Source organism: Centruroides vittatus, unplaced genomic scaffold, assembly GCF_030686945.1.
Source record: "Centruroides vittatus isolate TY-2023 unplaced genomic scaffold, ASM3068694v2 scaffold_769, whole genome shotgun sequence".
NCBI lineage: Eukaryota > Metazoa > Arthropoda > Arachnida > Scorpiones > Buthidae > Centruroides > Centruroides vittatus.
Genome location: NW_027122717.1, coordinates 2254800 through 2387949, shown reverse-complemented (window position 1 = coordinate 2387949; position 133150 = coordinate 2254800). Strand labels below are relative to the sequence as shown.

Genomic DNA, 133150 nt, shown 5'->3' with positions numbered 1-133150 from the left:
TAGCTTCCCTACATTCACATAAGAATGGAGAATGTCAGCAGCATGATTGACCTGGACACAAACAACATTTCACAGCCGAGGTTGATAGTATATCACCTATTTCACAAAGAATGCTGCCTCAAACACATAATGGATTATAAAATACAGTAGAGCGTCGAAAATTGGCGTCAATTGGGGACTGGGGTTGTTCCAATTAGTCATTTGTTCCAATTTCCGACTTTGTACGAAAAAATATATTAACCTGTCCGATGTTCAAATTTTTCTCCGTTGCGTATCGCTTCCTGTTGAATTTTTCTCCGCTGCGTGTCGCTTCGTGTTGAATTTTCGTCGATTTTAAGCCTAACGAAAATTTTTATAATAATAATCGAGGCTATCGTATCGTTAAAAATTATTTCTTCATTTTGTACAAACAAAATAAATATATTGAAGAATATAAAAAACATGAAAATTATACTATAGAAGTAAATTTAGTATCAAAAACGTTCGATTCAGCACGACACAGTCCGACTGAAAATCGTTCCAATTTCCGGCAATTTCAATTACCGACGTTCCAATTAACGACGCTCTACTGTAATTCAATGGAACTGTCATGAAAAATGTTGACCATAGCTCGAGCACTTTTTAAGGAATCTACTCCAGATTACATATATAGACAACACTTCAACACCATGACAGGAATTTAATTTTTATATACACAGATGGATCTAAATCGGATAACTACGTTGGCTCAGCCTTTGTCTGTCAGGATGAAATCGTGGCAGAACAAATAGCACCGAATTCTTCCATCTTTACTTCAGAGCTGCAGGCTATTTACCTAGCCTTAAAATATGTAATCAGAAAAGGTCATAGTTGCTGCATGATTTACACTGACTCAGTTAGTGCACTTCAGGCATTGATCTCGTGTGAACCTAGTCCTCACACTACAGTGATTAAAATTCGCAAACTGTTTTGCCATTTATTGCGAGTAATATCTCTGTAAAATTTTGTTGGTCCCAGGCCATGTAGGTATAAGAGGAAATGAAGTAGCTGACGCAGCTGCAAAGTCAGCTAGTCCTTCACAGCATACAATGCGTATTGAAAGAGGCGATTTGAAGGAAGCAATTTGAGAGAGATTGCAAAATGTGTGGAACGCACAAGTCCACAATAAACTACTCGAGATCAAATTTATGATAGAAAATTGGACACATAAGAAACAGTATGATAGGAGATCTGAGGTTATTCTTATTCGCTTGAGAATTGGACATACTTGGCTCACTTGAGAATTAGACTCATCAATATGCTTTGAAAAGTGATGAGCAGCCAGTATAACAGTGTTGCAACTATCCTGTAAGCAGGGTTGGCAAATTTATGTTTTTCTTTTTTTAAATAAAACAATAATACACGTTTTATTTAGAAACCTTTGTTTTTTTGTTTTAAAACAGTTTTATATTACGTTATACAATACTGTTTTAAAACAATGTTTTATTACATAAATTTAATAAATAAACTTTTTCTGACTTGTGAGCTAAACATGAACGTGGGAATGGGAAATTTTTCTCACTGTCATGGGTCATAAAAGCACGTGACACGCCGACTTTTATCACTAAGAAAAGATTTCCTGACAGTACATGCCAGTTAATACTGTTAGTAATACAGCTAATATATTGTAATATCACTTGGATGAAAAAAGACATTATTATTATCGTTGTTACTTGTTAAGTAAAAAATGAGTGCAGGAAGAACCTTGATAATATCTGGAACCAGTACAAACTACAGTAGTGAACCGAAAATCGGAATCAATTCGGGACTGGGGTTATTCAGATTAACCTGTCCGATGTTCAAATTTTTTTCCGTTGCGTGTCGCTTCGTGTTGAATTTTTCTCCGTTGCGTGTCGCTTCGTGTTGAATTTTCGTCGATTTTAAGCCTAACGAAAATTTTTATAATAATAATCGAGGCTATCGTATCGTTAAAAATTATTTTTGCATTTTGTACAAACAAAATAAGTATATTGAAGAATATAAAAACATGAAAATTATACTTTAGAAGTAAATTTAGTATCAAAAACGTTCGATTCAGCACGACACAGTCCGACTGAAAATCGTGCCGATTACCGGCGATTCCGATTACCGGGGTTCCGATTTACGAGTCTTTACTGTAATTTCTGGAAATCCAGGAAAACCCGAATGCAGGGTGCATTGCAAAATATGTAGGAAAGAAATGGTTGGACTAGTCGCTTGTATGAAAAAAACATATTCAGATAACCACCTACAGGATGATGCGAGTATACAGGAATTGCAACAGCTGGGTGAGTATTTTGAACAATTATAAGTTTTAATTTTTTCTATAGCTTGCTATAAAGTTTTACCTGGGTCAAAACTCAATTTGTACCTATATAGATATTCTAAAGTTCTTCGCCCCAGTTACATAGTTCTGCCCTCTCGGACAGTTTACATAGCATTACGAAAAAAACGGTCCTTTTCCAAAAATGTATGGGCTAGTACAGGGACGGCGAACCTACGGCACGCGTGCCCAAAGTGGCACGTAACAGATCTGGCACGTAATGTATCATATGATTTCTGTCTTTTTCAATCATCCTTTCTGTTTATTACCTGATCATCTTTTTTTTCAATCAGATTTTTTACATTTATTCGAATTAAAGCGCATTCGTTTAATTTCTTTAAATATCATTATTCGAAGTCTAAGATATTGGCAAGCATTAACATCTTTAAAGCTAAGTATGCTTACAATATGGCACGCGGACTCAAAAAGGTTCGCCATCCCTGGGCTAGTACATATACATCGTTATCTATGACCTATGAAAATTTTATTAATTACTTTTGCCGCGAAAGTTTTTTATAATGCTTTATTAATTAGCATATTAATTGCCTCATTGTTTTTTATGAGAGTTTTTTTAATCAAATTAATTAAATCGTTCTAAACTTTTATAGGACCATTTTGACTTCGGTAAAATTTTTTAAAAATACTATTGGATGATTTTTATGACATCAGCAGGTTTTATTGTTTTTATTCAGTAGAATTTTTGATATATACCTTTTTCAGTTTGTCTGAGACCAGTGGGAAGCGCTCCGCCATCACTTCTAGCTCTACTAGTGACACTGGCACTGCATCCCTAAGGAAAGTTGCAACGCATTGATTCATTTATTGTGAAAACGTCAACTAATCAAAAAATGCAATTGGATCTCCAATGCGCAAAATTTATATATGCCACCAATTCATCCTTTACTCATGTAGAACACCGAATTTATAAAATTTTGTCAGGTGTTGCGACCTGGATATGACCCTCCACACAGAAAGGAAATTGGGGGGACCCTTGCTGGACACTGTATACAATTCCATTGAGAATGAATCAGCTGATAAGTTAAAGGATATTACAGTCTGTATGGCTATTGATGGGTGGAGTAATATCCATAATGAACCAGTGATTTGTGTCTGTGCCTAATGGAACAGTTCATTTGATTGACTCAGTTGATACAGGCGCAGAAAGACACACATCAAACTACAGGTAACCCCAGTATAACACGGCACTTCTATAGCACAGATTCACTCTGACACGATTCGAGAATTGGGTACAACCCTCGTACAACATGAAATGTAATAAATTTTTACATACTTAAGTACTAATAGTTCACGAAAATTATTATTTTTGTGAACTATTAGTACTTAAGTATGTAAATTTTCTTTTCCCGCCTTCTGTCGATACACACGGTCCTTCTCGATACTTGTTTCAATGTTGCCAGAACTCGACGCTTCTGCTTTGAAGTTGCCAGATGTTTTTCCCTTATTCCACACTTTCTTTATTCTTCTTAAGCACCATATAAGGAAATTTATAAAAATCTTTTAACTAAAAGCAAGCAATCTAAAATTACATACTTTTTGCAAAAAGATCTGCAAAAGGATCTGCTTTTTTCTGCATGGATCTGAAGATAATGCAGAAAAATGCTCAGAGGATAAGGATAACTTGCCAAAAAGAAAACGCCCTCGGTTAAAAGTGCTTAGTGATGACGAATAAAACATTGTTTAATTTATATTAATATGTATCACTTAAGAAAATTTTAATAAAGATATTTATCTTAATTATGAAAATATAATACTATGTTTTTTAATTTTTGGAACCTAACCCCCCCCTTTTCGTACTAGTTCTTTGTTTCGTATAACACGGATTCGCATAACACGGCAATTTTTTGGAACGTAACTCCCGTGTTATTACCTGTACTTAGAAATTATTGCAACTGCAGCAATAAAAAATGCAATCAAAAGTATGGCTGTAAAGTAAGAAGCCTGGCAAGTAACAATGCAAGCAATATGAAAAGAATGAGAGAAACATTAGCAATGACAGAAAATTTAGATATTGTCATTTATAGATGCTCCGCTCATATTTTAAACTTACTGGCTCAAGATATCAATATTAAAGAGGTTAATGAACAAGTTAAGCACATCATTGTATACTTCCGGAATCATCATTTCCCAAAAGCCAAATACAAAGAGCCAGGTAGAAAAGGATTGATATTACCTCAAGATGTATGTTGGAACAGCTTAGCTGATTGCTTAGAGTCATACATTCAGAACTGGCCTATCCTAATGAAGGTACTATCATTATTAATAAGAAAATAAAAACAACTTATTTAAGTTGTTTTTATTTTCTTATTTTGTACTGTAGAAAAGTCACTAATTCATAAAGCATATACTAGTTGTGTTGAGGTGTGATTACTTATAGTAATATAGTAATAATATACTTGTAATAATGATGAGTAATGATGAGTAATAATGATGAGATGAAATATATGATTATTTTATTTTGTAAACTGACTGTTTACTCTAATGCTAGTTAACTCTACTCATGTACTCAATGAGTATTGAATAATGAGTATCAAGTGTTTAATCCTAAAAACAGTTACAAATCTTAACAGGTTTGCGCAGCGCCGGATAAAGGAGCGGGCAAGCCGGGCGACTGCCCGGGGCGCCAAATTTTAAGGGGCGCCGATATAAAAATAAAATATTTTTTTACATTCATTATTTTTTTAGATTTTATAAATTAAAATTGATCATTTTTCATGAGACATCGATTTTTTTAGCAAGCAATAAATTGTTTTTTCTTTAATAATACCAAATAAAGGTCACAACGCTAATTATTTTATTATTGTCAACAGATATAAATAATATTCAAATTATTCAAAGAAAACTATTTGTACAGTCAGAATTCATAATAACTAAAAAAAAGGATTAATAGAAAAAAAACAAAAATTTACTAATTAAAATAATGAAACCTAAGAATTTTTATGGCTTTTATCACATAACATTGATGCAGACAAATGCTTTTTAATCTCTAAAAAGTTTATTTTTATTTATTTTGAAAAGATAATTTGTAATCAGTATCACGTACCATAACAATCTACTCAAAAAATGGACGAGATCAAATTTATAAATTACAAATATCAACAAAATTATGAATAGTCAAAGTGATACTGGCGCCTGTCATACGCCTTAATGGTTAAATAACTTTGTCTTTCTGTAAACTTTGCATTAACAACACTTGCCGTGCTTTAAATAAATAAATTTTTTACACAGTTCTTTATTGTGTAATTTTGATTTTTTGCCTTTTTCTACTTTTATTTTAATTTGCAGTAAATTTGTATATTCTTGTATGAAAGGGCGCCAAATTTTGTTTTGCCCGGGGCGCTCAAAACCCTAGAACCGGCCCTGGGTTTGCGATAAAAACAGGCTCGTAATTCACAAGGATATTGTAGCCAAAGTTCAAAACCTTGAAATTAAGCGTGATGCTGAAGATTTGCTGACAAGTTTAAAGATCATTGCTGTTGCATTAGACAAAATGCAAAGAAATGACTGCACAATCAGTGAAGGAATTGAATTATGGTTTGGGTAAGTTACATTAGCCAGAATTGTTTTTGTAACCAATCTAATTTCAAAATTCTGTTCATTAAATTCATTAATTTTATACATCTAATGATATTATTACTTTTATAGTGTTAAAAATGACTTGCAACAACTTGGGACCCAAATCTTCTGGACCCAAGATACCAGGGTGCAAAGCTCACAGACAGTATGAAGGATGCTGCACTAACTGTGTGCCACGCTCACTACGTAGATGCTATGCCTTCAGTTTTAAAATACTTGGCAAAAACTAGCCCATTTTTGCAACACGTTTGAAGAGCCTGTGCTAACTAATATCACTCTACTTACATGGTGGCAGTGACAGAATTGATGAACTTCTTTTAAAATTAGTTTCACAGCTGCACACAGCAGTGGCTTCTTCAGCGGGAATTGAGACTATGACTTGACTCTACCTATGGACTTGTTCATTCAAAACGTAGAAATCGACTTGGACAGGCAAAGACAGCAAAGCTTGTTAAAGTTTTCAAGCATCTAAACAAACACTACTGAGCGTTTTACATTTCTGAAAATAAGAAATTCTTCAAGCTGAAGAAGCCACTGCTGTCAATCCTATATTGGTTTTGTACAGTACATGCAAATCTTTAAAATGCCATTTCATAAAGAAACATTTTAAAATGCTGTATTTTATATTAAATAAAACATTCTGTATAATCTTGAGTCTTACACTGAAGTTTTTCTGATTTTTTTCTATTTTATTAAATCTCAGTGTTTTATTTCCTAAAAAAAACCATGTCTTAAATGTTTTAAAACATTTGTTTTAAAAAATGTTTTAAATCTGATGCCTATGTTTTAAAGCCTTTTTTTTTTTTTTTTTTTTTAAATCATGCCAACCCTGCCTATAAGTGTAAAACACATACTGATCGATTGCTTTGCTTTTGAGACGAGGCGTAGACAGTATTTTGGAAATCAAAGTCTGACAGAGATTCTGGGCCAGAGGCCAAAGAATCTCTTTATAATCTACTGGACTTTCTGAAGGTCACTAATTTGTATAGAGATTTAACTATTTATTTACATTTTACTTTTGTGTGCGTTGTTTTTCGTTTTATTGCTGTATATACTTGTTATTGTTTTTTGTCGTTATTTTATATTTTATATATGTATTTAGTTTGGCAAATCTACCATTTAGCGTGGCGCAGCTTGGCCTACGTGGCCCTTGCGCCAAAAAACACCAACTAACCAACCAACCAACCTTTACCCCCACCCCGTTGATTTTTAACCACCAAAATTTTTAAAGCATCAATCTCCTAGTAGATAAACCTCCCTACAAAATTTTCGACAAAAGTATGGGAGTTATTAAGCTTCAAAGAGAGTGAACAAAATCGTGCCACACAAACACACACTAATATCCATACATAAAGAAAAAAACTCTCGATATTTTTGCATTTTTCGACGTTTCAAGGTCCCCCTGGGTCCAAAAATGTAAAAAACTTGAAGGCCATTTTTTGACCGGGAAAGTAAAAAATTAGTCATTTATTTATGTAAAAAAAGAAAAAAAATTTAAATAGATCTAAATGGAAGCTTCTTGCAATAAATAGGAAAAATCTTTCCATTTCTTTTTATTTCTTTTTATGGCTTTAGGATGAGGCCAGCACTCTCATCTCCCTCAGTTCCTGTATGGAAATTTATAAAATATTTTTAGTTTAGGTTGTGTGTATAAAGTTGCCTAGATTGTGTGCATTCAAAGTTATGGATTTTCATTGTTCAGATAGAGAACTATACAAAATAATTAGCATCTAATATATTTTTTTATACATCAGATGTTAATTATTTTGTACAATAAAAAAGAAATGAAAAACGTAACTTTTTCTTTTCGGTTTAAATAGTTTTGAAATTAAATTTATAGTTTTTTTTTCTTTTACATGATTTACTTGTGACTTTTTAAAATTTATTCTGTCACGAACGGATTTACTCATCGAACCCAGCGAGCAGAACTCCTTACAAGCAGATCCAATGCAATCTTTGAGGGATAATAACTTTATAACTACACTTAAAATCGTAATCAAATTTTTCGCGATGGTTACTGATTATGGGAAGAAGATTTGTCTGTATTCAAATCTGATTTTGATCATTTTCTTCAGTCATTATTCAGATATTATTGATCAAATTTATATGATGTCAGGGTGTTACGTAGATTTCTTCGTTATGGAAATACACTTTCCTGCCTTGTATTGTAAATTAATGTCGAAAAAAATTTTTGTTTAATTTTTAATTTTTTGGCAATGGCTATGTTTGTAGCTTCGTGTGTTGCATTGTTGGTGTGAATTGTTTGACGTAAACCAGAACTACCGCCATATTGTTATTGGTATTTCCGTTGAGAGTTTTTGTTGGAGTAGTTTATTAGAAGTAACATCATTAAAATATCCTTCACCTTTCGAACATAAAGAAAACTGCTATACTTTTAGAACAACTGATAAAATGATAAAATCGACGTGCAAAGAACTTGTATAAATAAACGTACTGTCGAAATGCCATTATGTTTCTACTTGTACAAAATATAAGTATTACATTAATATATTTTATTACAGAATAGTTTCCACCCAGAGACATTTTTATCACGTAGCGCAGCGTTTCTTAAACTAGGGGGTCGCGACCATTCCAGGAGTGTCTAAAAATTTTAGACGGTCGCAAAAATTTTGAAAAACGAAGGTTTGTGCATATGAAGTAATTATATAAAGATAGAAATGTGTTACATATTTGTTAACGTTTGATATGTTCAAATTATATGGAAAAAGTATACAGTGGAACATCGCTTAACGAGTATTTCGCATAACGAGAAAAACAAAATTGTAAAAAAATGACTCGCTTAACAAGCGATGTTTCGTATAACGAGTGACGAAAAGAGGGGAAATCCCGGATTGTACACATGCTCCAACAGTCTTTGTTTAGCCAAGGCCAGTTGATCGCTTCGCTAGTAAGGCCGTCCGCCGTAAGGAAAATTGCCGTATTCACACTGTTTCCATTTTTCGCCGCTGCGAAAGATTTTGGCGCTAGTTAACGGTGAGACTCACGCGTTCAATGAATTGGTCGTTTTGTACTTTTGTGTGTGCAGGTATAGCTATTTTATGAAATTGTGATAATTATATATATTTAAGTATATATTATATACTTGTATATTGTTATATTTATTCGTGAGTTATACACAGTTGACGGGACTTTCTCTTCAACAGCAGCTTGGTATATAGATAAAAATACATTTATTGTGTAGCTCTCTATCTGACAACACTCAGCACAGTTGATGTTGTAAAGTACTTGCTGAATACCGTCAAATTCAGATATGTTTTGACGAGAGATTTAACAGTGATCCAATTGAGTCATTCTTTAGCTGCATTCGTCAGTTTAATGGAGGAAATGACAAATTAGATGCACGATCAGCATCTCTTACAACGCAAATGATTTTAAAAGTTGGTATCTTACAGGCTGAACAAAATGGAAATGCACCATGCTCTTCTTCCTCCTCGAAGTTGTTACCTGTTATGACAGAAACCGATTATAATGTTGAAGATAAAGTCTGTAAATTGCATGATTCTTCACTGTCTATTTTGCAAAAATTGCAATCTATTACACAAGACTGCAGTGTTCCTTGTACAATTGAAAATGCTTCTCTGGCAGTTATCAGTGGTTACTTAATTAGAGTTCTTGGAGAGAAGGTTGCATGCTATGAGTGCCTTGAAATCCTGAACCATCCTGCAAGTAATGGAGCTCTTTTTAGCTTAATATCAAACCAATATAGAGGACAGCTTCGTTAACCGAGACCAGCGTTGGTGGGAGTGATTGGAATTCTTACAGATTTTTTTGATGATGTAATGACATACACAAATCCTTGTCAGGCTAGTTTGAAAGTTAAGCTGATAAAGGTCATTTTGCCATACTTGAAAAACTGCCCTGTACTGTGGTGTAAGGCTAACACTGATGGTACACATTCAAATCACAATAATCGTTTGTGCAATATTATAGCAACAAAGTTTGTTAGCCCTTTACTAACCAATTGGACTGGACAATTAAGTCAAACAGTGGAAAAAGTTCTCAGACTGTATCATAAGCCCACTTCTAGAAAAATATTAAAAGTCTAATGTAATTAAATGTAAATATTAAGTCTAATTCATATTGTAAATTTCTGATGAGGAGGAAGCTAAGTACATTTCTGTTTTCTGCAGTTTGTAAAATTCATTCAAAAACAGTGTATTCTTCAAAAAACTTTATTCAATAAATTATTTTTTTTATGTAATAAACTTCTACTTTTTCTATAAAGAATTTTATTTATATTAATATTAGAGATGTAAACTGAAGCAATGTTACTTTTACCACATCTATACTTTTAATTTCAACTTTAAAACGATATATGTTGCTTTTGTTCACAATTCTACGTACTTCTCCAATATTAATTATAATAAATTCTTATCTTCAATATCACCACATTTCCGCGAAAATTTTTCGAAACTTTTTTACTAATCTAAAAAAAATATGCTTATTTTTGCGAAAAAATAAGCAAATTTTTTCGAAAGGTTATATTGATATTTATTCTTAGACTCTTAATTAACAAAAGTAATAATTTTATAACAGATTTAATACACAGCATTTAATAAATGATCATATATGGTCCATAAATGTGAAATTTTTTTATAGTAAACACTATAGGTAATCTAGTTTTGCTAAGTTTGCGTACTTTTCGAGTAAAAAAAAAATATTTAAATTAACGATTAACTACTGGTATCTTTAAGAATCGAAAAGAGATCATTAAATAGTATTAGTGTGAAAAAGTTTGTATTTTCCATGCCAATAATACTCGATTATTATGTCTTCCTAAAAACGTCTTATAAAAATAAAGGTGTGAAAAATACTGTATTATTATTTCGCTTTTTTCGAAGCATTCCCATGCTTTTTTCACGAACTAGGGAACATCGTTTGCAGCAGCTCATTTCTTGATTATCAAAAGTTTTCATCCTGCATTAATGAGAAAAATACTTAACGCAACGATGTCCCCAAACTCCTCTATACTGAAACGCTGACGATGGATGGTCACCGATCGTCAGCGCCACAAGCGGAGAAAATATCAACTAGCGTGTATACGCTCGTACAATAGACAGAGAGAATTGGTGGACGGCCTTACTAGCGAAGCGATCAACTGGCCTTGGTTTAGCACTCGTTCCGCAAGCATCCTAGTGTCGCTTGTGATCAAACATTTTTCCAAACTTGTGTTCACACATATTACGCAAAAATATCAACAACCATTGCTCGTTATATAATAAACACGCCAAACGATATGCCAAATTCTTGAGCTATGTAAAGGCTATAATTAAATATTAGAAATTGATTAATTTGAATAGAAGTAAGCAGTAACGCTGACATCTCATATTAAATTTAATGACCAATTCCAAATTAAAGTTTAAAAATGTTTAAATTAAACATTTATTACAGTAGGTGATCGGTTAACGAACAAATCGGATAATAAACACTTTCCGAAAAATTTTTATGTTCGGACAACGAACACATGTTCGGATTACGAACACTTCACAGAACAAACACAAGAAAAACCGACGTAAATTAATGAATACCGATTGGTCTTCCCTTGTCTTCAGGCAACAATTCGAAACTTTTCGGAGCGCGGGAGACGTCGGCATCGACGCTCGACGTGGTATATATTGATCAGATAGTATTCCCCCGAACTTTGAAACTCTCCCTTGTAATTCCAGCCTTTTATTTTTCTGACAGAAACAATTCTTTTATAGCAGCGGTTCCCAACCAGTGGTCCGCGGACCATTAGTGGTCCGCAAGAGCTAAAATATGGTCCGCGAAAGATTTAAAACTTTTATTCGTTTTAAATTATTATTTCCACATTGATACAAACTGAATTTAATTTTTACTAAAAATGTTATGTTTTCTATTATAATAGTACTGTTAAAGCATGTTACTCTTGCGTTTAACGATTACTTATGTTAACAGTTTTGATTAAAGTTTATTTTTCTTAAACCTTGTGGTCCCTGTTAACAACAATGAAATCAAAGTGGTCCTTGGTCAAAGAAAGGTTGGAAACCGCTGTTTTATAGTATTCATAAGACTATCGAACGGGCACTCGTTTTGCGCCGGTTTTTATTTTCGAAAGATGAGAGTATCAAAGGTAAGAGAGTGGGCAGAAGATGTCTAATGTTGCTGGGCTTGAACAGGTCTACAGTAGGCCGCAGTTCAATCTTATCTATGAAAGATACAGTATAATCAAGACGACTCAAGCAATTAAAAAAGTAACAAAAATTGCATCTGAGAAACAACATTGAAGAGCTCATAATGGAACCTAAAACTGATCTGACGACAGAAGAATGCCAACAACTCTTGAATGAAGAACACCAAAAAACTTGGCGAGCAGTGTCATGCCGTCATTGGAAGCGATGGAAGCGCCGATTCCACCTTCCAATGACCTTCCCTTGTATTTTATAAAATATAAATTTTCATATTTTAACGTACTTTGCATTAATTAAAATTAATATTTTATTATAACCGCATTATGTATCTTTTACAAATTTCTATATTACATGCAGGGCCGGTTCTAGGGTTTTGAGCGCCCCGGGCAAAACAAAATTTGGCGCCCTTTCATACAAGAATATACAAATTTACTGCAAATTAAAATAAAAGTAGAAAAAGGCAAAAAATCAAAATTACACAATAAAGAACTGTGTAAAAAATTTATTTATTTAAAGCACGGCAAGTGTTGTTAATGCAAAGTTTACAGAAAGACAAAGTTATTTAACCATTAAGGCGTATGACAGGCGCCAGTATCACTTTGACTATTCATAATTTTGTTGATATTTGTAATTTATAAATTTGATCTCGTCCATTTTTTGAGTAGATTGTTATGGTACGTGATACTGATTACAAATTATCTTTTCAAAATAAATAAAAATAAACTTTTTAGAGATTAAAAAGCATTTGTCTGCATCAATGTTATGTGATAAAAGCCATAAAAATTCTTAGGTTTCATTATTTTAATTAGTAAATTTTTGTTTTTTTTCTATTAATCCTTTTTTTAGTTATTATGAATTCTGACTATACAAATAGTTTTCTTTGAATAATTTGAATATTATTTATATCTGTTGACAATAATAAAATAATTAGCGTTGTGACCTTTATTTGGTATTATTAAAGAAAAAACAATTTATTGCTTGCTAAAAAAATCGATGTCTCATGAAAAATGATCAATTTTAATTTATAAAATCTAAAAAAATAATGAATGTAAAAAAATATTTTATTTTTATATCGGCGCCCCTTAAAATTTGGCGCCCCGGGCAGTCGCCCGGCTTGCCCGCTCCTTTATCCGGCGCTGACTACATGTGAAAAAAACGATAAGATTGCTATTGTATATTCGAATAATTCGGTGGCGGAAGAAATGTCGAAACCGGGTCAGTTTCCAATCATCCAGATTATATAGGCATTGACACATGCGGTATACAGAGCACCAACCTCACCCGGTTTAGCTGGTAGAAGCGACACACGCGTAAAGCATCTAACTTTATATCCCGGACCGGTTCTGAGCTGTTAGCCGCCTGCCTGTCAACTTCCAAGCAGCCAGATTATAGGCATTGGCGCATGCGCTTTACAGAGCACCAACGTCACGGTTTAGCTGGTAGAAGCAACACACGCATAAAGCTTCTAATTTTATATCCCGGACCGGTTGTGGGCTGTTAGCCGCCTGCCTGCTAGATATTTGGCCGCCCTCACCCGGTTATGTGAATCACGAGTAGACTAGATCAACGGCGGGCAACACCCGGCTCGCGGGCCAGCTACGGCTCGCGAAAAGTTTCTATCCGGCCCGCGAGATCTTTAATAGATTATTAAATTGGAAAAATAACTAATTAATAGTTATTTTTCCAATTCTTTGTAATTTTCGAAAACGATAAGAGAAATAAATGTGGTAATTAACTTTTTATTTATTTATTTCATATTTGCAGACTAAAAAAATTACGAGTCACAAGAAGGCGTCAATTAACTACTACGGCCCGCGGAAAAAATGTAAAATTTATTCTGGCCCATGTTATAAAAAAAATTGCCCACCCTAGACTAGATTTATGACTTAACCCAAACGATAGGAGTTTACTGGCATGTTTTTATGATAGTTCTGTATAGTTGACTGAGTTTAAAAAAAAAAAATCCATTAAAATATTTGATATATTTATTCTGCGTTTATTCCGCTCTCCCATCTTACATTACTTACGGATTTCAATGTTAAACCGGTGATATTACGATTTAGTACAGTGTTTCCCAACCTTTGTTGTGCTATGCCCCACCTAAGCCTTTCTAAACTTCTTATGCCCCCAACATATACGTTAAACTCTTTTGGAAGGTTTCTCGTTGTCGTGTTCGTTGGAGTTTTTTTCTTGCACTTAATTGCCATACTGTTTTATCATAACCACGATAAAACCCAATCCTTTCATCAGTCTCTTGCACTTTCCAGTCATTGCCAAACACTACCTGGAACACAACAACTCACATCTGCCCACCTTGAGGTCTGGGCAAAGAATGTTCTTTCTCCTCTTTCGGCGGCCTCAGGGCCTCGTTCATCTCTTTGTTCTCAGTGGTTCCCAGAATTGTTAATCCCACCCGAAGAGAAAAGGGTTATAAAGGAAAGTTCTAGAAGGAAAGGGAAACAAAGAAAATTAAAACTAACTTAAATCAATATTTACAATAAATATGGCGTACAGCGGCTGTACGGTTAACTTAAACTCTGAACGAGTTTCGAATTGCCCCCTTAACAATCAAATTGCCCCCTTGTGGGGCATGGGCCCCACGTTGGGAAACACTGATTTAGTATGTCCCATCTGTAAAGGGATGCAGAAAAAACGTGTACAACTCTAGTACAGTGTTAAAAATTAACTGTTACTTTGGCGGCATCATTTGCAACCAAATTTAATGAATGAGACGTACAATGGTACAAAAAAAAGCTCTAGAATTTATTTTTCTTAAATTTACGATTTATATATCCGTTGTCATAAAAATTTGTCTTTCCACTGTTTTCCCAAGACTACAGATAGTCAGGTACAAAGTAACTGGTTTCGACTTATTTCTACTAAGAAGTAGTTAAATAATAAAAAAATTAGGGAATGGGGACATAAATAAAACTCTGCTGAAAGCCAGAATTTTACTTAAACAAAAGCGTAACCCAACCAATTACTAGCTCAGTACAGTGGGGAACTGATTTCCGTGTGCACCTGGTACTAAAACGAATTACAGTAGTTAGAAAACAAATGACTATTAAGTTTAACATATTTACATATGGTGAGAAACGTTTAAAATTTACAACAACCCTGTGGCGTCCTTTGAGATACTAGTGACGCGACAAAAGAGGCATTTGACATTGACCGGTATCGGCACCCTCGGGATTTGTCATGCATGCATTCATTGTACACCTACCAAAATCGTCTCTGTTACCATTTATGAGCCACTCGCAGGGAGCAATTTTAACTAAGTGGATTGTTTTAATATTTAAAAAGAAAAGAATATTTTATGTTATTTTTATATACGTTTCTTCGCAAAAGTATATTCATACAATTGAATATTTTGTACTAGGTATGTATAATTGTATATCCATCACAAATTTTATTTTACTAAGTAAGTTTTAATAATTTTAAATATTATGAAAAACAATTCCCCGAAGAGAGTTTTAATGCTTTACGTAAATTTTATGGAGAATTTTTTGATTTACGTAAATTACGTAGTGAATTGCAATATTTATATTCGTGTCCAGACTATATTGGCAAGTCACTCTTAGACATAAAAACTATTATAATTAATGACGATCTAAACAAAGACGTACTAATAGAATTATATGGTTTAATGTCATTAATTTTTACAATACCATCTACCAGTGCGTCTGTTGAGCGTAGTTTTTCAACAATGAAGCGAATTCATACATTCGCCAGGAACACTCAGTCGGAGGAAAGATTGTCGTCGCTAGCGTTGCTTTCTATAGAAAAAGAACTTTTAAATACGTTGATGGAATCAACAGCGAGTGACTTTTATGATAAAGTAATTAACGACTTTGCGGGAAAACATCGCCGAATAGAGTTAATTTATAGAAAATAAAAAAAAAACAAGTTTTTCTATAATTGTATTATGTATGTATTATTTGTATTTTAGAATTAAAGTACATAAATTGTTTATTTTTGTCATTCGCACGTACGAATGGACCGTAGACCATCACTGACGCGCAATTAACTGATTGCCCCTGAAAGTCGGCTTCTTACAGAAACACAGCTTCCCTATCATCAAATGTCACGGCACGCCACTGTTGGCGAGATAGGCTTTCTTCTGAAAAAAGAGGATTAATGCCGATATCTGCAATTAAAGATCTTTTGAAGAATTGGAGGATGTCAGAACAACGGTCTTAGAATGGCATCCATACCAGGTTGAGGTTAATAGACTTAGGGATCTCTACAATTACAATGATATTAATTTCTTCTGAAAAATCTTGAAGAGAGAAAAGCAATCGACATTAGACAGATTCTTTAACCCCCACAAACAGAAAAAACATGACTAACAAAAATGCAACTGTGTATGTATGTATTTTTATTATTACATATAAATAAACGTAGTAAAAAAGTATATATCTTTTATTTTTTGGAGTTTCCAGAATGAATTAATCAAATTCTCATAAAAATCTATGGTAAATCGATAATCGGTTAACGAACAATTCGGATAGCGAACAAAGTCTTGGAACGGATTATGTTCGTTAACCGATCACCCACTGTATTTGTAATTATTAAATTTAATACGAGATGGTAGCATAACTGCCTACCTCTAGTCAAATTATTTAATTTCTAATATTTAATTATAGCCTTTATACAGCCCAAGAATTTGGCATATCGTTTGGTGTGCTTTATCAGACATATTATCTGTGATTTTTTTCTTTTCTGCAAATCGAATTTGCATTCCAGATTGGTTCATTCGGTGTTAGAAGAAAAGATGATGATTCACGCTCTTTAACAATGTATATCATATAATTGTCTTTGAATAAACGTTATACATAAAATGTTTGAGTGTTTTTTCGACATGAACGCATTATCGTATTTTACATTAATTTATATGGAAACTTTGTTTCGCTTAACGAGTGTTTCGCATTACGAGTAAGATTTTGAAACGAATTATGCTCGTTAAGCGAGGTTTCACTGTATTTTAGATTATTCCCATCTCAAAGAAGTTTGTTTTGCACCATATATTAGAAGAGAAAGCAGTAAAAACTTTTGAATTGTAAAATGAAGTTTAAAAATTTTTTGTTGTAAGAAGAGGTCGCAGATCAGTGGCGTAGCGTAGTGGGGGCGGCAGGGGCGGCCCGCCCCGGGCGGCACTTTTAGGGGGCGGCAAAATTTTACAATAAATAATAATATCTTGTAAAAATACCTAAATAAGGGGGCGGCGAAATTTTCCTCAGCCCCGGGCGGCTGACACCCACGCTACGCCACTGTCGCAGATATAAAGTTTAAGAGATTCTGCCATAGGGGAACTTAGTTATTATTTCTATCAATAGAAGGCGTAAGTGTAACGAACTGAGATGGCTATATGATAATTTTAAGAGAAATACAATATCAAGGAGGCAAATACGATAATTTTCTTCTGCAAAGTTGGCAACTTGATTGACAGTTTGTCAAGATTCGGCCATGTTGAAAAATTGTATTTTGACAAAGCTTAAAACACTTTTCTGTTGTAAAAAAGAAGTAAAATGACGAAAAAGGCTATTTTATATTAAAATAACATTTATAATATTAATCAAAATAAATAATGAAAGTTATATGTGGCGCCATTTGTTATGAGACTTTGTTATAAAAACTTTATATATTTTTAATTATTATGAAATAGCAAAAGACTTAATTTTGAGAGTAGAAAAGAGTCTTTTACGGAATTTTTTTTTGCCCTTTTTTGGACTTTTTGGGTTCAGAAGTCTCGAATCGTGAAGATTCGGAAAAAACTCAAAGGGTCAAATTTGACACGATTCCCATACTTTCCCTTGTTATAACAGCCAGGAAAGTAATAATCAATTGTGAAATATCTACGTCTAGTAATTAGAGAAAAGACCTCTCAGGAAAATGCCTCCTGGGAGGCCTTTTGCTTGCCTGGGATGTCTGTAACGCCTAAACTGGCCCCTGTTTAGGCGTTACAGACATGAAGTAAACCCGGAAAACTACACATAGCCAACCTGTCGTCGAAGCGCAAACCCATGAACTACCACTGTTCAATGGTCTTATCCACTCGACCATTGTGGATGACCTACCAGAAGATCTAAATTTAAATCATTTAAGCGAGGAAATAATATCTGCCAAACACCCAACTCTCTGGATGCAAATTGAGTCTAGAAGACAATTGCTAAGTTAAAAGGATGCTTTGAAAAAAAAAAATTTAACTTTATCATGCAGCTCCATTATACGTGCCGGTTAATGTTACCTATGGTATCGAACATGGCGGCTCGTCTCTGAAACAGTGGGGACGCACGTTCTAACCTAACCTAACCTATTCTAATAAATTGGTTGGCAATAATTATGGAATTTGCCAACCAAATTATTAGAATAGGGGTAATTTATTAGAATAGGTTAGGTTAGGTTAGAACGTGCGTCCCCACTGTTTCAGAGACGAGCCGCCATATTCGCTACCATAGGCAACACTAACCTACGTGTCAATACTTTACTTCGCGAGTCAGCGGACTTCTACGGACAACAGCGAGAGTTACTTGCTCACTACCCATTTCGTTGCAAATAGAAGTAAATACCTTTCAGTCATGAGCCTAGCCTTTACAAAGTTGACAATTTTGACCACTTTATTGAGGGCAGTTTGCAACTTACGGACATTTTCCTGGTGGCCAATGCTTTTCGGTGAATAGTACAACGTACCCAATTTACTTTGGGGCTACCTTTTGAATGTGACCGAGAAGTCCATTGTGTCTTTTCGTCATGCCTGTATTGTATTCGTGCAAATGCCTACACATTTGGATCATTTAATCATTTAATCATTTTACTTTACCGGCTGTTATAACAAGGGAAAGTATGAGAATCGTATCAAATTTGACCCTCTGAGTTTTTTGCGAATCTCCACGTTTTCAGGCCCCCGAACCCTCAAAAATCAAAAAGGGGCAAAAAATTGTGTTGTTGTGTGTTGTGCGTCTATTTCACCTAATGTGTGTGTTGGCGTCTATTTCACCTAATATCTCAGGACGGGGTGAAGATAAAGAAATTAAATTTGGCATGGTAGCTTGTATATAAGGGGCATTGATGCTATTAATTAAGTTTTGGTGGTGAAGCTGGAGAGATAGAGGTGCCATATCTCGCGGGGGGTCAGACTTAATGAAGATTTTATTTGTTGTTAGCATTTATAGTGTTTTATACGACTCATTTCTACCCTATAATTAAGTCTTTTGCTATTTTATAATAATTAAAAATATATAAAGTTTTTTAACAATACTCTTGTTTTTTAAAGTTTTTTAACAAAAAGTTTTAAGTTCTAAAGTTTTTTAACAATACTCTTGTAACAGATGGTGCCACATAAAATTTTAGTTATTTATTTTTATTAATAATACAAATGCTATTTCTAAAATAAAATCTCATAAAAGTCGGGTAAGTTACGCGAGTTGGGTTGCTAGATTTTTCGGACATGAAAATATCAACGAGAAGATAGTGAAAAAATATCTTTTCTTCTTGACGTACTTTCTAACGGTTGACAAAAGAGATCTTCCTGAATGGAATTATTTGATATGTATCTAACATAAACTAGAACGTGCACCAATCCAGCTACATCAATTGACTTGGTAAGAATAGTTTTTATTAATCGTTGATTTGCAACGATTAGTATAAACTATTTTTAACACGATCCACCATCTGCCATGTCGTGAATACGACGCGAAACAGAATTCGAGGAAAGTATAAGATCAATTTTTTTCTGTGCTTTGTCACCCAGCATGCAATTCACAATGTCTTTACCATGTTTGAAAAAGGAGAGGGAAATCAAATTCAGAAGGAAAAGGTGATGAGGAGAGAAAACTCGGGTGTGGAAAAAATTAAAAACATTAAACATGACAAAACATAAAAGGAAAATAAATTTAATGATATAAAAATAGTTTTTACATAATTACAAGTAGTATAGAATTAAACAAATGAAATATAATGTGATACGTGAATATTCACAAATTATAAAGGTCAATTCGAATATAATATGAATATAAATACAATATAATAAAAACAATTAAATATACAATACAATAAGATCTGTTTATAAAATGGTAATATATTTTATTAATATATATACAGGTAATACGGGAGTGATGTTCCAAAAAATTGCCGTGTTATGCGAATCCGTGTTATACGAAACAAAGAACTAGGACAAAAACAGCGATTTAGGTTCCAAAAATTAAAAAAAAAACATGCTATTATATTTTCATAATTAAGATAAATATCTTCATTAAAATTTTCTTAAGAAGTGATACATATTAATATAAATTAAACAACACCAAAAACAGAAGCGTCGAGATCTAGCAACACTGAAACAAGTTTCGAGAAGGACCACGTGTATGGACAGAAGACAGGGGAAAAGAAAATTTACATACTGTACTTAAGTACTAATAATTCACGAAATTTATACATTGCCAAAGGCTACAGGATTTGCCCCACCACTAGCTTGCAAGTCATCACAAAAAAAGTCCCTATGAATCTTCTCATAGAGAACTATGCAAAGAACTGGAATACTCTCAGAGGGAATAGCATTAATATAGCCGACGATTTTTTCCAAGCAAGAGATATAGAGAAACCTGTAGGTTACAGGGATACCATCAGCCCCTACCATCTACCAACAATTACAATTAACTGTAATAACTATACAGAAATAAGTATTTTTACTGACGGCTCCAAACAAGACACCAGCATGGAAAGCAGCTTCGTGGCCTATCAAAAAAAAAAAAAAAAACGTTGAAATTCACAAGAACAGTTACAGACTACACCATAGCTGCTCCGCCTTTCAAGCTGAGCTATTAGCCATTCTTAGGGCCCTACAATGGAGCAACAGCAAATTCAGCAACATTCGAGTCTCTGTTTTTACTGACTGCGCCTCGGCCTTACATCTTTTGCAAAACTCAACATATCACCCACTTGCAAACTACATTATCAAAGAAACCAGTAATACCTCCAATATTATCAATTTTAATTGGACCAAGGCTCACGTTGGCACGGTAGGAAATGAAAGAGCAGATGAACTTGCAAAGTCTACAGCTCAGAACACGGACCTGCAGCTTGATTATTCCAAAATTTCAATAAGGCACATCAAGGCTAATCTAAAACAGGAACTCATTAAGAAATGTCAAACTATTTGGATGGATAACCATAATCAAATAACATTTAAGTTTATACCTATTATTGACGATTACTTACACAATGACTGGATGCACATCAATCACTACACCACTCAATTCCTGCCCGGTTATGGAAGGTTCTATTCATGCCTATATCGCTTTAAACTACATCATTCAAACTTGTGCTTCACTTGCAGCGTCCCTGATAGAAGCGAACATTACATCTTTAAGGGTGCGACTATGCAGACGCAAATTTAGAGCGAGCGATTTAGTTTTTGCAAAGAAAAACCATGCACAAGCGAGAAGCGAGAAATAATGCTGGCGAGAGCGAATTTCTGGTTCTCTCACATACCTGACAGGTTTTGAATTTACTCGCGATCAGCATTGATTGGGACGGCCAAATATCTCTGGTATGCAGGCGGCTAACGGTCCAAAGCCGGCCCTGTTTGGAATGAGAATATTGTCGACAACGTACTGATAAGGACTTGTTCGAAAAGTGAACGTCTACTGTTTCCTGATGTCTGATTTCAAGAGCAGTCGGACTCGCAGGATTTCGCCCCACTTACTGTTTACAAATGCCGCGCGCCGACGCGTTCGTTTTGTAGACGAGACTAGCCAGTTCCGTGCATGGAATATCGAGTGAACGAACATCACAGATCCGCCGATAAGCTTAATCGAAACCGGAAAGCTATGACCGTTTTTAGAAAAACTATAATATCAAATAGGTAGTCGCGTTTTTTAAAAACCATTTTCCTAACTAATTACGTATAGATTCTGCCGCTAAGAATCACTCAGTTGCATCAAAAATTAACAGGCGATGTACAACGGATCGCTAAGCCGGAGGATTTCAACACTGCATAGCAGAATTGTTTGAACGCACTTTTCGGAATTGCGCGATTTCGACAAATCAGGGGGAAAAACGTCTTTCAATCTCACAGAAATATTTAACGAAGCAATTTTCGTCTGTACAAATGTCGTAAAACTGCTTGCTTATATAATTCGTCATTGACGCAAACAAACAGAATTGGATTTGAGACAGGAGTGATTTCTTGCGTTCCAAACTATCACTGTAACTATTGTTGCAGGTTTATCGCCTATTGTTTGTTTGCCGAGCCGCTTTTAATTTAAATATTAACTTAAACAAAAAGACAGATTCAAAGCTAAACCCATCAAAAGTAGTTTTTATTTAACCGTAGGTGCCGAATTTTATTCCGCCGATAATTTTCGATTGTCGTTTTAGAATAATTCGTTCATTCTGGTTGTTAGTTTTCACTTTTGCATTTCAGTGAATTCGAACGTGGAAGAAATTTCAGGTGGCCCAGGGCAGCGGGGACGTAGCTCAACCGGTAGAGCGCTCGCTTTGCACTAGAGATCGATGCTCGGCGTCTCCGTCTGCCGCTGTTATTTTTACAAACGTCTGCAATGAATAAATTTTTCGGCACCACAAAAAGTAGTTGTTCTTTCCGTTTGACACTTCTGGAAAGACGCTAACGACGAGTACCGTGCGGGTATTTGTGCATCGGTTTACACTTCGCTTCATTACAGTGGGAGTCGTGTACAATACTTATTATTTGCAAATTGACTCCTGCCAATTTATAAACATCCGATTTGTATCTGTAAGCTGTAGTAAAAGAGTTCAGGAAAAACGGTTGGCGAAGCGTTTCTCATTGACGCTTGCAGCCGACGGCAAAGATCGCGTAGCCTACTTTTAGTGCCAGTGACGTTCTTCGTCCGCAACTGCATAACAAACGCTAATCGAATGAACAATTTACAGATGGTATTTCAGCCAGTTAGACGTCGGAAACGTAGCTCAGTTGGTGGAGCGCTCGCTTAGGATGTGAGAAGTACCGAGATCGATACTCAGCCAGATTCGTTTTTTTTCCAGATTTTTGCTAAAGTTAGCAAATACTTCTGTCTGAAATTTAAAACGAGTATTCACTCTGTCACACATCTGGCTGGAAAAATTTCCGTTTTGCAACTTTAAAACTTTTCGGTTAGCCAAAATTCTTATCGTTTAGGAAGCAGGCTGCAGTACACCGTCACTGTAAAGTCGGTAGCAGCGATGCACTCGAGTACCGAGTCTCCAGGTGTGACGAAGCGCAAAGAAAAAAAAATTCCAGTGGATGGAGGCGCCGAGTATCGATCTCGGTACCTCTCGCATGCAAAGCGAGCGCTCTACAATCTGAGCTACGCCCCCGACGTTCGGAACTCCTTTACGGTTCGTTTGCATTCTTTTATTATCTACTACCAAGTAACGTTTCCACAGTTGCAATCCATTATCTTTGTGTTTTCGGCTGAGCGATGCGGTCTTGGTGTGAAACTTGGAAATTTTCGAATTGTGGTCGCATTCGAAGAACGGGGAGAATAAATGAAAGTGTCTGGAATCAGGGCCGGTTTCGGTAGGTATGCAGTGCGTGCATGCACGCCGGCGGACAAATTCTTAGGGCGGCCGATAGTGCACTAAACATATAGAATTTTTAATACTGTAAATATAATAATCAACAGATTCCTGCCGGTCATTATCTAACTGCTTTCGGGGAGAGGGCAATTTTTTGAATTACGTATAATCGGGACAACCTGCCCCTGCGTTTTCTATGTTTGTTTTTGAATACTATGTGTTGAACTCCGTGATCGAAATTTAGGAAGGACGGACTACAGTGGAAATTTATACGTCTATAATTTTTTCAAATTGCAGCTCCATTTAAATAAGCAAAAAGACGCGCACTGACGTTATTAATTTAAATATTCATATTTAAATAATTTTTTATATACACATACGTATGTATTATATTAATATCTATATATATAAACCATCGATCCCACTGTCTGTATATAATCTGAAATCTGTAACGGAATTCCTAGAACGCCCACTACGGCGCCCCATTCTGAGCCTAGCTGAATCCATAATTGACTTCCTAAAAAAGCCCCTTTTAGTTTCCCCACGGTAGAAAGCTTTTTTTTTTTTTTTTAAATAAAGATCATTAAAACAAATAAATCAATAAATATGCATTGAATTAAAAGAAAAAACATCAGGTATTTTTACTATCGTCACGCGGAAACGCAACAATATCGGCAACAATACCGGCAACAATACATTTTTCCATTGTTTTACTTTTTGTTGTAAGTGAGCGATTTTCGAATGAGAAAGAAACTTTTGCGATTTCTTGCTTCATTTCTTCAGAATAATTGCTTCGGATATAAATGTGATTAATATTTTGACAGACTACACAATATACTGCACAGATATTTTGATAAAAGTAGAATTACTAATCTAGAAATTTCTCACTGAGTAATCATAAGGGTCTTGAACTTAATTAACTAGAATAAAAAATTCATTTTAAGATAAATTTCAATATTTTAAACTTATTTGAAATATTCCAAATCAGTTTAAAATATGGAAATTTATTTTGTTTTGAATTAATCATCTTTATTATTTTTCCTATTTATCATCATGGCGATTTTGCTTCATTCACTTCATTCAAAATTTCCTGTAGTTGTAGTTCTGTGTAATGTGTACTGTGTAAGTTTTGCAAGTTCAGAGACAAAACACAAAATGTATTGGTTTATCATCATCCAATAAAACATAGGGGAAATTTCCATGAACACGATTTGTTAAAAAGGTGTTAGCCACTCTCTCCTCTTCTTACTTCATTGGATATTCTTGTAGGGCACATCCTGCATAAAGCGTATTGGCCGTGAATCGCTACCGAACTACATCAGAATCGCGAATCAGAGATAACAAATATCTAAGCAACCAATATGCCAGCAATGCACATTAATCTCAAGTAACAGTTATAATAACTATTATAACGTTTAAAGGTGTAACGGTTTAATGACTCATTTTTATTCTGGTGTTTTTCAAACGAGTAATTTCATTTTTTAACTGAAACAAACTAAATACAATTTGTTTTCTTAACAAAAATAATACAATTTGTTAATACAAAAACCGCATATGGAGGGGAGAGGTTCAGAACCTTGTCCACATTCCAACTCTTTTCACGACCTCATTCAGTCGTTCGGGCATACTTGCCACAAGATTTTGGCAAAGTATGCCCTCACGAAGCTTCTCCCGACGGATTCCGACGATTTCCCAGAATTCGGTGGGAGTTGCCGCCTGAATGGGGTCGCGGCAGAGCTGACTCCAAACGTGTTCAATGGGGTTGAGGTCTGCCCCTCTCCCCGGCCATCCCATATCGATGATCTGTGGCTATTCGTTGATCCACTGTGTACACACTACGGCTGTGTACCGGGCAGCGGACATGCACGAAGTGGAAGCGAACTTCGCCATAGACTGCCCTCACCGTCGGCAACAATAGCTGTTCGAGTATCTCGATATACTGCACGGAGGTGAGGTGACCATCTATCTGGACCAACTCCCCGAGACCTGCAGCCGTCATCCATCCCCATATACCTGTAAACAGAAAAAGTCAATAAAGTTGTGATTTATGAAATGAATATGCTGATATGTTGTCATGTTCAAAGAGTTATGACATAAATACACGAAAACACGACACTTAAAAACTCACCTAACGAAAACCGACCGCTTCTTTTTGTGCGCCACACGTATTCTGAGTTGTAGCGTATGTGGTCAGTGAACCCACACAGGCCCGCTTCAAGCAAAAGATTTTTTCATCTGTAAATATTACGGACGTCCAGTCCTCTGTTTTCCATCGTCTGTATTCTCGGGAAAACCCAAGACGGTTAAATTGATTTCCCACTGTTAATGTTTGCTTTCGGACCGCCCTCTGTCCAAACAAATTGAATTGCCGCAACCTATTAATGAAATATATGTTATCCTCTTATTAATAATTAAAGTTGACAAATATATTAGGTCTGTTAATGTATAACTCCTCTTTATTACTAAGTATGTGCACAGGAGGCTCAATAATAAAGAAAGTCTGTTTCCTATAAGAACTTTTACTAAATTTTGCATAAACACTTAACACCAGTTTAACAGTCCTATTAATAATTAATGTCTAAGTTGACAAATATATTAAGAATAGAAATAAGGCAATGATAATTATATATTATCCTGTTTCTTACATTTCTGTATACGCAAGAACACATTAATAAAGTTGTATTTCTGGAGGTTCATTATATCGATAGAAATATATTTCGAAGGACGTTTGAGTATTATACTACAAATGTTACATATCTTCTTTTCACTTTGTCTGTTGATACGTCCAAATTCAACTTTTTTCTCAGAGTTGCCGCAGTTTTAATAGGGCTCTCCTGGCTACAAGCGAACGTCCTCCTCTTCTGTTGTGCGTCGTTCTCGGCCTTTTGCTTTACCCGGGGATACGGAACCTGTGTCCCGTAACAATCTAACTATTCTCTGTACAGCTCGTGTTGACACGTTTAACATCTCTGCTATCTCTTGGGTACTTCTCTTCTCGTTATGATGGCGCATAATGAGCAGTCGTATCTCTTTAGCAATAGGCTTAGGCATCGTGCATCGATTAATTTAGCACGTCATCAAAGCTTTATATACTCTTGCTCCTCGTGATAATTCAATTTAACTTCATGATAACAGACAAACAATACAGACAAAAATCTGTCATTAATTACTATCTATGTCTCCTTATAATTAGTGCAGGTTTTGACCTCTAATATTCTGATATACACAAAACATTAGGCAAATGAGCCTTTGAATTATGCAAATTCAATCCTACAACCTAGCAAATTTAGGCTCACCGTGGTTGATCGTTCAATCCGGTTGAATCAACGTTGGAATTTTCTTCCTGGGCCCATAACCCTTTGTTGCGTTATTCTCGCATGCTAGGATATCTATATTCACAATTAATCTAATCCTTTAACAACATAACAACTTTATTGTTAACTATAAAGGTTTCACATGCTCTACCATGGAAGGTAAGCACACGTCGTGCTCCAAAGCTATAAAGACGCCCTCTCAGAAGAGACGTATCCGCCGCCCTCCATAGCCAAATTATAGCCACGACATTTTTGACGATCGCACGAAATGATGTATCAGAGTCATCCTTCAATCAGCAGCACCAGCTTATACGATCACGGGTTCAGTTACGTCCAATGGACTACCCCATTTTTTGACAAAATGTGCTATTCTCGTATCTTCTAGAACTGTGGTTCTAGTAAGGGGTACGCGGACCAAAAGTGGTTGATGATCGCCCGGTTTTTATGGCTGATCAATCATCATCGGCGAAGAAGGGTCGCCGAGTTATGATGATAACTACGAGCGAATAGGTCCGTCCCAGGAAACAATTTCTCTTTGAGTTTTTACGAGAGCAACCCGCAGGAAACGTGGCTACGCTGCGTACGAGTGTTGGTAGGTGGAATGGTAAGTGTGGTAGGGGGAGCAAGCTGGTCGTCTTTCTCAAGTGGCCAGTTCGAATATAGCTGAAAATTAGGCGGATTCTATTGGCAGACTGTCTTATTCCTACACCTACGGTATTTTTTCACGATCATTCACGGTCTCCACAGCTGCACATCCTCGCAGTTGGAGATTTGGCTAGTTGCAATACGCCTAAACTCCAGATTGTTGCAACAGGCGAGGATCATTAGCCACACCAGGCTGATGTGGCTAATGATCCTCGCTTCTGCTATCTTCATTTGCTTTCTTCGACAAGTGTCTCTCTGTTTGTAATGTGAGGACAATTCCAGGTTTTTTTTTTCTAATTCTGATTTGAGAATCGGATGCAGTTTGTGGAATAATTTTGGCGTCTTTAAGAAAAATAGACGATTGAAAGCTGGGTCCTTAATGTTAAAAGAAGACAGCAGCGAAAAAAATCAACAGGTAACTTATAGTAGTTCCGGTACTCTTATTGGTTAGTCACGGTCGTATTCCTTTATGCCTTCTGTTGATTTTCGTTTGTTTTCTCGTTGATATTCAGATGTATGCCTAAACTATGCGCTTGCGTCATCTGCTGATACGTCTGAGAATTCGGAAGTATTTCTCAGCACCCAAACACAGTCAAATCAACTCAAGCGATGGAGAGAAGTGAAAATGGGTAACACGACACAAAAGCGACATAAATATAACGCTTCGTATTTGCAACTTGAATTTACATGAATTGGAGACAGGCTGCCTCTAACACAACAAATAATCACCTGGCGCCAATAATCTTGCAACATGACAACGTTCGTCCACACACCTCGCGAGCAACTGGAGAGGCTCTGCGAAACCTGAAATTTAAATCGATTCCACACCCTCCTTATTCCCAAGATCTTGCACCTTGCAATTTTTATTTTTTTCCTCTACTCAAGAGAGACCTCAAAGATAATCATTACACCTCGGACGATGAGGTGAAGGCAGTTGTCAAGTCCTGGATTAGAGAAAAGTCGGAAGAATTTTTCAGTGATGGAATGAAGAAACTTGTTCCACGTTGAGAGAAATGTGTTAGCTTTAACGGTGACTATGTTGAAAAATAAATACTGTATATGATTTTGAAGCTTAAGAATTGTACTTTTTGCCCTATCTTGCTATTTGTTTTTGTTCGTGTTCTACAAGCATGTGTGCATTACTTTTCAGCCTACCCTCGTATATTTAATGATATTAAATATTTATTATATATATTTTATTTTATTATAATTTTATTATATATATATATATATATATATATATATATATACATACAGTCAAACCTGTTTTTATGTGCTCTTTTTATGTGCGATTTTTATTTGTGCGATTTTTTAATGCGAATTTTTAATTTATGCGGTTTTTTTTTGTGCGATTTTTTATTTGTGCAGTATAGTTGGCGACTAGTTTCGTGCGATTCGTCATGTCTCACGTTGACTTATTATAGCTAAATAAACTTATTATAGCATAAATGCACTTATTATAGTAATATTATTGCATGAATATGCGAAAAATGAAATAATTTACTTTTTAAGTCAACAAAACACCACCTGGACAAAAATATGTAAAACAGACGATAGACCAGACGATGCAGTCAAGTGCTGACATCTGTTGTCAATAAATTTTATTTCGTACGGTTTTGAGTTATTTTCTATGTGAGACTTTTTTTATGCGGTCCCTGTTGACCGCATAAAAAAAATATTTTTTAATTGTGTTGCGAAAACTATTTTTTACAGCCATTCGTGAAGTTTCGTGCGATTTTTTTAATGCGTCTTTTTTAATGCGGTCCCTATCCCCCGCATAAAAAACAGGTTTGACTGTATATATATTTATGCATGTATATGTTACAGTAAAAACGCGTTTTTTAGTTAAAACACATTTTAACTAGTTGAAACTAGTTTTAACTAGACAAAACGGGTTTTAACAAAATGGCTCAGTAAAAACTGTTTCGACCAAGGTCATTCAGCTAACACGTTCCTATAGTGTATGATGAATTTCGTATCGCTTTAAACTAAATGAACAAGTTAACATACGTATATCAAGGTTCGGACAGAATTTTTACCTCAAATTTCGAAATAGCCGTATTTCAAACTAACCGAATTCTTTAATAGTAATTCTCTATATTCCCGGACGGGACAAAATTACAGTTACGAACTAACCGAGTATTTCCTTTGTCACAAATAGTGAATAGTCTCTCCTGTACAAACTCCCGGAAATAAAGAACTGTTACTGTTATATCGAGCCTCTTTGAACGACGATGTTGACGGATATGAATGCAGGCTACACCATTGCTGACTTGAAAACTACTTGAGCGTGTTATGTCAGTTTTATCAAAGCGTACAATAGCAGGTTCTTCTCAAGCGGACTGCTTGTACGACGTTCGACGGTTGCAGTAGAGCGTGCGAACACAGTATAACTAAAGAGAACTTTACTCTCGTTTCTCAAAGGGTGTTACGAGGACTTTTTAATTATACCCAGCGTGGGTTTATCCTAGTCCACAATGAGGGCAGTCAGATAGTAAGAGATAGGTCTGGTCATCCGCAAAAATTTCCGGGGAATTGTTCTCCCGTATTCGATCCCGGGTCCCCAGAGCGGTAGATCGATGTCTTAACTGCCTCAGCAATCCGGGCGTCAAAAAAATAGGTTTATCAATACCTTTTGATGGACGTATTACCGATCGCTTAAACTGACAGCTTGTCGCTATGGGAGACCCGAAATCAAATTCAGATGGGTCGAAAAACCCAAGCAATTTTTCGGGGATGGTCGTCTGGCAATATTGTCTCTCGTCCCTCATCGCCCCACAATGTGCTTACTAAAAAAGCTCTCTTAGTGCCCAAAAAGCATTAAAATTTTTTTAAAAACCGAAATAAAATATAAAAAATATTGGAAACAAATCTAAATTACTTTTAAAAAAATTGGGAATCGAATAACGACTAAGACAAGAAAAGCATTACCATTACTAAAAAATAGGAACAACGAATCATTTGTGTATACAGTATATCAAAATCATAGAAAAATGATATTTATTGATGATGCAATGAAGATTCGGTTACTATTCCGTATTCGGCCGAATACCGAATACCTAAAAACTGGAGTAAGAAATAACAAAAACACAGTAAATTAATCATTTGGTATTTAGACTTAATGTTATCGGGTTAGTGTTGTTTATTTATATTTATTTATAACTTATAACCTGCACAAAATAAAAAACAAAATAATATTAGTCACATGTATTCACAATTTATAATTACAAAGATCAGCACACGTACACACCTATTCGTTCGAGAATCGTCGCACATCTGAGGGTCTGACTCTGCCTACCTTTTTTAAGCGCTCATCTTTGCTCTTTCCTTTCTTTCCAGTGGCGTAGCTACGGTTTTCCGGGCCCGGTGCGGAACCAGATTTGTGAACCCCGAAAAAAAATTTTCGGCAGGGGTGTCCTTTTTCCGTAATGGTAATCGGGAACGTCCAAACGAAAATAAGTAATTTTTTCTATAAATTTCGGCTTTTGAATTTATTTATTCCGTTAAAAACATTGCGTTTAGACCAGTGGTTCTTAACCTGGGGTGTGTGCACCCTCGGGTGCAAGAGAGCATTTCCAGGGGTGCGAAAAAATTTTAAAAATTAAAAAAAAAAAAAAAAAAAAAATACGAACTAGGTGACCCTGTCCCTACAAACCATGGTACGCAGCAACACGGCACCTCCACTTCTTTACTCTCTACCCGTCTACCGTCTCACTTGTACACTCCCTACTCTATCGTCTCTCGGCACATCGCGCTTTTCACCAGTCGTTTTCATTCAGTTAATGTAGTCACATTGTCACGTGCAGTACGAAACTAGTTGAGATGTGTTCGCATACCTTGAATAAGAACGTAAACGAGGTTTGTAACAATATTTACAGGTAACTCCCGTATAATACGGTGCTTTTATAGCACGGATTCACTCTGACACGGTTCGAGAATTGGATAAAACCCTCGTGCAACAAATATACACACATTTTTAAGGATGTGCAAGAACTTATTTTCAGATTCAAGGGGGTGCTGAAAAGGTCAAGAACCGCTAGTTTAGACGTTCAATTTCTTTCGTTTGATGAATGATGCGTTAGGTATTTTTTTTTTTTTGTTTTGTTTACGTAAATGGATTAAAATATTTTTGTGTAGGGTTTATATAGTGTATAACTAGAGTACAGTTGAGTTGCTGGTTTTCCTGTGTAACAGGGGCCCCAGATCGAGCACCCGAATGTCAAATTTTGCTTTGTTCTGATTGCCGTGAAAATTTTTCGGGTCTTTTTTTCTTGTGATTTTGGGGCCCCCATGGGCCTATCGCTTTCCAGGGGCCCGGTGCGGACCGCACCTACCGCACCCACTGTCTCTTTCCTCTATCGCTCTAGTCCACGTATTCTTATGCATACATCATAATGTGCGCGCACGATACTTTCGATTCGTCACTTTTCCATCGTAGATTTCCCATTTTACAATTACGTGACTCATAGCCCGGTGATAACGGAGAAAAGAGACAGATAGGACGTCGGTATAAGTCACAGTTATGATTTCACAGATTCGAGACAGCTTGGTAGCCCGAACGGCCCCAGGCTTTCGCCCGTGCACGCTAAGTGACTTTCATTACAAGCATTTAGCTTTCCGAAGTCTACGAGAACAATTATTTGGCATTGACAGCCGTGAATTTCGCGTCAATAAGCTGCCTCGACTTGTTCGATTATGTTATCGACTCAATTTCATATTTATTTTCACATTTTCACTTCGCTGTCCTTCTCTGTTCTTTTTCAGTTATTTACACGTCTAGGTCATTTCATTGTTATCCACATTTGATATCATCACTTATCACATACTACCATGACGCTCTTGTCCGTCCGCTACAACTGTCAAGAAGTAACGCGATTGGCGAAGCGTAGTGCAGCGGGCTAATAGAGAACAGGGTCCTTGCCTTAATGCGGTTTGCGCACCAATTTTCGTACGTGCGTTAATAAAGCCGAATAATTTGGCCGAATATTCGGCTATTCGGCCACGCTCCTGGCCGAATATTCGATATTCGGCCTGAGGCCGAATATACTATTTGTTACAACATTAATAATTATTGATATCTCTCAAATTAAAATTCTGAGCCTCGGAATTTTGATTTCAATTTCCAAGAAAATTCTTGGTTGTTTCCGAGAAAATTCCCGAACGAAATCAACGAGGAAATGTCAAAACTCGAAAAAAATCGAGTAACTACTTTATAATTCTGCGTTCGCATACAATCCACGACTCACTTTAATTTCGATTGCAACTGTCGCCAGTCGAACGTCGAGCTGTTCGCATAGGCAGCCGCTTGAGAAGAACCCTGCTATTGCACGCGATGATAAAACTGACATAACTACGACGATAAGTCACGAACACCATCAAACAAAATGAAAGCTGGTAACGAAGATGTGTTACTGGTAAGCTTATATGCAGCAAAGTTATTGGACATTTGCAATCAAATACGTAGTATAGTGTCATAATGATAATCATATCTTTATTTCACTTACCGATATTCTGCAGTCAAATTATTTATTTTTATTTGGATCTCTTCCCACGTCCTTGTGTATCCATAGGCCCACTCTCGCAGAGCTGCAGCCATCGCCTAAAAGGCCTACACAATTCTATTTTTTTTTAACTCTGCGTAAGTCATCTACTTTTCCTTGCCATATATCCAACAATAACCACATCTTATCGTCTCTCCAAATATCTTTTTATTTCTCTGTTGATAGCCAATTGTTCTGCAGCCATCTTCTTTCTTCTCGTGCGCGTGAGATTGTGGGAATTCTCTAATGACTGAATCACGCTATCTAGTTTCAAAAGCTCTTGTGCCACTCGCGATTGAACTTCATTTCAGTCGAGATTTAAACGGTAGAGAGAGGTTGCATCACGACACAGTCGCCGATCTTATCACAATCTAGATTGAAATGCTTAGTGCGAATGAGGTATAAGCAGTGGTGATATTCGAAATATTTAACAAAGGGTTCGCTAGCAGAAAATTTTTCCCTAACAATCACCGACAAACAAAATGGAAGTTTTGGCTAGGAATAAATACGACACCTTTTCTTGCGATATATTTAATAATTAGTGGCGTATTTGGAACGGAAGGGGCCCTGGGCGAAGACCAGGTAACAATAGTATATTAGTGCTGTCGACCTTTTTTTTTTTATTTTTTTTTAGGCACAGAAATTTTTTACCCCGAATGGCACTGCTGATAATAGACAGATGTCATCGTCTCTCGAAATACAATATCCTTTTTATTTCGCTGTCCATAGCCCGACACGTGTTCCACAGCCATCTTGTATTATCTCGCGCGCGTGAGATTGTGGGATCTCTCTTATGACTGGATCTACTTTCAAGAACTCTCTTGAATCGATCGCGATTAAACCTCGTTTCAGTCGAGATTGAAACGGTCGAGAGAGATCGCACCAAGACATAGTCCCTGACCTTGCTGACAGTCTAGATTGAAATGCTCTGTGCGAACGGGGTATAAGGCTCTAGTTTAGTAGTGTTACAGAGTATAATACGTATATTTTAATATATTTTTTAAAAGAAACAAAACCACTGAGAAATGTTACGTGTGTTTAACAAGGTTCGGGAAACTGAAAATTTTACCAACGGGTTCGGCCGAACCTGTGCCAACCCGCTGAACATCACCACTAGGTATAAGGTTATACTGTATTATGCTATTGGTATCCAAAGAGTCTTTTGTTATTGCGTTAGATAGGTTCCTGGCTCAGAACAGTATTTTACGTAGCAAATACTGTTCTGAGCCGTTAGCATCATTCCGTTTCGCAATTAGCAAATATTAAAATAATTTATATATATAAAAATAGAATAATACTTCAAAAGTAGACTAAAATTATCTTTTATGTACATGGTGATTAAATAAGCAGTATTTAGAGCTTAGTGTAGTATTAAGTATAGTATATAGTGTACAGTATACTTTAAGTTTGGAACCGTAGGAATTAAGCTATGATAATCTTTGTTGTTTTATTCTTCCGAGGAATCACATTAAAGGATGCAAGCAACTCTTCGATAACTTCTCGCTTACTGCGTGTCTTCACCACAATAATAACATGAATTCTTTCTAAATTTATGGGACACCTAATGTATACATGTATAAAGAGTGATCTAAAAATTAGTTAACTGTTTTACGATAGTTTTTTTCATTAACAGAGCTAAAATCTGTTTCCAAATGAAATTCCTTATATTTAGTAAACAATTTACAGTATTTTAATGCATTTTTACGAATTTTTAATTACTATATTTTTTGTCTTTAAAAACGGTTTTGGTTAACCATTATGGACCATTGTATACTTTCAATGAAGTTCTTATAAGTTGAAGGTACAAAATATCATTTTATTCTTAACTTTTCACTTGTAAATAAGATTAATTTTAACTTCAAATAGTAAAAGTATTAAAATAACATGTTTTATTACTTAACGAATACAAACAATAGAAATATTAAAATTTTGATCAAAATTCAAGTCTGTTATAACTTGATTTTAAAAATTTTAGAAATAATCTATAAGTTTTTACATAAAGATAAATAAAACAGGTTATTATAACACTTAAAGTATATCCTCTTTTGTTAAGTTCCAAGTAATTCTAATTAAAGAATAATTCACAATGAAAATAATATCAGTAGATGAATGATGAAACAATACAACTTTTTTTAAAATTCATTCATATGTAGTTTAAGACTAAAAATGGGAACAGTAATTAATAAATTAAGTGATAAGATTAAGTTTTTAGGTATAATTTTGAAATTTTTAACTTAGAAAATTATAGGTTTTAAGATTTCAGCTTCAATTAATAAATAGAAATATTGTTATAATATAAATTATTCGTGTCCTTAAGAGACAATGTGAACTCGCTTCTTATATATATACATTTTCTTCTCCACCCATAAGTGTTTTCGATGCATGACTTTTCTGAAAAAGCCGATAAGTGTGAATGGTGAGGAACTGCAGATCGCTGAAGTTTCCTGAGTGACGTCGACGTGACGTCATCGCCATGAAAAAAGCGACGTCTGACGATCATTTATAGAACAACTGGGCTAAGAGTCTGGCAGAAGATAGAAATGTGGAAGTAATGAAAATGGATACGATTGCGATTTTCTTCAACGTTTTAGCATTGTGTATCGGATATATCGAAGGTAAGTTTACGTATATATATATTTTTTAATTATACGTATTTATGAGAGAATGAGAAGTTAATAAACAGGAATTCGGAGAAGTCGTATTAAAAGAAAAAAGAATCGGAGCAGACGACAATTTTAACTTTCTTCGTCTGCTCCGAAAATAGAAAGTTTCGTATTAACGTTAAAATCCTTTGAAAATTCTACAAATTACATTTGTAAACAAATTATTTTGCACCACGTTAATGAAATAAAATGCAGATTGAGGATGAAAATAAAGTTATTTCATGTACAAGATCAGCGGATCTTGAACGTTTGCCAAATCTTCACTCGAAAGTGGGGCATATATTACTCATCACATATTTGTACGCAAGTAAGAATCATTTTTATCTTTTTTTTTTTTTTTTTAAGTTCGTCTAATAAGTTAAGTAATTCCGTCAGCAGAAATTTACGATGCGACCTTCTCGGACATGTCACGTGGACAGGGTAGAGGGAGGTCGTATCTGGTTCTCGTTCCCATCTTACTCATCTACACGAGGTTCATTTTACACTTGTGGATTATTAACGAGAAAAAATCAACAGTTGGGCAACACAACAGTTTCGTTCTCTCGATAGAACGTGTTTGTTTGTTTCTTCGAAATGGGAACAGAAAAACTGATCGTTTTTTACTTCTTCCCCTTCCAGAATAATCCTGACGATATATGGAGTTGGATTCATTCGTGAGGAATGTTTTCAGTTTTTTACGGAATGTTTAATTAAACATTCCGTAAAATGCTTCTGAGACGACTAGGAAAAAAGGGTACATTACACAAAGACTACTCAAACAGATATAGAAAACAAAGCTATGTAGATCACATATCAAGCAAGGACGAATTTTTTTTTTTTTTTTTTTTTTTTTTGCTGGATTTAAGTATTCTAAGACAGATTTTTTAAAAATTTTCTGCTGTTTTGCTGTAAATAAACAGTTTCTATAAATTGGGTATTAGGGTAGCACTTATGACAGAAATTAATATAAATAAATCAGATATTTCTCGCTTTATAATATTATATTTAAAGCATAGTTTTAACGTATAATATAATCCTGTATAATATAATTTCCTCAATGAAATAAACGTGTATTTACACTACTCAAGTCATAAGGGGAATGCATTAATAGGCTTATTAAATCGGTTAGCGTTAAATAGCCAAGTAATAATATATTTTTAATTATTTTCCCAGAAAGATTTTAAGAAATCTTCCTACGAAAAGAAATTTTCAAATTAAGCATTATAATTGGTAATTGGTGTATAATAATAATTTTTGATATTTTCAAAAATATTTCTTTTGTATGTAGAAGAGTAAACAGTAAATTTTGAAAAATAAAAATATATGTTTTGGTAAATTTGTAGTTAAATTAAAAATAATGAAAGAAGGAAATAATTATTTGCTTATCACTATTTAATTATTTTTTGTTTAAATTTAGTCATTTATTTAATTATAGCAAATGATTAATTATTAGCTTATTTAATAATTATTTTAAATAAATTAATTAAAAATAAGCAAATAATAACCAGGGCCATCCAGAGTATAACGGGGGCTCGAGCAAACTACACAACGGGGCCCTAGCAAATTAAATTATTATATTAAAAGGAGTAAACCAAAAACAACATTGTAGAAAGGACCCTACTTCTTTGAGGCCAGGGCAATTCGCTCCTTTTGCCTCCTCCACTGGCCATCCCCGATTATCACGATTATGTGGTATTGATAAAGTATCTTTTGATACGAACAAAGAATTATATTAAAATTAAATATGAAATGTTTCGAACTTTTTTATGAACTTAATTTTAGAAAATTATTTTCGTTTTATTTTTGGTTTTCTTGTAATGTTGAAACTATGACAGAAATCTTCAGTTGAATTACTAATTAATTTGATAACATTTTGAAAAAAGATATAAAATACAATAGAATCTGCTTGTTTTAATTACGAATATTGTTAACAGTCGTTTAATATCATCATAATTAGCGTGTCTCGAATAATTATAATTAATAAATCTTCAATTAAGATAAACATTTTTGTGTTAACATGCTCTTTCAATGTTAGTCAATGAAATCGAAATTTTCATTACTTGTAGTCTTATTTAATTATATCGTTTAGTGTTATCTGTCGGTCGATAAATGAACTCAACGTGATTACAATAAGCGGATTCTATAGAATATCTTTTTATGTATTGTAATTAGTAAACAAACAACGCTTAGAATTATATATTATAATAATGTTCGTTTAATAACATAAGTGTAAACTTTTTACTTATTGATAAGACTGAATGAACAACAACGAAAGTTGTCAGATTTACTGCAGTAATCTTCACAATATTTCATTCTTGATTTATTTCAGTATAATCGGATTATAGTGTATAAATCTCGTATTCATTCAAAGAGGGATCAAAATCTAGGCAGATGAGATATATTTGGTCGCAAGAGAGAACGAATTCATCACTTGTTCGGATTGGATTGATGGAATAAGACAACTCAACACTTGGATAAACTTTCAAGGGAGGTGCCTCCTGGGAGAACTTTTATGAGAAACTGGCCCATATTTAGGTTTTAGGCATGTAAAGAAAACTTGGAAATCACGTAGCCAGCTTCTTACGTGAACCCGCGACTAACAACCCCTTCCCCAGTGGCTAGTTTATATATTCGGCCATTAGTGGGCCACTTGTTCTTAGGTGAAACTTTAACTATTTAATTTATCCAGACACATTAAAAAAGTTGCTTTAACTCGAGAGCTTATCATGCTGTATGATCAGAATTACTGTTTGTTATAAATTCCCTCCGTTAGAACATAATACTGTTGACTTCTCTATACATGAAATAGATGTTTGCTTCTTAACTAAATTCGATTATGCAAAGAGAAGCTGATAATATTATAGAATCAAGCGAATTATAGAATATTCAATTTTTAAAATTAATTCTTTAATAACTGTTTTTGAGATAAAACTGCTTACAGATTTCTTAATTCCTTGCTTTTGCCAATTGAAGAAACAATAACTTCACTGGTATTACCATGTTTAGATTAAATTTCTTTGTATTTAGGCTATCTTATTGACTACTTGCCAAAGTTAAACACAAACCACAAATTTTGAATGAAACTAAAGTACAAAAATAAAATACTTTAGACGTTAAAAAAATACACACACACAGACAATAGTTTAAACATAAATACTTCCGTAAACGATATAAATCAGAGAGAACTGCTCGCACTTTCCATCAAATTTTCTAGAACATAACACCGTGGAAGGACTCTTATTTTCATTGCTAAATAAGAGTAAGAATATTTTAGTTCCAATATTTCAGCCAAAATATTCTTGGCTATAACAGAAACTTATTTTTAGAAATTTAATGGTTCTTCATCAAAACATGAATGATCATAACGTCATTTTTAAAATGCTTTTACGTGCCTAAATTTGACCGTGTTTTAAATTATACTTTAATTGAATTTTCTGAGATAAGTCCTATATGATATTCACTTTTTTCTCATTCTTTCGCATTACATCTCTTGACATCTTTTATTTTCTAATTTACTACTTTTTATGAGATGATCTATAAAAATTGATTATATTTTATAAAACATATGTTGAATTAGGTGAATATAAATTGACTATTCCTATTTTATAAATTATTATTAATAGTTATCTTCACAATACCACTAAACGATTATAAGATAACACTATACTATCCATTAAATTGAGTACAGAGTATTACAAAATCTCATTCTGTAGGATTGTAGGATTGTGGGATTGATGTGATAAAGCAACATAACACGAGGGCGATCTGCCAAGGAATAAATCTCTGGGGACATTTTATATTTAATATAAAATTTAATATTTAATATTTTAAACACACGAAGAAAACTCAGAAAAATCCACATGGCCAATCCGTTGGTCAGACCAGTGGTTTTCAATCTAGATTTTACAACCTCTTAGGACAGGGATGAGAATCCATGGCACAAGGTAGCTTGCAACATGTTTTACGATTTCGTTTATTTTTCACTGCATAATATTTGGAATAAGAATTATTAAATGATAGAACACTTTACAATTTATTACTATTGACTTATTCCGAAACCGTGTCTTCTTTTAATTTTTTTCTTTACTTCACAACTGGGTGCATAGGTAGACACTGAGCATGTTTAACATCAGGAATATCTTACACACCGATACGCGTTTCGGGCATACGCCCCTCTTCCGTCCGCTTTAGACTAGAATAGGAATATGTCCTTTTCAGATTAGAATTTTTTAATGGTAAATTACAACGTACCTTTTTCTTTAAGACATTTAGTAAAGAAGTGCTGAGTAATACACAAACTTTTTTAAAATACATATATTTACAGTTAAAATTTCCCGACAGTGATGTTGTTGGTTTCTACCAGGTTTTCTTAATCTCGTTCTCATATTAAATTTTTTTGTTTTTGTTTTTTAGAACATTTATATAATAAAATATTCTTTTTTATATTTGTTTGTTGCACTTTTTACATAAATTTATATTATTACACACCGGATTTTCGCGTTTTTCTTTTACCGATCTTCTAATTTACATATTAATATATAATTTTTTCTTCCTTTTATAATTAACTTATTTATACTTTATAATATTTTAAACCAATTTTCATTAAACTTTATACAATGGTGCCTCGTATAACGTACGCCTCGAATAACGGACTTTCTGTTTGGCCGTTACATTACTCGAGCAACGGACTGGCTGCGAACAACGGACTTTCCGGCATAATTGGTGACCGGGTAATATAAGGAGGCCCCACTAAAAGAGGCCCCATAATGGGCCTCTTTTAGTAGGCCCATTATGGGTTCGGCTAGGCCCACAATGGGGTGACCGGGTGGTGAGGGACGGGACCCGACATATCCGAACGGACCACCCCCGAAAAATTCTTGGGGATTATTCGACCCGTTCGGATTCGATCCCGGGCCTCCCAGAGCGGTAGGCTGCCACCTTGACAGCTCGGCCATTCGGCCTACCAACCGGAATTTAGGAACGCGTTCCTCAGGAATTTTTTAAACGAATGTCGCTCGCGCAGAGTTACGCGGAGGAATAAAATAACGCACCCCATGTTCATTTTTTTTATGATACAGCACGGTTATTTTATGCTGCGGAACGAATTAGATGTTTTAACATGTATTTCTATGGGAAAATGAGTTTCGTATAACGGAGGTTTCACTTAACGGACGTGCACCTGGAACGGATTAAATACGTTATATGAGGCACCACTGTACTTAAATTTTTATTGATATTTTTTGATTTTTTTTTTATAATTTCAAAACTCTCTTTAAATTTTCTATTGTACCCATTTTTTTCCTTGTGTAAAAGCTTTACTTTTTCTTTGTTAATATTGCATTTATTTATTGGGCAATGATCGTAAAAGACTGAGTTCACTCTTCTATATTTTAAATCGGAGACATGTTCTTTAAGTGTTACTCCTACTTTCTTTTTTGTTTCTCCTATGTAATTTTTCGGGTTTTCACAGATACTTAGTATGGAATAAACTACATTTGTTGTGCTATATATATATTCTATCTTATTATCTTGTTCAAGCTTTATTTTTTGTATTCTCCTTCAGTGGCTTTCAACCTCGTTTTTAAAATAAACAAACTAACTGATGATAATACAAACTAACTGATGATATACTGATGTATGTGATAAAAATAACAGTTTCTCATGAAATAGTGCCTGTTGTAATATAATTTTTAGTTTTCCGGGTGTTATATACATATAAGGGAAAGTATTACTATCAGTCAAAAAATGATCCCCAAGAATTTTTGCATTTTTAGACTCAGAGGACCTTGAAATGTTGAGAAATGAAAAAAATTTCTTTCTTGTTTTTGCCTGTATGAATGAATGTTAGTATGCGTGGAACACGATTTTTCATCTAATTTGAAGCTTAATATCTCCCGTGCCTTTTGTCGAAAAATTCTGAAATTTTGCAGGTAAGTTTATGTATTGAGGAAAATGTTTTTAGAAATTTTCAGGAATAATCGGACTACGGATTCGGGAGATAAGAAGGGGGTGGGGTTATATGTCAAAAATTTCCGAGTTATGTAATTTTTTTACTCTTACGCCTATAAGTTTTTAGTTTACCGAAAAATAAATGTATTCGTTTTAATTTTTTTTTCAAAAATCTCCATTCCCAATATTAACATTTTTTGGTACTTTTTAAATAACATTTCATAACAGATGGCGCCACACAATTTTAACTTTGAGCTAGTGCCATAATGTTTTTTTTCAAGCTTTCTTCTTCCTTCTGTGAAAGCAGCGTGGAGGAGGGATCCAATATGGCGTACAGGTTTTGGCGCGACTTTCGAATTGTCAGAAGATTCGAGTGCTAGACTTGTGCTTTTTGGTTTCTCTCATATTTTGGTTTTTGGGAGTGTAAAGTTTTTTGGTGGCTTTTCGACTGTTCGGTTTTTGCTCATTCCCAGGCAGAGATTACTTCCTGGTGGCTGGTGCCCCGAGTGGCTACTTCAGCATCGAAAAAGGATTTCCGGAATTAAAGTATTTCCCAGCTTTCTCCCAGGTAGGAGCGCGATTCACGGGCCTATCCGGTGTGGACTGCTCCATGGCTTCGGAGGCGTCCTCGCCCCCGCGCATTCGCCCCCGGTCCCCGGAGTCGGGCCCGGGGGGCCCCGATCCCTCGGGACTGCGGTATTTGGCTCCTTTCGCGGAGGCGGATAAACTCCGCTCTATTCGGCCGTCCCTCCCATCGGACTTCTTGTTCACGATCTTCCTGGAGGGCCAGGGCCCCCTTCGTCGTTTACGTCCGGCCGAGCTACACGCCGCACTCCGGACGCGATTCCCACGCCCGGAGCTCATCGAGGACGTTCGTTATTCCAGAAGTGGGCTTCTTCTGTTGAAAACAAGGGACTTCTCCACCGCCCAAACGGCTCTCGCCCTGACGTCTCTTGGGGATTTGTCGGTGTGGGGCAGGTTGGCCCCGGAATGCTCCCAAACGGCGTATCTCTTGAGAGGAGTGGATGTCTCGCTAACCGCGTCCGAGATTTACGAAATGCTCACGGAGGCCATGTTGCCTGTTGTCGAGGTGCGCCGCTTCACGCGGAAACTCAACGACCGGGCAGAGGTGACCCCTAGTACGACGGTTTACTTCTCCATTGCCAGTGCGGACCCGATCGAGTCGGTGAAACTGTACTATCAACGGTTTCGCTGCGAGCGCTTCTATCCTAAGCCCAGATTCTGTGGGCGCTGCCTTACTTTCGGCCACGCTCCGGCTTCTTGCCGTGGGCGCCGTCGTTGCCTAAACTGCGGGGAGGACCACGACTCCACGGGGTGCTCGCGCCCGGCGGAGAAGTGCGTTCGCTGCAGGGGCCCTCACCGAGCGGACTCGCCCAACTGCCCGGCATACCTCTCGGAAGCGCGGCTACTCAAATTGAGTGTTATCCACCGCTGTTCGCATGCGGAGGCTAAGCGTCTCCGGCCGTCGGAGCAATCATCCTATGCCCAGGTGGCGGCAAAGCCTAAACCTCTCCAGGTTCCGGAGGCCAAGAGTGGTCCCAGCGGTAGGGTAGAGTCTACCCATCAGGCCGACTCAGCACGGGGCCCGGACCACCAATCCTTGACCCGGCGAATCGCCCGGCTGGAAGCGGCTATTGACTCGCTACGGACAGAACTCCGACAAATTAGATCTGAATTTCGGTCTACCCCTCCCACCAGGGAATCGGAACTCCTTCTCCCCGAAAACATCTCGTCGCAACCCCAACAATTACCTACCTCCCAGGCTCAAAAACGTCCGCCGCAGCGGGAGGAACGCCCTACGCTCTCTGGCCCGCCTAGAAAGAAAAAAGGAAATAAACAGAGGAAGGCGGCCCCAAAGGCTACTTCCGACTCAGACGGTCCAGCATCGGACATGGACCTTTCCTTCCCGCCTGGTCCAACCCGGACAGTATCGTTGGAAGACTTTGGCTCTGCCAACCCGGCGGAAAAGGTAAAACTTCGCCACCGTCAGTCAGCGCAATCGGCACATAATGCCTAGTCCGGCCCAATTCAACTCGGCCCTTCGCATCGTTCACTGGAACGCCCAAGGCTTACGCGCTAAAAAGGACCTTCTTTTGGCGGAACCATGGCTCCGCGGGGTAGACGTCCTTTTAATCCAGGAGACTTGGCTTGTCCCGTCAGCCTCCTTCTCCCTCCCTGGGTTCACCATTTTCCGGTGTGACCGTCCCAATTCCCGCGGCGGCGGTCTTTTAGCGGCGGTGGCTACGGCCATTCCCGCGCGCCTCCTTCCGGCCGCCCCAGGAATCGCGGGCCTGGAGACCCAGGAGCTCAGGATCTTTCTCCCGGGGGGCCCTTTTTCCCTCGTGAACGTCTACGCCCCTCAAGGTGTTCAGCCGGATATGGATCTTGACGCTTTGCTTCGGGACGGTTTTCGCCCTCGGATCATCTGCGGCGATTGGAACGCGCATCATCCTTACTGGGATGATGGCTGCACCCACCCCGACACGGCGGGACGCGCACTCTTCGATTGGTTTTCCACAGCAGACCTTTGTTGCCTGAACTCGGGGGTTCCTACCCGGTTCAGTGCCTCTAGCGCTTCAGCCCTCGACTTATCATTTTGCTCTCCGGACTTGCTCGGCTCGACTACTTGGAACGTCCTCTCAGACACTCTATCAAGCGATCATGCCCCAGTCTCCCTTTCCATTACTGCTCTAGCACCCCGGCAGGGGCCTCGGGTACGCTTTCGCTGTAGTACTGACTGGTCCGACTTCCCCACCCGGTTCGAGAACTCCATCTCTTCACTGGCCCACCGCCCCCCTTCGTACTCCCAGTTCGCCGGCCTGCTTCGGCAGGCGGTAGAGGACTGTTCGGTGTGGCGCGCCCCTCCTCCCCCTGGGTCCCCACCTTGGTGGACTCCGGCTTGTAGCCTCCTTCGGGCTAAGAAACGAAGGGCCTTTCGTAAAGCCCGCCAATCTGCCTCCTTGGCTCTTTGGACTCGCTACAAACGACTCAGCGCCCTTCTCCGCCGGCAATCCCGACAAGCGCGTCGGGAGTGGTGGGGCCGTCTCTGCTCCTCCCCTCCTTCTCCGTCCACGATCTATAGGATTTTTCGCCGCCTCCGCACGCCCGCGGACGCGCCAACGTCTCACCTCATTCTGCGTACGACGGAAGATATCACTTCGCCAGCCCAGCAAGCCGAGGCGCTGGCCGCCTATTTTGGTCGGAACCGCCCTTCGGGCGCTTTCGCCCCAATCACAGCGAACCACAACGATCAGCTAACCCTAGAGGACGGCCCGTTCCGTCCAGCGGAGTTGCTTCGGGCCCTTCGGGGCCTTCGCCCAACCACTCCGGGCCCGGACCGCATCCAGGCCCAGGCCATTCGTGCACTCCCTCCGTCTGGCCTTGCAGCCCTCCTGGCCGCCTTGAACAGAGCATGGTTGGCGGGGACATGCCCCCAGGAGTGGAAGTTAGCCCATATTATTCCTATTCGTAAACCGGGTCGCCCGGCGACTAATTGCGCCTCCTACCGGCCAATTTCTCTCACTTCCCACATGGCCAAACTATTCGAACGAATGGTTCTGCACCGTTTCCATATTTCTGCGGCTAATTCCACCTTCTTCCACCCACACCACTTTGGGTTCCTGCCCTATCGGGGCGCCGAGGAAGCTTTGCTCCTCCTTCACCATCAGGTCGCAGTGGCTCGGGCCCAACGGAAGTGGGTCTTTTTGTTGGCTCTCGACTTGGAGGGGGCCTACGACTCGGTCAACCAGCAGGGCCTCCTGGCCAAGATCCGGACTTATGGCATTGGGGGCAGGTTTCTTTCTTGGCTTAGATCGTTTCTGCTAGACCGCCAATTCCAGGTTCGCTGGCGTGGAATCCTCTCCCATCCCCACCCGTTCCGGCAAGGCATCCCTCAGGGGAGTGTACTGGCCCCCCTCCTGTTTACCTTATATATGGCCGATCTCTGGAGGGCTATTCCACCGGATGTTTCGGTGATAGTATATGCCGATGACATCTTTCTTCTCTCAGCTAGCTCGAGCCCTACCAAGGCCCACGCCCGCGCCCAACAAGCTCTAGACCACTTGGAACATTGGGCGTCGGGGTGGAGCATGTCCTTTTCTGCAACCAAGAGCGCATCCATCGATTTTTCGGCCAAAACCAATCGCTCACCTTTATCTTTCACCCTCAGTTCGGGGACCATCCCCCAGCAAAGGGTAGTCCGAGTCTTGGGCCTCCAACTCTCACATACTTTCACTTGGGACAACCATGCCCAATTTCTCCGGACCAAACTAACGCGGTCCTGCTCCTACTTAAAATACTTTGCCTCCCGCCGAAATGGGGCTCGGACCGCCGACCTCTTGCACCTTGTCTACTCGGTGCTTCGCCCAATGGCGGAATTTGGCGCCCCGCTCCTGGAGGGGGCTCCGCCCTCCAGCATTAGCCGTATGGAGCGCCCTTTACACGAGGCCCTTCGTACCGCGCTGGGGGTCCCCAAATCGACTCCCCTGATCTCTCTCTATACGGAATCCGGGTATATCCCGCTTCAGCTTCGTCTTCGCCACAGAGCGATAATGCATGCGGTAACACACTTATCTCGGGGTCCATCAAGCCCTCTGTTCCACCTTTTCCAGGCGGCTCCCAGTCTGGCCTCTCACCATTGGCGCCGCTTTCAGTCTCCTTACGTCGCCCGGGTCTTTACCCATTTCGCTAAGGAGAGTCTCCCGGTCGCCAGCCTTTACCGCCAGAATTTCCTCCCTCCGTGTGCAGATCAGATCCGGCCCAAGGTCCACCTCAATGAGTGGTCCGTAGCGGGTGCGGATCACGCCGAGGGCTTGAAAAGCCTTTACTCTGAGCTCCACGCTAAACTTTGGTACGACAGGTTCTGCATCGGTACTGATGCATCGAAAACTACTCTCAGGACGCAGATCGGCATCGTCATTCCTAGCGAGGGTATCCGGGAGACTTGGCGTCTCCACGACGCCTGCAGCGTTTTCACGGCAGAGGCTATCGGGATTCAGCGAGCACTGATGATCGCCTCTCAATATAATCGTCCGACCGTAATTTTTTCAGACAGCCGCTCTGTCCTGCAGGCAATCACGAACGTCTCTTTCTCATCGACGGCCATTATCTCAGACATTGCATCTATTGTCAGCAGGTTCCCCGCCCCCCTGGACCTCGTTTGGATCCCAGGACATTCGGGCATTCAGATTAACGAAGCGGCCGATAGGGCAGCCAGTCACACCGATCTTACTGGTTCCTGGCGCCATTCCCTTACCCCGAGAGACCTACGTCGGTTCAACAGGGACAAGATCGTGCTCGCCCTCACCGACAATTGGTCGGCTGCTCTCCGGCACAAGGGGAGGGAGCACCTCCGGCCGTTCTCTCCTTGGCCTTACCATCTGGCCTCCTCGCGCCGTGCGGAATCGCTTTTGGCGAGGTTACGTACTAATACGGCGCCTCTTCAATCTTTCCTTTTTTCTCGTCACCTTAGCCGCTCACCGGACTGCCAGCACTGCGGGCAGGAGGAATCCCCCGATCATTTTTGGCTGGTGTGTCCGGCGTACAACGAGGCCCGTCGGGAGTTGGGCCAAGCCCTTTCTTTGGACCTGAACCAGACTCGCCACCTCAGCCAACTTTACTGGCCACACGCGGGTTTAGACCCGAGCCACCACATCTCAGCCCTTGAGCGGTACATATATAAGACCGGCCGCTTCGCCTAACCACCAGGCGGCGCATCGGAAGAAAAGCCGACAACGGCCATACCTTCCAACATAAACCCACGAACAAGAACAAGAACAAGAACAAGAACATGTTTTTTTCAACATAAATATTCTTTTAAATAAAGATTTTTATAATAATACAACAAAATTACACCTTTTAAGCTTTTGTTATTACTTAAATTTTAGATCCGAGTATAGCTAAAAATTATCGGACATCCTAATGGTCCCTTCAGCCTGCTGCTCGAGACCCATGAAAGTGAGCAAGAGTCCTTGTCCGCTTTCCTATTAAGAAACTAAAATCTTCGTTACGCATTATATCATGAGAATTATTTAGATGACAATATAGAGTACAAGACCTCAATTTTCTTCATTTATTCAGATCCTGATCCTTAATATAGATAAGGAACGAGAAACGACGTCTCGATCTTTACTATTCGTGATAAATTAGGGGGGTCAGATCGCTTACGGTGATGAGCGAATTACGTCATTGAGCGATCATTTAGACAACTTGAATATAATTAAAAATTACTGTAATGATACATCAGCGAATTGTTGGTATTATAATTAATAAGCGATCCAAGCAGTCAGTGTGTTGTTCTGTTCAAATTAGTTATGAAAAAGAAAAATTAGTGCTAATATCTATTAGTTTATCGTCCTAAAGATAATTGCTAACTACAAGAACAAAAATTTTATTTTTTAAGTAACACCTCCGTCCCTCTTTATGGTCATCATTTGCTTGCAAATAAATTGCAGATAGTTAATAGCATTAATTATTTATTTGTAATTTGTCAATATTAATTAAAGCATACAAATGCCTAATACAATATTTTGATGCATATAACTCGCGGTGGCGTATATTCCGCAAAAAATTTCTAGAATTAAAGTAAAACCTTCACTTATTCTCACGCCACACGGTATACCTCATTTTTAAAGGACAAATTTGTAATTACAGTTTAAAATCGTCTAATAAATTCCCCATCGCACAATCCATACCCACTATCAAAGTGTTCTTTAAACACAAATATATCGCGGATAGTCCACACGAAAATACATATTTGCATATGTCATGTTTTGCAACTTATTAATATGGGAAATAAAATATATTAATAAGAACTGTATAAACGTACAGTAAAAATATAATTAAAGATAATCAATTATAATTAAGAAACCTTATATTTAAAAATATATTCAGCTATGATTATTCATATACCGTATATCATGGTTCTCAACCTTTTTGAAGTCGGGGAACAATGTGAAAGTTTATTGTTGAAAGTTATTCATCGTTATTTCTGAATTAATAAATGCAAGATTCAGCATTGCAAAACGCATTTTTATCTCCAAATTATGGGAGCTTTCAATCTATCAAACTTCAAACTTGTACTATATATAGATTCATTAGTTTAAATATTAATAACTTTTAATTATTATGCCTTTTTGTCCTTTTTAACTCTATTTAAAATTTATTTTGTATACTAGTACTTTCTATATATTAACAGGACTAATTATACTGGAAATTATGGATGCAGATATTTAGTCTTACAGATCAAAAATAATGTTCTTTATTTAGTTCACCTGAACACATACACTTTAAACATGTGTTTCGGACTTGTTCGTCCCTCCTCAGCAGGTTTTTAAACGACACTTTCTACAATTAACAATAAAACACTTCTTGGTACAATTATAACTAAAATTAGTTAAAAACACAAACATTTCCCGACAATAAATTTAAAAATTTTTACAATTTCTGTATTTCCGATCTTCTCTACATTTCCACTTAAACTCACGATCCACAGCAACCATACAATTTTACACGTTCCTAATTTTTATACATTAAAATCAGTTTAAAACGATAAATTTAATTATTATCTAAAATATTATTATTTCAAGTAACTTAAAGTAAGTTAATTGAAATACTGTAATAACATTTTAGATAATAATTAAATTTATCGTTTTAAACTGATTTTAATGTATAAAAATTAGGAACGTGTAAAATTGTATGGTTGCTGTGGATCGTGAGTTTAAGTGGAAATGTAGAGAAGATCGGAAATACAGAAATTGTAAAAATTTTTAAATTTATTGTCGGGAAATGTTTGTGTTTTAACTAATTTTAGTTATAATTGTACCAAGAAGTGTTTTTATTGTTAATTGTAGAAAGTGTCGTTTAAAGGCCTGCTGAGGAGGCTTTTAAATAATGCAAAATGTAGAAAATTCATCATCATCTAGTCATTTCAGTGTCTGATAAGTTAAATTATGTAGTAATCTTAATAATTTTTTCGTGATTACTCAGGATATATTTTCTTCATAATTGAAGTTTAGATTATTTACAAAAAATATAACATATTTTTGAGTCTATCTTTTAATCCCTTTTATACAACCACAGAAGTAACAGTTCACATGGTTTTTTGAAGAAAAACTTCTTAAAAACAAAGGTTAAAAATAGGTAAAAAAATTCACAATGTTATCACAAATCACGAAAAAATTGTGACCGTATGCAAATGAAGTAGGAAAACTCGTATCTATCACTAGAGGGCCAGTAGCAATTTAAAAATGGATAGGCAGAATATGGTGAGAAGAATTCTTTGTGTTTTTTAATGCAAGTGAACTGCGCTTCCCGTCCACTTTTCCCATGTGTGCTCTCTTTAACTATTCTTCTCCTTTCATTCTTTCAACATGCCGAACCATCATAGGTCTGTTTCCCCAGCTTTTCAACCAGGGCCGGATTAACCCACTTTGGGACCCAAGACATTTTCTTCTTACCGGGCCCTCCCTCTCCCACAAGAAGAAATATAAGAACACATTTTCTTTAGATTTTAGAATTCACAATAACCATATAAAAAGCAATATATTTTTGTTTATTTGTTTATCATATACAGTTGTCCAACAGAAAAGTAAACTATCTTATTTACAAGTCTTTTCAAAATAGACAGTTTGACAGGGCCCTTCAAAAAACCGGGCCCTAGACATTTGTCTCATTTGTCTATGCGGCCCTGTTTTAACCACATTCTCTTTCAACCCAAACTCTTCCAGCATTTGTTCATTTCTCACATAGTCTCTCCTTGTCGTGCCATACACTTCTTTCAAATATCTCGTATATTAATTTAAGGAAATTATTTAGTTGCTCATTATTCTTGGCTAATAGGCCTATACGACAAAATGAAAACTCTTTTTAAATATTTTACAAATTTGCAACTTTTGTTAGATTTGCAAAATGTATAGTCCGCGCAACTAGAGTTGGCCCTTGGGCTAGTTCATTTTTGCGTCTTTAAGGAATGAAAGATTGTTTAGAAAGACTCATATACTCCCTTTGGTTTCATTTTGTCTTGAAAAGGGATCGAGTACGTGTGATTAGTTTATTTAGTTACATCAGTATTATCATCTTCTATTAAATATTTATATTTATTAAAAATTCTTGATTACAAGTTAAGGGGGAAAAAGACGTATCGTCTTATCAATCTCCCCTATAGCACACGAAGATAAACCAACCTAACGGCCAACTCCGACTATACTATCAAATTTTCGAACAAATTTATAATGAAATTGTTTTGATACATATTCACGTGTTTCTGATTCTCTCGGAAGAACGAGTGAGGGCGGGCTTCGTTCGCATTTCTGACTGTAACGAAAATTTCACACTATTTGGCAAATTTTATGAAAACATTTGTACTTAAAACCATACAAATTTGTAATACTGCAAAAATTATTGACACAGTTAAGATGGCTCGTCGGGAATTCTGTGCAGACCCACGTTGATTGAATTTAGGAATAAGAAGCATTTGTGGAAATTCGGCAATGAGGCCATATTTCGTCTCGGTAGTTGAATTAAACACCATAACTGCAGAATATAGGGCTTCGAAAATCCACAGGCAATTGTGGAACATGTCGGTGACAGTCGAAAAGTAAATGTGTTTTGTGCTACGGCCCTGTCTTTTCCCATTGGCTGTATTACGTATATGGATAGGGCAGCAAATTTTCTGATTCCACAGTTAAACGACGATGGCACAGAAGGACTCAAACACTTTCAATAAGACTGTTCATCACCTCACTAACAAACAAATGTCAGTGATTTTCCCTGACATTTGTACATTAGGTCGGTAAATTGATCAAGCAGGGTCGATAATGTGGCTACCTCTTTTCCCAGATTTGACACCCTCGATTTTTTATTATGGAGTTTTATTAAGCTATCTAAGGGGACTGGTTAAGCTATTCTAATCATTTTTGTAGTTGTATTATTCATAGAATGATAAATCATTGTATTACAGAAAAATATGGATATCAAAAGTTTAAAAGTAATTCTTGGGTGTATTCGCAATTAGATCTATTGGATTGAGAACAAACGACAAATTTATTTTTAGTTTCTATAAATTTTCTGCAATACTATTGTTCATTAAATTGATGGGTGCCACAACTGCCAAGTTCCTAGATCTATCTGAATTTACAAAAAAAATTCAAAATACTTCTAAAATCATTGAAAGTTAGTTGCATTGCAAATTCGTGAGTATATTGGGAAATTTTAATTCCCCAAACAAAATATTATTAGCAAAGATGACAATAAAACTTTTAGAAGAAAACGATAGTTTTATTTTTAACCATCGCCTTGCGGGCACTAAAAGATTATTCGTTCGTAATCCAAAAGACTAAAGGTAATGCTAGGAGGAGAAGAATAGTTGTTTAAGGATGGTTGTTGTGTTGTCGTCGTCTCCGGAGAATTTTCTATGGGAAATTGGTTCCTATTTATGAGTCAGATACCAGAAGGAAATCGGGAAAACATCACTTGGCCAGTCGTTGGTCATACAAAAACTTACCACCAACTACTAATTTTCGGTGGTTTTATTTCACTGGGCCAACCAAGTATGGATAAAATCATTGAACATTATTATGATTGCTACATAATTTAACTTATCAGACACTGAAATGATTAGATGATGAATTTTCTACATTATGCATTTTTGCAGATGGTGACAGAATAAATCAAAATACGTTTAAGAAATTGGCAGTTAAAATTAAACTGATCATATTAAAACCCCCCATTAAATTTGATTTTAGATTATAAAAGTTTAATTTAAAAAATTAAACTTTTAGCAGAGTTCCTGTGGGAATTGTCTCCGTAATTAGGTTACACTGTTGCACAGTGTCTCGCCCAACGAGCTCGAATATATTACATAGAGTGGCTGTAGCGACGCCATGTTTAAAGAAAATTGAATACACGTCTGCCATTTTCCTTTTGGTCAAGGGGCCGTGCCATTTGTATTGCGTAAAGACTAGATTATTCTAACTCGTTGTGTAAAAGTGTGCAAAGGAAAGGAAGAGTTTTAACCCTTAACTGAGATGGTGCGAGACAAAATCACCCTACTTAGGATTTTTTTTTAATTTTGAAAGTTAATAACAATACATTTTTTTCTTTAACCCTTTATTTAAACGTTTCTAAACAAGACAAAATATTCTGTAGCGATAAGTTAAATGCATTTCTAAACATTCTTAATTTTACTTTTCCGGCTGTTATGTATACATAACAAGGGAAAGCATTAGAATCATGTCAAATTTGACCCTCAGAGTTTGACGTTTTGAGACCTCCTGAACCTTCCCCAAAAAAAGCCAAAAAAGGGAAAAAATATTCCGTGTTTGCGTCTATAAGAAACGAAATTTGGCATGATAGCTTGTGTATAAGAAGCATTGATGCTATTAAATTTTGGAGGTTAAAGGGATAGATGAATGTCATATGTCATATCTTGAGAGAGGAAGGACTTAATGATGTTATTCGTTATAAACATTTACAATTTTTTTTAAACTTATCACTATCTTCAAAGTTCTTCGAAAGGTCTCTTCTTCCAATAGTGAGATAGTGATATATTTTTTTTTTTTTGTAACTCTTTCCGCCCAGTGGGCACTAAGAGGGCCTCTTATAGCAAGCCCATTATGGGTTCGGCCAGGCCCACAATGGGGCGGCCGGGTGGTGAGGGACGGGGACCGACATATCCTGACGGACATCCATAATCCCGAAAATCCATAAAATATAAAAAATCCATAATCCTCCAAAATCCATATCCCTCCATAATCCTCCATAATCCATATCCCGAAAAATTCCTGGGGATTTTTCGACCCGTCCGGATTCGATCCCGGGTCCCCCAGGGCGGCAGGCTGCTAACCTTGACCGCTCGGCCATCCGGCCGCTGATAGTGATATTTATCACGTTTTTCTTAATTATGCACAATTAAGAGAGACCGAGATTAAAACAGTTCTGTTTATTTCGCTTATTTCACAATGCATTTCGGATTAGTAATTTTCCAATCCCTCTTCAGGCTTACGTCTTCAGTGTTTAAAGTTGTTGTCTACATTACGAATAAAAGGTTAGCTCATGTTAATATACTTTTGTTATCCAAAATGATGCGTATAGTGCACAATTTGTACACATCCTAATGGTGCAGTTTCCACCTATCACGTTTTTTTTATCTATTTTTGATGGGTATATGCAACACTTCTTACGTTTCCCATTTACCTCTTAGAATTTTAACTTCAACAATGTAGTTCATAACACGACAAAGGTCAAAATGTAGTTTTATATTGTAAATATTTTTACAAGTTAAAACCAGAATTTTTACAAACTAAACTATAACTATAAAAACACAAGAACACTTTTTTTTTTTTTTTTTGCAAAATATAAATAATCACTATCCGAAAAAATCAACAACGTATTGAGTATGATACGGATCAGGCTGACCTCAGTATACTATAAATACCGTATTTTACGGACTATAAAACGCACTTTTTTCTTCGAAAAATTGCCTCCAAAATTCAGGTGCGTCTTATAGTCCGTAAAATACGGTAATCATATGGTTGAGAGTAAAGCCCTTCAAAACCTGGCTGTACTTTTGATTATAGAAATATTGTTGTATTGAGGATTAAGTACTACACTTAATACTATAAACTCTGATCTTACCTTCTTTATAATAATTAAATAAAATGTAGAAAATAGCTAAATTTGAGATGAAACAATCTAGATTTATATTATTTATCTAATTGTCTAACTCTCAAACCCTATGGTCAAACGTAACAATATAGATTTAGATGAAAAAATAGATTCTAAAGTAACAATCTCGCCCGACACATGATATAGACTTCGGTGTTTTGACATAAAGTAAAACGGCGGTCGATAGTACCCGTCGTTGCCACCAAGAGCGCTGTATCTAAGGGCACAGCCACTTTATGTAGTATATTCTAGCTCGTTGGACTCGCCACTAGACCGAGATAAAAAGGTTTTATGCATTTTTCCAAAAAATATTTATTATTTGTAATTTTTTTTTATATCAATGACTTTGGAAGCAATAATTATGGCTGATTATATTCCCTTAGAAATTGTTCATAAGTTGCTTATTTTCGGCATAAAAATTAAACTGTTGCACTTTACATGAGAGTCATATTTGGCATAGGAAAAACTATGACAAGCACTCACGTTAATTAAACAATCCTCTAAAAGTTAAATTTACTCAATACATTTTTCATTTTAATTAAAGATGAGCTCGAGATGTAGCACGAATTTTGTATCGGTTCATTATCTGAAGAAAAAGAACGATTCCACCAAAAAATAATATTTTCGTAATGGCAAAAAAAAGAGCATGGCGTATGTTATATAGATGGTATAGATCTCCAGGCGATGTGAATAATTTGTTAGAATTAATAAAAACTATTTTCTGAAAGTATAGAGCACGTCGCGTGCGATACGCATAGTTTCGATGTGAAATAGCCTTTATAAGTGAATATTATTTTGATATCTAAATTTCTACAATACAATACGAGTAAAGAATTAGGAGGCCTTACCGCGAGTTTAGCCTTTGAAGTGAAAGATTATGAGGGTGAAAGAGAGAGGAAAGAGGAAGTAGGGGAAGTGGGAAGGGGGGAAAGGTAGATAGGAAAATGGGAAGTGAGTCACCTGAGCAGGCAACCAGGATCCGTTACTGGTCTGGTCAAAACAAAAATTTACATTCACAGTGTGGGTCACAGCCTAGCTGAATACAGACATTAGGTTGCTCGTAGGATATGACAGTAGTTAGATCACTGATAAAAGACAACAGCATGACAAGACAGGCGCTACTTGTGACAAAACAAGACATAAAAACCTGAAGAAAACACAACACTACGCGTGACAAAACAGAGCAGGCCCGACGCATAACAATTTTTCCCCTACCACTGACTCGAGACAGAGGGTGTGGCGTGTGGGCGCAGCAATCGAAACATGAACGTGAAACAAAGTAGGCGCAACGCGCAGTAAAACAGGCGCCAACACACAACAGGAATGAAAGCGGGAGACAAACAAATGTGAGCTTCACGCTGGAAGACTTCGCATGAAGAAACGGTGAAGGTTGGCTAGTGGGCAGTTGAAGACCTGCTACGGGTGAAGTCCGGGAGGGTGGCTACTGACTCTTTAATGAAGGCTAAGAAGGCCGTAAAGGTGTTCTTGGTGTTGAAGAAGTCCCGGCAGCAGTAGGGCCAGTGGTAACCCTCGGTGTACATTACATTGGCCAGGAACTTTCGTGGTTTTTGTACTTTAATATATAATTAAAATATGCTATAAAAATAGACGTTTCCATTTAAGAAAATAAACTCCGTTTTTACGGATTGTATCATCTGTAACGAAACCGATAGACAAGACAATTTTTGGTTCAATGAATTTTTTGCAGGATGCATATTATTCGAGTTATTGCAATGGATTGATTAAAATAGACCACTCTGTAGACATGTACTGTATTTTTCATCTTTTTCCCCTTTGTACTTCACATCTAAATTAAATTAAAAAACTATGAAATGGATCAAACTAAAAATAGCTTATATTGGATGTAAAGGTAGAAGCAATGCCCATAAAACGTTTATCCTGTACATGTAGAATATATCGTGAAATCTTCAAAGAACAATTTTAAATTTCAAAACTGTTTTGAAAATTTACTAATTCGCGTATTTTTCGCGATGAACCAACACACAAGGAGAATAATTTGTCGGTTGTTTGTATGTTCTACAGTAGGTTTGATCAGAATTAGTAATTTGTGAAAAATAATGAGCACAACTGAAGATAAGCTTGCGCATTATCATCCAGCCATTTGACCCACGAAATGATTTATAAGCACAGTCAAACCTCGGATTTCGAACTTAATTCGTTCCTAAAAATTGTTCGAAAAACGATTTGTTCTCAAACCGAAAAAAATTTTTCCATAAACAATATAAAACGGATTAATTCGTTCCCGACCACTAACACAAACTCTTTCTTATCTTTTTAGGTGTATTTCATGTATAAAAATGCCTACAAATGCAATGTAATATGTTATCTATATCCATTATATATATATAGAATATTTTGTTATATACACAGTAGTATATATATACTGAACTGTGTATATAACAAAATGTTCTATCACCGCCAATGTAACCGAAACCATCACTTCACAAAAAATGCTTTAGAAACTCGACTCTGCCTAGATGAAATATAACCAAATCAATCAAGACAGACAAGTACTTTATACACACTGTCCGAAATTTCAATTCCTTTAATTTAAATTAATTATTATTGGTTTTATTTTTAATTTTGGTTTCAGTTTCAGCGCAAAGACCAGAGTTTTTATTTTATTATTTTTCGTTTTAATTAACTAGCTACGTAGTATTAATAAATATTAAACTTATGATATATTAATAAATTTTTGTTATTTAATTTAAACACAGATTCGTGAATGCCAATTAATTTTTTATTAGTGTGTACAGGCACAATGAAGTGACGTTTATTTTTTCAACACTAGGCTAGTTGAATCTTTATTTAGTTAGGTATCCTTGTAGCGTAGCTCGTTTCTCTGTGTGTTTCCTCCTCCATATCTTCCTATATATCGATGTCAACTGCCGTTTCAATGTCAATAATATGTCGACTTCATTGTGCCTGTACACACTAATCAAACACAACACGGTTTCGACAAAATCAACAAATTATTGACATTGAAACGGCAGTTGACATCGATATATAGGAAGATATGGAGGAGGAAACACACAGAGAAACGAGCTACGCTACAAGGATACCTAACTAAATAAAGATTCAACTAGCCTAGTGTTGAAAAAATAAACGTCACTTCATTGTGCCTGTACACACTAATCAAACACAACACGGTTTCGACAAAATCAACAAATTATTGACATTGAAACGGCAGTTGACATCGATATATAGGAAGATATGGAGGAGGAAACACACAGAGAAACGAGCTACGCTACAAGGATACCTAACTAAATAAAGATTCAACTAGCCTAGTGTTGAAAAAATAAACGTCACTTCATTGTGCCTGTACACACTAATCAAACACAACACGGTTTCGACAAAATCAACAAATTATTGACATTGAAACGGCAGTTGACATCGATATATAGGAAGATATGGAGGAGGAAACACACAGAGAAACGAGCTACGCTACAAGGATACCTAACTAAATAAAGATTCAACTAGCCTAGTGTTGAAAAAATAAACGTCACTTCATTGTGCCTGTACACACTAATAATAAATTAATTGGCATTCACGAATCTGTGTTTAAATTCAATTGCGAGGAGTACCCATAAACGGTAGTAGTATCTTACCCGCATGCGAATTGAAATATGATTTAAATACCAACGTCATCGATGGTTCGTGAGGCAATCTCGGCGCCATTAACTTCTGAATCAGTAGTCCCGCCGTTAATTGATCGGGTCGTATATAGCTTTTATATGAAATTGACCATCTGTCTCTCTCAAATCTGTGGCCGGCTCTTGCCGAGTAGCTCGTTCGGCAACAGAGGCAAATATATCGTTGAAAATTTTGCTCATAAACTGAATTAGCTTGTTACAGTCAATCTTCGGGTTTTATTCGAAACCCGAGGTTTGACTGTAACAAGATATTAGCGAGGTTGAGGCCGAAGTTTTAAACGCGAAAATGTGTACAGTACGTCGGACGTTCAGCGCCGCTTTCCTGTAAGCCTAGAAGTTTGACAATGGTGTTTGGAAAGTCAGTGAAATCATGCTCGATATTCCAAACGCCATTGTCAAACTTCTAGACTTGCAGGAAAGCGGCGCTAAACGTCCGACGTACGTTTTCGCTTTTAAAACTTAAACCTCAACCTCGCTATTATCATCTGCTGTAATTATTATTTACAAGTTTAATATATATTTTCAGGCCAAGGATGTGGTTTTCCAGGTGTTCCAGCCAACGGCGGTATTCAGCCACCGAAAGAGTTATATCACGTGGGAGAAACGGTTACGTATTTTTGTGAAGACGATTCCGTCATAATGGGTTCTTCCCTCAGAGATTGCAGAATCGACGGAAGATGGTCAGACGAAATACCGGTTTGCAGTAAGTCAAAATTTATTATTATTATTATTATTCGTTCATCTATCAAAGATAAATTTTATAGAAATTTGCAGCCACTCCTTTACATCCTTTGGGGTCACCTCTAGCCGCGCAATATCATTTACAACACCGTCCTCAATTAGCTATAGATGGAGATAAAAACACTTGCACCCGTATAAAACCTCGTATGACGCGTTGGTGGAGAGTCAGTCTGAACGACTACCACACGGTTCAGGCAATTGCCGTTACTATGCCGGATACAGCAGGTAATTTTAATTAATCACCGATGATGATGCTCATTGCATTGAAAGTTACAAAAATCGAAACTCTTTTCAGTCAAACATAAATTTATCCTCTATGTCATCTTTAAAAATAGCACCAGTTTGGTCTACCTGAAATGTGCCACGTTCGAAGGAGTCTTCGGTAAGATTTCAAAGTGTAGATATTTTTTTTTTTTTTTTTTGATATTTCGATTTGGATGAATAAATGAGTATTGTTTTAGTGTCGCAGACTCTTCTCCTATCTTGCGCCGAGGAACTGAGAGGAAATATAATTCACATAGAAGACACTAGAAGGGTACGACAAGAATTTGAGCTATGCGAAATTGAAATTTACGTAAAACGAGGTAAAGATTTCTTTCCTCTTCCATATTTCAATTTTCGAAATTTATATTAATGCTTTTTACAGATAAATATAAATGTGGAGAGCCGGACAGACACGTTGGTTCGCACGTGGCAAAAGTATCCCCGGATCGCGCTCATTACAGCTGTTCATCAGGATTCATGTTAAATGGAGCGAGAGAGAGAGTGTGTATGCCCAACGGACAATGGTCCGAAAGTGCACCAAAATGCTTGGGTAAGATTAATGTGGGTAAAATAAGGCGTGATTTGAGCAATCGTAATACGAACAATGCATTAAAAATGCGTGCGCACTTAATTATTTCAAGTGTATTTATCGCATTATTATATTTACAGAAACAAACTGTTCAATTCCTCCGCCCATTTTACACGGAAAAGTTGACATTTTCGCGGTACAATCGGGACATCCATCATCCGGAAATTTAGTTTTATATTCGTGCAATGTAGGTTATATGCTTTCTGGAAATTCGACAAGAATGTGCGAAAACGACGGAACGTGGAGTGGAAAAGCTCCAACTTGCCACCGTAAGTGACTCCGTAATAATAATAATTATACATTTTTTAAAATAGAATTTATTATTATTATATTGTTTTAGCCATTTATTGCGGAAAACCCGAAATAGACGACGATGATTTGGATTATACGCTGGTAAATGGTACTACTACTTACGGAAGTTTAGCAGAAGTGTATTGCAAAAATAACGATGCCATAGATTACACCATTAGTTGCGAAGATGATGGAAAATGGAGCGAGTTGGTAGAGTTGAACTGCACTTATGGGAGTATGTTCAACTATTTTATAAACGTACTAAATTAAATTATCGAATTTAATATCAATTATTTAATGTCGTAACAGGCGCAGCAGTTATGCAATCATTTAAACCGGAATTGCAATTCACAGAAAGTTAGTAAGCTAATTTTGCATGCATACAATATAAATCGATATTTTCGTTAACGTCTCTCACTTTCAGGCATTCTGATTGCTCTGGTGTTTGCCGGAATAGCCATTGCCATCGTGACAGTTTCACTTATAGTGTGGCAGAGGTCAGTGACGATGTTGCATTAATTTCGGGACCGAATCTAAAAAGTCAGATTTTGAAACAGTTCTATTTTCAGAAAAGATCCGACAACAATGACGGAAATTGATCCTCCAGGACCAAAAGAAGTCATCAGTTCCGAACCCGTGTCCACCGATCATCAACCTGTTTTGGAACCGCCCCTCATCACTTCGACCAAGGATGCGGAGGAAGCGAGCAAATCTGCGGAAGAAGTGCCCAAAAGACTGAATGATGCATGGTCCGCGTACGACAGGCCCAATATGAAAGTGCGTAGTTTGCCACTGCCACCCAGCAGGAAAAGTTCTGCAGCAGGTTCGAAAGAGAATATTTACGAAGAGATAGCATTGTGGGCGAGGAGGGCTATGTCCGTGGGAGACACTACAGAAGAGGACAAGAGCTCGGGTAGGAACACTTCCAAATCTACAAATGCCGAATTGTTGGCACTCTACGCAAAAGTGGACTTTGAGAAGAAGAGGAAGTCGCGACAGATGAAAGAACGATCCAATGATGATAAGCCTGAAGGGGGACCTGCAATCATCAATGATTCCCAACCATTTTTATTAAGAGAACTTCCGCCGATTCCGACAGAAGAATCATCTTCGGAAGAGTTAAGTGAGACAATATCCATCGATATAAATAGAACTTCACACGAAAGCAAATGCAATTTGACTCACGATAAACATTCCGAAGGAACTTCTTCGTCAGAATAAAGGTCGTGTGATATCGTCCAGCCAAATTTGTAAATTCGTATTCATTATCTTTTTTTAATCCCTGCGTACATTCACTTATTTAATTGGATTAAAAGAAACGTCGAGTCATCTGAGTGGTAGAGGAACGATTCATTTTCACTGAAATTAAAATGCAATCCGTTATACAATTAAAAAAAAGGATGTAAACAGTTTCAAATTATAAGCGATTTAAAGCTCAATTATAAAACACAAGACAATTTGTCCAGAGAAAATTTGACGTAAGTGATTCAGGTAATCAGTAAAATTCGCTTTATTTATAAAAATTCAATTTAAAATTTAATGAATTAACTTTAGAGAATTGCTCAAGAATTAATCTGTGTTTTAAGTATGAAGTCTTATATTATTCTATGAGTAAAACCAGGCTTTTTTTAGAACAAATATTTCTTCTCCCCTCAAATATTATAGAATTCGTCCTTTGTATCTTGACACAAATGAGAAATTCTAAATTAGACAAAAAACATTTATGTCTGTCTCTGGAAATATTTTAATTCCTGTATTATTTATTTTTAAAAAGCCTTTATTCTAAATATTACTTTTGATATTACTTCCAACTTTTAAACGTGAAAGAAATCGTTTTCATGGCGATTTTACTGTACAATTTTAATTCGATCGTTGAAAATAACGCTGGGAAAAGATAATCTAGACAAGAGAGATTTACTGAAATTACACTGATTTATGAAAAATTTCATATTTCAGATTAGTCAACCATTGGATATTTACAACTTTCAAATATAACACGGAAAACTTTCGTGAGAGGAATTTTGGTAAAACTCATCGGAAATTTTATTGAAAAAACAAAGTATAAATTATGATAAAACTAATGAAAAATTTTAACCGTACTGTAATACATTTTGTGAAATTAGTCGTCTCCCATTTTTTGAATTCCAAAAACAATTGTGCGATGCGCAACTGATTTATAATTTCATTTTGACCGTTATTTCGAGAACATTTAATTTTAAACAAGTAATTACAGTCGAACTACCTCTAAACAGCGGCTTTTTTTTTTTTTAAACCAAAATGCACACAAAAACCTTCAAATAACGGCCAGTTTTTACGTTTCTGTCCATCGGAGGTTTGGCTGTATAACAATTACACGTGAAAATTAAAGGCATATATTAGTTTACTTTCCTCTTTCCTTTTTTGGATAATTAAACACTAAATTCCTCAAACAAAAGCAAAAATCTATCAACTACGTGAACATAATATTAAGAATTTTAATATTTCCTATCTATAGAGAACTTACAATTATCAAGAAGTTTTGTGCAAACAAAAAAACATGTCTTCTTTTTTAAACTATAATTGACAGAGCAATTTTGATCAACTGTGCCAGAATTTTTTGACGATTTATTTAACTTTTTACATTAATTTTACTCCCCAGTTTGCATCCTCGAAATCATGATCAAAACAATAATAAACAGGAAGGAAGGGAAGGAAAAATATATTTTACAACACATTTCCATAACTTCAAGCAGATGTCCGAGAGAGTTTACATCTACTTAATTACTAAATAATAATTATAGCATACTTTGTTGCTGTTGTTAAACCAATTCTTCTATTACTGGAACTAATTAAAAAAATAGAAACTTCATGGCACTTGAGCGAGAACCGGAAAAAAAATTAATAGTATATAAATATACCTACCGCAATCTTAAAGAAGAAATGTTATGGCAATTGCCAAATTATACAGCTGCTATAAATCCTAGATATAAACAGAATTAATTACCTGGAACAGTATATTATACGCTAGACGAATAAAAAGCCATACTTGATTATTATATACGACGTGATCTGCGTATCACATCGGGATGATGACCGCACATCCCAGCAATATTGCATTCCCGTTTGATTACGCTTTGGAAATTGTCTTTTAACAAGTCGTCAATAAAGAAACCATTTAGTGCTTGATTAACAATTGAAGCTGTTGAAAATGTCTTGAACTTTTTCGTTTTTTAAATAATTACACAAAATTCCCATATCATTATGGAGGAAAAAAATATTGTCATTCTATGGGAAGTAAAAGTCTAATGCCGATACTTAAAAGACTTTTAGTGATAAAGAGATTTCTTTTTGGTCGTTTTGCAAAGTTATAATAAACTAAAATAGCATTTAAAAAAGCCTAAAAATTTGCTGGGTATAAAATAAAGACACATCACAGTACACTTTTCCCTTTTAATTCCCCCTCCCTTTAAAAACTGACAAGTCTGCTCTTAATTGCTTTGCATGAAACCTTACACTGTTTATGCTTACTCAATGGAAAAGAGGCACAGATTAATAAATCTACAGGAAGCACAGCCACATTGAAACAATCATTGACTTAGAATGTTTACTACTTGATTCTGAAAATACTCTGCCCCGAAATGATGTGTACAATCCGGGCAAGAAATGGGAGAGGGCACATAAGATCACAGTATAAACAGTGGTGCGAGCACCAGTTATTCTTACTTTGTGAAATTATACTAATGATTTTGTTTAGAAATAAAAATAAAGATTCCTGTCCATTTAACTCCTGTGGTGCGATGCCCGGATGAGCATCGCACGCTGTGGCACGATTTAAAAATGGCCAAGATCTTTGCTCCCGTCACACAATGTACAAGTTTTAATTCGCGTTAACTGCTTGACTGTTCGTTATCCTTGGTCGCGGAACGCTTGAGAGAATCCAGATATTCTTGCTGGGATTCGGCGAGCACTCGTGCTAAAATATCAGAATCTTCCCAGTCGGTAAGCCCTGAAAACATAATAATAAAATTATTAAAGTTACCATACATTTAATTGGATTATTTAATTTATAGCATTACAATAAATTCCAGGATGATTGATTATACTCAAGTTCATAAAAAACATTGAAGAAAGAATAAAGTGTCTTCTCACTTTGTCTTTTAACACTTCAGGAAGAAGTCAACTCTGTCAAAAAATCCATGATATTGAGGCTCTCATCCATCTCAATATGCAAAATTTTCTATTTTTATAAACATTAATTATACTATCATCCTAGAGTTTCCCAGATGTTTATATAATAAGATTGTGTTTAAAAAAAAATTAAAGAATGCAGTCTGCTCATCCTCTCATATTCATACAGGAAGTGGTTGAAAAATAATGTGTTTCATTATTTATATTACATTTTTTATTGACTCCTTTAATGAAACTCACACTTTAAAATTCCAGCAGAACAAAACATTTTATTTGCATCTGATGTTTTTGCCCATCTCAAGAGGCCTTTGTCGGATCACATCAATTCTGGAATTGGAGTAACCTGACAAAGATCTTGTGAAATCATTTGTACAATATATACAAAGTATTAATAGGTGTGTGTGTGTGTGTGTGTGTCATGATATCTTTAATTTCAATTATGAAAGAAATATATTATAATAATTACTTCATCTATCAATATCAGGATTCTACATAATCAAAGACAAATTACTAAAATTGCTAAATCAGTTTTTATTTTAATGTAATTTGTATATATGAAAGTCCAACTGAATTTTTAATCTGTCTCGTAATAAATAAAAGTATCAAATGATATTTGGTACACTTTGAAAGCAAAATGAGGCTAGTTACTAGAATTTTAAACATCCTGAACCAGAAAGAAAGTCATCAGATACTGTATTTATAAATATGTTACATTTAATATTAACAGAGATTAAAATTTAATTGTCATATATTACAGTTATTGAATGAAGACATCAAAATTTTATTTTAGAAAAAATACATTTGGATAGATTGAAATATAGCTGAACAGATTTGTGATTGAGCTAAACAAATATTTATATCATCATATTCTAATTTATATAAAATAAAATGTACATATAATTTCTTTATTAAGGATAGTTAATAAGATAAGAGCATAATGTGTCGTTATTCCAACCATATAAAAATTCTAATTTATTAACTAATTGTGCTTGTTAAATATAACCCTTATAACTTACATAATCCTTTCTTAAAGAAAGAATAATTATCACGATGATGATTAGAGATGAAGAAATAAATTTCACAATTTTTACCTGTAAATGTTTATTGTCACTTTTTTTACATGTATTTGTTGAATGTATGCAAAGAGATCTGCATACATGCCTGTGTGTATCTGTAACAAGTAGATGCAAGATATTACACTGCATTAAATCCTGCTTTGTGGAACAGAATTGTAAGAAGTGGAAATAATATATGACTTGTATAGAAAAGACAAATTCAGAATTGCCACTATTGGTTGATCTAAGACAGCAATTTGCCATGTGTTATATACAACAGCATATCCAGGATCTGAACTAGAGGGGACAACTCATAGTTTCTTTGAGTGCAAGAATAGCAGCAAAGAACAAAACAGTTCCACAATTTCACGACAGATGGCTCTAGGCTCTAGTCACAATATTCATTATTCAAACTGATACTAAATTGATACATGTCTGTGTGTCAATTACTACACTTTAATTTTTCTTCTAGCAAGATGCAACTGCACCTTGCTGGGTACACCTTGGTTTTATATACAGCAGAGAACCTATTATCCAAAATAATTCGGGACTGGGGTTGTTCGGATAACCAATTATGTACAAAAAATATATTAACCTATCCCATGTTGAAATTCGCTCAAATCCTGGTGCATCCTTAAGTACGTTCTCATGGTCACACCAGTGCTGCCAGCTAAACATGCACACTAACAAAAATAATATTGGAGTAGCCCAAGACATAGCCAAATATTGCAGAACCACATCACTAGCAGAAATTTAAATTTGCTGACTGGAACGCTTTCGGTTAACCGATGTTTCGGTTGATCAAAATTCTGATATCGATGCTCTACCGTATATATAAACAGAAGAGACCACAATGTTCAGCTGCTTGACTTGGATGGAAAAAAAAAAAAAACTATCATCATGAGACATTAGAAAGGTTAAGTTAACAAAAGGAGCTATGATAAATTTTTTTTAAATTTAAATAAGAAAGAGATTATATATCTGTATAAAAGTAAAAGTAAATTTTTATAAAGGCTGATTAAATAATATTACAAAAAAAAAATTTTTCAAACCAAAAAGGTGTGTATATTTGTGTAAAAATAAATGTAAACGTTTCAAAATGTTGAGTAAATAAAGGAAAGCCTTTTAAAATAAAATTAAAAGAAACTTATTAATCACTTATTACAAGCTTTACTGCAATATATATTTCTCAACCAACTTAATATTTACAGATATAGGATATACAGTGCATTATAAAACGTGGATGGTGAAAGGGAAGTTGGAAGAAATCCATAATGAACCTGTCTAATTTTGTAGTAATGGCTGCCATCTTGTAGGTCAAAATAATTCAAAATAATGAATTGAATATATCCATTGCATTTTCCAATTAAATAATTACCCAAACAAAATAATTGAAAAAAAAGGCTTAACAACAGTAATATAGAACAAACAATATAACCAACTATCAAGTAATCTACAAAAAGCTGGATTATATTCCTATAGTATTTGAAAAGATACAAAAATTCATTAAAAAGATGTTAAATGATGTTAAAATTCTTAAAAAAGAAAAAAGTTATTATTAAAAGAAAACTTATGAACATTTAGAATTCATTAAAATTAAAGAAAACAGAATGAATTTAAATGCAGGAATAACCATCAATGAGATATGGCAGCCATTACTACAAAATTAGATGAGCCCTTTCACCACTCACATTTTATAATGCACTTGTGTATTCTGTATCTGTAAATATCAATGTGGTTGAGGAATACAGATATCTCTTGCTTAACGCAAGATTTGATTAACACACAAAATTAATTGTGGCAATTCCTATATATACACAGCAGAAGTTTTAATTAACACGGCTTTAACAGCTTTAAGTAATGTATTTTTCTCAGCAAATAAAGTATTAGTGAATTTGCTATTTCCATGCTGAGAGTGACTTCCAATATAGATTTAGTTTAATTATGACAGTTGTTAAATTTAATAAATTACTGCTAATGTGATATCATAGTTTTGTTTAGAAGCTTATTTAAAAACTTTACTTCACATTTTGTTTGCATAAAATAATATTCAAATGTCTGCAAATAAAATGCATATTATGTATGCTTTTTAAGTTTTGTAAGGAATATAACACTAAACAGAAAAAAAATACTCATAGTGTGTGGGGAGATACTCCTAAACATCAGATGTACCAAATGTGGTTTTGTAAGTTTCATTTGGGAAATTTTCAACTAAAGGATATAAAATGTATGGAGCACCCGAAAACTACTGCTGTTAAAAATCCGTAATTAGCAACTTGTGAACTTGCAACAAATTTTAATGTGTTACCAACATGATTGTGTTCTACATGAATTAAGTGAAAAAACAAACTGGATTGAGGTAAGTTTGTCTGACAAAGGTAGGCAGCTCTAAGATTTAATTTTATTTTTAAATTAATTACTCATTTTTATCATAGAAAACTTTTCTTATAGATGACAAAATAAAAATAAAAATATTTGTTTTTGATTGAATATTTGTTCTAGAAGATTGCAATTGTTTGGTCAAGTAAGAATATTTGATTAATGCAATTTTGATATACACGGTAGCATCAAGGGATACCTGTATACAGCGCAGTGAAGTTTTTAAAGAGATTAATAAGTTCTTTTTAATTTTATTTTCAAAAGCTTTCCAATATTTACTCAACATTTTAAAGCATTTCCATTTATTTTTACAAATCTTTTTAGTTTTTAAAAAATTTTTTGTAATTTTATCATGGTTTATGTTGATTTTATTTTATGTATTTCTTTTTTAATCAACCTTTATAAAAATTTACATTTACTTTTATATACGTATATAACCCCTTTTTATTTAAATTTAAAAAATATTTTATTATAGCCTTTTGTTAACTTAATTTTATTAATCAGCTTATGAATACAAAGTTGATTTATCTAGTGGTCACTAGTGCAATTTTAAGAAATATCCATAGTCAAACATTTATAATAAAAAACAAGAGGAGCAGAAGGCTCGAAATGCATTTCCTGGTATATAATATAGTTGAAGTTGTCAATTATTGGTGTTCTTAGTATTATTTGTTCTCTTCAGCAAAATTTATACTATTACTAAAGGAACCATCAAGAGGACAAGTAGCAATTGAACAATAAATGATCTAATATGTTTATAGTCCAAACTGGCTTTACCATTTTTCCGTATGATATGTGTAAAGTCTTATTATTTTGTATAAAGAAATAATCATTTTGTTTGCAATCTATGAAAATAACTGTGCCCATTTAAAAGATAGCTGGAAATATGATATATTTTGTCCCAATCTTAAAGTTTCTTAACAGAATAGATTACAGCTTTAATATGACATGGTCTATACTTATCACAATATAAATTATACTGGCTACATTGACATTACAGTGGGTGATTGGTTAATGAACAAACTGGATAACAAACACACTTTCGTAAAAGATTTTTATGTTTGGACAACTAACACTTCACAGAACAAACACAAGTAGAAGCGATGTAAAACAATGAATACCGATTGGTCTTCCCTTGTCTTCAGGCAACAATTCAAAACTTTTCAGAATACAGGAGATGTTGACATTGATGCTCAACCTGGTATATATTGATCAGATAGTATTCCTCTGAACTTTGAAACTATCCCTTGTAATTCCAGCCTTTTATTTTTCTGACAGAAACAATTCTTTTATAGTATTCGTGAGACTATCGAACGGGCACTCGTTAAGTTTTGCATTGATAGACGAGAGTATTTTCGAAAGATGAGAGTATAATAGCAAAGGTAGAGAGTGGGCAGAAGATGTCTGATGTTGCTGGGCAGTATGGCTTGTACAAGTCTACAATAGGCCACAGTTAATCTTATCTAAGAAAGATATAGTATAATCAAGAAGACTGAAGCAGCTAAAGAAGTAACAAAAATCACATCTGAAAAATAAAGAACATTGAAGAGCTCATAATGGAACCTGAAACTGATCTGATGACAGAAGAACACCAAGAAACTCGGCAAGATATGTTTTCTTCTGAAAAAGAGGAATAATGCCAATATCTGCTATTAAACATGTTTTGAAGAAGTGGGAGGATGTCAGAACAATGGTCTTAGAATGGCATCCAAACCGGGTTGAGGTTAATAGGTTTAGGGATCTCTACAATTACAATGCTATTAATTACTTCTGAAAAATTATGAAGAAGAGAGAAAAGCCATTGACGTTAGAGAGATTCTTTAACCCCTACAAACGGAAAAAAACATTACTAATAAAAATAATAAAAAATACAAACGAAAAAAAGACTGTGTATACATGTATATTTATTATTACATATAAATAAACATAGTGAGAAAGCATATAATTTTTTATTTTTTGGGGTTTCCAGAACAAATCAATCAAATTTCCATAAAAATTTATGGTAAATCAATAAACGATTAACGAACAATCCAGATGGTGAACAAAATCTTGAAACGGATTATGTTCATTAACTTATCACCCACTGTACTTAACTATTATGAATAGATGGAAATCATATTTAAGATTTTATTACCTTGTCATAAAATCTGTAACATAATGAAAGTATTTCATTGCATTCTACTAATGATACTTCAAGTTTATTACTTTTAAAATGAATGCCCTGAATGAACTAAATGCTAAAATAGATATACAGAACTTACTATTAATGGTAAAAAAATATCACTAACTAATAACAAAATTATTCAAAAAGGAATATAAAAACAATTTAAACAATCTTGTGCAAAGATAAAAATGTATTTAATAATGTTTAATATAAAAAAAATTTGGGCAATTTATGTTTTATTACTACTTTTTTAAGTTATCCATTATGGAAAATGTTTTAATAAATTTTGCAAACAAGCTATTATGTTAGTTATGTCAATCAAATATGAAATCAATTGGCATAGTTTCTTACCAATAAAAAGTGTATTTCAAATTGAGTTAATCTTCTTTGATTAATGGTTATAAGATTTTAGTTATGGAGATCAAAAGTAAAATAATGATTTTAAAAAATGTTTTGCCTGATGGTAATTAAGGTTAAAATTACAATTGAAAATTAAATCTCTTCTCTAACATATTTAATTTTAACTTAATTGCTATCCAGTGAAAAAATTTTAAAGATTTGTTGTCAGAGAAAGCTAAAAATCTACATTTATCAGTGCTGACCTTGGAAGATAAAAAAGTTCAAAAAGCAATATAGTCCCAATATGAAATGGAGAGAAAGAAAGTGTTTATGTTTTTAGTCAGATATTTTTTTCATTGTTTTTGAAGGAAATTTTTTTTAAATTTCAGTAACCAAAGTAGCCTACAAAGAAAGGTTAGCTGTCGAAAGCAGTATTCTGGATAAATGTCAGTGAATAAGTGGTGACTGTTCTCTAATAAACTCAGTCTTCAATTTTAATTAAAATTATGATTTATTACTTATTATTATTCTTATTAAAGTTTGTTAAATAAAGCTTGATTAATTTAGATTCCCAGCTTTACAAACACATTTATTGTACATTAATGAACATTTTGGAGTAAAATAAGCATTTTTTTAATGATTTAATTTTATAAATGGAAACATAAGAGATTTCAGTAGTTAAACCTATTATAAAATTTTAAACACTTCTTACAGCATGTTATGTAAGTACATTAAATTTTAATTGTATTATTGTTCTTCATTTGATTAGAACAGACCACTAGAAAACAAAATTCAGTGATAACTTGATTAACTTTCCCAGCAACATTTAAAACTGTGTTTGTATGTGGTACCATCTGTTAAAATATTTTATTATTAAAAATTTTTATATTTTTAATTATTATAAAATGGTAAAAGGCTTAATTTTAAGTGTAGGGATGGTCTTCATAAAAAATTGTAAATGCTAAAACCAAGTAAAAATATCATTATGTCAGATTATTTTACATATGATATGATCCCCTTTATCTCCCCACTCCATTGACCTTTAACCACCAAAGTTTAATAGCATCAACTCTCCAATACACAAACCTCCCTGCAAAATTTTAGACAAAAAGCACAAGAGTTATAAGCTTCAAAGAGGGTGAATGAAATCGTGCCCTCCAAACAAACATGAATACAGAAATTACCCCTGAATTTTTTTGCATTTTTAGACATTTCAAGGTGTATTGTCAAAAAATGTAAAAATCTTGGGAGTCAGTTTTTGACCATTCTGTTATATATGACAAAGCTGTAAAAGTAAAACTGAAGTGGAGAAAAGTCATTGAATAATGGTCCATATGTGAGAAATGTATGACAAGAAAATTTTTTTCAGTCATACATGAGGAATGTGGAAAGTCAACTCACTTCTGAGTGAACAGATTACAATTTGGATTTGAAGTTGGTACAATAAAAGTCATAAAAGTCTTGGAAAAATATTTTATTCAATTAAATTCTTTACTTCTGAAATATCAGTATTATTTTTTTTTTATACAACTAAGTCCAAATTATTCTAATGATCAAATGATAAGACTGTTTTAGTTCTAATCCAATTTGATCCAACCTTATCATTTGATCATTGTTTGATCAGATATATGATTTAATTTGGATAAAGTTGTTTGCATTTAATAAATCCTATTTTAAGGTACATTTAATGCAAGTTTCAAATTAAAAAAAGAGTAGATTTATAGTCATATCAACAAAAACTTAATTAGGAACTTACCAAAAATGCAAGGTGGTAATCTGTTCATAAAGCTAGCAGTTTCAATAAGTGAAAATTCATCTTCCATTAAAATAGATTGATCTGCCGAAGCAGAAGCTGTGGTAGTGGCCATTGCATTTTCATCACGATTATTTAAATTGAAAGCTTCATTATTCAATCCTGAATTGCTTGCTTTAGGACTGGATACTGAGGTTATAAGTAAAACAAGGAAAAAACAATTTGCAACAAATGATATAATTAATAATTATCATTGTAAAATTAACAGACCTTTCTCAGGAGATTTTAAGATTTTCTCTTCTACATGACTTTCAGAAACTTTAGGACTATTAGATGCAGAAAAATTACTTCGAGTTCTAGGAGATATTCGTCCAGTAGATTGCAGTGGCGACATTCCGCCATTATTCATTTCAGGTGATCCTAAACTCGAACTACTTGTAGCCGTAGCTGATCGAGCCTAAAAGATAATTAAGTATATAAATATTCAATTAAAACATTTATTTTCATCACAAATCAATTAATTTGATGAGAACTTACAGTAAATAAATTAGCATTTAAAATTTTATCTGTTTATGGTTAATTGGAAAAGTAAAATAGAGAAGATTTGAATACAGGAAATCCTTGTTAATTCAAACTCAGATAGTTTGAAATCCCATTAGTTCATAACTGTATTTTTGCTGGGAATATAGAAATTTACATGTTAGGAATTTGGTTAGTTTGAAATATGACTACTTCAAAACGCAAAGTGAAAATTCTGTCCAAACTGTGATATGCATGTTAACTTGTTCATTTAGTTCAAAGTGCCTCCATACTATAAGAGAACAATAGACCAAGAACAACTCTAATCTGGTCAATATGACTTTGCTTTTACAGTAAGACATTTTTTGGGTGTAACTTTACTCGTAGACTACCCTTTTTTTTCTCTTATCTTAAAAAAATATGACTGGTTTTCGGAAATGCAAGATTAGGCTACAAGTAACAGATAATTGTATATAGATATTTGTAGGGCTCTAGGCTAATACATTTGAGCAACTTACTACTTTTTGGGCAACATTTAGAGGAATTCTACTTTACTTTTTATAAAACCTACCCAGGAACCTGAGATTTTTACTGGATATGTGCTGTTTATCTTCACAACATTATTATTATTATTATTATTATTATTATTATTATTAATTAATGATAATAGCACTTAGTATATATAACCATATGCCATTTGCTTAATAAATTACATCAGTTACATGGCATTTGGCATACTGTACAGATTTATGTAAATCTCAGATAATTCAAAACTCGATAATTCGAAGTTGTGATTATTCCGTCTCTTGAATTTTGTACTAATGAAGATTTCCTGTATTATAAATCTGTTTCTGTAGGTATTCACCATTATTTTCTTTAAAGTTTCGGTTTTATTATATGAATTTTACTCCAATTGGCAGTAAACAATAAACAACATTGGTCAACATGAAAAAAATATTTCCAAGTTTAAAATGTCAATTTTTATTAATTTTTATGTAAGAAATAAGATTCTGACATTTAAAACTCTTATCACGGTCTTAATTAAAAAAAAAATTTCCTCTTTAATTTAGTGAAACATTCAAGTTTTGTTAAAGAAATTTTGAGGTGGCAACACTGAGTGAACAATCTTATTCCAAGGTTGTCTAAAGAAAGTCACCAAAATAGTGACTTTCTTTATTGCACTTACAAAAACCTACATCAAGCAAACCTTCAGTTATTTCTAAATAATTTCCTGTGTTTCAGGTTTAATCAAGAGTAATTTTCAATCAAAACACCACACTCAGCAGAGACTTAATCAATACACAATCTCCACAAAGCACTTTAACTTGCTGTGATTATATCTATACAAACTAATGTTATCTACCTATTCAATAGGCCATCCTCAAGTTTTACATAATCTTTGGAATGACAGTTACAAAGTGTTCAATAATAGAACATCAAAAATTTAAACTAAAAAAATAACAGAAAAAACTACCAAAAATGTAATACATAAATATAGCAAGTAACATTGAATCCCTGTTTTCTCTCTCCTGTGGTGACCAAGACCAACGTGTATGGAGAACAACCAAAGAAGCCTTCGAAAAGAACTGTATGAAGAAATCTGTAAAGTTTGCATCATTTGTCATGATCTAGGGATGCACGAGTGTTAACAGCATAGGACAACTGTGCATTCTTCAGAAACGTGTCAATGCACAGACATATCAAGACATCTTAGAGACATTTATGATACCATCAGCAGAGGATTTAGTTGAGGAAACAATTCTATTTCAACAAGACAGGGCATCCTCTCATACTGCAAAGTCAATGATACACTGGTTACAAGAACAACAGATTGCAATCCTGCCTTGGCCAAGTAATTCCCCAAACTTAAACCTCATTGAAAATTTGTGGAAAGTCATGAAATGACGACTTAATGAACGGTGCCCAACTTCTACGAAGGAACTAGTGACGTGAATTTGACATATTTGGAATTGCATCACCAGAAACAAATGTGAAGCATTAATCCATACCACGCCCAATGGACTGTGAGCAGTAATTATGGCAAAAGGCAACACCACAAAATATTAAGTTTATTTTTTTGTATTTCCTATATTTAACCCACATTTAGCTAATATTCTAATTTTTTGTCACAGTCAAAGTGTTATTCTATTTTTTTTGTCATTTCATTTCCATTCATAAAAAAAACTTCTGAGTTAATTTGTCTGATTAATGGGTATAATAAATATACACTGTTTATGTAGTGTCGAAAAAAGTTTCATACTCTGTGTTGTTCATGAGAAAACGTACACTGAACTTTCAGTTAGGTGAATAATCTAAATTTTTGTCTAGGAGTTGTAGTTGTAGTGGGCATGAATTTCATGGTAAGGCATTTTCATAATCAAACTCCACTGGAAGGTTGATCACTCAAAGAAAGAATACACCATCATGATGGGATCTTCCAATATTCTGTAGCTCAGAACATTCATTCATTGGGTGCTAATTTTTTATTGTTTACACAGGGGCGGATCTAGGTTTTTTGGAGCCTAGGGCTTATTGAAGTCCAATGTGATTCCATTTTTTGTTAGATTAAGAATCTTTAAATTGGGGTTTAAAATTCATTTTTAATAACATCAAAATCAAAGTTGAAACATATTTATTTAGAAAATACTGTTGAATTACAAACTTTATATCTTATATTAAAAAAAATTAAGAAATAAAGAAATATTATTAACAAAAAGAATTCAATTTTGTGAATTCAAATTGCCATGGCCTAAGCCCTATTAGTCCCTATGTAGACCCGCCCATGTTTACATACTTGATTGAAAGGTATTTGAATATGATATTTCATTGCAATTGGATTATTTTTTGGAGTGTCGATTTTTTGTCAAAGAGTATATATCTGGAAATCAAAAGTTAATAATATCATATTCTGGTTTCTCACTTCTTTTTAGTTGGAAATGACTATTTTGATAAAGGAAAGAGAACTTTTATTTTTTGTTAATCAGTGTAATTCACATTTTATTAAACCAGATAAAGTTTTAATACAAAATGACAGATACCCAGATAACAGAGATAGTTAAGATGCCAGCATACTACTCTTTGGACCTAAGATTGAATCTGAAGGAGCAAAACCTGAAAGTTTTTTAGGTGGTTGATATCAGATATTCCAGGCCCTGTCCCCCACCTTCCAGCTGCCATAATTATGAGCATGAAAAAAAAGACCTCCAAGTGCCCAAAAAACAGAAAGTGCAAAAAGTAAATACAAAATAATGATCTCAGTTTGTTACATACCATCATATTTAATTTTTAATTGATTCTATTTTAAAATTTTTGTTTTGAAATATAATAATGGCCATGTAAATAGTTTAAAATGTTTGTATTAAAACTTTTAGCCAGTTGTATCAATGTAAACTATTTCTTTAGTTTCATTAATTAGATATTTAATTTGGAGTGACATAAATAAATTTTATTTTTAATAACAAATAAGTAAACCTAGTTTTAACCAATTTAGCTTTAATATCAACAATAATTTTAAAATGCAATTAATATACAAATAAAATTTTATCAACATGATTTATTGTCTGATTTATTTACTATCCTATAGAGTTTAGCAATTTAGTTACAGAGTATAATCAAATAAACACTCACCAAACCCAATAATAATAAGATTATATCACCAACTGCCGTAACTAATCGAGCTAACTTTTGGATATAAACAATATAAATAAATCTTTAATGGTTTATATCCAAAAGTTGGACCGATTAGTTACGACAGTTGGTGATGTAAAAGTATAATAAATTTTACAGTTTAAATTGACAAAATAATAATTTTGTTTTAAATATGTGACTGATAAATATCAATAATCATCAATTAATATACCTTTTTCCTTGCTCTCATTTCGTTTTCTCTCAACCATTCGAGATATGATTCTCGGGCAACTTGTTCTTCAATAGCTTCATTAGTGGCCTCCCAATCTGTAGCACGAAGTTTGTCTTCCAACATTGCCTTTAAAAAATTCTTCAATAATTAAAAATGACATTTTAATTATTAAAAATGTAAAATAACACTTCACATTCTGATAAAATGTAACATATCAATAGTTTAATTTAATTATTTCAAACAATGTCTATAAATCTACTTACTAAAAAACAATTAATACTTTGCACATATGATCTAATTTATGATGCTTCTCTGCACAGTTTAATTCACAAAAATCAGTACAGAGTTCAGGTAAAAAAAAATAATTTTGCAACAAATTATGTTTTTAATGCAATTAAATGGCATTACCCAAATAAAAAATAAATAAATCTGAGTGAAACATTTAAATGCTTTTCGTGTAGTGAAAAGAACTGGTCAATGTATTCTTAAACAATATGTAGAAAGATACTATTTCCCTATAAAAATCAACAGATTGTTCTCTCTCAGTCTTACTCAATGAAGACAAAAGTAGTGAGAAAAAATGACAAATATTCTAAATACTAATATTAATAGGTTTGTATCACAAGTAGTTAAATATTTCACATGATTTACATTTATCTTATTTCTTTATCTTTTCTTTAAATCTGATTTCATTTTACAGTATAGTTTCAATAATAATAATCTAATAGTCATTTAATCATTTAATTCAATGGTGCCTAAATATGACCCTGAGTCAAACCCAATCCTCAAACATATTCAAGGCATCACTTACAAAGGATAGAAGTAGGTCTACTTTTTTGGTATACAGAATATACAAAATATTTGTGGCCCATTTACTTATGACTCCACACAATTTGTGTGGAGTCATAAGTAATCTAATCTAAAAGTCTAATCCCACTAATCTAAAAGTCTTGGCACCAATGATTTAAATTAATCTAAATTTTAAAAGTTGGTATAAGTTTTTCTTTCTTGAAACCAGAAAACAAGAAGAGTTAGAAAATTTCAGTTTCTCTTAAATATCTCAATAAATACAAAAATTGTATCTCATACTTCTATTTATTACATGTATATTAATATTTTATTGTTATTTGTTCATGATTATAATTATTACTAATAATTTATTAAAATCATTTTAACTTAGTTAAACTAACCAACAAATTTTATTACTAATTATTTTCTCAGATTAGATTATATCTCTTACATAGTAATTTCATAACTGTTTTAACTGTAGAAAAAGTCTTTATCATTAACTAATTTATCTCAATTCAACCGTAAAAACCATATCATCAAGAATTATTTACTACTTTGTATAAAAAAATGGATAATTTGTTTTGTAACATGTTTTAGATCTTATAATCTAGCACTGTAATCAATAAACAGACATACTCCAGTTTTTACAAAAAACTTGAAAAACATTTTGGAATGAATTGCACATAATTAAATGTACCTCAGATTCATACTGTGCCACAACAAAAAGATTGAACTTTATACGCTAATATTTGGTTGGACTAATGCTACTTTTGTTATAACTTTTAATCCTCAAGACAGAAATTTGACAAGATTCTGAAATACCACCTCATAAATTTCCAATTGATTTTGATGAAATTTTTGTTCCATAACAGCCAAATTCTTGACATTGTGTCATTATGTCTAATCATGCATTCCAGTATATTCCAAAGATATTCAATTGGATTGATGTCTGGGATAAGTGAATTGGACTCCACATAACACAGTTTGAAGTCAATGTCATAAGATATGAGGTAAGCACAATGAATATGAACTTTATTGTCCTGTAGCACACAACTTAAAAAGAACAGAAATTTGAAAAATATAGACTGAAATACAATTAGATTATAAATTTTAGACATCAGCATTCACAGGATGCAGAAAGAATATCCATTTACATAAGAAGACATCTTTGAGCAATGACAAATGTTTTCAGGTCTCTTTATAGGTATTAAGTCTTTATATGAATTAAACTCTCTTCCTGCTTTGATTCTATTAAACTGAATATCCACTCAAAATGTCTAGTAATATATGTTTCAAACTCCAAAAAGAAAACTAAATTGTATTTTAATTCATATTATTCTATTCTTTTTAACTTGGAATGATCACATGAAGGTCTTTCAATAAAACAAAAAACAGTATTTGCTGGATTTCTAATGTTGTTATTTCATTAATAATTACCTGTTATCAAAAAGAAGTTACTACTTAAATTTAGTCCTGTGATTTCATGATTAACTCAATAGTGATCAAACTATGACTCAAACCATGCCAACAAAACATACCCCATATCCTTACAGATCTTTCAGAGCTTTAATCGTGTACTCAGGACACAAGCTGAACAAGTGTTTCATGGTTTTCTCTGCACACATATTGGTAACCATTACACAAAATCTAATGAATCTTGAATCATCACTACAGTGACACTGTTTGCAATTTGCAATATTCCAATTTGTGCTCTCTGGCAATCTGCAGGAGTTTGTTTCCTTCGCATATTAAATAAAAGGCTTGTATCAAAAGAAACAGTGCCAAAGCTTCATATTCAGCAAGCAATTCCTGTTGAAAAGTTCTGGTGGACATGCTGTATCTAACTGGTTGAACCAATATCACAAATTTAAGACTAGATATTGCTTAACATCTGTTATGCTAATTCAGTATTTTTTATCTGTCATATTAGAGTAATTTACAATGTTTTCTCATATTAATGCAATTCATTCCAGAAACTTTTGACATTAGTCTGCAAGTTTTGAAGTCCATCAGATAACTTTTTAAATTTCATACCAATTATCATGGTACAACAAATGCAACCATAAATGAACTCTAACTAAATCTTGAATTTTTGGACAGATACCAAAGCTATTAGTGAACTGCCACTTCGTAAATGTTTTCAACTACAGCTTAAGACTGTGTTATACTTAAGTGAGATTAGACGAATGAGAAAAAGAAGGGAGAACAATGCCCAAGTTAAAATAAATTTGGTGCAATTTTTTTTGCAACAGCACTGTAAAATAAAGTATGAAGCTGATGCAAATAGAATGACTGATGCAAACTATAACAATAGAATGAATAACTTTTGAGCCTGTACTGATTATCAGCAAAGTTCAAGTGCATTAGAGAATATCATAAGCTAATTCATCAAAAACTTATCTACAATAGATCTCTGTTTTACTGATTGGTATAAAATATCCATTATATGAAATGCTGTATTTAAGTATGGAGTCAGTGCAAAAATAATTGTGGTTTTCAACCATTAACTTTAAAACAGTATATCTGAACTTAGAATATTAATTGAAATAAGAACCATTAGAATCTATACATCTTTGCCAACAAGTAACAAATCTATTTCAGTAGCATAGAATTTGGAAGTGCCAGAACCAATAAATTCTTTAAAGACATTTTGGGCTGCTGCTTCATTGTTGAAAACCATTTCTTGTGGGAAGTTGTCAAGGTGCTTGAAAAAGTGATAATTGGTTGAAGGGAAGTCTAATGAGTAAGTTGGGTAGTTTTGTAGCCCAGTTTGTTCAATTTCTCAGTCATTTGTGAGATGTGTCAGACATTGTCATGGAGAATTGGTCCTTTTCAATTGACTAATGTTGGACATAAACATTTCAGTTTTTGCTGCATGTTGTTAATTTCTTGATAATACCTCTGCTGTGATAGTTTTTCCAGGATTAAAGAAGTTGTAGTGGATAATTCCACTTGCCAACCACCAAATAGTGACCACAGCTTCTTCTTTAGGTGTAGCTTTGGTTTGGGAAAGTGTTTTGGTGGTTCATCTCGATTCAGCCACTGCACAGAATGCCATCAATTACCATTCCTCAGCACATGTCACAATGTGATCAAGAAACTGGTAGTTTTTGTTGCATAAAAAAGCATAGAGCAAATTTCATAATGGTGTATTTTTTGATATTCATTCAGCCACGAGGCACCCATTTGTTGAGCATTTTTTGATTTTCTTATTTGGTGCAAATGTCAAACTACTGTTGAATGGTTAATGTTTAGTTCTTCTATAACTTCTGGAGTTGTTTTACAGGGATCTGCTTCAATAATAGCCATCAATTGGTTTTCATCAATTGCAGAAGGATGTCCAATACCTTCCTCATCTTCGAGGCTCTCATCTCCATTACAAAATTTTTGGAACCATGACGAGCGGTATGTTCACTGATTGTCCGCTGGCCAAATTTTTGATTGATATTGCATGTAGTTTCCACTGCTTTACATTCTGTTTTGAACTTATGCAATAAAATTGTTCAAATTTGCTTTTTTCCATTTTTTAATTTGACAGTATAAAATAAACAGATATAAACATGAAAACAAAACCATTAGCATAAATCAGTAGAGGGCACTTTGTACTTTAAAATGATATATTACATTATTATTAATAAATAAAATTTTAGCTTGAAATAAGCTTCAAAGTTTAAAATAATAAATTCTGCAATTATTTTTGCACCAACCCAATACTATATTTGTTTTTGTTGACCATTTGTTACATTACTCAGTGAATTTCCTGGTAAAGCATATCTGATACAACTGGATCAGCACACTAATAAAAATCCATTTCAAATGAAATGCACTATGTCATTCATTTGTCAATCCAGCTGTATTAAAACCAGCGTATCAGACAACGCGTCATTATACAGTTCTAACTGCGTTCCTGGAAACAAGATTTCAACCAATATCATTCTGAATACGGGGAAATTAGAGTGTGATATACAACCAGCTTAATTTTTTGAGAATCATTTAGCTGGAAATACAATTACTATATTCTAACTGTATTTTTCATCCTTGCTTATCAAGAAATCATTCAAAGTTCAATTTCATATTAGAATATACTTATTTCACTGACTCAATATATAATTTCTTATTTTTTTTAAACAATTTTATTTGTTAATCTCAAAATCTTTGACCTGAAGATCCATGGAAAGGATCAAAAATGTTAGCCCTTCCATCCATGATTATTTTCTGGAGTTTTTTTTTTTGTTCTGCAAGATGTTTTGGTACCGTGAATTTTATTTGAATTGTTTAAATAACTAAACTAAATATAATCAATGCAGGATATATAAATGTAACAACTATCAGATGCTGTACAATGCAGTGATAAATATAATGAGATACTATTGTGAAATTCACTCCCTTATTCTTTACAATCAGTATTAAAAAAGGTGTGAAAAACTCAGATCTTTCTGAGTTTATTGAAAATAAATTAGAACAGTGATAAGAAATTCTTATATCATAGTTTAAATACTTTTAATTTTATGACAGTAAAATAAAACCATGAGTACTAGTGATTTTGTAATCAATAAGAGTAAATTTATTCTGCGTAAGCTTAAACAGACAAAGAAATACTTAACTCTATTTTAGGAATCAACATATTTCAGGTGTTTTTGAAATGGATCTAACATTGGAATTCATATTCCAGCTGCAGATTCATTCCAAATTTGGGCATTGTCCAGTAGAAAAAATAATCAAAATGATGCATGTATCCAAAAAATTATTAATATTATGTTTTTAATTAGTTCTCTGTCATTAAAAATAATATATTTATGGAAAGTATTTACATTGCTTAAACATTTTCATATTTTTTTTTTTTTTTCACAGAAAACAAAGCTATATTTCTTAAATATTAATAGGTAGTTTATTTTTTAACACAAATTTTCAAGGCAAATTGCCTTGAAAATTTGTGTCAAAGATTTTGGAAAACTGCAAGAATAAAAGAAACTTATGCATTACAAAAGAATTGCTTAAATTTTGAAGTAAAAAATGTCTTTAAAAACACAATTTATCTATTAATATTTATATGAAACCAAATTTAACATTTTCTGAATGTATTGTATTTTTGCAGATTGTCCAGTATGTCAAGTATAGCTAGGAGAGACCATGAAATCATATATTGATAGATCAGATATATGGTAAAAACTGGCATGGCGATTTATCTCCCGGGATGCCAGCATCTCGGGAGATAAATTGCCATGCCAGTTTAAGTGAGGTTATGCATCTTTCTTTAGAGAGCACATTAAAAAAATAAACAAGTTTTTATTCTAAAACTGTGAAACTGTTAGCATTATATCAAAAACTACAATTATGTTTATAATGTATTAATTCTGTCTTCTTTCTAACGATGTAAAATATTTGTGGAATTCCGAAAGTGTTTTTCCATGTTAATTTTATTGACATTTGGTTCAAAAATGCAAAAATAAAGATATTAAATTTAAGAAACTGGCTTTAAATTATCTAAACTCACACCAATTAACATTGGCTTTACGTGAAACTTGAGAAAAAGGTGTTATTTTTAAGGTCAGGTTAGATTGTCATTGCAGCCAACACTGGTTAACTACTACTAATGTCAAATAAATCAGTAATGAATTGCTCAACTTTCCCAGCAACATTTAAAATTTTGGTTGTGCCATCTGTTATCATATTTTATTAAAAAACCTTTTAAATTTTTAACTACAGTCAAACCTGTTTTTATGCGCAAAAACCTTAATTTTGAGGGTAGGGATGGGTTTTATAAAAAATTATAAATGCTAATAATGAGTAAAATCATCATTAAGTCCGATCCTACTGGAGATACACACGAACCCCATTATCTCCCTATCCCCTCGTCCTTTAATCACCAAAATTTAATAGCATCAATCCTCCTAATATACAAACCTTCCTGCAAAATTTCGAAAATTTTTGACAAAAAGCACAGGAGTTATTAAGCTGCAAAAAGGATGAACAAAATTGTTCTCCCCCACACATACACAGAAATTACCCCTGATTTTTTTGCATTTCTTGACATTTCAAGTTGTCCTTAGTCCAAAAATGTAAAAATCTGGGTGGGTCATTTTTTGCCCGATTGCCATAATTTCCCTCTGTTATAATAACTGGGAAAGTAAGTCATTGATTGTTTGATTTGTAAACAAAAACACTCTTCCTGATTAGTCCTCTCCATCAGTCAAATTACAATGTTATTTTATGTACTGGAAAGAATTTTTCTTTAACATATAATTAACAACTAGTTTTATTAGATCTGATTATTTTTATATTTTAGTTTCAGTTTAGTTGGAGTTGGCAGCCAGTAACCCCAAGGTTTCTGACATACTGGTCTCCCCTGTTTATAAGTGGCATGCTGGTCATTCTGCAAAAATATAGTAAGTTATATTAAATACAGAATAAAAATTTATACTGTAATAAATATTTCAAAAATATCACGAATGAACAAAATAATGATTAACACTTCTTCAAACTGTAACTGGATAACTTATTACATAAAATCTCATTAACCTCACAAATTAGTCCAGCAGTTATCAAAAGTCTCACCTGTAACTTTTGCAACATACTCTGAAGGTCTTCATCAAGAAATACAAATAATGGAATACTTGTTGAATGATAATTTTGACAACTGCTGAAGTAATTTGTGAGGTTAGTGAGATTTTATGTTAAATAATGATATAGTAGCACTGATTAGTTGGAATCCTTCCTCTCTAATTGTTATTTCTACTTGATATCATTATTTTCTGCTAAAAGAAGTCAAATTTTTGTTTGTGATGCTTGTTGAATAAAAGTTTTTTCTATAGAATCCTGTACTGTGACAGTATTCCAAAAGGCCATCAGGCACATCTTTTTGTTTAATTCCTTTTTGTATGTTATCTAATATCTTTTTATTCTCTTCCAAAGAAAACTGTTTCCATTTTTTGTATTACTCCACTTTTTCTGGTAAACTTAAAAAGAAATAATTGTAGTTTGTGGTTGGCAAACCTTTTTCAGTCCAAGTGTCTTATAGTAATCATGCTTATCTATAAAAAGATTATGCATGTCGAAGATTTAGACTTTGAACAAAGACATTTAAATAAATGAAACGAGTGTGCTTTAGAGTAAATATAAAGAAGTTTATTGAAAAAAAAGAATGATTGGGTGATAAATGGAGATTGCCAGATTATATCTCTCAACGTGTCACTTCAGGCACGTGTGCCATAGGTTTGCTACCCCTGCTGGAAAGTAACAGAATCAAAATGAAACCACAACTAAGGATTAAAATTAGTATTGTCAGTTGAACTAGACATTAAAATTAGTGTTGCCAGACTGGCATAATATTCATCATTTACTAAAAATGAATGATTTATGCATTTATAGATTTTATTATAATGAAACTTTTCTCTTCCAAAAAAAACTGCTTTCATTTTTTACTATAATGGTATTTCAAACTGAAAATTTTGTTAAACTAGATGTTCATTATACTGACCGTATATGTAATGTTAGAAAAATTAGATTTAAAATTATAAAATCTTATATTAATGATAACATAAGGTTATTATTTATTAAAAGCTATTATTATTTAATTAATAAAATCTTTTTTAACAAGTTGAAATTTAATATTTCCTAACTAATATTTTCTACAATTTAATTACTTTCTACTTATCATTAAACTAGAAATATTAAATGTAGGAAACAACAAAATTTTAAGAGTTATTTATTCATTTTTAACTAATTTCTTACTTGTTCTAATTCAAATTCTTCTGAAGTTCTTATTGCTTCCTTCATCAAATTTTTTTCTGCTAACTATAAAAAAAAAAAAATTATTTTAAAATTATAAGTCTCAGAAATTTAAAGAAATATTAATAAATGAGTTTTTACAAAATTATTTTCGTTTACCCCTGGCTTCAATGAAGGTAGACCAAGTCCAACACCAATTGTGGCTTTATAAGGATCAACAATAGAATTATAATGTATATTTCTGTGATAGCTAAGACGTATTGGTGCATTGTCAGTAAATTCCCCATGGAAAATATTTATTGGTTCTAAATAAATTGAAATAATATATATTAAAATACTCACATTAATATTATTATCAGCTCATTAAAGAAGTTTTTAAAAATATATATTAAATTTTTATTTAAATCATCAGATGACTAATAATTGTAAACTTACAGAATAATTCATATGTCACTTCAAATATTTTATTAGATAGCATTTGCTTTTCATACTTCTTAGAGAATTAATATCTCGTAAAAAATTATAAGTTATAGTTAAATTTTTATTATAACAATAACCAAAGTGCAGCTTGCATAACATATTTGACCAATCAGAGATTCTCAAAGTTTCTCACTCAGAATTATTTATTTATTTTATTCATTATTAATAATGCCAATAAAGTAAGCAATAACCACATCCAATAATAATCACTATAATCTTTCAACAATAACAAAAAATATTATGTTAGAAGGAAATCACATGAAATTGCCCATTTACACAATAAATAAATTTGTATTGATTACAACAAAGTAGTAGTATCATCACATTGCCATTAACATTACAGTATTATTATATATTTATTCTAATAAACAGTATACTGTCTATAACTTTTTCAATCTGTAAATGTATTGTTTATTAACGAGTGACTGTAATTCTTGTATGACTATTAAATTATTACAGTAACTTTTTTCACATTATTATTATTCAACAACAAACACTGAACACAGTTTATTTCAAGATACATTAAGAATGACAATATTAAATAGACTGTGCAATTTTTCAAGTTTAAAATAAGTTCTCTCTTCCTCCAATTGACAGCACATTTACTATTAGAAGCCACTGTCTGTAAGTCTTTACATCTTGCAGTCATACTGTTTATTAAGTTAGAATAAATATGGTATTTTGTGTTATCACATAATCAGCTCTAACTAGTGTTCATTCCTTACGCATGGCTCTTAAAGTGTGTCTAGTTGACCTTCCCTGGATTGTTAAATAAAATTTAGTGCTAACTGGATTGAAAAATATATTTTAAAAAATTATATAATTTAATAATTTTAACAACTAGGAAAAAAAATATTGAATAAGTTTCAAACTTTAAAGTGGACATACAAGAATATTCTCAATTACATTACTTCTATGTTTTTAACAATTTTTTGTAAATATACAATAATTTTTTATGACTACAGTAGAACCTCATTTTAGCATATTGCTTGGACTGCTGAAAATCATGCATTGTTCCAAGAATCTGTTATATTGCAACAAAAGGTTTCCTGCATACCCAAGAAAATATCCATTATTTGAAATTATTCAGTCTCTTGAGATCTCTATTCTTTATTCTATAAAAACGCATATGTTACAAGATCACATAATATGTTGTACATGTGTACAACAAAGCTGACAAAAATTCAATAAACTGTAAGCACAAAAAGCACAAATTATGTATACTCATTAACACTTGACTTGAATTCATGATTTGTTAAAAAACATATCTATCTTGGTTTGTTTTGATGCTACTTTTCTGCCTATTGAGTATATTAAGTGGTTGTTACAACCACTTAATATTAGCAATGTCATGCATAGCCTATTCATGCTGAAACTCATCAAGATGATCTTCATGACTTGGAAAGACTTGATGGCCTGCTACATATTGGCACTATATTTGGACCAGTGTCAGAATGTTCACTAGGTGGCTAATCATATTAGCTTGCTAACTCTCTTCACACAATTTTTCAATTGTATCGGTACATATCCCAAATGTAATAAGTGTGTCATCAAACTCTGCAAACTCCTGGAAACACCTAAATATTAACTAAATATTGAAAAAATGTGAAGTTTACAACAGATGGGGAAAGAAAAGCGTGTTATTCCAAGTTACAAATCTGTTAAAAAGAAGTAAAATTACATTGATTTGCAAGACCTGGAAAAAATCCATTATTATTCTGAGAAATCCATTTTCCATGATCCATTAAAACAAGATTCTTACTATATATGATTATGAATTGCTGTATCAGTTAAGAAACATTATTCTATGTACAGACCATTAAAGCACAATTTTAAGTGTGCTTATGTGAAGCTTAGAAGTATACTTAATAATATGGTAAGTTGGTTTACAGATCACTGCCATAAAGCAAATATCTCACACGCCAGATGGCCAAGCTGCCAAGCCTACCGCTCTGAGGACCCGGGTTCGAAACCGAATGGGTCGATAAATTCCCAGGAATTTTTTTGGAGGGCATCTGGATATGGCAGGCCACATCCCTCACCACCCAGCCACCCCATTGTGGGCCTGGTCGTCTTAGTACCCACAGAGTGAAAAAAGTTAAAAAAAGAAGCAAATATCTCCTTAAAGTGAAACATAGCCTTTCTTCCACTTGCCAGTAAATAAATATGAATAAGCAGTCAAATCTCAATATAGCACCACCATTTCTCCATCTCCAAATTAGCACTGAAGTGAAGGACCTTGAACAATAAGAATTATATAAAGCAATACAGTCCATGCTTTCAAAAGTTCAAAGTCATATGATATGATTACAATGCCATTTGCAATTTAAAGTTGTACATTTAGTAACTCACAGGGACTGAAGGGCTTTCTATTCAATATTTAACAAGAATCTGCATGTGAATTTTCGTTGGTATTCTATGAAGATGGCACTATATTGAGGCTTGATTGTCCTTGAAAAGTGCTATATTAACAAAGAACCTTATAGTGAGACATGACATTATATAAAAAAGCAATGTAATCAATGCAAATTTGGATAAGCAAATATACAATGTTTCTAATAATTTAATCTACTTCTTAAGTAAATTTAGAATTAACTGGACTAATTTTTAATCATAGATATATCAGTGGATATTATAGATCATCAGATGATTATACCAAGATTAAATCTATACCATTTTTAATATAAATTTGTATTTTGTTGTTGATTTACATATTGCAATCAAATTTGATATTACTATCACTTTTGTTTGTTTCATAACTTATTTAACTAAATTATAACTTAGTTTGATATTGGCAAAAATCACTTTTAGAAGAAATTAAAATAAATGCCAACTCACCTATACTGTAATGGTAAACTTCAATAGGTCTATTAAACATTTCTGATAATGCTTGCATTTCAATATGATTTCCATGAATGTGATCACATCTTTTCCTTTCTATATATTTCTCAAAATCTTCAGTTACATATTGAGAAAAGTAATCAGAATTTTTTGCCTGTAAAAGTAAATTTTAATTTAAATACATTCATATTTATTTTTGTTAATTATACAGAGTATCCAAAAATTATCTTTACAACTTTTATCCTTTAATAAAATTTATAATCATACTTGTAAGATTGTTAGACAATAATTTTTAAAATCCATATATTCCAAAATTTATTTTATTAATTAAAGTAACAATGTTACAAACATTCAATACATGTGCTATTAGTGAATCTCAAGACAACCAGTTTATACTCCAAATGCTGCCATTTACATTGAAGCATTTCCAATCAACTTCTTCACTAGCAACTGTAATTCTTACTTTTAAATTCATGTCTGTGACCTGCAAATTATCATAAGATCTTTAATGAATCCCTAAAGAAAGAAATCACACAATATGATATAGCCAATTTAATAAATTGCACTTCCATGGCCAATCCAAACAAAACAAAAACAAACTTTATACAAAAGAAAAATTTCATAAGTTTATCTGTATTTTACAGAGAAACTTATGGAATTTTCTTGTGAAAATTCCAACACAGGAATTTTTATACTTGTTAATTGGCAATTATATTAGATGTTGTAAGGATAATTTTTGGACATACACTATAAAAAAACTTTACATACCATATAATCCATGCATAGTTTTCTCACAGCAGTATGCATTTCTTGATCTCCATAAACTTGGTCAGCTGTAAATATAAAAGATGAAGTATTTTATAAAATAAATTATTTTTAGTTTTAATTTACATACTAAAAAGAACAAAGATTTTTTTTCTGACTGATTATTATATCAAAACTAGAAATTCCCACCAAGCATGACAGAATGCTTTTTATGAAAAAGTAGAAATTAAAGAATTGAGAAGATTAAGATTTCAAGAAATTCAAGAAGAAATGTTAATATTTCTGCAAATTAAGTAGTTTATACTATTTGTTGTAACATAAAGAACAACAAAACAAAATTTCACCTGGGGTGGACAAAAATAGTAGGATTTATAGAATTCACTTACAAACACATGATGGCCTTTATCTATATATATAAAAACGAATGTGTGTGTGTGTGTGTGTGTGTGTTTGTCCTTCATGCATTACCACACCATTTATCCGATTGCCATGAAACTTTGGGAAGTTGTTTAATACATTCCCGCAAAGGTTTGTGGCATATGTGAAGATAACCATTTCCCCCCCTTTTAAAAATATATTTATATATGGATTAAGGCTTTTATGTCCAACAGATGGCACTAACTTCAGATGACCTAAGTTTGCTTTTCTGTGAGGCATTATGCTTTTCTGTGAGAATGGACCTAAGCAGATCATTTTCTACCTATCTATATAAATAAAATACAACGTTTGTTTGTTCCTACCGATTCCTTTGAAATTTTGACACAACATTGCATTCGAATATGCACGTGTTTTCATATAATATACATGTCGAAATTCTCCCTACAGGGGGGGGAGATGGACGGGATTAAGGCTTACCGTGAAGAACTCGGCTTCTATTTATACTATTTTACATGCAATTTTTTGCATTTTTAATTGCGTTTTAATAGGTGACGTCAACAGAATATACACTAAAAAGGGATTTTTCGATATTCCCCAGCGGGGAAAGGGACAGGATTAAGGCTTACTGTGAAGAACTCGGCTTCTATTTATACTATTTTACATGCGATTTTTTTGCATTTTTAATTGCGTTTTAATAGGTGACGTCAACAGAATATACACTAAAAAGGGATTTTTCGATATTCCCCCCACGGGAGAAGTGTTACACATTTATAATAGATACATTTTGAGCCACAACAACGCGTGGCCGGGTCAGCTAGTATTATATATTTGTAAGAGCCAAAACTGGTGAAAATATTTTTTAATTTTTGTTTTGAGAGAAAAATTTAAGGAGACAAAATGGAAAGAAAAAGTGTTAAAGACAATTAAAACTATTTCCCACAGACTTATTTCCTTGTTGAAGGTGACACATTTAATGTGTCACCCAGAACCAATGAGTGAAAAATTGATTATTGGCCTCAATCTACTAAAATTCCTGACAAAGTCATGGGAAAATCCCAGGAGGAAGACCCCCTAATAAAAAGGAAGGGTCGATGAGTAAAAAGGGGTCATCCAGTTTTTTCTTGAACCATGTGTGTCCAGCCAATCGCCACCACTATCGCTGATCTTAGCTGTCAACACTCGAGGGAAATTCCCACTGCTCTGGAGGAAAGCAACTTCCAGAAAGTTCCGAATGGATCTTCAATCTCTACAAACTCTTAAGGTATTTATCAGTGCGCAAACAATTGTAAGCTCTCTCTCTCTCAGTAAGGGTCGTGATAATAATAATGAGGTTCTTATACACACACACACACACTGTATATTTATATCATATTATTAGCATCCGTATAACGATAAGGTTCACCCTTCTATATGTCATATTTTTAGCATCCGCTAAGTGTCTGTATGTAGCTTGTTAATAAATAATATTGATTAATAAACGGGTATTTTTGTTAAATGATTACTAGTGGAGTGTACTTCTTCCAGTTGTTTCCTTCCGTCTCCATTCAGAGTCCGAAAGCCTGTGACGCAACCGCTGGCGCAAAAACTAACGTAACAGCCATTGAAATTTCCATGTCTGGAAGACACGGTGGTGTCAGTCCTGACAAGGCATCAGAGAGGTGCTGACCCTGCATATTTCTTTATACACTACATTCTCAGTAAACACTCTATTGTCTTTTAAAAAATTTCCTTGCTGTCTTCCTTCAGTAATAGACATCTTAATATTGTTTTGATGATTGACATTGTGATGCTATTTCTGCAGCTCTTGACAAAGCCATTTCTTAATTCCATGTTGATAAAACAAAGATAAATTGTACATATGACTGTATGTTAGATCAGTGGTTCTTAACCTTTTTATACTAATGGCCCACCAAATATTTCATAATTTTTTTGTGACCCCCATCTTTTTTAATAATAATTTATATTTGTTAAATTATCTATAATAAATTGATTTTTTTATTATTGCTTTATTTTTTCATATAATAAATGTAAATCATAACTTTATTATTTCATTATCTATTTAAATAACATTCAAACTTCACAATTAAACATAAAAACTCATTAATTTTTAACAAAGAATAAAATAAGAAACATTTAAAAATTCATAAAAGAAAACAAAAAATATTCGAAAATAATTTAATGAGATTTCTGCTGCTGAATATCTTCAACTAATTTGTTAATTCTTGGTTCAATTGTTTGTAATGCTATCCGCGTGCAGACATCTAATCACAATCGATTCCGTTTTTTTGTTTTTATATCCACTATAGTTGAGAACCCTTTCTCACACAAATATGTACTAGCAAAAGGCAGCAAATTTTGCATTGCTGCTGAAAACGGAAGAATATTCTGCACAAATTTGTATCCAAAATTCGGACACACCTTTAGTTTTGAACACAGAATTCAAATTACAATCATTTATTAATTCTAATAATGTATCTTCATCAGCTGATGATAAATTGATATTTTTATAATTGTTGTATGGACCTTGAATCCACAGTTTTGTAATGTGAACTTCATCATTAGAAAAATATCAAATTTATCAATTAATTTTAAAAGATGACATTTAATTAAAGAATTTACATTTTGTTTCTCAAATTGAAATTTTGAATCAGATTAATTGTCAATAGAATGGAAACATATCATATATATTTGAATCTATTCTTTGGTCTATCTTTGTAATTTCATTTTCATAGCCTCAATTTACTTATACATATTAAAAATATTAGTACAATGATGACTCAGGATATTTTATCTTCAATTTTGAAGTTTAGACTATTTACGAAAATTCAAAATTGAAAATAAAAATATTATATTGAGATCCTTGCATAGATAGATTCAACTGATTTAAAATTGTAAAAATATCTGCCAGATACAACAGTTTAACAACCCAATTATTGTCATCAAAATAGCTTGATAGGCTGGATTTTTTATCATTTAAATAAAGCTCAACTTCCAGTCTCAATTCAAATAAATGATTAAAGATTTTTCCTCATGACAGCCATCTCACTTCTGTGTGAAAAAGGAGAGAAGTATTATCTACGCCAACTTCTTCACAAAAAAATTGAATATAATCTTGAATTTAGTGCATTTCCTTTTATGAAATTTATAATTTTTACTGAAATCATCACAACTTCATTCAATTCTGTACTCAATTCCTTGGAAGCTAATTGTTCTCTATGAATGAAACAATGAACAATGAGTAGTTATTATATTTGCATGCACAATACATTTTATTCTTGATGTAATGCCTTATAACAACCAGTCAGAGAGGCAACACTATCTGTGGAAATTCCAATACAGTTTTTCCAGAGTAAGCCATTAGTATTCAGAAATGAATCGATTTTGTTAAATATATTTTCACCTGTTGTATCTGTTTCTAAAAAAAATGCAAAAGAGAAATTCTTCAGATATATCCATTTTTATATAATCAATAAATCGCACATATCCTAAGCAGGTGCTCCTGATAGCAATATCTGCAGATTGACAGCCGAATGGCTGAGCGGTCAAAGTGGCAGCTTACCGCTCTGGGGAACCTAGGATCAAATCTGAACGGGTCAAATAATCCTCAGGAATTTTTCAGGGGGTGGTCCATTCAGGTGTGTCGGGCCCCATCCCTCACCACCCAGTTGCCCCATTGTGGGCCAGGCCTATAATGGCCTACTAAAAGAGGCCCTCTTAGTGCCCACAGGGTGGAAAGAGTTAAATATATATATATCTGTAAATTCATTGATTTGCAATGAAAACCAAGGAGAATTTTTAATATTGCTAGTTAACTGCTTCTGAAGATCATTAGCTATCAATATAGTCCTATTCCAAATTGTATTGTTTGACATAGGTATTTCCTTAATTTTGTTTGACACAAATGGTTCAAATAGTTCTTTACAAATATTAAACATGGCAGGTTTTAATAATTCTTCAGCTATTGTAAATGGTTTTTTGCTTTAGCAAAGTGAAGAGCTGCAATAAATGAAACTTTTAATAATTCTTTAGTTTGTAGTTGTCACATTTATGAACATCTTTTGATTTTTTAATTCATCTTTTTTTCTTATAAAAAATATCCTGCTTTTTGTTTTTATATTGTTCGTGCTTAGAATTTAAATATGTCTCAACAATTTATTTGGTTTCATTGCTTCATTGGAGAGAACTATACCGCAAATGACACATTGTGATTTTGAAATTCCTTGAACTTCTATGCTTACGAACCCATATTTGATATAATCATGACCGTATTTTCTAATTTTAATGTTACTTAATTTTATACCTTTATTTTTAGGACTTTTTTTTCCATTGCATTTTTCACTGTATCATCATTGGAATTTTCACTAGTATTTTCTTCACTATATTTTCTTTTTGAAAGTCCCAGTCCAAGATTACTTACATTAAAAAGATTTTCTAACGTTCCTTTCCGTTTTTTGCTCATTTTTATGGGTTAATTATAATTAATTAAAACTAAACACACAATATAAGAAAGAAATGCACTATTATTCAATCCAGAGCCGATGCTAAAACTAAACTAAAACACCCACAACTTGTCGTAAAGATTTTGCATATCTTTTGCAAAATATTTAAATTTTCAAAGCCTACTACTACTATTTTTCCTAATTATTTTTAAAATTCCAAGCATTAATAGTTTCTTAGAATTAATAAAAGAAGTAAATACTGCAGTGTAAGTAGCATATTTGCATTTATTTCTTCTGTACTAACAAAGTTGTATGTAGGAAGAAATAAGAAATAAATAAAAAAAACTAAATAGGAAAAACTTTATCTTTCTTATTTCACTTTTCAATATGACATTCAATTATACATCAATTTTCTTTTTATTATATTCTGAAAGAAATTTTGCATAATTTGGCAACCCCCAGCAAACTTCTTAAGAATCACTGTGTTAGGTGAGTGATAATACTTTCTAAATAATAGGCTTGTTAAATTGTTACTTCTGTTCGACTAATAGAACATCATATGGTCACTATGGAAAGATTTAAAAAAAAATTTGTTATAGAAGTGACAAGATGTGACTATCTTTTCTAAAGTTTAAATTTAATGAATCAAGTTTAAAATACACATACAAGTTTAAAAAAATGCAAATTATGAGAAATTCCCTCATCAAGCATAAACTTATGAGGTCACTGATGTCACAGCAAGGTAAGTTCAATCACCAATCCAAAATCATAAGATGTTTACTCTATAGCTAATATTTCCACAATAAGTAGCCTAGGGTAGATGTACCAGTTTTGGCCAGTGTAGTACCAGTTCTGGCCAGAAAACAAATTTAACTTAAAAATAGAATCGCAAATGAAACAAACTTTTATTATTAACTGTTCACACAGTTAACAATAAAAGTTTGTTTCATTGGACAGATTTGAATATGTGGTGATTAGATTTTTTAAGTTAAATTTGTTTTCTGGCCATAACTGGTACATCTACACTATACGTTCCATCAGAACATAAAACAAACATAACTAAAATTTCATCTGAATTGCACAAAAATTGAAGAAGTTATAAAGAATTCATATACACAGTAATGACTGCTTTTATATTAGTAATTTATGATCATTGTTTTTTACTTATATGTTCTATAGTTGACAGCATTTCTTAGTTCAATGAACATATGCAGCAGAATTAAGTTAAACTGACATCTACTAGCCACTAGTCAAACAAATTCTTGAGATTTGTTATGATCTTGACAGTCAATAAAAACCATTAGTCTAATCAGCTGCTGAACAGATTTTTGTTGGTCATATGTAAAAAATAATACAAATGGGTTGATACTAATTGTTTGATCCCTTACATTAACAAAGATCAGTTTACGATTACTGATTTAAAATGATTTATCCAGTATATGTGCATCAGTCTTTACAGTTATTCTATTCTTATCCCTACTGAAATTCTAGCTGAAATCAATTTTAAAGGAAGTTATCAAAGGTATCCACTTTTTTTATATTATAGAATTTTTAGGATCTTTAATTTCTACAACTAGAACAATCAACCAATACCAATATTATCTTTTTTTTGAATTGATCTAATATAAAATATATATATAGTCTGTAACTATTATAATAGCTGAAGTCTTGATAAATTTTAGTTTGTTAACTACATAACAAACCTAAAGTGAAAAAAGTTTTTTCTGACAACAGATTAGTTATTAATGTACTTTTCCCATCCAATCATCCAAAATTTTCACTTTGTCATATCTCTGTGGTCTTTGTATAAATCTATGACATGCCAATTAATGAGATAACAAAATACAAAATAATAACAAAATGCTCACAAAATAATAAAATGCTCAAACTAATTATAATAAATTGTATTAATCTTTTAAACAGTTAATTAAGTTCAACAATTAGAGATTACTGCTGTGTATGTTATCATAAATTACACTCAGTAATGAAAAAAATAAGAGTTCTATTTTCTTAAAAGATCAATCAATGACATTTCATATAAGCTATGATATTCAAAATACATGCTGTAGAGCTGAAAAGTTTTTTGCTTTATCTTCAGTATAACTTAGTCTGAAGACAACTATCAATCAACATCTAAACAAAAATAGCATTAAAATCAACTGTTATCTTGCTTTTAAAATTAATACTTTTTATTTTAATAACAATTGTTTCTCTTTTCATCTGCCATACCACCTTTGATAACTAAAACATCTGTACATGTTTTGTTGCATTGCTTCAGCTATCAAATATTAACAAGTTTGTTAGAATTCTCTAACCATTCCATATCATACATTGCTCTCTCCAAGACAGCAAAACATTGTGTGCAATGGCTTAATTATTGTGTCAACCAACAATATTTCTTGTAATACATCCTGACAAAGATATGGTTAATTAGAATAAAAACCAAATCATCAGATTTCCATATCAAGAAAAAAAAAAATTATTTGTGTTTATAACTAACATCCATATTAGCAGAAATAAATATAAATGAACTAGGATTCAGTTAAATAAGTTATAATTAATTCTACTATTTCAGAAAAAATGAGCAGTGATTCTAGCAACTGCAGTAGTTACTTTTTAAAACAAAACTAAATATAAAAATCATAGTTCTTATAAATAAATCATAAGCAACTTACTTCAAATTGACAGTTTGTTAATTTTATTTAATTCTTAGACAAATTCAATTAGAATGGCACAAGTTTGATTTTCCAAAAATGTGAAGTTGCAAACTGTTTCAGTAAATAGATTTGAAAAAATTATACAATACACAAATGAAACAATTTCCTGATAGTTTGCTACTGTACTGACAAAATAAGAACTGAGATCAGATAACACTCACCAACTGCTCTGAAGAGACAAGCACCATCTTCTCCCATTTTCTTGATTGAAAAACCCTTCTTTCTTAACTTCTTTTCAAATAATTTCTCCTTCTGCAAAATTACAGAATTTTATGTCAAAACTCCTTAAAATTATATGTGAAAAAAAATGTTTAATAAGAAATAAACATTTCTACATATTGGATTAATTATAAAATTAAATGTATAATCAAACAAATAAAATATGAGAATTCACTAACAAAAAAAAGCTGGCAATGTGGCTGCTAAACTTTCCAGCATTTTTGTTTTGTTTTATTCCTAATAATTGCTATTATTACCTTTAAGTCTTTAGATTTACATAAAATTACTAATACAAGTGATTACTTGTAAAATTTAACTTTATTAAAAATATAAGCCCTCCAGCTCTTTAACACACAGTTTAACCCGATTATAACGTCATCAGATGTAACAACAACCCTAATATAACGTCAAATTTTTATCGGACCCACAATTTTACTATACTATAAAATGTTAAAAAACCCATTTGTAATGACATAAAAGCCTGTTTTAACGTCATATTTGAAGCACTCCTAAATTTACAAAATTAGATTACAAATTTTATTTAACAAAGAAAATACTATATGTTCAGTCCTAGGGTCAGAGTCCACTTCCTAGAACGACTGTGGGTGGTATTCTCACCACCTGACTTCAGTGGGGTAAGGTTTGCCACACTTTTAAATGATGTGATGATTGGTTACTATGTACTCATTTTTGACTTACTTTATGCTAAATTGTTAAATATTCTGTATATTTTTAATATAACATTTATGAATGTGATTAACTGGAGTAATTAAGGTTGTGTTGGATGAATTAATATAACATATTATATCAAATAGTTTATAAAGAAATAATTGAATTATTTTTAATTGGCATACATTACTTTAACCTTTTGTTGCCTTTTGATTCAACAATTATTCTCAAAACCGGAAGTTCTATCATTAATGAAACTTAATAGAAATTTCTTATAAAAGGTCATTTTTGAAATTTTTAATTAGATCAATGTAAACTTAGACATAATAATGTAAATAAAGTTGATTTAAACATGTAGTTTGCATTTTTATACATACGATAATAAATTATCATCATCATAATATTGGGTTGTTCGGAAAGTTTGTAGCGATTTTTAAGAGAAATAAAAGAAATTGTTTTAAAACTAAAAATATACTTTTATTCCATTATGTATGCGCCATTGTTTTTAATGACGTGTTGCCATCTATGGGGCAGCTTCATGATACCCTCTTCGTAGAACTTTCCAGTTTTTCCCGCGAAAAACTGATCCACGTGGTTTTTGCAAGCTTCCAAAGTATCAAAGTTTTTATCACGAAGGGAATTTTATAGAGAACGGAACAAATGGTAGTCCGACGGGGCAAGGTCGGGTGAGTAAGGGGGGTGGGGTAAAACATCCCAGCCTAGTTCCAATAATTTTTGGTGTGTTCGTAAAGATGTGTGAGGTCTGGTGTTATCTTGGTGAAACACATGCCTTTTCTATTGGCCAGTTCTGGATGTTTTTCTTTAATTGCCATGTTCAGCTTATCCAATTGGGAACAATACTTATCAGAATCAATTGTTTGATTCTGTGGAAGCAGCTCGTAGTACAGGATTCCTTTCCAATCCTACCAGACAGTGAGCATGATCTTCTTTGGATGAAGACCGGCCTTTGGAGTTTTTAATGGTGATTCATTTTTCTTACCCCATGATCGTTTTTGGTTGATATTGTTATAAATGATCCACTTTTCATCACCTGTCACTAAACACTTCAGAAAAGGGTCATTTTCATTTTGTCTTTCAAGAGAATCACGAATAGAGATGCGATCCAGTAAGTTTTTTTCCGTTAAGTCATGAGGTATCCAAATGTCATAACAATTCACGTATCCAAACTACTTTAGATGTTGAAATACAGTACTGTTTGATGACTTCACTATGTCTGCAATCTCTCGACTTGTGTAATGAGGGTTTTCATCCAATAATGCTTTGATCTGGTCCTCTTCAATAACAGGTCTTCCTGAGCGAGGAGCATCTTCAAGGCTGAAATTACCCGTTTTAAATTTTGCAAACCACTTTCGAACAGTTGATTCTGATACAGCACTCCCACCATAAACATCACATATCTTTTTTGCTGTTTGTACAGCATTTTTGCTTTTACGAAAAAAGAAAAGAAATAAGTGTCGATAATGCACGTTGTTCGCATCCATTTTTTGCAATGAGACAAATTAAACGCTATTTGAATAATCTTAGCGGTTTTTTTGTAACGGACGCGTCTCAAGGTCATTTATCGTAATATTCATTGGTTTGTACAATTCTAATCATTTTTGCATCAACTGGTGTCTCAACCGTCGTCTATCAAAAATCGCTACAAACTTTCTGAACAACCCAATAGATAGAGTATACTGTATTACTATTAAGAAATAATTTTATGATAATACATACAATGTTAAATTAGAATGGATTTTATAATAGATTCTTAAACATACTTAGTAGTTTTTATGGGACTGAAATTATGACCCTGCAGATAACGACACTCGGTTATAACGTCAAAAAATTGCCAGTCCCATGGATGACGTTATAATCGGGTTAAACTGTATTTTATTTCAGTCTAATTTCAATGAAAATTATGATTAATAAAACAAAAAAATACAGTATTTTATCTCTAAGAATTTCATTAAAAAAAATAGTTTTTTATATTTTTACCCTGAACTTGCAATTAGGGGTTTGAGAAATATCAATTTCTTAAAACTATTTTATTAATATATCAATATTGAAAAAGTTAGAATTCAATTATTCTATCAAAAGTTATAAAAAAAAAAGTCATGAAGAAACATTAATATTGAGAGTGGAGGTGATTTTTGAAACAAACACATTTACTTTTTGGTAAAGAAACTTTGTATGAGTAAAAAATTTTCAAATGTCCCCCACACCCTTATTATCTTCCAACCAATGGTCCAATTTTCCTGAAAATTGCTATAAACATTTCCTCCTAATGCACAACCTCCCTGAAAAATTTCAGAAATTTTCAACAAAAAGCAAAGGTCTTGAAAAAAATCTTGCCCTCCCACATACTAACATCCATATATACAGAAAAACCTCTAATCTACTATATAAAGCTCTGAAAATGGTTTATTTCTGTCACGGTATGTCAAAAACAGCCACTAGGGGCACCCCTAGCTATTATTTAAATTAACAATACAGTGGGTGATCAGTTATCGAACAAATTGGATAACGAACTCTTTTGCGGAATATTTTTATGTTCAGATAACAAACACCTCACAGAACAAACACAAGAAGAACCAGTGTAAAATAAAGAATACCGATTGTCTTCCCTTGTCTTCAAACAACAATTCAAAACTTTTCAAAGTACAGGAGACGTCGACATCGATGCTCAACCTGGTATATATTGATCAGATAGTATTCCTCTGAACTTTGAAACTCTTCCCTTGTAATTCCAGCCTTTTATTTTTCTGTCAGAAACAATTTTTTTATAGTATTCGGGTGGGCGCTCATTAAGTTTTAGTGGTTTTTATTTTCAACAGGTGAGAGTATAATAACAAAGGTAGAGAGTGGGCAGATGATGTCTGATGTTGATGAGCAGTATGGTTTGTACAGGTCTACAGTAAGCCGCAGTTCAATCTTATCTAAGAAAGATACTGTATTATCAAGAAGACTCAAGCAGCTTGTGGAGTAACAAAAATCTGAGAAATAAAGAACATTGAGGAGATCATAACAGAACCTGAAACTGATCTGACGATAGAAGAATGCCAAGAACTCTTGAATGAAGAACACCAAGAAACTTGGCGAGATAGGCTTTCTTCTAAAAAAGAGGATTAATGCCAATATCTGATATTAATTAAAGATCATTTGAACAACGGTCTTAGAATGGGAATTTGAATGGGAGGATGTCAAAACAACGGTCTTAGAATGGTATCTAAACCAGGTTGAGGTTAATAGACTTGGGGATCTCTACAATTACAATGCTATTAATTACTTCTGAAAAATCCTGAAGAAGAGAGAAAAGCAATGAACATTAGACATATTCTTTAACCCCCACAAACAGAAAAAACACGACTAATAAAAATGCAAGACTGTTTTTATTATTACTTATAAATAAACATAGTCAGAAAGTATATATATATATATTTTTGGGGGGTTTCCAGAACAAATTAATCAAATTTTCATAAAAACCTATGGTAAATCGATGATTGTTCATTATCCAAATTGTTCGTTAACTAAAGTCTTGGAACAAATTATGTTTGTTAACTGATCACCCACAGTATGTCAAAAACACACATTTTATATGCAAAATTGTGAGAATTATGCAATAAATGATCTTGACAAGACAGACTTTAATTTGAAATTCAAAAGATGAAATAGAGAAAACATAATGTAAACAAGAAATTGAACAACAAATAAATCAAATAAAATAAATATCTCTAAGTAATATGAATAAATAAAAATGAAAACAATAATAGTAATAATCGAGTTCAAGGATTTTGTTTATTATTATTTGTTTAAGTACAAAATATCACATTTTCTTTGGTATCAAGATAATAATAAAAATAAACAAATAGCATTATTGAATTGATGTTGCAGGTCATATCTTTGACATGCCTGCTCTAGACTATTACATTTGGACAATTTACTACTTTTTGGGCCACTTTAAAAATAATTTGGGCTACATTTTGAGGAATTCTGCTTAACCTTTTATAAACTTATCTACTGACCTGTGAGGTTCTCAATGGACATGTACTGTTTAGCTGCATTTATTATTATTACTATTATCAATTAATAAAAATAACATTCTGTATAACTAGCCGTATTCCATTTGCTTAATAAATTACATCAGTTATATGGCATTTGGCATATTATACAAAAATATGTAAATCTTGGATAATTTGAAGTCACAAATATTTCATCCTTGAATTTTGAACAAGGATTTCTTGTACTTTTATTCTTTTGTTTTAATTTTTAATTTAAACAATCAACATTCTATGTATTAAAGTTTATTCATTATATTCTATCTTTTGCTAAGTTCAATTTTTGTATTCTACCTGAGGATGGTGTTTAAAAATGACCAAAATATTCATAATTAAATCATGTTTTTTGTGCTTTTGAAAGTTTCCTGAGTGTCTGAATTTTCAATATTGCAGTTTATATTTTTATATTTAAATTTTTTATTTTTTTATTAAAACTTTAAAACATAAATCCCCTTAAAATGTTTTAATGAAATTACTTTATAATGAACTATTTAAATGGGTCTATTGAATCTCATTATGTAGCGTTTTTAACATAATATTATTGCCAAGTTTTTTTTTCTTATTAGCGAGGTTGCAGCTGACGTTTTCAACATGAAAACATGTACGTCAGACATTCAGCACCACCTTCCTGTGAGCCTAGAAGTTTGACAATGGCATTTGGAATGTCAGTGGAATCATGCTCGATGTTCCAAATGCCATTGTCAAACTTCTAGGCTTACAGAATGGCAGCACTGAATGTTCAACGTACATGTTTTTGCACTGAAAATGTTGGCCGCAACCTTGCTATTAAATCCTTATGAACAATTTCAAACTTCAAACACGTAGTAGTTGTTTCTTTCCATACATAATACAAACTTATCTAATTGTGTCTGGAGTAAAAAAATGCAAAAGAAATAAGTCCCAGAGTAACTCCTAAATCTCTATTATTTCTTTCTTTCCTACTTCTTGTTTTCAAAATCTATTTTGTCTCTTTATCATCTTATAAGTTCATCATTAACATAAAATGAGATATCAGAATATAACATTTAACAGTATTACTTGTTTTGTTATCATCTTATTCAACTCTTTCCACTAGTTCCCATCCATTTTCATGAATTATAAGATCCCTTACTTGATTTTTTCAAGCTCTTAAAATTTATTTTTACCCAAAAAGAAAAGATGCTAGTAGAATGCTTATTAAGGCAACTACATGGAAAGGCACATTAACAAATGTTTTCAACTGCTATGCAGCCATTCTCAGCTTTAATCCAAATAAAAAATAGTATTGATGTAATACAAATTTAAATCTGTATCTTTATGTGATGGTGCTGAATTTTATTACTTTGAAAATAAAGTTCAAGACTTATTCTAAACTGCACAGTCTGCAAACAAAAGCAGAATTTAGATTAGAATAAATGTATTTTGCCAAATGTTAATTGCAATGATTCTCTTCTTTTAATTTTTAAATCTAAGGGAAAAGTATCAAACTGGTTCCATTTTTAATAAAGTTAAATGAAAAATTTATAAATGTACTGTACATAAAAAAAGTTTATACTTTCATCTATTTCTATCTAATCAATAGCTTACATAAGGGAAATATATACAAAATTACAATTTAAGTTTTGTATCTATATAAATTTGTGTGTGCAGTTTTTCTACATTTCTTGCTTGTATGATTTGAGGAAGATGTATTCCCTATAGAGAATCAGTCCTTGAACTGAAATAGAATCTATGAGTCAAGTTCAGGTTCTTTGTTACTTGTGGTTTTATATTGTCTAATCTTCCTGTTTAGAATCAACTTGTTAGGTGAGTCTATAGTTACAATTCTACATCTCAACTGGAGTACCGTTGTTACTCAATAATGGAAAGATGGACTTACACACACGAAAACCAGATTAAAACTGACTGGTAATTTTTCATCTATATATTTATCTTGGTCCAGTCAATTACTTCCAGGAATCATTTAAAATATCTGACTGCTCCAAATAAAGGGCAATTAAAAGCCGTGACACACAAGACAATTTTTGTAGGAGACATGTCACCAGTTGTCGGGAAGTCAAATCATTTTAACTTTTGAGAGAGAAAAAGTCTCCTGTTGCTCACTTTAACCAATGAGTGCATGTAGATTTATAATGTCAGTACAACTCTTGTTTACAACACAAAAATAAAAATGGACAATAGTCACTGGTTTACTGTTGATAGGACAGGATATTTAATTTCATTAATTCAATTGTAAGTACAGTATAACTAATGTGACCATTTATCTTTTTCTCAAAATGGAACAGCTACTAATTTTTAGGTAATAGTATGTGTATTCAAGAAAATTCATATTTAATTTATGTATAAAATATATAACTTATGTGATCTTATATTTTTCTGAAAAACAAATCTGCTTGAGTATATTTGGTGTTGATTTCAAGTAAGAATGAAATTCTTGGCACGATTTCTTAAAATTAGTTTGGTAATTGACATTGTTTAAGAACTGCAACTTGCAACTGTTTTTTTTTCGCTTGTCCATATATTATTCATAACAGAAAAGACCCTTTTTATGAGTGCATTAATGTCAGGCAGACACAAAATATATTCAATAATTACATAAAAGTTTATATAATTCAAATTATTGGTGTTAAAGTGTTTGAACAATTCCACCCGACTTTCGGTTGAAACGTTCCCAGTGTTCCATTCTGTTAATTTTTGCAGTGTAATGTAATTAAAAATAAGTGAATAGCCTACTCATCAAATACTTCTGTACCTTAGTTACATTTAATAAATCCCTTTTCAATCAATGCATCCATTACACTTTGAATTTCTTCCCACATACATATTTTGGTTAAATTTGCCCATTCAAATATTTCTAATTCTTCAAAGAACAAAGTCAACTGTTCCAAGCATTCCTTGCTTGTTTTATAGAACTCAGCAGCTACAGTTTTCATATATTCTTTATCAACACCACTGCAGCCACTTTTTATGGCAATTTTGCCATTAAATTACAAATGGAGTGGGGAAGATACAGAGTACTTTGTTTCAAGATCAAATTGTCTTTACATTGATTTATTTTCTTTGTGACTTCAATTACAGAAATAATCTGACCCTCAATCTTTAACACAGCTTAGTGGAACATTGCTGACTATGTATGTGTAAAAAAAGCGATAATTCAGAGTTAGGGTTTTCAAAAAAGGTTCTCAATATATTTGGACATTTATCAATACTCAATAGTTTTTTAATGGCTTATACAGTTTCAACACTCAATAGCAGGCACAATGCAAGCCACCTAGTTTTACTATAGCCTAGCAATTTATGATATCTGTGTCAATATCATAATAAAATTCTGTTAGAGTTTCCACTTGAACATTATAGATATATAAATGTAAATATATTTTCACAATAATGCATTCAGTCTACAAGTAGACAATCTGCAGCAATTTTAAATGTGTTGTAAATTATGTGAGCTCCACACCCAATTCCTATCAACATTCTTCCAAAAGATAAATTTAGTTTTGCATAAACATTGTCCATGCCTCATCTTTACAATTTGCCAGAATTGCAGTTATTATTATCTCCATAAAATGCCACAATTTTTGAAGTCAAATTATTTTCTGTCAATACTTTCATTAGATAATTGATGATAATGTCTGATGTTTCGTCCTGGTTGGTCTTGAAATTCTAAAAGTTTGACTTGTGTGCCTTCGTATGGTAAAAAGAAGCAAACTTAAACAGGGAATATTTTCTTGGAGTTGTGGTTTGAAGCATCAGTTAATATAGTAACACAAATGCATTTGCTGCAGCAATCTTTAAATTTACCTATTTCTATTGGCACTAACACATTTACAACAATAACTTCTGTTTTCATACAAGCACATCTAAATTTCTGTTCAAAACATGTTTGAATTAATTTAGAAGCACAATCATTTGAGTGAAAACTGGTTCTCTTGCACCATATAAGCCCAGGTGCATTCTGTCACAGCAACTTTCAGATCTTCCAACGTTGGTGAATCTGTTTTCTTAAAAAAATTAAGCATTGAAGAACTCAAAGCAGCATCAAGATCAGAACTTTTATGTTTTTCTGATCTTAAATGTTGGTTAATATTGCAGGCACCACCATGGACTATGCAAAATTCTGTAAGACACTTTTCACATCTGACATCCGATAGAGTACTTCTTTGATTTATAAATGGGTATTTAGTTTTTAAGTTGACATTAAAAGTGCCCTTGTGTTTAGACACTGTTAAAATGAAGGGTTCGCGTACAAGAAATTTAAATTGATTACAATAATGCAAGTTGAAAAGAAACAATAATCAATCGTCAAGAAAAACAGTATCTTTCAGGAAGTAAGCGAGCTGCCAGGCTTCTGACTGACTTATGTATATATGAGACATATTGCCATGCCATCATCACCGTGCTACTAGACACTACTGTCTGATATTTTGATATTTTGCACCTTTTTTTGAAATTGTTACTGAGGGTTGTTATTTTTCTGAAAACAAGACATTTCAGCATCTCAAAGCTGTGCTTGGAGACAATCAGATAGGCTACCTAAAAACAAGACGCATGGTCATCTTCAGTATAACATTCTTTAAAAGAATAGCACAAAATACTCAAAGATACATGCTTTCGTGCCAATAGTGAAAATTTGATTACCAGATATGTTGATCGACAACTTGTCTCCTCATATGTCCGGACATTGCCAAACATCAACAAAAACTTGTTGCTCAGAGATCTCCAGGATGAGAAATTGCCTAGTGTGTCACAGCTGTAAGACTATATAGGTTATTTTAATGAAAGACTCCCATTAGCACCCAAAAGATAGTACACCATACATCTGTTGATGATTCATCCAATACTATGAATAAATTACACCACTAACTCATGTTTTAATTACACCATATTTTAAGCATACATCTATTAAATTCTTATTATGAAAATGATGCAAAGAATAAAAATCCAGAATCAAATGAGCTATAAAATACTAGTACATTGGCTTATGACCATAATGAATAACTTCTAAATTTTTACTTGAGATTATGCTACTCTCCCATAAAATCTTAGATTTCTATCATCATCCTTTGGTTTTTTAAAAACAAAAAACATTTGATCTATGGAACATTAAAGAAACAAAGCTTTATGCTTGAATGTGATATAAAAGATAGTCTAAATTTAAAGATTTACTAGATTTAATATTTTGTTGCTAGTCACTGTTTTTCTATTTATATACTTTCACAATTAGGATAAGTTGTTTTATTGGAACTGAAATATGAATCTGACTAATAATATTGATCAGTTGTTTACTAGTTTTAAATATTTTGTGTTTAAGTTTTAGCTTAAATTGCATATTAATGTTCTTTTAAATTCATTTTACACTTCATGTAAAATATTATTTATATATTGTGTATGTAACTATAGAATGTCATGTTCTAATCAATAATACAAATTGTTAAGTAAAACACAGTGTATTTTATGAACATTTATACATTTATTATTATTATTGTTGGTGTTGTCAAACCTCTCTAAAACAAATACCTGTTATAATAATAAACCCCAGTACAATGATAGAATGTCTGTGGTCCTGGATGAAGTCCTATACAAATACTCTAACTTATCACCTGCTACAATGTTAGTAAAAACCCTAATACAACTATTGGGATGTGTTGATGCAATTCATGCCTGACTCAAATGCTTCATCACAGCTGATTAATGCAGGAAACACATGGTGAACAGCTAGAAGCACCTACTCGCTAATCATGTTATGTACAGACCTTCCCCACATTCCAGAATGGTTGCCCATAACTAGTTAATTGGCAACATTGTAACCATCATGACTACCTTAACTAATTCTACTATGAGGAAATACAAATGCCTAACCAATCACTAAGCATTTCCTTTTCCCATTAGAGAACAGCTCCAGCTAGTGGCCAAGAAGGTAGCAGTACTAGTATGTAGTGGGAAGATATGGCAAGAGCACAGAAACAGATACGTTCAGAAATAAAAGTAGGAAAACTTTCAAAGACATTGATATGGAACAAAACAAACAGAAGTTGCCAAAAAAGTATGACTTCACTCAGTCAACACCAGCAACTACTTTAAAGAAACAGAAGGAAATCAAGTGCAATGTAGTGGGTAAAAGGAAAGGATTAGACATTCAAGTCTCCAGTTCAAATGAAACTTGGTAAACATGTAGCCTTAAAAGCATACAGCTCCTTGTCCAAATAATAGAACCCACTTCTCAAGTGTTTCCAAAAAATGTACCTCTGAAAATTGAGAATTTAGCTTATAAGTCTTTGGAAATTTCATGTTTCCTTGGAACAGTGATAGCCAAGTGGTTAAGATGCTAAGCACCTGAGCTGAAGGTTTGGACCTTCCTAATTTTTTTTATGTGTAACAAAAATATTTTATTATTTTACCATATAATTAGCATTATTACTACTAATATTCCTCACATTTAAAGTTTATAAAACAAGAGATTAAAAATTCATGACATAATTTCCTGCTTAGCAAAAAAGAAGTCTCTGCAGATTTCTCTTTTATGTTGTTGAATAAAATTTTTATTTCTTAATATTTATTTTCAGGTATTTTTGCCTGTGGTTACATATTATGTCAAATATTTTACATGTTGTGACATAATATGTAACTACAAGCAAACAAGAGTGAGACATTACTGGGCATGAATGAAAACACAATATGAAATAGCAGTCTCAGGGTTTTTTTTAATTGTTGATATTATGGACAATTTCCTCACCTGCTTATGTTTGTTACACTTTAAATATAATAATACCACCATATCTGAAAATAAACATGAAGAAATAAAAATTTCATTTAATGACATAAAAGAAACCTCTTTTATCACTAAACAGTAAATGACGTTACAATTTTTAAATCTCATTTTATAAGCTTTAAATGTGAGAACTAATAACAGTAATAATAATGCTAATGATACAGTAATATAATTAAATATTTTTGTTACAAAAAAATTTAGAAGGTTCAAACCTATATCATGTAGCTCCAGTGCTTAGCATCTTAACCACTCAGCTATCACTGTTCCAAGAAAACATGAAACTTCCAAAGGCTTATAAGCTAAACTCAATTTTCAGAAGTCCATCTTTCAAAAACACTTGAGAAGTGGGTTTTATTATTTGGACAACAAGCTTTTGTGTTTAGGGCTACATGCTACCAAGTTTCATTTGAACTGCAGATCAGAATGTCTAACCCTCTCCTTGTTAGATCCTTCTCAGAAACATCTGAAGACACCTAATTGCAATGATGTTGACAGTACAACATTCTGTTGGTTTACTGAGATGTGGATAGAGAATTTTTCAAACTAATTTTCATTTTCTTAATAATCTCAGTTCTTTAAATTTCAAGACCACACTACAATAATAACCCCAGTAAAACAATACTACTTTCCTGGTCCCAAAATATTGTAGTAAGTTTCAACTGTATTTTTTTTTTTTGCTATAGATAAACTGTTCTGGCATAAAGTCAAAATATTTTTATAGTAAATATTAATTGTAAATGATTCTTTTAAATTTCTTTTTCCTCAATAAACAAAATTGCTCATTTTAATTTTATTTTTTCTTATCCAGAACACAATAAAAAATTTTGGGACAGAATGCCAAAGATCAAGAATGCTTAAATATACTAAATACTCTTTCCTTAAATGTTCTGTACAGAAATGGGAATTGGTAGGTCTTTTATGGCCATGCATCCTATATGCCATAAAATACAATAAACCATCTCCTAAACAAATGTTAGCCTTGAATCAATACAAGTTTAATAGTTGCACGTCATTCCAAACCAATCCAACCATTTTTTTTCTCTAGTCTTAGATACTATAGGTATTTTGCAGAATAAAAGACAACAATTCAGTACAATATTTAAGGAAAAAGTGGATAAAAGTAGAAAGGTAAAAATATTTTGTATTTAAGCCATCCTGTGTCTTTGGTACTCAATGTCAATTTTTTTTTACTATATTGTGGATAAAAAGTAAAATTAGAATGCATACTTTTATTTATCAGAAAAAAGAAGTCATTTGCAATTAAAATTTACCATTAAAATATTCAATAAGAATTGAAGCAAAAGCTGCTTAGCTATAGCAAATGATAATAGTAATATGTTTACTTAAACAATAATATTTTTATTCAAGAGCTGTGCTGGAGAGTTTTCTTGTATCCTATTGAAGGTTATTTTGGGAATTCATTATATGTATTTGTAACTTCACTTATAAGATGCAGGCTGATTTTTTGAGCCTGTTTTTTGGACAAAAGTTGCATCTTATATGCCACAAAATATGGTACTTCCTTCTTCACCCAAAGAAATAAATCTGGAGCTGACATGTACTGAGTAAGAAGCCTTCAATGTTGGTTTCCTTTTACTCTTTTCACCCTGTGGCACTAAGGGTGTGACTATGCAGATGTGAATTTAGAGCGAGTGATTTAGTTTTTGCAAAGGAAAACCATGCACAAGCAAGAAGCAAGAAATAACACTGGTGAGAGCAAATTTCTGGTTCTTGCACATATCTGATAGGTTTTGATATTTATCGCATCTCGCCTCTTCTCGCCAAATATTCTCACTGGCTTGGAAAATTCACTCACTCGCATCTACATAGTCTCACCCTAAGAGGACACTTCCCTTTTTTTCTTATCAAGCCAACTCTTAGTTTGACAGGTCCACAATAGGATGACTAGATAGAAAGAGAAGTACTGACGCTGTCTAGATTTTACAGTCCAGCAGTGAAAAAATTCCTGAAGTTTTTCAATCCATCTAGATTTGTTCCCAAGACTCTCAGAGCAGTAGGCTGACACCTGCTGCTTTACCATTTAGCTATCTGCCTGCCCTCAATGCAAATTATTCTATTGCAAAACTTAACTTTAAAAAATATAAGATTTTGTGATTTATTCACCCCATCTCATATATAAATATACAGTTAACATTAACTAGATTCTCCGTTATTTTTTTGGAGGGGGATTTCCCTTCTAAGCATTAAGCTCCATATATCTTCACTCTTCTGCCACAAACTACAACAAACTGCTATTTTATTAAATAAAGTTTACATGTTTGTTGCTGTAATGATAGATACTATGTTTTCAACAAAGAAAACTTACTGTATTTTACCAATAAAATCACAAAAATTTCAGAGGCTAGAACAGATAAATTGCATTTGCATTCATTTCTATGGAAAAAATTGCTTCAGTTAACAAACGGAGTCGCAGAATAGATTAAGTTTGTTAACCGGTGTTCCACTGTACATCATACAAGTACATAGGTGCTACAACCAGAATGATGGCCATGTCTAAGCCATAGCCAAAGAGATACAGTAAGTAATCACTTAACATTGTTGAAAAAAGACAAATATGTTTATAATCACTTACAATTATTGTTGTTGAATTTTCTTTATGAACAGTAAAACTTACTCTGTGAGATAAGAATTAAATGCCAGTGGTTGTAAACACAATATAAAATTATAGGATCCACAAACCTGAAAGAAGTCCAGCAGGAACCAAGTATTACTTTTTGAATGTTTTCAACCTTGTTCTGATGTTCCTGAAGCCTTCTTAAAGAACATCAGAATGAAATGGAATGTTCAACAAATTGTGAAACAGGAAATTTAATTTGGTTAGAATACAAATTTAAACTGATTCTGTCATGCAAAGTAAGTGAAGTGATTGGATAACTGCCTTACAAGGCATTATCAAAGCAGGCTTGCCATACTTTAGAGGTTATCCTTTCATCTTTATTAATGCAATTGCCTCTCCTATATGCCTTGAAAATTTCAAGGGCTTCAAGCTCTCTGATATGTTTGTGTAGTCATTTTTAGCATGAGGCTTGTTGAAATAATGGGACAATTTTGGCCTCTGAAGTATAGATGGAGAAGCCAGTGGTGGTTTTCCCATGCTGAATATCATACTTGTGTTCCTTCAAACATTTGGATAATGATCACTGGAGTCAAGCTGATATAAATTAAACCTCTGTTGGATCTGTTGTCACAAAGGGATTATTACTCCTGGGCTCTTTGTATGTATATCAATCCTTTCCACATAGATCCAACAAAGGGCTATTCTTTGTTTAATGCTACTATCATGTGTCACCAGTAAAGAATAATTATTACTTAAATACTAGGATCAAATAAGTTGAGTTAAAAATTAATTACTTTTTTTTTGAGCAAAAAATTTTTTTATGGAATTTTGAGTTATTGAGAATAGAGTTTCTGGGACTTTACTGTAATTAGTTCTTGAAAATGTAATTTGTATGTATAAAAACAATTAAATATCCTGAAAAATTTTATAGTTAAAATATTTTAGTTTTTATGAATACATTATCATCAAATTTTATTGTTCTTAACTTAAAAATTTAGATTTTGTAGTCAATTATATGCATCACATTTCATTTTTAAGTTATAGAAATCTTACTAGATTGAACTGGATTAATGGGGTAAAGTAGCACAACTCATGGGCAATCTGCCAAGGAAGCTGTCTTCTGGAAAAGTTTCTTGAGAAACTGGTCCCTATTTAGATGTTAGACATCTAAAGAAAACCCAGAAAACTCCACACAGTAAGCCCAGTGGTCAAGCCAGAACCTACTGCCAACAACACTGTTTAATGGTTTTGTCCATTTGACCACTGTTGGGTCCTCAAGAAATTGGAACACTATAATTAAAAACATATTTCAGCTGAATTTCAAACCTAAGATGTGAATCATAGCAACCATAGTGTTATATAATTCATACTAAATAATCTGTTAAAAATTTTCAAATATGTAAAAAAAGAAAAAAATCATTACATATTTTACAAATTTAGCAAATCTATATAAAAGTTAGCAATTAATAATTTTACAAAATAAAAATGATTAAATTTATTAAATACACTTAATTAAAAATTCAAATTATACACATTATGAACTGAAAATTTAGAAAGTTAAAAATGCATTCATTACCTTTACTTCATGGAAAACAGGCGTAATTACATTAATCAAGCTTTCTCTATAAATATATGTATTTGTACACATACATTTTCAAGCAAATTAACATAATTTTGGTTTTACTATGTCAATAAAAATGAGATGAAAAATATAGAAACTAATGTGTACATGTATTGTTCAGCATAAATTGCAATAATGTAAAAATATATAAATCAAATTTGCATAAATTGCGCATTTAGATTACTAATGGAGGTAGAGTTTAATTATGTAACACTAACTTCAAATGAATACACAGCATTCTGTTTATTATAAATTCAATTCATGTAGAATTAGAAATTTTAATTAAAAGTCTAATTAGCTGATTTAGCAAATTATGTTTTCATTTGAAATAACCAAAAGTTTCAATTTATAAATGTTTTTTTTTTTTAAATTAATAGTAAATGAAAATTTCAAAATTACTATTATTATTTCCTTTTAACATAAGTGCATGACAATTTTATGGATAATTGCCTTGAGAAAATAAAAATCTATTAAACTGGCATTAATTTTTGTCATCAAAATGTCATTTTTGGGCAGTTAAAAGCCAAAAACATTTTCTAATTTAATAGATTTTACTCAGAATGAGTTTTAAATAAACTTTCCACTTACAACCTGATAAAACAAGCAGTTTATAAATAATTTACCTTAGTAACCATTTCTCATTTACAAATTATCAAAAGGAAAAAAATATGTAATTTCAAAATAGAAGTATTCAGAATTTTTAATCAGCAAAATCCATCAATTAAATAGTTTATTTTCTTTTTTCCCCCTCTCTTACTTACCTTAAATTAACTTTCCATTTATGTAACAATATTTGGGAAACAGTCCAACTAAATTCCAATTCAATAACATAATCAAATAATTTAGATAAATTGTTTTAATTGGTATAAATCAGGCATTTAACGTTTATAACGTACAAGTTAGGAAATAAAATTTTTTACATACGGAAGCTTGAAGCGAAAAATTTAATTTACTATATTTTTCTCCCCAGAAGATAGACCACCATATCAGACGCATCAAATTTTTGGGAGAAAAAGTACACAAAACATTCGGCTTACGGATCAAAATAGTGCACGTTACGAGGCAAAAAATATGGGTAAAACTTATTTATATACGTACACAAAGTAATTAAAAGTAACTTCAACCAAATGTTATTATATATATATATATATATATATATATAAAGAGAGTGCTTAATATGTTTGTTTACAAATGCAATGTCAATTTTGAAATGTGATGTCATTCTTACCTCATCCAATTCTTCTTCTGTCCACATTTCAATTGGACGATCATATTCGTCACCACTATTATACCCAGAAGGGCCTCCATTGACACCATCATCTTCAGTTGTTTTGACTTGCATTGCACTATTTGGCCTATCTTGAGAGGGACTATGTCCACTCTGCGAAGTGCTGGGATTTGTAAAATTGGTCTGATTATTCGTTCTATGCACAACATGATTAGAATGGACATGGGGATGATTTTTTCGAATACTTCTGTGAGGAGAAGCTCTATGACGACGTTTTGAGTGACTGGGTCCGCTGTCTGTCGTCTCGTAATCGTCAAAATTTGTTGATGTTGCGTGTGAAGGTCGCTTTTCGTCTCTCGGTGTGGCCGGTGGCCATGTTTGAGGCGAGAAATTGAACCTCTCGCGACTTTCTGGTGGATGAGGTTGATGTCCATGACGGTCGCCATGATAAGAATGATTGGGATCTGTGTTTTCACCTTCATTTTTCGACTGTGTCGTCTTTTTCTTGGGTAATATGGTCATGGTGATTGATATAGACGCTCTGTAGAGTTTACCGATTATTTCGGTGGTACGATGACACTAAAATATAACTCGTCACATCACATACCGGTAGAGACCAAATAGACACTTCTGAAACTCAAGATGGCGGATACTAAATAAGATAATAGTACTACGCATGACACGGATTACGTCATAATTAAATTATAATTAATTTCGCTTTATTTAGCGAAATATCAAATGAGATTTTTTTTATTTTCTGCTTAAAAATATATAAAGCGGAAGAAATTTTGATATTTAACGTAAAAATAATCAATAAATATATGATGATACGCTTATAAAAACAATCGCGAAAATATATTCATTTCGAATTCTCGATTTGAATCGAAAAAATGCTCATATTTATAAATCCGAGTATTTAACAAAAATCATTACGAATTGTAATGAAGGAAATTAATATACGAGACGTTATTTTTGAATCATATAAAAATGTATTAGCTTCAGATAATTTTGTTAATTCCGTCGCGTGGTCAACGTTCGTGCCAAACAACCGGATATGGCTGAGGCGGTTCAGGCTTTAGCCTATGTCTGAGGGAGACTCGGGATCGAATTCGGACGAGAAAATCTTTAAGAATTTCACTTTTCCGGGCTGTTATGTACTGTATACACAACAAGGGAAAATATTGGAGTCGTGTCAAATTCGAGCCTCCGAGTTCTTCGCAAATCTCTACGTTTTGAGACCTCATAAATCTAAAAAAGTCAAAAAATTCCGTGTGTATGTTGGCGTCAATTTCGCTTAATATCTCAAGATGGACTGAAGATTAACAAACGAAATTTAGGTCGGTGGCTTCAGTTAATACAGTGGTTCCCAACCTTTTCTAGGAGACGGCCGGATGGCCGAGCGGTCAAGGTGGCAGCCTACCGCTCTGGGGGACCCGGGATCGAATCCGAACGGGTCGAATAATCCCCAGGAATTTTTCGGGGGCTGGTCCGTTCGGATATGTCGGGCCCCGTCCCTCACCACCCGGTCGCCCCATTGTGGGCCTGGCCGAACCCATAATGGGCTTTCTAAAAGAGGCCTTCTTAGTGCCCACAGGGCGGAAAGAGTTAAAAAAAAAAACCTTTTCTAGGATGCAGAACACTTTTGTGTACAAATTTCTTTAGCGGAACACTTACTTAAGTTAATATGAAATACCTAAGCTTGTCATCAGTTATTTTATTAAAATTGAGCAGTTATAATTCAAAATCTCTACTCATATTATTAACGCCAATTCTAAGACAGGAAAAAATATACCTAAATAACTTTAATGGAAAACTTGTGCCTGATGTTTTTTACATATTTCATTCAGTTTTTATCATTGCCTTTATCTTATTCGAAACAGTAGTACACTCCATAAGTACGAGTCGTACATATATATTTAAGTTTATGAAAATTTTATGATTTTAATTTTTTGATATTCGGCGGCTCGAATACGATTGTACACTTTCCGATTTGCGACTAAATCTGCGGAACACTTGGGAGATGCTTACGGAACACCAGTGTTCCGCGGAACACCGGTTGGGAACCACCGAGTTAATAGATGACCGCCACGACTTTATTATTGAAGGAAAAGTATGATGTACAGTACAGGGGCCAGCCACTACTAATTTGAGGTGAAGAGCATATATTTTAAATTAAACGATTTAAAAATATGATTAAAAATTGCAGCCCGGCATTGTGTCACAATAAATAATTGCTCGTAGTTATAGTTTGTTTGTGAAAACTTTGGTTTCTACTTGTGAAAATATTTACAATGAAAAACTACATTTTGATTTTTGTCGTGTTATGAACCACAATATTGAAGTTAAAATCCTTCTAAGAGGTAATGAGGAGTTAATAATTGTGGGAAATGGAAGAAGCCTTGCATTTAACCATCCAAAATAGACAAAGAAAATATGCTAGTACCCGCAAGAGAATGATATGTAAAAACTACACCATTAAGATGTGCACAAATTTGCACTATATGCATCATTCTGGATAAGAAAAGTATATTAACATGAGCTAACTTTTTATTCGTTATGTTGTAGACAACAACTTTAGACACTGAAGCCGTCAGCCCAAGAGGGATTGGTAATTTTCCAATCTCTCTTCGGGCTGACGGCTTCAAAATGCATTGTTAAATAGGCGAAATAAACAGAACTGTTTTAATCGCCGTCTCTGTTAATTGTGCATAATTAAGAAAGACATGATGAATATTACTAGTCTCACTATTGGAAGAAGAAACCTTTACTTATAACTTTTTATACACTCTCCTGTCTGACGAAATAGAGTCTGTCTCCGTGAAGTTAACTACCGTCCTTCTTCCGAAGGCTTTGTAGATTTCTAATCTTTCAAGTTGTTTCGGCCGAGACACTATTTTCTCTCAATGGCGTCTTTTTTATTTCTAAGGAGTGAGGAAATTGTAGGGTTCTTTTAAAACCCTACAATTTTTTCACTTCTTATAATTCTGTGCTTACTACATCGGGATATCTCCTTATAGATGGAATAGAGGGCCTTATCGTAGATGACTACCACACCGTGTGATAGAGCTGCCTCGGCTGAAACATTCCGATACGATAGTTATCTACAAACTGTTCGGAATAAGGACGGTACAGATAGTCCATTCATACGTTACTGTAGGCCTATAATCATACAATTTAGCAAAATCGCTGCAGAGGAAATTGCCGCGAACTTTGATGTTAGAAACAATAATGTAACAAAACGATGACGTCATCTATGTTTATATCAAAACATATTTTAAATTATCATCATATTACTGAACGCCGTTTAGTAAAATAGTCATAAAAAGTTTTAATTAGCATAAATTTAAGCTTTTGTAATTCTGAGTAACATTTTGAATAAAATTCATTTGTTTCCGTGCAATTTTATTCTTATAAGCATAAAATTAAGCCGTAAAACTAAATTAGCTTTAGGTGAAACATCTGGGTCGATAGGTCAAAGTTCACGGGGACCCCGTGAACTTTGACCTATCGACCCAGACGTTTCACCAGCACGTCACTGATAACGAGAAAGGCGTAAGTTTAAAATTTGAGCTTTCTAGACCCAGTAGTTTTTTCTCTACGAGCGTCTGCAGTGCCCGGTGAACAAAAAAATGAGAAGAAAATGCAGCTTTTTTGGAGATTTTTTGCACTTTTCAATTGCTTATATTTCGGCAACCGCTTTTTACAAAATCTTGAAATTTTGCATACTACCTAAGAAAACAATTTTCCTTCAAACGAAACGACATATTCGAAATTACTGTAGGTGTTTGGGGGCGGAAAAATCGGCAACTCTGATTCCTTTATATACAGTCAGCCAGTGACTTTTTTTACTTCCCGGAGAGTCACTATCACGACTCTTGATATAAGAAAGTAGATTCTTGGATCAAATTTCATCTGTTATTATTAAATACAGATACGTCCTCAATATATGTCATACTTCAAGTTCCTAAAACGCGTCGTGAACAAAATGGTGTACATCGAATATCAATTTCTCATCGAAATAATATATTATGTGAGAGATATGATACATTCCAGATAAACTAAAAACAATTTATGTGGAAGCGTCCAGTGTACTATAACGAGGCCGGATGGCCGAGCGGTCAGAGTTAGCAGCCTGCTGCCCTGGGGGACCCGGGATCGAATCCGGACGGGTCGAAAAATTCCCAGGAATTTTTCGGGGGGTGGTCCGTCCGGATATGTCGGTCGTCGTCCCTCACCACCCGGCCGCCCCATTGTGGGCCTGGCCGAACCCATAATGGGCTTGCTGTATGAGGCCCTCTTAGTGCCCACTGGGCGAAAAGAGTTGCGAAAAAAAAAAAAAAAAAAAAGTGTACTATAACATATTAATTATATGGAAGTGTCGCTACTTGTTATACTTTCTAGACAATAGAACAAAGTGTTTGAACGGTAAAGACTTCAGTCTATCTACCGCTCTAAGATCGAATTCTGGCTGTTGAAGAACCCAGTGCGATCTGTACCTGATGTGTCAAATCCCGTCCCATACAGTGCGGCAACCCACATCGTGGATCTTGAGAAGCCAAAAATGGGTGAGATTAAAACTGCCCTCTCTTAGTGCCCTCGATAAACAAAACAAAACCAAAAAATCACCAACTGCCATATCGTATAATAAAATATGCGATGAGCACGAAGATTTTTAATCATACTAAATATTCAGAGATTTAACAGAAAAATTCATCACAAAACGATTATTGATGGGAATATCTGAAATTCCATTTAATCGAAGCAAGTTGTGATTACCAGAGCCCCTTCGGCTGCCAAATTAAAGTGTTTTAATCTTTAAAATTGGCGTTTCCACTTCTCGAGACGAGGACCCAGGGGTTGGATTTGTGGGAAGCGAGTGTTCAAGTTGTTTCATTCTGTACAATTAGAGAGAACGAGGTGCTTGGCGTGTAAGTGCGTGAGTGCGAGAATTCGAGTAAAGGTTAAACGTTGTATATCTTCGTGTACAGTAATGTTGCGTTAGTATGTGTGTGTTGTGTGATCGAAGAACATCTTTCGGCATGTCTAAAAACAATAAATTATGATACGAGAATAACATGTGTAAAATATTAAACGAAAGAGTTCTTGCCATTGGAAATTTCGGGAAATATTCACTCTATGATAAATGGCCATTTTGTACTCTTCGTGGTAAAATTGGGGAGGGAGTAAAATCTCCCTCTCAAATGTTCCTAGAAAACACAAAGACAGTGAGAAAGCGAGAAGTTCATTTATTATCTAGAGTCAACATTATTACCTTTATGAGACAGAAGAATAATGATCCGTTTTTCTTCCTCAACAGTGTTATGAGAGGAGCGAAGGACCTGACATAGCCTAGTCTAGCCTGACCCAGAGCTCAATCCTCATAACAGCTGTTTGAGCCGAATGTCGCGCCCGGTGAGGAGACATTTCACGTCCGGGCGGTCTTAATCGGGAGTCAAATCCGTTGTTGTCGACCGAGACCGAGTATCACGTTCGGGAGACAAATCCGTGGTCACATCCGGGTAAGATACAGTCACGTCCGGGAAAAGGTGTCGAGTCAGGGTGAAAAAATGTTTAATCCGGTAAGAATGTCGCATTCGGGTGAAGAAGGACGAGTTGGGGAAAATCGAAGAGAATCGCCACTTAGGCCAAAAACCGCAACCGTTCGCAGCAACAAAACCACAGACACCAAGGTCCATCGACTTCGGCGGCTCTCTCCTACTTCCAGAAGGCTGTGGCGTTCCCGTCGCGGACGAAGAGGCAGAACTCGACAAAACGGGAAGTGACAACTCGGACGAGCTGTCACTTCCTATATCCTCCACAACAAGGTCTGCGGCCGGCCGATCCCCGAAGACCTTGGCCAAGTGCAATAGACCCAGAGTGTAGCGTCGCAGTCTCTCAACTCCGGGAGAGTGCCATGCCCCACGCACTTTGGGAAGGTCGTCACCCGCTGCCTCTCGCTCGACGGTCTCTTCCGACACTGAACTAATCAATTGGGAAGAGACACGGTCTAGCCCCCGTCCTCGAACGTCTCTTCGGATGTGGTAAGGGTGCAGACGCGAGCGAGCGAGAATATGTGGCGAGAAGAGGCAAGACGAGATAAAAAACAAACCCTGTTAGTTATGTACTGTACGAGAACCAGAAATCCGCTCTCGCCAGAGATTTTCTCGCTTCTCGCTTGTGCATGGTTCCCCTTTGCGACAACTATATCGCTCGCAACCTCTCCTCGCTATTAAATTCGCGTCCGCATAGTTTCACCCTAAGGGTGCGACTATGCAGACGCGAGCGAGCGAATTTTCCGAGCGAGCGAGAATATGTAGCAAGAAGAGGCGAGACGCGATAAATATCAAAACCTGTCAGATATGTGCGAGAACCAGAAATTCGCTCTCGCCAGCGTTATTTCTCGCTTCTCGCTTGTGCATGGTTTTCCTTTGCGACAACTATATCGCTCGCAACCTCTCCTCGCTATTAAATTCGCGTCCGCATAGTTTCACCCTAACGGTGCGACTATGCAGACGCGAACAAGCGAATTTTCCGAGTGAGCGTGAATATGTGGCGAGACGCAATAAATAACAAACCCTGTCAGATATGTGCGAAAACCAGAAATTCGCTCTTGCCAGCGAGATTTCTCGCTTCTCGCTTGTGCATGATTTTCTTTTGCGGAAACTATATCGCTCGCAACCTCTCGCTCGCTTGTAATTCGCGTCTGCATAGTCTCACTTTAAGAGTCCGAGAGACTCATTCCGCTCCGTCGGAGCCGGCCGAGGAACCTTCCCCCTCCATCCGGCACCGTCGCCTTCCTTCGTCGGAACCTCCTAAGGATCCACTCCAATCTCTTTATTCCGTAAAAAAAAAAAAAAAAAAAAAAAAAAATCTGCAGTTAGTCGAGTGGCAACAAAAGCTTAAATTACGTCGTCGAGAAAAAACAAAATGCTCATCGCAGTTCCCTAATTAAATCTAAAACATTCGAATCGACCATCGAACGATGGGCCGAGCTGTCTTCTGGCAACGATTCTTCCGGGAATATTAAATAAATTCTTACGTTTAGGGTGAATATGGACTAAGACACAACCTTAAAAATCTTTTGACTTTGGAAAACTCCGCAAACAGCAAAAACAGCACACAATTGAAGGGCGCGAGCAAAGCAAGTCCGAGTCCAACGAGAAACAGAAACTCTGTGAATCGTCGTGTGTGACGACGAATTTCGAACAATCGTTAAAAGACGCATCAACAATGTTCGAATTTCGTAAAAATTAGAACAGGGGTGTCCAATCCGCGGCCCGCGGGCCGCATGCGGCCCAAGGCAAGTTCTAAAGCGGCCCAATGAACGCTTAAACAAAACCGACAAATTTTTTAATTTTATTTTTATTTATTCATTTAAACGGCATAAACTCAAAAAGAAGTTTCACAAAGCCGTAAACTTTTATATTTTATTTTTGAGTGGAAAGGAAATGTTTTCAAATACTTGAAAATGTGTGAATGAGGAAGGAATACTAAATAAAGCTGGAGTTGTGGCTCAAAGGATTATAGACCCAAATTCGGGGAATCGAGAGAAAGGCCAAAAGATAAAAAGTAGTGAGAAAGTTAAATAGACCTTCTGTTATGCAAATATTGACCCTTAATTTTCCATCCTTCCTCACTTCTTTATCTTTTGTCCTTGCATTTGGGTCTATAATCCTTTGAGTTCCAACTCCAGCTTTATTTAGTATTCCTTCCAGCGTTGCAAGATTTGGCTACTTTGCGCCAAATTTGGCTACCCATTTTTTTAGTTTGGCGTAAAAAATATCATTTGGCGCATTGGCTACTTTTTGGGTTACAAATTATTTATAAATAAAAATTCAAATAAAAATGCACTTTAAAATGGTGTTTCGCCATTTTTTATTAATTACAGACCCAAATAAAACAAATATTTGTGTTTTTCAAATAAATTTTTGTTTGTCTCCTTTATAATAAATGAATTTATCTATTTCTAAGTAAAAATTGAAAGTGTCTGTAGAAATAATTTTTTTAAATATCCTTTTTCCTGATAAAGTTTTAATACTTATTACTATAATCTAGACATGTTAATCCTTAGATATACAAGTATATCTAAGGATTGGACCACAAGTATATACAAGGGCGTCGCCAGAGGGGGGCAGAGGGGCAGTTGCCCCTCCCTAGACATGTGAAAAATATTATTTAAATGCTAAGTCATTTATTGCCCGATTTATAATTCCCGCGCGAAAAACGCAAGAAGATTATGTTTTATAAATAAATAACGACTAACCCGTTACAAAGCTATACATCCACAAGAGCCGAATTATCGGGCTAGAATTGGCTATAATAAATAAATAATTAATAAGACAATTTGGCACTAGAGCTTGGCGTTAGGCGTCATCTCTTACTAAACTTAATAATTATAATTAAATTAAATAAATAATTTTAATAATTTGGAACTGGAGGAAAAGAAATCGGCCCGAAGCGGGACTCGAACCCGCAACTTCTGCTATCCGTGCAGACACGTTACCAGTTACGCTACCCGGACCTTCAGTCCGACTGCCTCCTCCAGTATATATAAGCTAACACGACGACCATCGACGGCCATGTTTATGTTTTAATTAAAATAATCTTCTTAAGCTTCTTAAAATTTATGAATCGTTTTTATTTTACCTACATACAATTCATATCCTCTATCAATTTATATCATCTTGCCCCCCTGGATCATTGGCTGGCGACGCCCTTGAGTATATACAAGATACTTGTGGCCCAGAACTCCATGACTTCTTTCAATGTGGCCCAGAGAAACAAAAAGATTGGACATCCCTGAATTAGAACGAAAAAAATCAATTTTATTAATTTTTTTATTTAATTAATTCATATTTTTTTTGTTTTGATTTTGCTTCAGTTATTTTTTGTGTTCGGAATTTGATAAATAAATTATCTTCAGCATTTACATCGTGCAGAATGTCTGTCGTGGAGAGGTAAAAGACTATTTTCATAAATTCTACGTCTTGAGGCTTGACCATCTCCGAAAATTGCACGAAATTCGTTCCAATAAGTCTATTAATCTTTTTCGTCCATTTTCGACCATGGGATGAAATAAATCAAATTCTTAAGATTTCGATTTATTTCACCTAATATTAATTTTGCTTTTCAGAAAGATTCCTCGGTCGCCATCGGGGTTGTATTGAATGTGCTTATACTGGATTCATATATATCGGCTTATCAAGTTAGTATTTATTATTATTCATTATATTTTGATTATTAAAAAATTTTATCCATGATCATCACGGATATTCACGGTAGGGTGATAGGATAATGATAAACAGATCTGACATAGCTCAGGTCAGACATTCCATAAAAACTTGGGTGATGAGACTCAGACTCGAATCCACTTATTATATAGTAACAGTCACACCGTTTATTCATAGTCAATACTTTGAAGAGACAAAAAAAAGATATTAGTTTCATACTACAATTAATATAGCAGTATTGTTGCATTTCACAAATTCGATTCATCAAAAGGTCACGGCTTTCTCTTCTGATCCACTTCTGATTGGATTAGATTTGTAACGTTGGCATACTTCAATACGCGCTATACACCAAGTAGACAAATTTAAGCATGCTGGCATCATTATGTATATCAGCATTAACTCTTAAATATGTCCATACTGGCCGTCAAATATCATATTGGACTATTCAAATATGTCCCTATCACAGAAGACTCCGGGAATAGGACCAAACATGTTATTGCTCTCTTGTTGATTCGAACATACAGTACAGATAACAATCCTTCTTAGTCTGTTATGTAACATTTTAAACTTTGTAAAATTTAATAATATTAAGTATTAATAAAATTAATATTAAATAATATATTTATTCATTTCTTCCAAGTATTAATTATTATAAAAACCTTAAATATCTTGCAAGAGCCAACGTGAATTTATACTTTTAACATAAAAAATTAATAGTAAAAATTAACAGTAAAAACAAAATATAAGTTACATTCAAAGTTTCTGATGACTCTTCGATAATAAGTTTCAATTAATTAACGGTACAAATAAGCTTTTAAAAAACAGCCGTTCTTTTTGAATTCTCGTAACTTATTGTCTGCCAAAAATTTCAGTTAGTGACATCCTTTTAAAACACAGCAAGAGACCGTGACATTATTCAGGAATAGCAGATTATATCTGAAATCACGACTTGCTATTTAAAGAGATTATAATTGAATATATATATAAATTCTCTTCTTGAAGAGATAAAGTAAATGAAGCAAAAATCTCTACCCTTTAATAATTTTAACTGTAATTTTACACTCTCTATAATTAAAATAGTGTGTCTCTATATTATTATTTATTAATTTACACTAACAGGCTCAAGTATGTATATATATATTAAAGCTCTAATATAAATATATAATATATACATACATTTTGCAATGTATAAAAACTATTTTGATAAACTTATCAAATTATTATTGTTTTCTGATCGTGGAAAGCAATAAACAAATATTTCCGCCGGACTTTAATTCCGCTATAATATGACTAATATTAATTATAAATATATTACAATAATTTGGATTATAAGTCCAAATTACGTTATAATTAATTAGCCATATTATGGTCAAATTAAAATTTGGTAGTAAAATTATTGTTTGTATATTACTATATGTCGATCTTAGTTTTATATGTAATCATAAAAAAAATTTTGTAAGTTTCAATTAAAACAATTTTACAAATATAATAAAATTTAAAAACAAAATTTGTATTTATTTAGCGAATAACATAATACATAAATAACCTCAAACATTACTCTTTTTTTAACTCTCGTGTTTGTTTTAAGAAAAATACAAAGAGCGCTTTCATTCAATGTTTTGGCAGAGTTTCATAACATGACCAAACGGTGATGTCAATTTACTTTAATTGCTGTCTGAATGTTAACATACAAACAAACTGCGATTTAACAAGAAAAGCTAAATGTCACAATTTATGAAATAAATTAATTCATAAGTACTTTCAAACATCGTCCACTTATATTTATATTGTTGACGGATAAAATTTAAACAAAATTTATTATTGAATAATAAAGTAAAAAGTTCGTTCTTGAATTTCAAATATAGGCTGTTAGAGTAAAAAGAGGAAATTTCAACTATTTATACAACAAATTCAACTTATTTACAAACACATAATAACTTAGAGGTAATTAGAGGATGATGAGTTAGAGGTTGACAAATAAAATGCAGGATGGCAAGCGTTCAGACAGTATTATTAGATATTGACAGTAATAGTGATTAGTGATGACATACAGTCTAAAAAAAAAAAAAAAATGTTACTGATGTTTTAGGCCTGTATAAACAAAGGATAGGTGTATTAGGCCATCAATAAATCTTCATTCATATTCTACTTTTGATAGTGCAGAGTATTATATAAATTATCAAAATATGTAGCCAATGTGAGTGTCATAAGAAATATAATTTCTCATGTCAAAAATACAAAACTATTTCATCCCAAGTAGGCTACTATTTTTCACTGTACTGAATCAAGTAAAATTGTATAGCATACTTTATGTAGTGTTAAAGTTAATAAATTATTTTTAAAAATATTTTGTCTTTATCTAGATTATATTTCTATGACTATTTAAATGTATCAAAGGATAAGTTACAGTTTTCCTAATTATATTGTGATACATATGTAATAAAACAAAACAGTAAAATGCAAATTTATTTTCTTATTCCACCATTATCTATGTATTGAACAGATATGTTATATTCTGAATATTATGCACAAAACTTTCATTCACAATATGTAGCAATATAACAGTTTTAAACAGATCTCTATTTAAAACCTGGATAACTTAAATCGAAAATAATTTTATTTTTGATATACTCACACCCTCATCTATAATTAAAAATTATCATCTTATTAAATTTTTTTATAAATCAAATATATTTTATCTTTCTTTATACATGATATAAAAGTAAAAAATGTAATTACGAATAGGATTTTTTTGAAGGAACAGTAGAAAAAAGTTACAAAAATGCTTGAGAACAGTAAAACTACCTACTAACCAAATAGATAAACAAACTTCTAGCCATAAAGCGACTCTCGCGCCATCTGTCGGCAACCTGACACATTAACTGTACTTGAGAGCATAGCGCAAGGACCAGTATATCCAGTGGTGATATTCGAAATATTTAACAAGGGGTTCGCTGGCAGAAAATTTTTCCCTGACAATCACCGACAAACGAAATGGAAGTTTTGGCTAGAAATAAATACAATACATTTTCTTGCAACCATATATCTAACAATCAGTGGCGTATTTAGAACGTAACGAGCCATGGGAGAAGGCCAGGTAACAATAGTATTTTAGAGCTGTCGACCTTTTTTTTTTCAAGGCAGAGAAATTCTTTACCGCAATATGGCGCTTCTAGAAATAGGCACATGTATGTCATCATCTCTCGAGATACATTATACTTTTTCTTTCGCTGTCCATAGCCCGACACGTGTTCCACAGCCATCTTGTATTGTCTCGCGCGCGTGGCATTCTGGGATCTCTCTTATGACTGGATCTACTTTCAAGAACACTCTTGAATCGATCGCGATTAAACTTGGATTGAAACGGTCGAGAGAGATCGCACCAAGACAAACTCCCTGACCTTGCTCACAATCTAGATTGAAATGCTCGGTGCAAACGGGGTATAAGGCTCTAGTTTAGTAGTATTACAGAGTATAATACGCATATTTTAATATATTTAAAAAAAAAAACAAACCCACTGAGAATTGTTCCGTGTGTTTAACAAGGTTTGGGAAACTGAAAACTTTAACAACGGGTTCGGCCGAACCTGTGCTAACCCGCCGAATATCACCACTGAGTATATCTACCGACTCTGGTTTAACCTCGTTGAGTACCACTAAAAAAGGAAAGATTTGCCCTACGAGTAAGCGCCATCTGTTATCGGATTTTTACAAATTTTAATTTTTCGCTAATTTTTTGCTAAATGTTAAAATTGTTTGCAAACTCTAAACAATGTATTGGCATCGGGAATACACATGTATGCAAAATTTCAGCTAGATCGGAAATTGGAAAGTGCATGTATTAATTTGAAAATGCACAAAGTTATAAGATTCTGGACAAACGAACAAACTTAGACAAACCGACACAGTAAGGCGTATAAAAAACACTAAAACCTGCTGAAAACGGAAAAATAATACGATATCATGAGATCCCGGTTTACAGAGGTTTTGCTGTAATAACTTTGTTGACTTCGAACTACAGATCATTTAACTTTTTTTTAACTCTTTCCACCTGTGGGCACTAAGAGGGCCTCTTTTAGCAGGCTCATTATGGATTCGGCCAGGCCTACAATGGGGCAACCGGGTGGCGAGGGACGAGAGCCAACATATCCAAACGGACCACCCCCCGAAAAATTCCGGATTTTTGCTGGGGATTTTTCGACCCTTCCGGATTCGATTCCGGGTTCCCCAGAGCAGTAGGCCATCCGGCCTGATCACTTAACTGAAGATACACACAGAACTGTTACAGTGAGTGAATTGTACAGTAAATGTAATCTGTGAATGTGGAACAAAAAATGTGAATGTGAATGTGGAATAAAAAAGAATTTATTTTAAAATGAACGATTTGTTCATTTTAAAATAAATTCTTTTTTATTTAAAAATAATAAATTTAAAATAAAACGAAAAAATCCTTTTAATTAATTAATTAATGCTTTTAGTTAGAGTACTTAGATATCAGAGTAGCGACATACGAGTCATCGCCGCCATGTTCTGTCGACTGTCATCACGTGGTCTATGGATTTACATTAAGAAATGACGATTTTTGGGTGTACTATAGATTACCACCTATGGAATTTCAGGACTTTGATTATATATTTGAACTCAGGGGACCGAGACGAGTTCAACAATACCCTATTTTTGGACCGGAGACGAAAACTAAAAAAGTTATCATACTTTTTTAATGCTCTCATGCAGACAGCACCATAGTTGCTAGTACTGCCATCTTGCGGTAAAGTCTGCAAACTATGACGTCGGACTACGGTCATCTCCAGTAGGGTTAACACGCGATACGAGAGCGGAGAGAGCGACGCGACTTCCGATCATCGCGCGATCGCCATTTCGGTTAATGTTACTTATGGCAGCGAACATGGCGGCCGTTCCCACTGTTCGTGCTCCCGACTGACTTCCCGGAGGGGAGCCACCGGCAGGCCGCCCTGTGCTAAACGTCACTAGTTATTGATTCACGGTAGTTCTTCAACAAAGTAAAAAAAGGGGAGGAAACGTCTACTAAAGGCAATTTTAACGGCAAGCGACGCGACTTCCGATCGCGATAGCGAGGCCGACTTAGCGGAGAGAGCGACGCGACTCCCTATCATCGCGCGAATCGCTGGAAAAAAGTATGATAACTTTATTATTTTTCGTCTCCGGTCCAAAAGTAGGGTATCGTTGAACTCGTCTCGGTCTCCTGAGTTCAGATATATACCCAAAGACCCGAAATTCCATAGGTGGTAATCTATAGTATCCCCGATTTTTTTAGTTTAATAAAGCATTTTTGAGAATAAAATGCTTTATTAAACTAAAAAAATCGTGACCGCAGAAGTGCATAAACCGTTCTTCTTGCTTTTACACTTCATAATCTGGTATTTTAAAGGTAAGAATATTTAAAAATGCTTTGTCCCGTACCACAAGATTGGGCAGATGCAATTGTCCTTAAAGTATCAGTTTTGCTGAGGAACTTCACATTCAACGATCAATTTTTCGGGGCAAGCCAAAAATTGAGATCTTGTGATTACTTTAGTGAAGGTGTACATCAAGGATCATCCGTTTCCACTGTAACATATTAGCGAGATTGAGGCCGAAGTTTTCAACGCGAAAACGTGTACGTCGGACGTTCAGCGCCGCCTTCCTGTAAGCTTAGAAGTTTGACAATGGCGTTTGGAATGTCGAGCATGATTTCATTGACTTTTCAAACACCATTGTTAAACTTCTAGGCTTACAGGAAGGCGGCGCTGAACGTCCGACGTACACGTTTTCGCGTTTAAAACTTCGGCCTCAACCTCGCTAATCATACACTATATATATAGTGCAGGAGTGGGCAAGCAAGAGTTTAGTGAAAGCCGAAATTTAGGTTTTGCAAAATGCATGGGAGCCGCAGTTCTGTATTGTCGTGGCAGATAGTATGGTAAAGCGCGCAATTTTTTTATATAATATAAATATAATATAAAACAAATATTAAATTTTTTTAATAAACATATTTTCAGAAAATTATAAAAATAAAATTGTAAAAATAATAATAAAAAACAGAAATTAACACTTTCAGCAAGAGCCGCACATAACTCAAAAAGAGCCGCATTTGCCCATGCCTGATATAGTGTATGAATATGTTACAGTGAAAACGGATGGTCCTTGTTGTACAGTGATGCCTCGTATAAAGTACGCCTCGAGCAACGGACTGGCTGCGAACAACGGACTTTCCGGCATAATTGGTGACTGCTCCATGGGTGCGTTCTTTAATAGCGGTCGCTCTGCGTCTCCGCTACTACGAAAGTGCGCTGCTGTTTGTAGGTATTTAGGAACGACGATGAAAGAAAGAAAGATGGCGGCGCCCGCACTATCGATAGTATCCTGATGGAGAAATCTATAATTCTAAAATATGAGCTTTTAAAGGCGAAAGAAGGGTTCCAATTGTAAAATTTAACCATAAAATGGATGACTTGTTGAAAGAGCATTCAAAATAGCCACGAAAAAAATTAGAATGCCGGCTACCATTCGAAAAACATTCGAAAAGACACTTGCATCACCGCGTGCACTAACTTGCGCTTTCACAATTTCTAAATTTTCATTCATAAAACCACATAATGGACCCGGAAACGAAACTATCTGAGAAATGGAGAACGCCATGTTGCTTTCCACCGTAAACTACTGCTACAAGCGGCCGTTTTTGCCATTTGACGGCGTGCACTCCCACCGGAATTTAGGAACGCGTTCCGCAGGAATTTTTAAACGGATGTCGTTCGCGCAGAGTTACGCGGAGGAATAAAAGAACGCACCCCATGTTCATTTTTTTATGATTCAGTATGGTTATTTTATGTTGCGGAACGAATTAGATGTTTTAACATGTATTTCTATGGGAAAATGCATTTCGTATAACGGACGTTTCACTTAACGGACGTGCACCTGGAACGGATTAAGTACGTTATATGAGGCACCACTGTATATATAATTCTTTCCATCCTAGTCGAGCGGTCTTCGTACCCAGAACACTAGGAGTTCGGTCGTGGGATTGCACCTCGCTCGGACAGGCTGGCTACATGAAGTTTTTTCCAGATTTTCTCCACGTCTGTAACGCCTAATAGGGGCCAGTTTCCCTTGAAGGGATCCCCTAGGTAGGTCGCCCAACTGTTGCGTTGCCGTAACTTAACAAACTTTTTTCCCTGTACTCACTAAGACTAATCAAACCTATTGTGAACTCACCACCCGGCCGACGATAAGAAGGCCGGGTGGTGAGAGATGGGGCCCGATATATCCGGGATGTTATTACCTCCCAAAATTCCCTGAGGATTTGTTTCGTCCGGAATGGACCAACCTGAAAACGTCCTGGTATGAGGTTAGCCGATTGGAGTGAAAGAATGTTACGGCGGTCGAGCGGTCAAACGGTCTTGTGGGAGTGGACGGACTCACTGAGACAGGTTACCATCAAAACAGTTTAAAAAAATTCTTATAAAATACCTGGACCATTTCGTGAAGTCGTAGAATTTTCACGAGTAGTTGGGTTCTCCAACTTTGTTTTGGAATATCCTTTAGTTCTCGAGAAATTACAATAAAAGAAAGAAAATTAAAATAAATATGAAATTTTAGACGGCCATCTATCGACATAAATCGAATTTAAATCTCCCGCCGTCATCTGATTGGTTAAAAAAATTAATATTCCTAATTGGCTCGCGTCAGAAAAAAGTAGGTGTGACTTCTGTAAATGACGCTATCGGGAGTGCACCGATGCAACCGGAAAAAGTAAACAGCCTACGTCATTAGTCTAACGGTCCTTGTCTGACCTAATTTTCGTAGAATCAACATTGGAGTAAGCTGTAGTAAAACGTAGTAGTTTATAGTAAAACGGTCTTCTCTAATATTCATAGTACTTTGTAAAGCTCGGATTTCAATTTAATAAGTATTATTTAGTTCAGAAACATTATAAATACATCATTAAGTAGGAGAATAACGAAAAACTTTATTTTTTAGTATAATACAATTTACAAAATCGAAAGTTCGTATATCGTAATATTATAAAAAACTACATCGAAACATACAAAGTCACCTAATTTACTTAAATTCAGTTCATTATACAACTGTAGATACTCTTGCCTTCCTCAGTTTCCTCAAACAAAATTCGAAAACTTCAATTAATCCTATAAATATTTAAGCGCCATTACTATTCGAATTAACTGTAATTACAAATATAACTGAAAAATATTTTCGACATAAACCCTAGGCAATAATTATCAAAACAAAATTCTTCAAGTATAAATTTTTCTGATCGAGTAATATGTAATAATAGTTTTATCTATTAGTCTTGCCATATTCTACTTTCTATGTTCACATCCATTTAGTTTCATGTAATTACACTTTAAATGTAAAAAAATCTACCAACAAATTAGTTTGCTAATAAAGGGACTACTTGCTAATTAAAGTTTGTATTCTTCTTTGACGTAGTTCTACGTTTTAGCACTAAATTGGTAGACATGTCTAAATAACACGCTTATAAACACTAAAAACCATAAATGTCTCGAAACTAGAACTACATAATTATATGCACAAATAAATTAGTAAACCTATAATACATGCCTTCATTTACATCCAAACAAAGATCAGTTCTCGCAAATTGTCAAAAAATAAATTATTTTCAACTTTTCTTTCTGTAAAGTAGCATATTCTGAAAAACAAGTTCTATATTCAGAGTAAAATTTCCACCTTTTATCCGTTAAAAACAACGCAAAATCTATGAATCCACGTAATAAAAATTTATCGCAGTGAACTTCGAAAAAACGAGAAACACAGAAACACCAAACCGCACGCTATTAAATTTTCCCGCCAATTGATTAATATAGTGATGCTCCTGTAAAAATTTTATCACATGACGAAAAGTTTTAGAATAAATGCTAAAAGTTTTAAAAAATTATTTCATGAAATTCGATGAATTTAATTAATACACAATAACTAAATCTGTTTAATAAAGGTTAATAATTTACAACTATAATTATGCAAATTAGATATAAAAAAGATCGCTGCGCAAATTCTCCCGCCAACTATACGTCATGGAAAAACTTACGATGTCAATGCGATTGAAAGTTTCCCACTAAACACTGACAATTTTATATAATTATTTAATTAATCCAGTCAAATTTAAATAATATAAAATGTCTAGATCTGTTTAATAAAGATTATCACAAATATTATTACAAATATGCAAATTAGATATGAGATAGGTCACTAGGAAATCTCCCGCCAAGATAAAAATAGCTTTCGGTCACGTGTTCACCAAGAAATATGTTTAAAATTTAATTTTTCAGCTTACATAAACCGTACAATAAATGAGTATTTCTTCGAAAGAAGTCGATATACACGAATAAATAATAATTATTTAATAATGCTTTTATCCATTTTAAGTTGATATTGTAAAAATTAAGCCATTTAATCTTGTGTGGCTTTTATAATTTAGAGTTTCCGAGTATTTTACTGTGAAATTCAATTTAGTAAACAGAAACAAAGTTAGGTTATTAAGTATAAACAGCACAATACAATAATTTATACGTAAGTTGAGTGTAAATACAGAAAAAAATCGAATTATATCAAAGATGGGAGAAACAAGCTTACATCCCCAGAACAGAGCTTATAATTCGTTGTTATTTTCAGCCTGTTTCTACTTCGACTGTTTTTTGTTGGTAAAAAGTTAATGTTTTAAGATGTTCTTAGTGAAGAAACATAAAAGTATCGAAATATAATATTCACACACACAAAAATATTCATGTATGTCGACATTAGAAATTTGAAATCAATTATAGAATGTCCTGGATAGAGATATCGTGTGATTGTCTGTTTCTTCTGTCTTATTTTGTTTTTCTACGTGAAAATAAGATATCTTTTATAACTATTGATAATATAAACATTTTGTTTCTTTATATATTACCTTCAATTACAGCTGCAAACTTTAACACATGGAGCATGTGAGAAAGTATTATTGTATAGATTATTACATTTTTATGAATACACCTGAGACTCGTGACAATATAGGCCTATATTAACCTACTTTAAGTGTCAATATTTTATTTAGAATCATTTTAAACGTTATTATTACATCAAATTATGAAATGGAATGTTCCAAGTATAGGAGTAAGAGGGAGGGGAAAGAAGCCATGCGTGGGGAAAAAATGAGTTTTTATCTAAATTATAATAAAATTTACTTATATTTACGATAAATATCGATAATTTTCTTTTGGAGAAATGTATCTTGATAAAATTAATTATCTATATGAATGAAACTTTCAATAATACATTAGTTACAATGACTGACGTTCCTTTCTTACCCTTTCTGTAGTATGTCTTATTATTAAACATAGTTTCCTAGATTATAGCATAATAATGTGTAAAAAAAAAAAGGAAAATTCTGTTAATTTGTAAACGCAGATACTATCACATAACAAGCATACTGTATCCTCTGTATA

The 133150-nt window shown here is 33.8% G+C and overlaps 2 protein-coding genes across 3 annotated transcripts; one reads left to right on the top strand and one right to left on the bottom strand.

Annotated features, from left to right (window-relative positions):
- The first annotated feature begins 35607 nt into the window (after window positions 1-35607).
- Window positions 35608-61283, top strand: LOC136989873 (complement receptor type 2-like). The gene is made up of 11 exons (XM_067288163.1): window positions 35608-35730; window positions 58591-58767; window positions 58839-59030; window positions 59101-59187; window positions 59267-59389; window positions 59452-59619; window positions 59739-59927; window positions 59999-60184; window positions 60259-60306; window positions 60374-60446; window positions 60519-61283. The coding sequence occupies exons 1-11, from the start codon at window positions 35667-35669 to the stop codon at window positions 61168-61170; spliced, it is 1959 nt and encodes a 652-aa protein (XP_067144264.1). The 5' UTR covers window positions 35608-35666; the 3' UTR covers window positions 61171-61283.
- A 1126-nt stretch (window positions 61284-62409) lies between these two features.
- Window positions 62410-114118, bottom strand: Duba (Deubiquitinating enzyme A). Of its 2 annotated transcripts, none has more exons than XM_067288164.1 (10): window positions 113443-114118; window positions 96483-96573; window positions 88791-88855; window positions 88020-88176; window positions 84843-85006; window positions 84705-84767; window positions 76185-76310; window positions 72077-72263; window positions 71810-71995; window positions 62410-63934 (listed from the first exon to the last, which is right to left on the bottom strand). In XM_067288164.1, the coding sequence occupies exons 1-10, from the start codon at window positions 113962-113964 to the stop codon at window positions 63816-63818; spliced, it is 1680 nt and encodes a 559-aa protein (XP_067144265.1). In that variant the 5' UTR covers window positions 113965-114118; the 3' UTR covers window positions 62410-63815. The 2 variants fall into 2 exon arrangements, with proteins under 2 accessions (XP_067144265.1, XP_067144266.1); XM_067288165.1 differs by having other exon boundaries at window positions 84861-85006; window positions 113443-114117.
- Window positions 114119-133150: the final 19032 nt, after the last annotated feature.

Bases quoted from the DNA above. Each gene is read 5' to 3' on its own strand.
- LOC136989873 (XM_067288163.1), top strand. From the start codon at position 35,667: ATGAAAATGGATACGATTGCGATTTTCTTCAACGTTTTAGCATTGTGT. The intron at 59,188-59,266 runs GTAAGATTTCAA...GTATTGTTTTAG, and splicing joins CACGTTCGAAGGAGTCTTCG to TGTCGCAGACTCTTCTCCTA. The intron at 60,447-60,518 runs GTCAGTGACGAT...TTCTATTTTCAG, and splicing joins TCACTTATAGTGTGGCAGAG to AAAAGATCCGACAACAATGA.
- Duba (XM_067288164.1), bottom strand. From the start codon at position 113,964: ATGACCATATTACCCAAGAAAAAGACGACACAGTCGAAAAATGAAGGT. The intron at 84,768-84,842 runs GTAAAAACTCAT...TTTTTTTTATAG, and splicing joins GGGTAAACGAAAATAATTTT to TTAGCAGAAAAAAATTTGAT. The intron at 72,264-76,184 runs GTATATTAATTG...ATTATCTTTTAG, and splicing joins AAATGAGAGCAAGGAAAAAG to GCTCGATCAGCTACGGCTAC.